Source organism: the organism of the source record quoted next, unplaced genomic scaffold (assembly GCF_019419815.1).
Source record: "Pyrus x bretschneideri cultivar Hongxiangsu unplaced genomic scaffold, Pyrus_bretschneideri_v1 Contig13, whole genome shotgun sequence".
Taxonomy (NCBI): domain Eukaryota; kingdom Viridiplantae; phylum Streptophyta; class Magnoliopsida; order Rosales; family Rosaceae; genus Pyrus; species Pyrus x bretschneideri.
The window spans coordinates 4,880,709-5,023,695 of NW_025999424.1; the positions used below are offsets into that span (position 1 = coordinate 4,880,709).

The window sequence follows — 142,987 nt, forward strand, 5'->3', positions numbered from 1 at the left end:
GGGGCCAGCCCATCGTATAGCAAGCATGATTGATAATTTATCCCTAGTTTAGCCCGTTCTTGGAGCTTGGCTGAAGTTATCTCCAATCCAAAACATAAAAGTTAACTTGAATATTCGTCATTTGAATCCAACACGTGAAAACTCTGTCTACTCACTGAAACTACAAAGTAGTCTTTAAAATTGCAAATGCTGGAAAACTAAAGGGATAAAACTACTTATATGGAAAGCATGGACCAATTTCCATAAACTATAAGAAAGTTAGAAACCTAAATCCTTACCATATACACAATATGTCTGCGCACTTATACATCTGTGTATATGTATACTTCAGGCCCCAAAATGGGAGGAATAGGGCTTAAAATAAAATTTTCTCCATATAAGCAGGTGGCTTAAAATAATTATAAACAACTTATGTGGCCTTAAAATAAATCAATAAACAAACGTGGGGTGGGGGTTAAAAGCCTCTACTTTTTCTTGGGTTTTATTGTACGTTGACCGTTAGTTTCTGATTGGTTGCCAAACCATATCGCCGGTGAGGCAATCGTGGCAAGATCCTATTGAAGCAACAGAGATAAGGAGAATCCACATTGGATTTCATTCATTCCGTGTCAGAATGTTGGTGTCACTTTATTACTGTTCCTTTCAATCCTATGCTTTCCATGTGTTATTTGTAGTTAATGGCTGAATCTGAATCAAAGCAGAAGTACAAACAACCTGGGACTTTGTCCCCCTATCAAAACCTCTGCAAATAAAACCTTGTAAAACCCAGTTGGGAGTTTGGACTGTTGGAGGTATGTAAAACTACCCTTTTGATATTTTCTGTTTTGTTCAATAAAGTTGGTATTTTTGAGTAACTTCTGTTTGGTTGCTGAGAAAATAACTGAAATTCCCAAGAAAAAGTCTCCTTATTTGTATTGCATTTGAAGAGAATTATGGTTTCTAGATTAAAAGCTTGTTTTTGGTAACCATGGAGAATATGGGTTGGTTATAAATGGAAATTGTTTTCATAATTAACCAGGCAAACCATCTTAAGCTTTTGTGTTTTGTAAAGTTTGCCCTTCCGTTTGGTTGCTGAGAAAATAACTGCCAACTAACAAGAAAAAGTCTCATGCTTTAGTATTGTACTTGTAAAAGAATTTGCTCTCTAGTGTCTAAAGCAAATGCAACCACGTGTTTTCAGTAGTAGCTTTTACTTCCTCACATTTTTTTCTTCAAGAGATTCTTGCATGTAAACGCACTGATTTCACGTGACGAGTGAGATAGAGAGCAGAAATAAACCACTGGTTATCGCTATTGTTGCACATATTGGAGTTAGTTAATGCATGACACCCTTTTTGTTGTTTGGTTTCTTTCGTTTCCAGGAACAAATGGCTGTGGCTCCGATATGCTACAAAATGCCATACAAAGGCTATGCTCAATCGAATCACTACGTAATCGGACAAAGGGACAGCAAATTTCGATGTGATTATATTCCGACTTCTGCAAATACTGCTAGAGAACATAAGAATCTAGGGATGGTTTGGTATGCTGCACCAGATTCCGGTGCGAATGGGGAGCATCTGAGATCCTTGGATTCTTACTTTGGGAAGCTCCAAAATGTCACGAATCTGCCTCTGGATAATTCAAACAAGACAAGGGAGCAGCCATTCAGTAAAAATAGTGATCAGCTGAGATTAAAGAAGGGTTTGGAGTCTCTTGATGATTTTCTTGGAAAACTTAATAAGAAAGGTAAAACTATCTTCCAGCTGAGTAGCCTTTATGTGTTGGGTTTAGAAATGACATTCTAATTCTTATAGTTTTTATTGACTCAGGTGGAGACTCGGCGAATTCGACATCTAGCAATGTTGATCTTACTGCTGAAGAAATTCCAATTGCGAAACCATCAGCTATCAATCGAGATTCTGGAACAGGTGATAAGAGGGTACTGAAGACATATAGGAATCCTATAAGTAAAAGGGAAGATCTTGGTCGAGAGAATTCTCAAGATCCGCTCGAGTATAATGAAATCTCTGATCTCTACTTAATGTAAGACCCAGCTCTATCTAAATTAGTACTCAGAAATACGCCCCGATGAAACTGGTTAAGAACTTTTAATAAAAAATAGAATTAGGGGCATTAAACAGACCCATAAGTCTGTATATAAACCGCAGTTTAATGTCCTTCCAGTTCTATTTTCGATTAAAAGTTTGTGACCGTATAGTATTGGGAACTGCAAAAGCCAGGTTAAATCTGTGAACTCCTCAGGAATAAGGACATTTTGCTTCTTTGTTCTTTGTGTTGGCTGCAGAAGCATATTGGGTTCTGTAAACATTGCAGTGTTTCTGTTTGAGATTGCGAGTCCGGTTAGGAACACTGACTTAGGGCTCTTCTCTCTTCCATTACTATATGGAGCAAAGATAAATGATTTGATCCTGGTTGGGGAATGGTGGAGGCTAGTCACACCCATGTTTCTGGTACAAGACTGACGATTCGGTTCGTGATTCCATTCTGTTTCCATTTCAGCATTATCTGTGATAGTTTGGATTAGCTATTTAACCATTGGATTTGAATGTGAACATATCATAGAATTATAGGGCATTTGCACATTACTAGAGATTTATTCGGCCTTTACATTTTTCCGGTATTTAAACATCGTTCTTTCCCCGATTCATTTGAAGAGATAATGGAAAAAGTCTGAAATGACATGATGCATGAAACGGTTCAATTTGTTGGTTCTTAGTATAATGCAGCACATATATGCTTTCTGGTTTATGAAATATCTGCAAGATCCGCCTCACAATTTGTATGGATTAAACAAAATAATTGGAATTCCTAAAAGCGATACGTTCTTGAAGAGCATTACGCATATTATTCTTGCTGATCTACGAATAGCTCTTAGCTCATGTAACTTAATGCAGCACTCAGGACTTTTCCACATAGCTGTTGGTTGCTGGGGACTTGTTGCATTTGGGCCTAAAGTGTGCAGAGGCTACGGATCATTCACATTTTTCTTGATTTACATACTTGGAGGAGTCTCCGGCAACTTGATTAGCTTTCTTCATACACCAGAGCCAACTGTTGGCGGAACGGTACGCAGCTCAGCTCCTAAAATTACATTTCATGTTCTATGAATCTTGTTACCCTTTTGTCTCCTCTTCCGAACATGTTTGAGTTCGTAATGTGATCGCAGGGACCAATATTTGCTATGATCGGAGCTTGGCTCGCTTATCAGGTCCAAAACAAGGCCATAATTGCAAAGGACGTTTCGGAGAGTATGTTCCAAAAGGCTGTCATAACCACGCTTCTTAGCTTCGTGTTGAGCATTTTCGGTCCTATTGATGATTGGTAAGCTACCGGACGCATTCTCAAAATTCAAGATACATATTCGTTTTTTCATCTTCATACTCGAAAACGAAACGAGACGGTAAGTGACCGTATGTCATATTATGTTGTTCTAGGACACATTTTGGAGCAGCATTTACAGGAGTGGCATATGGTTTTTTGACATGCCCAACCCTTCAACTGGACGATGCATCATCTTCTCCAACGAGTGGGCAAGAGGAAGGAATCGCACTTGTTAGACGATCTGCAGATCCTTGCAAATCACTGTTTTTCTTTGCCCTATTTGTTCTTGTATTAAGCTCTATACTTTTCTTTGTTGATCCTCCTCTCCATGTCATAGCATCAGATACTTCTCTTTAAAACTTCAACAAGGATGCAATTTTCAATTCTACAACATAATTAGCTTATTTGTGAATTGTAATCCTTCAGTTTTGTGTTTCTAGTATTTATCATGCAATGACATAGATTGTGAGACTTATGCCTATGAAGAGTAAAGAGAAACTTCGGTAAAGTTATGTGACTAGAGCTCCTCTTACATCGGGTGGAACAAGTGTGAGGCTGAATTTGACTTAATATAAGAGTCTCATCCTTTTGTGAGAGACAAATACGGAGCCAGCCTTAAACTTTGGGGCGGGCTGTGACCTTGTGCTAGGGGTAGGTTAGGATGGGAGGGCTATAGGACACGTATGCCTCACAGTGCTCCATTTTGAAAGTACCATAAAAATGACGTGATCAAACACTTTTAATTAAATTTTTCTTTCTAAAAATATTATGTAATTGTGTGCTCAGTCGTTCATGCACATGAATAATTATTACTGCACATGCACACATAACACACAATACATAAGTCGAAATTCATTCGCACGCACCGAACATAGTATCCCTTTGATTCTTGGAACACGTTGGCCAACAAACTAACTTTAATTAAACGAACTCCCGTCAGCCTACATGTGATCCAAGTGACTTTGTTCTAACATGGCTCCCAAGTCCAAACTACAATTTCTTTTGTTTTGTTTTTTTCAGACCGAATCCTTCATGCATGGTTTGTCTCCACGTTAAGGGCACCAGGCCCTTGCTGCTGACACGTTTGCAGTTGGGTTCCTTACAACAAACCACGTAACAGACACAGCTTTCTGTCCTCTTCTTCCATCAACTTTGAACTTCTCTGAGTCACTCAGGCTGTGTACTTTTGAGATTGGAGTTTAAAAAGTGTATATAGTTTGAGAACTAAAAATTTAAGTGTTGCAGCTTGAGCTTTTGAAGCTTTAATATCAATGGCGGTCGGAAGGACTGGTAGAGGTTTAATGGCTCCTCTTCTGGTAGTCAACTTGGTGGTCCATCTGATCATGCTTGGACTTGCTGGTTGGTCCCTTGATAAGTACATCAATGGAGAGCAAAATCACCCCCGTAAGCGCGCTCTCTCTCTCTCTCTCTCTCTCTCTCTCTCTCTCTCTCTCTATATATATCATTGTAATGACAGCAATTTCGAAGGAAAATATGCACAAATAGAACCGACTATACAAACTTTTAAGCAAAATAATAGTGGGAGACACTACACATACAATAAACTGTTCATAAATCACCGTTTAGTCCCTTGGTTTATTCTCTGTCTAATATTTCTCTGGTCATCGATGTGCGTTAGGTCAATTGATCGTCCTGTATAGTTTATTGACCATTTAGTATCCTCTAATACTCGATCTGGGTTGAGTCAGTTGATTATCGGTGTAGTACTCCAAATACTCAATGTGTGGGTTAAGTCATTTGATCGCATTGTATATGTTTTATTGTCGGTGTAGTACCCCAAATACTCTGATGTGTAGGTTATTAGCTCAGTTGATCAGAGAAGTGTGGGAGTCATGTGCACCTAGTATGATTACTTTTGGAATAGATGAGAGTAGTTGAGAATACTATGGTCGAAAGAGGGCTTCGGACTCTGATACTTTTGTGCAGATTTGGGAGGGAATACATCGACTAGCTTCTTGTTGATCTTCGCATTGATAGCCGGTGTGGTTGGGGCTGCTTCTGTGCTTTATGGTCTGATACATCTCCGGATATGGCGAACCGATAGTTTAGCCGGTGCAGCTTCTTCAGCTATCATAGCCCTGACGATTATCGCCCTCACTTTCGGGTAGTTTTCTCTCCCCTCTCCACACCAAAATTAACAACAAATGGGTTTACATTTTCATAACAAAAAATTAAGAAATTAATCAGGTTTGGTTGATGTGATTTGATGCAGTTTTGTGTGCAAGGAGATCATTCTTGGAGGGCACAGAGGAAAACGCTTGGTAAGAGAATTTTAAGCAAACATTGCTGTTTGATGAAGTACAATTAAATTAATTAAACTAGATTATCTTGATTAATTGGTGTTTTTCAGCAAACATTGGAAGCTATGATTGCAATATCACTACTAAGTCAATTGCTTTACCTGGTGCTTCTGCATGCTGGGATGTTTAGGAGCAGACATAGACATGGAGGAATTGGCACGGGTCATGACCCCTGGAGCACCGGCACGACGACTGTGATCTGACTTCCGTTCATATCAGTAGCTGTAAGTTAAATAACACAATGTCTCTGCTTTATTTGCTGCGCTCTGTTTGTATCGGTTTTTTTCTGGTTACTTTGGAGGGAATGGAACGCTGGACATATCCTACTCCTGATCCGAGCTAGAATGAATGGTTTAGCATTAATAGTACATTCCCAAGGGGATTCCTTTCCTGCTCTTTCCGGCCAAACAGAGCTATTGCTCCACCCATCCCTCACCGCCCCCTCCGGGCTCGGTAGGGCTTATGTTTGGAGGAGATTCGGTATACAATGATTTTGCTTGAATGTTCATTGCACATTTTGATTGCCTGAGCAACTATAGAGACTAACCTATAAATCCAGCTAACTCAAAAACCCGAAATCGGAACAATAAGAACAAAAATATTAAATTATGTTGCTATTTGAACTAAAATAACAGAGTTATACATAACCAACATCAATTATTCGAGCTACCGGAAAATTTTTCGACATAACTTCTATGATTCTGATTCATCATCAGCTTTCCATTCTACGATTGCCAACGTATGGCGTCCTCCGCAAGCAACGAGTTTGGCAATCCAATGTCCATTGTCCGCAGTGCCATGTCTGGGAGGGATGCCGATGGGAACTTCCATCGGCTGACCAGTCGTCACCTTCCTTCCATATCCAAGGCGTCCGTGGTCGCCTCGGCCAAACTGCCGATAGAAGGAAGAGTCGTCGGAGTAAACAAAATGGTGGAACCAGATGTGATGTGAAAGAAAACTCAAAATATTGGAAGATCAGAGCAAGATTATTCCAATGCGTTTGCAGATTTAAAAATTCTTACCGAATACATTCGCCCATCACGAGTTAATGCAACAGAGTGAGTGCCTCCACAAGAAACCTACATTCACAAATAAACACGATCCGTCTCAAACTGTCGCAAGGAAATGAACTATTCTGAGCGTGCAGGATTTTTGAGCAGTCGATGAAAGAAATGGTACCTGAACAATATCCTCCCCGGCTAAAAGCTGAACCCTTTGCGGCACCATTTTGCTGCTCTTATCATTATCGCCAAACCCAAGCCTGCCATGTTCTCCTCGTCCCCAACCATACACCTGCAATGAGATGAAAAGGTGGAAGAGGTAAGGTTCTCTCACAAACTCAAATGCAGATGTTACAACGTTAGCAATACCGGAATATTGAGCTATAGCACATTGCTCTCAGATGGTTATTGTGATGAACTCGAAACGCCACTTGAGCGGTAGCCCGTGGAGTAAGAAGGGAGGGAGAGAGTACTCACCTCTCCATCTTCTGTTAGTGCAGTAGAATGCCATCCTCCAGCAGCTATATCCACCTATAGACGCACATAGGTTTAAAATACACACATTATAAACATACGGCGAACCATATAGTTGCAAGCATTCGACTACGAAGGCATGAAACCTACGGACTATCACATAATAATCTTCCAGGATAGACAACAATAACAAAATCAGGACAAGCAAGTGAAATTTGCCGAACAAGAATTGGTGTAAGCGACCATGGCACCAATCTCTGCCTAACAACAATAGGCGTAAACGATATAAAATCGATTTTATCGACAGATACTTTGTCAGGGCTTCACACTATGAGAAATGAGACAACAGATACACGGAAATGTGATACAAACCAAAGTAAGATCAGAAAGCCCTTGGACAGGAATAGGTTGTGATCTCGGCTGAGTATCCCCTGTTCCAAGTTGTCCATATTCGTTGTTACCCCAAGCCCATAAGGCACCATCCTCTTGCAGAGCCAAATTATGAAATGCCCCTACTGCAATGAGCCTCACTGCATCAAGACCTTGTACTCGCACAGGTGTTGAAATTTGTTTTCTGAAAATTAAAAGAAACGTTCACGGATGATTTATGAAAAGGTAGGCTTCTGTAAAAGATAGATACTTGAAAAGGAATTGACAGTCAGGTCTAAGGGCAACATACATGTCTCCCGGAGGCCATGGCTGACCCCACGTCCAGACTTGCCCGTCGCGTGTAAGTACCACAGAGTGAGTACCACCAGCAGCTACCTGTGATGTGAAAAACTATAACATGTCAAATACAGTTTTGTAGAAAGAGATGTCATTTGAGAAACAAAAGCATCCTACACCTGAAAAATTCCTATCATGCAGTTCAATGTTCTGCACATGGGCATGGGGTACCGACCTGGCGAACTTTAAGTTTCGGTGCACAGCGTTGAGGAATCACTATATCCCTTCTCAAAGGTCTACCAGTGTCATCTTTCCGCTCTGGTTCCTCGCCACACTGTCCATACTCATTTCCACCTGCACGAAACAACTTTCGTACTCTTAGACTGACCAAAATAACATCTGGGTCACTCGCCAATCGCAAAAAAACCAAGAAACCAATCAAAACCTTTACTTGGAAGTAAAGGACTAAGACTTGAGGATGGTTTTAAACATGAATCAGAAGCAACCATGTTTCGGTATATGGCTTAACTGACTTGAAGGAATTACATTCTTTCTTCTATTGGATTCTAAATAATGAAAACAAGAGAACCCAATGTAACGAAATAGCTTTTCATCCAAATATTCATTACAATTTAAGAGTTTGGATTCTAAATAATGAAAACAAGAGAACCCAATGTAACGAAATAGTTTTTCATCCAAATATTCATTACAATTTAAGAGTAAAAGAATGCGTGATTAAATACCCCAGGCGTAAGCGCGGCCTTGATCATCAACAGCCAAACAATGCCATCCACCAATAGCAGCCTATATTTCAAACAACCTCTAGTTAAAACGAAAATTATAACGCTAGCTAACAATTTCCAAAGAAAGTAGGATTTCTGAGTATAATCGGAAATTACCTGAACAATTTTGACATTGGCCAGAGCTTTAACCTGGCTTGGAATGTTCTCAGTTTTGGTCTCAGGAGGATGCCCCAGGGTTCCTCTCTGGTTCCAACCCCATGTAAACAACTGGTAACCCAATTCAATTCACAACCCAAAACTTTTAGCAAACCAAAAATTCAACAAAAATCAAAATTTTCAGAAAACCCAAAGCCAAAAGTCCAAACTTTCAGTAAACCCAAAACAAATAATTCAACAAATATCCATACTTTCAGTAAAATCCAAAACCAAAAGTTAAAAATTAAAAATCCACCTTTGAATAAAACCCAAAACCAACAATCTAACAAAAATGCAAAAAACACACAAACAAGTGAAGAAGAGGGGCAGTAATCAAAACAGTGAATAGAGTGATAAAAAGACAAAATGAAGAAGAAGAAGAAGAAGAAGAAGAAGAAAAAAGGGGCCCACCTTGCCATCATCGCAAATGGCGAGGGAGTTTCGGCTGCCAGCGACAACAGAGCGGACAGTCTGCGACTCGAGGGCTTTGACGGCGCACACCCATTCCTTCTCCTCGTTATTCCCGATTCCTAATTGGCCGTCTTCCCCAGAGCCCCTGCGCACAAAAACAAACAGAATGAACGAAACGTGCTTTACTTTCTCTCTCTAATAGTGAAGAAAGAGAGCAAATACCAAGTGACAATGGTGGTATCGGATGCCATTTGAGCCTGAATCAGAGCTTGAATTGAAGATATGGACGATGAGCTAAAAAGCTAGCAGAGAGGGAGAGGAGAGTGACTCTGTTTATATCGCGCGCGCGTGTGTGTAGACAGATGCAATTTGTGCAGGGAACCAGATACCGAAAATGCGATAGAGATGGGGAAGAGGGGAAAACGCGGCGTTTTACTTGACCAGTGGAGAAAAAATTGGCGGCGCTAGGTTGGGAAATTTTATATAAACCCTACAATTATCTTGAGAGAGTTTTAACAAAAAACTCACGGTACTGTTTACTTTAATGAAAAATTATATTTTTATCTTAAAATATCAATCATGATACTATTCACTTTACCCTTTATTTTGTCCTTACCATTAAAACTCAAAGTTTTCAAGTCTTTTCATTAGACTTAATCAAACTTAAAATTATCTTTTAATGTTATTCCGATTGATAAGCAGTCCGATGAACACCCTTTTGGACTTAATCAATTTATACTGACGAGTACATCTCAAATCTTTAGATTTTGTCTAGAGGCAGAGGGAGGATAATTCATATCATCAAATGAAGATAATATGGTTCAATATTCAATCCAGCAGTAGAATTGGTGTAAAACCTAGCTTCAACCAGGCTATGCCCCAACGAATCAAGCATTACCAATGGGGGCTTTATCCTTCATGATATTACTATATTTGCCTTAATGAGAAATTTCATCCCCAATGACCAGAAAATAGGCCTAGCTCCACTATTGGAGCTAACAACTTCCTTCCTTAAGTAGCATAAAATTAGATTACATCTAACCCAAAAAAATAGTGGGTCCTACAAAAAAAGTAGCAACTTATGTGAGCAAAAATCTATTACTCTTCCTCTATTTGCGAATACACTTATACTCTCCTTTATTCTTTTTTCTTACATATTTTTCTTGCAATTTGGCTAAATCATGATTGTTTTAAATTCCGTAAGAATTAAAATTTCAAATTGATTTAACATTCATGGGCATTAGTGGGTGAAATTTTTAGATAATTTTTTCAAAATTATATTATGCTAATTTACCAATTGGTGATAGGTAAATTGTTGTGTTGTACGTGAAAATCAAATTCTTTTAGTGTGGGTTAATTGTTGCCGCCATGGTATAGCCGAGTTGAGTTTTATCGGATGGGTGGGTTAATTGTGAGTTTTGCTTTTAGTTCTCAAACTACGAGCGCGAACTTTTTTTAGGGACAAGGTATAAATTTTATGTGACAAATTTCAAAGTTGGATGTAAAGAGAGATTTAACTTGGATTTTATGCATCAAATAAAATTTCTTCAGTAATTTTTCTATCATTTAAATTTTTTTTTTATTTTGCTTGACCAGTAAATTTTAGAATGTCTATCAACTAATGGAAAATTAAAGAAAAACTAAAAAAGAAATATGCTCTAATATAGTCCCAATTATGCTCTAATGGAAAATTAAAGAAAATCTAAATATATACATATATATATATATATATATATATATATATGCTCATGACCTTTCTCTTTCCTAGTCAGTTGAATTCTACAAAGGTGGATTGTCTGTCCTCCCATTTCCATACTCTAATCATGCCCTCTTTGTGATGTATGGTTACGATTAAGCAACGTCAATATTTTACATTAATTTTTATAGAAATAATAAAAGAAAATGTACTAGGAATATAAAATATTGACGTGGCTTAACCGTGACCACACAAATAGAAGGACATGAAAAGAGTATGAAAATGGAATGATAGACAATTCACCTCCAAATTCTACAAGCTATAAATACAAAAGAAATAGATAAAGGAGAGCAAGGAAAATAACTAGGCACCACATGGACACAAGGACTAGGCACCACGTCAATATGGGTCCACTTGAATAACTAGGCACAACATTTTAAATTTTCTGTTAGAACTCTTGTTAACTGATAACCGCACCACATGTCAATAGGGGCTCACTTGAATGTTAAATTTTTTTTATCATTTGATCATCTTTAATTCATTCAATTTGACAATCGAAAATTGAGAAAAATGTGTAAGAAGAAAAAAACAGTGTTTCGATAGCTCCACCCTTTTGTAAAAGCGCACCAACAATCAATTCTAATCTTCCAATGAACAACGGAGGTACCACATTCTAATTGAAAGAAGCAAAAAGAATACAAGCTACATAATGTTATATCTGGTAAAAAGAACACAAGCCATTGGAAATCTCAAAGAAACATTAAAAACCACTATTTTTTGACACTAAATCATATAGCACAGCATTAAAATCTCACCAAATTATAAAACGCAATTTTGCAATCTGTTGGAACATTTCAACCCTAAGCGCTGCCGCACTCAAGATCGTCAAGTTCATAGACAAATCATTCTACAACCCACATGCCATCTATTACAAAGGTCCCAAGATAAAAGGGGTACAGGGTACAAATTCTATGAACCAGAAGACCTGTTACTGTGCTTCACTTGATTCGCGCTTTGATGCTTCCTTGATTTCGTCTCCGGCATCATCCTAAACCACCAGATAAACAATTAAATTTAGTTTACCAAAGTTCAAATACTGATGCGGAACTTAATCATCAAACAGCACTGGATATATACTGAATTGCAATGATTGGTTGCATAATCGGTATCACTATAATAATGCATCCCGATCTCAAGAGTCAAGACCCCCTTTTCGGTCATATGTGTACATGCATCACAAGGGAAAGAGGATGAGAGAGATACCGTGATATCAGAAGTCCAGAGTGTCAGATTGTCTCGGAGAAGCTGCATGATCAAAGTGCTATCCTTGTAGGATTCCTCACCCAATGTGTCAAGCTCAGAAATAGCCTCATCAAAAGCCTGTGGGAAGAAGTATCGAAATTGAGTTAAAAAGAATACACTAAACATCCAATTCTCAAGTTTATTTAAAAACTGCAGTCGACAAAGAAACATGCACTCAGCCATAAGCGAGAAAAAGAATCATTTACAAATGCTTGTTTAGTTCATTTAACAACCAAGTGTTAGAAAGCAAAACACATACCAAATTCATGCCAAGAGATACAAGAATGGTTAAACAGCCCCTAAATAAGAAATGTATAACTCATATACAGATTCTGCAGCACGAATTGCTAATTTGAAACGTGTTACATAACAGCAAAGACTCAAAAGTTCACTGTCCAGATTGTAGATTCACTAAAGGTCCAATCTTATCTAAATTATCCGAGCATATTTCACCAATCAATACTCCAAGAGTAATGAACAGAACCAAATATGATGGCTGGTATTCTTGAAATTGGAGAGAGCTCATTTCTTCTAGTAAATGTAGTCGAAGCAATTAAGTACAAGGCTTTTTAAAATTTTGACCCAAGAAGTAGAAATTATTCGGGAAAGAAGTCTCGAATCTCCAGAGAAGTATCAAAGTGAGTGATTAAAGGATGAGATGCCATTTCTCATATGACATGTGGCATAACCAGATAAACCAAAAAGAGAAGTAGTTCTTATTTCATTTATAAACCAAAGAACACTCTCAAAGAAATTTGCAACTAAATGTCTGGAAAAGAATTTCTCATCAAGCATGTAAATTCCAGGCACACTAAAGCCAGGTGCAATAAAGGCAAACATAGTGACCTAATAAATTCATAAAGAAACGTAAAAAGCAGGGAAGGAGAATAACAATGAATATAGGTTATGTATTTTCAGTGAATATCTACAACTGTATATTAAATTTACACAATAAATACCACTGGATAATTTAGTCACACAGACTAGAATATGCACAAGTACAGACGACAAAAGGCCTTGCATACAAACCTGTTTTGCCAGATTGCAAGCACGATCAGGGTGAATTAAGGATTTCATAGTAGAAGACTGAGAAGTTGAGTGCAAGTCCAAGCCTTATTGGGTGGGTTGGAGCCAGCTCAGCAAGGGCAATGTCCTGCAATCAAACAAAACAAAACAAAACATGCTTAAGGATCACTACAAAAAATAAAAGCACAATTAGAAAACTAAAAATGGCAGAATGGCAAGCTGAAAACCAACCTGAGCAGACTTGTAAGCCAACAAAGTGCTCTCAGCTGCTTCCTTTCTCTCGCCTCCAGTCTTAAACTCTGCAAGGTACCTGTGGTAGTCACCTTTCATCTTGAGGTAAAACACCTTCGACTCGGCAGGAAGAGGCAGATGGAATGAGGTGCGACTCAAGAAGGTTCAAGATCCCATCACAGATCTTGCTGAGCTCAGTCTCGATCTTGCTCCTGTATTCCTTGATAATCACAACATGATCCTCATTCCCTCTGCTCTCCTCCTTCTGCTCAATGGAAGATATGATCCTCCATGAAGCTCTCCTAGCTCCAATCACATTCTTATAAGCCACAGAGAGGAGGTTTCTTTCCTCCACTGTTAGCTCCTCGACATCAACAGTCTTGGCAACTTTCTCCATAAACTCAACCATCTCCTCATATCTCTCAGCCTGTTCGGCCAACTTGGCCATGTACACATTCTCCTCACGTGAAGAATCAGTTGGCGGCATCTTTGCTATGTACGTCTAAATCTGAAACCTGGCAATTAATCCAACAAACGACAGTTTAAGTCGGTGATCTCTATTCACAGACGCATATACTCGCATACAAGTAAATCACGATACACAGAACAACATCGTAGCACAAATCAAATTAGTTACACACAAAACTAGCACGCAAGTGATAAACAAACTATCAAACATTTACTCAGATCTGAACATAGTTGAACTAACAACAGATGTGAAAAAACATGCTAATTCTATAAAATCCTATAAGAAACCAAGTAAAAATGCTAATTTCAGACATTTACATGAATTTTCTCAGCAAACAAACAGATCAGGATCCTGATTCAGTTATCACAAAAACAGATTAGAGCAATAATTCTCACTCCCAACTTACCCAACAGTAATCCCCAAGCTTTTAACTTTAGTCAAACCAGAAAAAGCCCCCAATTTCCTATCCCCTTTTCAAAAAACTCAAATCTTTTTTAATCATTGAAAAAACACTTCCACTTCCCAGCAACCAAACAAGTCACAAATCGAAATCTAATCGATCCAACACTCAAATCAACTACCAAACAGCTTAAATCAAATCAGATCCAGTCAAAAAAACATAAAGTCAACAACTTTTTTTTTTCCCAAAAAATAAAAGATATCAAAACCCTAGATAACAGATAAGCAATCATCACACGCAAACAGTAGATCAACAACAAAAAATTAAAATTGAAATCAAATCAGGAAAAATCAAACCCCAAGCTAACCCTAGTTCTTGAGAAGTTGGGGGCGTCCATACCTTCTCTGGTCCACGATGAAGAAGAAGATCTAGCTTGGAGTAAAATTGGGGGAAATGGAAATCCGGGTGGGGGGCTTAAAAATGGTCGCCACGAGGAAAAAGGGGTAGGGAGGTAGGCCCAATGGGAACGTGACACGTAGTGGGTGGCGGAGATTGCGTAGGTAATTTTTTTGGGAGTGGAGGAGACGCCACGCTGGCGTTGACGGTCAACGAACTCCTTCCTTACCCTTTTGGGTTGTCGACTTGTCGTTTGGTATTATTGCTGCTGCCTGCCGTGCGTTGTAAGCTGCGGATGTTTGGCCTCGTGGGGACGGACGGACGGACGGCCGGAATTGACGGTGTCAAAATCGACATAATTAAGGCCGTGCGACAAGAATCACGCTGTGCTGACGGTGTTTTTGTTTTTCCGTTAAGTAAACAATGTTCAAAATTTGGCATTTGGTGAATAGCACATTCATGATTAATTGTGTGATGTGTGTTAGTAACATTCATCAAATTCAGTATAAATATAATACGTCTTCGTTATTTATGTTTCGATTTGAAACATTTCACTTACAAGTTAAAAGAAATATCACTAAGTCATAGTATTTGTGCGTGTTAGATTATTTAAGTCAAATTTATGAACAACATATACAAGGTATCGTAAAGATGGAGCACATCTCATCATTGGACCCAACAAGTAGATAACATGTCATGGTACCAAGAAAGAATTTCATATTCTGCCATAAAATCAATTAGCATCAAAAGAGTGCTCAACTCATTATAAGCTATTGCAATGTTTTGTAATTTCTCTAATATAGATTCACACTTCCTAATGTTTATTTTTATAAACTATTGCAATATTTTGTAATCACCATGAAAAACTCACACTTCTTTATTTTATAAATCCTTGCAACCTCTCTATTGTATTTACACTTTTAGCATTGATTTTCTATTTCTTATTTCGAACCTGAGACGCATGATCATATATGTTTTAACTTAAATGAAATAAAATAAGTAAAGTTTTAACGAAACATTCCCACTACTTTTAACAAAAAATCACATGTTTATCTTTCCTTGGTACTATTCACTACACCTTTATTTGTTTTTTTTTGTTTTCATTAAAACTAAATTTTTTTCAACTTTTTTTTAGTTTTCCTTAAAATAAAAGGTAGAAAAATATTGAATGGATAACCACACTTACTTGAACAACCGTAAAGACTTGAGAAGATACGAGTCGAGGAAACCAATCAAAGCAAAAGAGGGAAAGTGTGTTTGTTGTGTCTTTTTCATCAACCATAATTCGAAAGGTTAGGGATCAATCATGGGTCATTTAATCCCAAACACTGACTTGACTAGTCCCAAACACAACTGCCCCCTTGCTTGTCCTAAATGATGTTTGGAAAATATAAGGATAAATATTAATCCTTGGCATGTCCCATAGTAAGTGCCACGTGCATGTATAATGACTGTTGAACAAGACTGCAATTGATTGAAACAATAACGTTATGGTTCAACAAAATGGAACAGTTTGGAATTTGGAGAAAGACCTTGGTATGAGTGCCCGATCACGTTATTTGTATGAAAAGTAATGTTATATTTATTATATTTTTCATACTATACTGTACTACTTTTCTAATAGAGGTAGTCCCATCAACATATGTGTGTCGTATCTCTATTAGAGAGGTAGTATGATGTGATATAAAAAATATGGTAAGAGTAGTGTTTTTATTGTATGAAGCCTGTTATAAAAGTATGAAACTTTCCTGTATTTTGATTCCATCCGACACCATGCGGTCTCATTCATGGTGAAAGATTCGTAATTATACTCATAATTTCAATGGCTTTACTTTTTCTCTAAAAAAAAAAGGAAAGCAATTTTAACGGGGGCAAAATAAGACTAAATTTGATTTTGAGTTAAGTGACACAATTTAAGTTTTGCGAAGCAAAGTGAGTATGACTTTGAGTTTCGTGGGGCATTGACGTAAAGAATCCAAAAAAATAAAATAAAAAAAAGAAGACAATTAGGACTGGGTCAGAAATGTGAAAAGTGGGCCATTGGAAATACGGTAAAATTCTAAGTCTAATATGTTTTTTGGTCTTGGGTTCGTGACATGAAGCTGACAAAAATACGGGTAATTCCCTGGTTGAAAGCTTTGTGATAACATGTTCACTTAACTGTGATCAAAAGTGAACTGAAATGTCTTTAACCATTCAGAGCACATTAGAGATTAGTCTTATAGGCTCAGAATCTAGGGTTTTTAACTGCTTATTTGGCACTGAATCTAACCGAATCCTTTGAGGCGTGGGATGCGCGAGGCTTGGGAAAAAATAAATTAGGATTAGGTCAAATTCAGTGCCAAATAACCAGTTAAAACAAGCCCACACGAAGCCCAGTGCCCTAGCATTTTAGACCCGGACTGTTGTCACCCTCTGTTTATTTTTATAAACTATTGCAATGTTTTGTAATCACCATTAAAAACTCAACACTTCTTAAATTTTTATAAATCCTTGCAACCTCTCTATTGTATTTACAGTTCCAACATTGACTTCCTACTTCTTAGATGATATGGAGAGTTCGAAACTTTTACAATAATTTATAGAATGATGTATTTTCAAACCCGAGACGCATGATCATAAGCTCTAACTTAAATGAAAAAACAATAAAATAAAATAGAAGGTAGAAAAATATTGAATGGATAAGAGTCAAGCAAGCCAATCAAAGCAAAAGAGGGAAGCGTGTTTGTTATGGCTTTTATATCAATTATAATTCGAAAGGTTAGGGATCAATCATGAGTCATTTAATCCAACACTGACTTGATTAGTCACAAACACAACTGCCCCCTTGCTTATTCTAAATGATGTTTGGAAAATATAAGGATAAATATTAGATCTTGGCATGGTCCCATAGTAAGTTCCACGTGTATATATAATGGCTATTGAACTGGACTCCAATTGAGCGAAACAATAAGTTAGTTATGGTTTAACAAAATGAAACAGTTTAAAATTTGGGGAAATACGTTGGTACGAGTGTTTGAACACATTAGTCATATGAAACCTCTTACAAAAGTATGAAACTTTTTTGTATTTTGATATTTCCCGATACCATGCTGTCTTATCTAGTATGAAAGATTCTCTAATCAAACAGCCAAATTGAAAATGTACTCACAACTTTAATTGCTTTACTTTTTCTCTAAAGAAAGGAAAGCAATTTTAATGGATTTATTGATGGATTTGGACGAATGGGGCAAAATGAGACTAAATTTGATTTTCAAGGGGGTTAAGTGACACAATTTAAGTCTCGTGAAGCAAAACTGAGAATGACTTTGAGTTTCAAGAGGCATTGACCTAAAGCAGTCAAAAAAAAAAAAAAAGTTAGGACAGGGTCAGAACCATGGCAAGTGGTCCGGTGGAAATACTGCATAATTCCAAGTCAGTTATGCTCTCTGGTCTTGTGTTCAAGACACGAAGTTGACAAAAACACTAGTGATCCCTGGTTGAAAGCTTTGGGTTGAAGTGTGGCATTTGATTGTGTCCAAAAGTAGGCTGAAATCTCTTTAACCTTTTCGGACTCCAGTGAAGATTAATCTTACCTTTCGAGGTGCGGGATAGCTCTCGGAAAAAATTAAATTTGGATTGGGTCACATTCAGTGCCAAATAGCTAGTTAAAACAAGCCCACATGAAGCCCAGTGCCCTAGCATTTTAGACCTGGACCATTATCACCCGCTGGTGATGGAGCGTGCGATCAGCCAATACAGTTAGTCACTGACTGCGAGTCCATCTCTGGCTTTTGCGCCACACTCGTTCGGTGCTCCGCAGCCAAGCCCCGTCGTCCTCTTCACTAGCTGAGACCTACAGAGAGGGAGAGAGGAGGAGAAATCAATGGGATACATACAGGAAGCACGTGAGAATCACGTGAAGAAGAAGGTTGAAGAAGGTATGACGTATTTCAAAGCTCAAACTCTCTAGGGCTCTCAGCAATTATTCTTTCGTTTGATCGTTGTGCTGTAAAAATGTGTAATCTTTTTGTGGAAACTACTGCTTGAACAGCATTGCGGAGCAAAATGAAGCACAAGGCGCTGCAGGAGTGCAAGGATTTGGCGTCAAAGTACGCCGAGTGCTCCTACGGCAGAACCATATCGGTCGTCTGGCAGTGCCGGCAGCAAGCCAAGGAATTGAACGAGTGCCTTCACCAATTGTAAGCCCCAATTCCTCGATTAATTCACCCCGATCATTTGTTAATCGTAAGAAAAAATGGGAAAGAATTTGTTTTTAGAACAGGGTTTTATATATTAATATCAATTATATGTTTAGTTAGGAAATGTTCTTACCCAAATTGTATTGGCGTGCTTAGACTTGCTTGTTATGAATGTCGATTTGCTTGAGTAGCGGTTAGAGAATAGCGGACTTGTGAAATTATTCCGTTTTTTATGAAGATTCCTGGTGATGCTTACTACTATATCTGTTGTGTGTGTGTTGGTTGAGTTGAATCGCCTTTTAGAATTGGACTCAATGCATTGTACTCGTCATGGTTTACGCAAGTGGGAGGCAGTAGAGTGGTGTTTGATCATGAAATATGGCAAGATGGTGGCAGCCTTAGGGCTGGGGTTGAATTGTGTAGTTTGGATTAATACGCTGCCATTCTACATTTTCCGTCCTTTTCTTCTTAACTGTGGAGTTAAATTTGGCTTTTGGGTTGTTTGCATATGGTTTTCCTCTTAGTGTTTGCATAGACCAAATCAAAATGTGGAAACTGCATTGTGGTTTTTGAAAGCCTTGTGGGATTAGATTTGCTAGGCATAGTGTTTTATGAATTGGTTTCTAGTCCAATGTCAACCGGTTATCAGAAAAATGGAAATCGTGCAACATTCATGAGTCGTGGCAATGGTAGAGGCATATTGCATGGGATCATCAATGGCAACTTCTCATGCAATCTGTTCGAACCTAGGTTATAAATGTTTGTTTTTGACATTCAATTGTCTGTAGACGGGATACTAAACTAGTTATAGAACAGAAAAGGTATTCCAATCTCTTCTTGCATTTGGTTTAGACTTTAGAGAGCATGAAGCGAGAGAGAAGAGAGAATTTCTCATCGATAAGCTGAATGGCAGTGCTTGGGCATATTTATGATTAGGTTATGCTTAAGGATGGTTTGGTGCAGAGATGTCTTCATGTTTTGCTAGTAACGCATCACCATTTTTCGTAGTCTTTCAGTAAGAGAAATGAAATTGGAGAACTTTACGGATATCTAATCTACCTGCGCAAACGCATGCGAAATACGTTTTTTCTCTTTAGGGTTATGAATATGCAAAGCCTCCTGACATTGTTTTGCTTCTTGCAGCACCAACGATGACGTATTGGAGGAAATGAAAAGAGCGTACATGCTTCAACAAGACGGGAAAGCGCCTGCAAAAGTCTGAGATCATCACTGGTTTATGATTTTGATTTCTGTAGTTCGGTTGATGCCAGGAGGTTGTGTTCGTAATATTTTCCAATCAAAATAATTTTAGAGATTTCACATGGATTATGTAATATTTTCTCGAGTAATTTATCTAGAAATACATGAATAATTTCGTCTTTAAAATATCGACTGCTTTGAGTGCGAAGAATCGAGCAACTCTATGATCTAGCCGTTCATTTGAACAACGTATCCCAAATGGTAAAAACTCGAAAATTGTACAGTAATCGAAAATTCAAGAACAGAAGCTAACAAAATCATACGGTTGTTTTCCACCCTGGTTGAACCAATTCAACCTCAAAAACGAGCGGAAAATGCGAACCTCGAAAAGTTTCAGCCAAACTAGATGTATATATTACAGAAATCCTTCATTCACAAGAAAAAAACCTAGAGCAGATGCAAATTCGGATTTCCTCTAACAATCCTCAGCAACACTACCGCCCTCAGTCAGTTACATTAAGGTAGTTTCAACCAAATCATTCACCGAAGACAAGACGATAAGCTTCACACGGCCAGAAACATACGCTGAAGCTTAAGTTGGCTTCCGCATGTTACGCCCAGCACGAATTACTTCATCGACCAACAACAGTTGAGATGCAATTACAGGCCTGCATAAAATAAAAACGAACATCTGAATGTTAAGAACAATGAGAAAAGAAAGGCTTACACGCAAGCAAGATTCAATAATGAGTTACATAAACCGAAAAGGATCTGAAAGAAAAGGATTTCAAAATCATGCCCCGTACCCTGAGTTTATAATCTGTCGCTTCACAGAGTAGTTGTCAAAGATACCCTCCATCTGTGGGTCAAGCGGTTCTCCAGTGTTGTGATTTAGTCCCACAACATTTCCCTGATCATGCTCTCCCTGAACAAGCATCCACATAAGAGATTATTTTCAATCACTTGAAGAAAGATAATCAAATGAAAAACTCAGGAACTTTTTTAGAAGTATACCGTAAGGGCAATTATCACATCTTGCGTATCGAGGCCAGAATTCTCAGCAAGTGTCTTGGGTACCACAAGGAGAGCATCAGCAAAAGCTTCAATGCCTAGTTGAGCGCGCTGTTTCATAGTATGTAAATGTGAGAAGGACAAGGTTTAGAAAGATAAGAGGTGCTTAAAAGTAATACCCGTAAGGAAATTTAGGGAAATATTCAATTACCCCTTTAACAGTTTTCTTCACTTCGTTTACTAGATATTGTCTGGCTGCAACTTCAAAAGCTCCAGCACCCTGATTCGTATATCAAAAACGTTTCACATATCAGAATCGGATGTACATTCCAGAAGCAAAAACTTATATATGACTTATGCCTAAAGCGTATACGTGGAGGTCATATGATTCAAAATAAAAAAAAAAACAAAAATACGATGGGGAAATCTCTAGAACAAACTTACTAAGATGACAGCTTCATCTTCAACTGTGTTTTTAACTGCCCTCAGACCATCACGAACAGCATCCTTAATCTGAGCAATTGTATGGTCATTGGGTCCTGCACCAATTTTAAGAGGAAATAAGGATTACATCGCTACAGGACTTGCCAAAGGCAACAGAATGTTGAATATCACTTAAGCATTACCATGAGATGGGTGCTACATAAATTACTAACTACTGGGTAAAAAGCCAGAGAATATTTATAATTTGCAAGGTGAAACACCAATGGAGTACCTTTGATCAAGATTGTGCAAGAATGGGGGTTTTTCACATTTTCAACAAATGTATACTTCTCTTCACCAAGGACATGCTCGTATACAAGTCCAGCCCAACCAAGGCAATCAGGAGTGAGATCATCTACGGAGTTCACAGCCTCCCCGCCACAAGCCAAAACCAACCGTTCCATATTTCTCCTCTTTGCTCTTCTCAAGGCAATAATCTGAGAAACCACGGGATTAGAGAAGTGCCAAACACGTTGCACAAAATCTTAAATCATAGTTAAGTGCACAACAAAACACCAATAAAAAAAGCTGTGGTGTCTGTCTGGTTGATATGTTGGAAAATAATTGAAAAGAAATCTAAAATAATGATCCATGACTTACCCCTGCCCTTGCAAGGAGATCCAGAGATGGGGGATCAATTCCCTTCTGATTGATAACGACAAAATTATTATCATTACCAGAGCAAACCTGCAAATCACCCAGTACAGGAAATATTTCAGAATCTGTAAAGTCGATAAGCTAGGATGAGTGCTAAATCAATATCAAGCAAATGGCATTGATAGCAACACTCTACCTTATTTTTCAGTTCAATGATTTTTTTAACTCTTTCATCAACCTGACGCCTTTCAGCTAAAACCATTGCTTCTCGCTGCTCCGCATTTGAATAGAAAAAGCCTGAGTTTACTTCACTGAGATGAAAATCATCAAATTCAAAATGATCAGATAATCATATCCATAAGAACATAGGATGCTAGCTGTCCAAAAGACTGCTATTTCATAACTGTGCAAATGAAAAAGAATGAGCAAAAGCAAGAGGGCAAAAGGAGAAAATATCGAAGACAAAATGCAACATTATTTGATCAAATTTCTATATATATACACCTTTTATCATACTCCAAAGATACATTGCTTGTCAAGATGTAACAATTCTCTGCTCTCCTCTTCATATCAGGATGCCTAGAACCATGATCCAGAACAAGACCCTCAACCTACAAGACAACATAAATGAGATGAAAAACCGCAGGGTAACAATACATTCTTCTATTTTGTAAACAAACGTAATATTAAGCTCGCACAATGCTCAGAAATCAAATCTAAACTGGTTCCAGGCAACTATCATGATTTACAATTTCATCATATGAACTTGGAATAAAGAAAGAAAATAAAAGCACTAATTATTATTCAACGTTACCACCAAACTAAACAAATATAGCAATACAAAACCACCAATTGATGCACATAGTAACACCAGAAAAGATACATAGCCTTATTACTATATGATCACAACTCTAACAAAATAAAAGCCAAATCATTCGCAGAACCTTCGCAGAAGATTGAGGACCCAACATCCATGGAAATGCCTCTTAGGATTCATCAAGGGATAAGAAGTATCTAAAAGGCAGAGTGGTGGAAAGTACAAGATATTAACATACCAAACGTGTGTCTACATCAAATTTGTGTCGCATGTGCATAATCTCCACCATAAACAGATCAATGGGTTCCTCAGGTTTTCGAATGCAAAGAACCTGTCATTTGTAAAACCCTAGTTTGGTCACACATCAAGATGCAAGAGGTCTATGAAATATTCTAGATTCCATAAAAATGGATACAATCTTTCAAGCATTCTTATATAAACCACAAACACTCACCGAATTAACAACTATGTCGGTCAATTGATCCGCCAATGCTTCATATAACTGCAAAACAGAACATGTCATATTAAATATATAAAGTGTAAAAAATTCCATTTACTCTGAGCGGTATGAAAACCTAGTAAACCCCACGCTGCCAAAACAATTTAAACAGTAAGAAATCATACAAACAACATACTAGATACCTTTGTTCGCAATGTTGTCCTTGCTACCATTTTCAGAATCTCTTTGTCGGGCTCATTGCCCATCACAACAGGAGTTTTGAATTTCTCAAGAAACTGAAGCGTTGCTCTTTTGGCAATCTCAAAACCATCAACTAGGACACGGGGATGCATCCCTAGAACAAGAACAAACTCACTATTATCAAGGGTGCCATGACAAAAAAGGAAGAAACGAAAAGAAATAGATTGACTTGGCGTACATTTCAGAACCACAAGGTGCAAAGATCTAGACTTTTAACCCTTTATGAAGAACCAGATCAAATGTCCAGTCATTGATTACAGGTAACTGTGAGTACGTAGCAACCAACCTTCATCAATGTATCGCTCTGATTGTTTCATAAGCTCGCCAATGAATAAGACAGTAGAGGTGGTGCCATCTCCGCTTATGTCATCTTGGGCAACAGCGGTCCTTGCAATCATAATTGCTGTTGGGTTCTGAATTTGCTGCAACCATTTGACAGAAAACCAATGAACAAAGCAAAATACGAAAAAGCACAAAACATACTGAATAATTAAATTTAACACTAAATCCATACAGGCAATTCGAGTAAACCCTACACCGTCAGTATTCTCACATTTGAAGCATTGATGTCATAGTAAAAACAATCGACTTTGTGAGTTTCAAAAACATATCAAAGTTTTCGATAACCAAACAGAACCTCGGTTACTAAATACAGCTTCATTTCGCATTTCGATCAAATCCATAAATCCTTAAACCCTAATTTAACACACTATATATAACCAATGACTGCACCAACCGGAGATCTAGGGTTCCAAAAACACAAACCATACCATTTCTTTGAGCAGAGTGTTACCATCCTTTGTGAGCTTAATGTCGCCAGCTCCACCAACAAGCCTGAAAACATTATCGAAGAAATTAAAACTGAAAAATCAATAAATAAAAAGATGAAAAATCAATAAAAAATTATAATAGTGTAATTTTTTCCTACATTTTGATGGTGCCCTTGGGGCCGAGGTTGGTTTTGAGAACGTCCTGCAAGCCCTTGGCGGCGTTGATGTTCATGTGCAGCGCCGCCGATTTGTTCAGCACCTCCGCATTCGGATTCAGCACTCGAATCGACATCCTTTTACTTCTCCTTCTCCTTCTCCTTTTTCTGCTCAGATGAAATCCAAGTGGCGGAGAGAGTAAGAGAATGCGAGTTTTTGAAAACTTATGAGAGTTCGAGAACAAGTAGAAGCTCCAAAACTGTACAGTTTTATGAATCCCAGAGCGTGGGGTTTGTTAGGGCTTTCTGGAGGGGACTCCGAAAGCTCGAAACTGTATCCTTCCCTAAAACGTCGTCGTGTTGGATTTACAGACCGACTAAATGGGCCGGTTCAAAAGTCTAAAGTCCAAAAGAGGAAATGGGCTCATTGATGATGAATATTATAGCTCAATATTATTGGGCCACAATAAAAACCCAATTCTCTTTTTCTTTTCTACTTTTCTTTCTTGGAGCATCCTTATAAAAAAGTAATGCATGGTCGAGCTGTCATGCGGTATTACTTCACTCATATTATAAAGTACTCGTTTTTCTTCCTCCTAAATTGAAAAATTATTCTCCTTTTTTTAAGATGTTTTGAACTTATCAATTTCAATCCAATCCTCCATGCAAAATATGATAGACGTTTCTAAAAAAATCACATGTTAATCACGTACAAAAATTTCTCGTAAATAGTGGTCCTTTTGTCAAACGATAGGATGTTTATAATAGACTTCTACAACTGGTCCATTTAACTCACCCACAACAAGCAAAATGAATTATAGACAATGTAAAATGGGCATATTTGCAACCTTCTCATTAGTTTGGACATTCTCAATTTTTGTAGAATCCTACGATATTGCTTGATGATCAGAAATTTTGGTCTAATAATATAGTTCATGCTATATAGTTTATCAGTATCCAGCCCCTTCCATTGCTTGAGCAATGGTGGGATGGTCAAAAAGGAGGAGAAGAAGTGAAAGTGAGAATAATTTTAAAGAAAAAGATGATGGCAGTGGCTCATCCATTCCTTCCTTCAACCTTCCTGCATGGTGGGGGACTGGGAAAGATTTGTTTCCGACTTTCTGTTAGGAATTTGAGCATGAAAGAATCTGAAACTTTAACTAACCGTGACTAATAATGCATGTGACTTATGAACAATGCGAATATATATGACCAGTCGTGTGGGATCCGTGTCCATGAATTTGCTGAGGTATCTGGTTTTATGACGACTTAGTTCAATGGACTGGAAGATATTCATGTTTAAATTGCATATTATATATCAAAGGTTAGACTTTTCTCGTTTAAAATTTTCCCAGCTAGTAACCGACTTAACGTTGAATTTTTAAGACAAGGTTCATCTTGCTCGAAAATTCTAAAATGGACACGAACCCTTAACATAGATCAGATGCATGAACGCCAGAATGTGCGGTCTGTTGAGAGTCCATATCACATCGAGAATAAAGAGATTTTGCATGTGTTTAAAAAGTTTGGATCACTCTCCATGTTGTCAGTTAATTTTATGATGAAATTTCAACTTTTTTTCATGGTCAATGATCCAACTGGTAAGAATCCCAATACATTCCATGCTCCGGTCTATAAGAAAAATCTCATCTTGTTTAGATATACTAATTTTCAGATTTCTGGCCCTTGAATTTTTTACTTTACACATTGAATGATATGCATCTGCCGAAATTAATTTATATTAACCAAAACTAAGGTATCCTTTTAAAATAATCTACGAAGTTCGAACTTGAATGTGTGAAAAGGCTTGTTAGTGCCAATATGCGGTAAGGATCACAACTTGAATGTAGGAAAATGAATGTACAATCCCTTAACCAAGGTTCTTACGTAGGCGCTAGTCGGAGACGGGTTTCCCGCCTAGACGGATTAGGTTGATTTAAGTAAATTTATTAAAATATGGTGAAAACGTGTGGAACAAGTATATATGAATGTTCATCCATGTATTTAACAAGTCTGTTACAATTTATTGAAAATAAAATGCAAAATGAAAGTTATTGATTTTTGTCTACATGAGAGTCACGACCTAAGGAGGTGCTTAAATGGGCTAGGCGAACGCCTAAACGGGTCTTGGCACATCTTCTTAATTTTTAAACTCCTAAGGACTAATCCGGGTGGTGGCCAGCCGTATAGAGCCGCCTACGGAAATTTTTAAAACAGTGACCTTAATAGACTTAACTAACTAACTTAACTAAAGCCTGCAAAAGTAAAATATCTTTAATTTGAAAAGAAAATTACCGATCAACAACTTTTCAATTTTTCCATTATGTTCTTTGTAAACCACTGTCTAGCACCATGCATGAACTTTATATGAAAGTCTAACAGTACTGTGGAAGAATAATGACGTGCATGCAAAAAGATGGACGAAAGGCATATATTCCTGAGGCAAGTACAATATTAAGAACAAAATCTAATGTTTTTTTGGGACAACTTGTACAGGAAAGGTACAACTGTACGTGTTCGTTGCAAAAAACTACACATAGTCAACCAATGTTCGATTTCCAAATTCCATAAACTGAAAGATTTGTGGAAGAAATTCAAAATTGAAAAAAAAAAAGAAAAAAAAAGAGATGATTAATTGCATTGCATGAAATTTCAGAGAACTAGGTTTCGGTAATTATTCACTAAGCAAAGACTTCCAGAAGAGGGTTATTTTTAATGCATGTTTTTATCTTTTGTCAATAGTTTAAATGCATTTTTTATGTTGTAGGTACATTGAAAAATCTCATGTTTGGACAAACTGTCAGACCTCAAGTTTCACTGGTTACCCACCGTTGAAAACCAATTTCGGGCATCAACATGGCTGATTGGTTGACCTTTTATTTCAGTTTTTAGATTATGTTCCAAGAAAGAGAAACTGGTGAGGGAAGTCATGATAACGCTTTAATCAAATCAACAAAAAAGAAATGGCAACGGAATAATTGGACAGCATCTACTAGAAGGCAGGAACAACCTTCGTCATATGTTTCATCCATTGACTCCAATCTTATTATCTTCTCAATGCTTGATATCAATCATCAATTTAAGTCAGACGTGAGTTAGACCAGTTGTTCATAATAGTGTGCTTGCGTCTACATATACGAGTTTGAATCTCCCTTTTAGTAAATCAAACAGAATAAGAAACTTTTGATTTGGGTGGCTGCCTAATTCTAGTTCAGATTAGATGAGAATAATCTGCATGATAGCATATGCTGAATTCGAATCCCACCTTTCAGATAACTTTAATTCTTTTAGAATGAGCCTAATGTTTCTCATTTTGTATATAAAGACCTTGTACGTGCCGAAGGAAACCACATTAACATCCACTGATCCACAAACATTGTATGAAATTTAGAAGAAACATGGCAGCCATATCTCTTGATCCAAGGCATAACCTCCAAGCAACTAAAAAATCTAGCCAACATGGAGTTGTCCTCGAAGAAATCGAAGGTCTCATCCGAGTTCACAAAGACGGATACGTTGAAAGGCCCCCGATGATCCCAAGTGTCCCTAGCACTCTAGCTCTACCACCTGGTGTCGTGGCCAAAGACGTTGTCATTGACAAATTTACCAACTTATGGGCACGTATTTATGTTCCAAACCACCCCGGAAACCTCCCCGTGATTGTTTACTTCCACGGCGGTGGTTTCTGTGTTGGATCTGCTGCTTGGAGCTGTTACCATGAGTTTCTGGCCAAACTTGCTTCACAAGCAAGTTGTGTCATCATCTCTGTGAATTACCGTTTAGCCCCAGAAAGCCGCCTCCCTGCTGCTTATGATGACGGATTCAAAGCCCTTATGTGGGTAAAACAAGAAGCTTTGAATGAATCTAGTGAGCAAAAATGGTGGTTAAGTAAGTGCAACTTGTCCAGCTTGTTCATAGGTGGTGACAGTGCAGGGGCTAACATAGCCTACAATGTCACCACACAGTTAGGTTCATGTGACCCCTCCATTTCAAGGCCATTGAGTCTCAAAGGCACCGTTTTGATCCAACCCTTTTTTGGAGGAGAGGCTCGAACTAGGTCCGAAAAGTGCACAACTCAGCCTCCATACTCCGCCCTAACTCTGTCAAATTCGGACGCGTATTGGCGGTTGTCTCTTCCCTTAGGGGCCAGCAGAGACCATCCGTGGTGCAACCCTCTAGCGAACTCCAGCATGGCCAAATTGCGCGATTTAAGGCTTCCGAGCATGATGGTATGCGTATCAGAATTGGATATATTGAAGGATAGGAATTTCGAGTTGTGCAACGCGTTGAGTAGCATGGGGAAAAGGGTGGAAACTACAATGTACAAAGGAGTTGGACATGCATTCCAAGTTCTGCATAACTATCAGCTCTCTTATTCCCGGACCCAAGAATTGATATCTCACGTCAAGGCCTTCATGATCAAGCAATAATAGCTATTTCATGGATTTCTTTTTCTAGTTTGATATTTTATTAGGTTATTATGTATATATTGTGCTGAAATTAACTTAATATTGAAACTTGTTATTTACTTGTTACGTATTATTTATATAATTTTCTTTTCATACTATGAATTTCATTTACGTTATAAACCTTTGTTTGAGTTCGAGAACGTCATATTTGATGGAATCAACAACCAACAATGAACTCTTGTTGTTCCATCAAATGAAGGATCCATATGTGGATGATTGTCAAACCTCTACAACAACTTGTGATTTTTTAGTTTAAAAGATTGATCCGGAGAATGGCGGCAACTTTCTCGAGGTACAGAGTTTAATGATTCTCATTCCTTTGGATATATATATATATATACACACATAGATACATATAGTGGACCAGATATGAGCTGTGTCTTCAATACTTTTGTTTGGGTACATTAATATTTTTACACTAAAGGGAGGGAGAGTTCGGTTAAGCCACATAATGGCTAGCCTAATTTGGTATTGAATTCACCATTCATGACATTCGAACCTAAGACCTCTTACTTCCAAGTGAAGAGAAATACCCATCAGATCATAGTACTGAGTGGCTCTTCAATACTTAGATGGTCAAAAATTTGGAAGATATATTGCAATTCATAATACTTCAAAATCATCTACGCATGGACAAGATGGACAGCTCTCCATTTTATGATACTAAAAATTCAAAAATATGGAGATTGAGCTGGTGCAATCCAAGTTTATAGTAGTTATAGATGAGATGGTGAAGTTTATCTGTTTGCTTGAGGATTAATTATTTATTTTACTTTGCCAGTGTTAAACTTTGTAATTTTTTGAAATTAGTTTGCTCCTAAACACCCACCTAGATCACGATACTCACTTAAACAGAAAATAAAACTTTGATTTACAACTATTTCTTGTAATTATTTTTGTTATTCAAACCCAATGTTTTCATACATTTGTCTTCTTTAACTTCTAGGCCCAATTAAGAAACCCAACAAAATGACCGACCGATCATTAGCCCAATTTTGATCAAATTCAATTAATTGGGGGCAAAGAAAGCAATCTGCTGATATCCTTTTTCTCTAAGAGTTTCCTTTTCACTGGTTGTGTGAGTGTCTCCCATCTGGACAAAATCCAGCGCCGCCATCCCTAGCTCTAGTTGGGGGCGGTGGCAGTCCCTTCCTTCTGCCCTTTGTCTCCTATTTCCTTCCCTGATTTTGCTTTTCCCCTTTCTTCCCTGCCCCGATTTAGCTTGTCCTTCACACACCCACGGCATTCGCCTTCTTCGACCATCTCCACTTCGATCTGCAGTCACAGTTTACCGCGATTGCAGCTTCTCGGGATAATGTGTAGAGTTCCAGTGTTCTCACTGGCTTGGCTGTTTGCTGCCATTGTTGGCAACGTTGCTCGGGTCTTGCCTTGGGTTTCTTCCTCTTTATGGCTTGTTTCTTCTATTGTGGCTGTGCTCGAACAGTTGTTTGCGTTGCTGGATGCGATCGGAGTGGTGTAAGGATCCTAGTTATTAGGTTTATATCTTTAGGGGGTGTTTGTTTGACCTCCTTCAGTTTCACTAGACTAGACTACTTGGGTAAGATTATTATTCTGTGTTTGGTGCAAGCCGGGATTGAGTTTAGTGGGATTAAGTCGGACTCGTGCTGACTAAATCCTTCGTTAGTTCGGCTTAGCGAGAGCCCCCGAAAAGGATGGGATTACTTATCCCGTTTCCCCGCTTCCTCTCATTTTGCCTCACCCCACGCCTGAGAACTTGCCCTCCCATTGTCTTTCTCCCTACTTCCCTTTCGTCTGTCCATAAGATCTCCAAGTCAGAGACCCAGAAAACCCAAAGAAGCCAAAAACCCAGAAAACTCAGAAACCGAAAGCAGATTCAACCTCATCTCCCACCTTCGAGCCACTCATGCATGCATCCCGCCTTCAACTCCTAAATTTTCATTTTTGTTCTTGCTCCTTGGTTTGATTTTAAGATTTGCAAGGGATTTTGTGAGAGGGATAGAAGAGGCAGAGAGAGATTTGCAGTGAAGAGGAAGAGAGAGATTTGCAAAATCTTCGAATCTGAGTCCATCCAAAATCAGATTATCACCCAGGAAGTTGGACAGGAAAAGAGAAAAAGGGATTTAGATGGAAAAGGGAGAGAGGAAGGATGTAGTGGGCGGACAAAAAAATGGGAAAGGAAGATGATTAAAAGCTTGATCAAAATAAATGGTTCTAGAAAGGAAAATGATAATTTAATAATAAAATATTAGTATATATAGATTAAATTAATGATAAAATATTGTAAATATAAAATTTAATAATATAATATACGAATGTTGTTTTTTAGACCGACATAGCATCAAACGCTTCACTAAATCAGTCAAGCTTAGTCTATTCTAAGCCAGTCCAGCTTAGCCCTTGAAACTAGTCCAGTTCGAAATAGTTCGGTGCAACAAATGTACCTTTATGGTATTTTATCTTATCTTTGTAGTAGTTGGCTTCATCCAACGGTTATGAGGATAGCGATGTGTTCCCATCTGGGCACTCCTTTTCTAGGGTTGTATATAAGCCTCATTTCATTATTTGGGAAAGGCATGAATAAAAAGAACTGTTATTTTATTTCTTATTTTCCTTTTCTTCTCCATTCCAATAGAATGGGTCTTATCATCTAGTGTCCAAAGCTTGTGCTTTCATGGGTAAGTGCACGGCATCGGTATCCGTGGCCGATGTTTCAAATGCGGCACTTGACTGGCAGTTTCCGCAGCAGCACGTCATTACTCAAATCCAAAACTTACGTGCCAAGGTCACGCTGATGAACCTACGGTAGGATGCTCTGCAGCACCACCTCGCAGATCTGGCTATCCACTGCGTGCCAAGGTCTACATCCCACATGGAGTACTTCTCTGCCACAGCCCATTGCTACCTTTCACTCGTCGAAGATCCCTTTCGCTACTAGTCCTTCTTCCCCCTTTCCTACCACGCCACCATTCCACTCATTTTCCTATCCCGTTTGTCATTTCCCCAACTCCAGATATTTACCCCAGTCCTCAAGCAGCTCTGTTTTCCATCTATTTGACTCTGACCCACATTCTTCCCACCACTACCCGCCCCCTCCACCAACCCACAACCCCTATTTCACCCACGCCTACTCGACCCCTCCCAATTCGCCCATGACCATTCCAGCTCCAGACTTACAGGGGCCGACGACGTCCATACCCGCCATCTTAGAGTTCACAATGGCATCACTTGAGCCAGTTCTTCATCATGCGAGTTTGGATAAACAGGTTCAGCGTGTTACGGAATTCATGTCTTATCTGCGTGTTTGCCAAGACCGGTTGCAAACTCAGCCTACGGAAGGTGAAGACAGGATAAGTCTCAATTTGAGGGTTTAGATTCAACGCTTGGATTGAACCCTTCTCGTGCACTTGAATCGATGCCGTCAAACCCTAACCTGAGGCCGCTCATATACTCGCTGCCACTGACCTCCATTCTGTATTTGGAGTCAGTTACGAAGGCTTCTTGCTCCTTGTCAATCGTTTTGATTCCCTCAAATTTGCTAAAAATTGGGTCTTCACCCACAGTGCCTATGGACTATCTTCAAAACCGCACCACATCTTCCATCGCAGATTCCATCATCTGCACCACCATAACTAAGACACCATCGTGTTCCACCGCTGCTTTCGACATCTCCGTTGTTGACAACAATGGCGACTCCGTCCAGAACCCGGGCTTCCATATCGGTTGAAGGCTCTTGCACAATGACTTGTTCTGGTCACGCTTCTACCCAAATCAAGTGTTTCCTACAACTAATTTCTTTCGTGGAGATGAAGAGGAAGCCTAAGTCAGAGATCCTTGGCTACTGACAGTCTAAGAACTCTTCAAAATTTTCCTCATCCTCTGTAGGATCAACTTTGCTCTCCTAACATTGCACTGATGGTCAATATTGTGTTGATTAATGATGTTACCATATCTCGCTTAAAGGGTGGCTCTCAGATTAGCTGCAACGGTAGTCGAGTTGTGCCACCATTGGGTAATCTTACTCCTGCGATTGAAGATCTCTTTCCTAAGATCAAGTCCACCATCGTGGATTGCTCGGGGGACAGTGGACCAAACAGGGCTCTATAGCCCGGCTGAAGCCCTCCAACGTTTAGAGCCCGATAGACTGGGCAGGCTTGAGCAACAGGCCCGTGAGGAATTACCAGCCTGCGAGCCAAGGGTGGACTTGACGCAGGGCTGACACGTGGCGATTTCAGATTTTATGTTTCGGTGTTTACCCTTACGCATTTTATGTCGCAGTTTGTCTCTCTCTAATCGACCCGTTAAGGTCTGGCCTCCAAACCCAGATCACGACGATGCAGCAATAGCAGTAATAACCACAAGCAACGACCCAGAACTCCATGACTCCACATCCTCCCTCTGCGGGTTTTACCATTGCGGAGGCGCCGCCAACACCGACCCTCTTCTCATTTTCTTTCTCTCCCATCTCCTTTCTCTCTTTTTGAGGGGTCTTCCTGCACTGATGTTACCTGTCCACCACCATGAAGATTCAAAAAGAGAAAGAGATGGGGAGATGGCAGGAGGGTTTTCTTGGTGGAAGTGGCTGGCGTGAGGTTTGGAGAAGAAGAGTTTTTTTTTTTTCAGAAACAAGGGCAAATTCGGAACTAAAAAAAGAAAAAGCAATATGGTGCTCAATTGATTTGATGCATAAACAAGGATAACCCAGTTTGATACCAGTTATTCCTTTAATACAAAAATCTTATCATAGAAAATGCGCAAGGGTAAACAACGAGAACGATTAAAAATCTTATTCGAAATTACAAATAAAATTATTTTGTATTATTTAATAACTTTTCGTAAAATGACACGTGGCGCAACGAGAACGATTAAAAATCTTATTCGAAATTACAATTAAAATTATTTTGTATTATTTTATAAATGAAAAAAATACTAATATTTTATTGCATATTGCCAGGGCTATTGAAGTGCTACGATGGAGATGCAAAAGACGATTACTGTTCGTTGAGAGCAGTTATTGTTCACTGGGTGGATAGTATAGTGTATTGCCTGGAGGGAGGTTTCACACGCTGAAACTGCTCTAAGGTAGATTTTATTCAGATTGCTCACTAGGTCCCCCAACCAAAGGAACCCGACAAGGCCTTCTTTTGTTAGGGACCCATATTGTGTTCTCCACTGAAAAATGCACGGTTACATTTGGAATTTCTTTGGGGGGTGGGGGGGGGGTGTAAACTAAGATTTTAAAGGATTTTAAAGGATTTTAAAAGTGATAGATTTGATAGGATTAAAGAGGATTAAAGACTCCTACAAAATTCATATGGATTTTTAAAGAATTTGAATGAATTGTGGTGGAAGGATTTGAAATCCTAGGAGGTGAGATTGGATTCTTTTTAGTAGTGGTTATATATACTTTTGGCTCTCAAATCCCACAAAATCCACAACTTATTGAAATCCTTCAAAATCTTAATTTTTTTAATATGCTTAGATAGATTTTAAAATTCTTTAAAATCTTTTAATTGACTACACCTAGATTTTAAAGGATTCTAAAATCCTTTAATTGACTACACCTAGATTTGAATAAATTCTAAAATCCTTTAAAATCTTTTAATTGACTACACTAAGATTTTAAAGTCTTTTAAAATCCTCTCAAATCCAAGTTTGACTACATCCCTTACACACCATATGACCGTTGAAATGATTGTGTTTCATTCCTGTGGGAGCCGAAGAAACATATTTGCTATGTTTGACAAAATGCTGAAGAGAGAAATGGCCCAAACATATGTGCCTGACCTTTTACTTCATCCGCACCATTGGATGGAGATTACTAAATCGGTTCCTGACTTCCTGCTTCTTGAAATTAGGGAACGTTGTACCAGGGATGTGTTTCTTTATGCATTCAAATCCCTTGGTATTGGGAACAAGGTGTACCCTGAATTCTCACTTCATTGTCCTGATTGGTGGTTCCTAACGACTTCTTTCCTAACTAGAAATGTTCAGAGAGACACTGAGACCATTTTGGTTTCTCCCACTACCTTGTTGACTGGCACTTTTGGATGGGCGAGTTTGTGTTCTATGGATACTTTTTTAAGGATGATTGTGAAAGCGCCGAAGTGGGAGTTTACTAGTAGAGGTTCCATGATTTGTTCTACAATTTGGCACAATAATTTAACTCTGATGGCCAATGGTATTTTCTACCCTTTCATGAGTGGCTTGACTAAAGTAATTTCCACTTTTACTTTATCTAGACATATGATTGATACTATGACATCAGTTTGTCTACCTCTCTCCCATTGCAACACATGTGTTACTAGAACCATTATCAGGCTTTTGGAAAAATCTGCCAACTTGAAATGGCCTACAGATGGACATTTTAGACCAGAAGAGGAAGTGTTTGCAGTTCTTTTCCATGGACACATACCTGATCCTCCTCCAAATCATGGCAGAGTCACTTTCTCTTAATTTTCAGAAGTTGATTTCTATGGTTCTTTCTCTAGCAGTGGGTACTGAGCAGATTGGTTGCTCTTCTTTTTCTCCTAAACTTGTTGAAATTGAGAACTTCTATTGATGATCATTCTTCCCACGTTGCAGTCTCCGCATGCGACTGAGCATCCTATGCTCATGGATAATGCATTGAAAATTTTCATAGCAATCTGGAATGCTACACTAGAAACTATGATATTACAGTTTTCTCTAACTTTGCCGCAGTTCTTGAGTGCCGAGTCAACAGTTAGGCCTTGCTTGCTTCAATTTTCATGACAATGGGTCAATTTGGCAATATCTTTTCTAAGCTCTTACACAGGAACATGGTGTTTTGAGCTAACTATCAAGCTGGTGAGTAGTGTTGGGGTCCAGCTGGACCCCACCATAGATAACCACGCCATTTTGGGACTTTGGACTGCCAAGAGTCTTAAACAAACCTGTCCTGTGATGTATGGTGTTTTGAGCCCTTTTGGAAATGTTCATGATATCAAGACTTGGGCCATTTTGTTTGTAGATCATTCTTTCATGGTCAAAGAGCTGTCACGTTTGGCAGAGTTGATAAAATATTGTGTTGACGATGCCAATTTGTCTGATGCATCGCTACTTACTCCAAGGATGCAAGATTATTATTCGACCAACATCAAATTTGATGATACCTACTTGCCGAATGTATCACGGTATAAATTGAAGATCATTTTGGGTCCTTGTTCAGTAGCATTATATGCATCAGGATCATTAAGGCCAAAGTTCTTCGGTTATATTACTTTTCTGGATTTTTGTTCAGTAGCATTATATAAATCATGATCATTAAGGCCAAAGTTCTTTGGTTATATCACTTTTCTGGATTTTTGGAAGCTAGTGTGCTTGTGGAATGCTAAAAGATTTGGGAATTTAGCATTTTCACCAAGGGTATATGCGGCTACATATCCAACAACTGAGGTCAAGATTGCTAGGATTGAATTGGTACTCCTCTGTTATCTTCTCTATCCTTTGCCAGCCATGGTTTTTTGGACTTTCAGCTTTCGTCAAACCAAAGGAGAGGTTGAATACCATTTTACGAGATGTGTGCTTCATAGCTCCTGCACTTCTACAGAGATCATGCATGGTAGAAGCACAACTTGGCAGGCTTGGTTCAAAATCTGTTTGGAAGCCAATTTTCTTGTGGCCTGTTTGGAGATTCACACTGCACTGGTTTTGGAGGCATCTATCATGATACTTTTTTGGAACCCCAAGGCTTGGGAGAACAAGCAGCGCAAGCCTCTACATTCCAACTTGACGGCATGAGGACATGCCTTGTTTTAAGGGGGAGGGAATGTTAGGATTTTATGTTTTTATGGTATTTTGTCTTATCTTTGTAGTAGTTGGCTTCATCCAATGGTTATGAGGATAGCGAAGTGTTCCCATCCGGGCACTCCTCTTCTAGGGTTGTATATAAGCCTCCCTTCACCATTTGGAAAAGGCATGAATGATTTTATTTCTTATTTTCCTTGCATTTTCCTTTTCTTCTCCATTCCTATGGAATGTGTCCTATCAAGCGGCGCTTGTTGGTTGGAGGCGCGAAGGCTGGCTTCTCGTGGTGGTTTACTGTAGTAGAGGCGGTGGAAGCAGATGACTAGGGTTCCTTTGCTTTTTTGGGCTCTTTTTTTGTTTAAGTTTGTTGACCCGTTTGTGCTTGTATTTAGTTTTCTTTGGGTTTTGGTTTGGGTCCACTTTTGCTTTGTGTTAATCTTGTACCTTGGACCCTTTTGTGTGTTATTTGTCTCACGTTGGCCTTGAAATTCTATTTCCAGTTTTCCCAAAAAAAAAAAAAAAATAATAAAGAAATCAAACCGCCCTAACTCCACTTTTTTCCCCTTTTGCAAGCTGTTCTGTATCAATCAGGTAATCAATCTTTTCTGCATCAAATTTTCTTAAAATTTTAAATTATTATACGAATTTGTTTTCTCCTAATTCGGTTTGTATTTAGGGTTTGCCTTTTAGTGTTTTCCTAGTCTTAATTGGTTTCCTTCCTGTTGATTGTCTTGGTCTGAATTGTATATAATCCAGGAAAATGAATGATTTTTTATTTGTATGTTTTGTGAATTCAATTGCAGAGAAGTATTATTGTTATATAGGGAACTAAAAGCAATGGTAGAGGGGGGCAAACATAAACCTAAGAAGGAGCGAGAATCGAAAAGGAATAGCGGTTGTCGGGATGGCGAAAAGGAGGGGAATGGAGAGAGGAGACATAGGTAAAGAGATAAGAGAGATTGTGATCTAGTCATTCGGCAAGAGACGGGTTTTGTGATTCTGAGGACGAGAGGGACAATGTAGAGAAGGGCATTGAGGAGATAGGGAGAGTGGTAGTCATAGGAGGACTAGAGATGGAGAGAGGAAAAGGGAGAAAGAGAAAGAGAGGGGGAAGAGAGAGAGGACTTGGTAGAAGGAAAGGGACAAAGGTCGAAAGAGAAGGGTGCGGAGTGATGATATAGGTGAGGAGGAGGTTGATGATGTTAGGGAGAGTGATAGGAAGCCGCGTACGAAAGATGACAAGGAGAATGTGGAGAGAGAGGGGGAAAGGAGTAGAAGTAGGTCAGATAGACATTGGGATGGTCAAGTTGATAGCCTGGTAAAGAAGAGTGATGAAGATGATTTATTTATGAAAGAGAAGAAGCCAACCGAGGAGTTAGAGGATGAACAAAAGAAATTGGATGAGGAAATGGAAAAGCGGAGGAGGAGAGTTCAGCAGTGGCTGGAGTTCAGAAGAAAGAAGAAAGAAGCTGAGAGAGAGAAGCACGGGGAAGTGGATGTTGATGAACCCAATTCTGTGAAGACCTGGATTCTTGAGGGAGAATCTGATGAAGAGACGGGTATGGACGTTGACGGAGAAGCCTATCGCACTGACAAAGAGGATGGAGCTGTCTTGGAGGTTGATTCCGAGAATGAAACCGCTGCACCTGCTTTGCAGGATGATGAAATTGATCCATTAGACGCTGTTATAATTCTACGTTGCCGCCTGCCATTGAGAAGCTGGCCAATGCTGCGGAACAATCAATAGTTTCTGTTGAAAAAGGTTCAAATAAATCTTTAGGCAGAATAATTCCTGGGGAGGATTCAGACTGGGATTATGGGGAATTTGAGAATAATGACAATCCCTTAGAAGACGATGACGATGATGAGTTCACAAAAAGGGTGACAAACAAAAAAGTGGAGAAACTCTGTCTAGTGGACCACTCAAAGATAGATTATGAACCATTCCGGAAAAATTTCTACATTGAGGTGAAGGAGATCTCAAAAATGACCCCAGAAGATGTGGGTGCATACCGAAAACAATTGGAATTGAAGATACATGATAAGGATGCCCCGAAGGCCATTAAGACCTGGCACCAAACTGGAGTTGCAAATAAAATCTTGGAAATGATAAAGAAGCTCGACTATGAAAAGCCAATACCAATTCAGGCTCAAGCATAGGGATAGCAACGGTTCAGTTTGGAGACGGAAATGTTATATTCATCCCCATAACCACGAAAATTAACCATATCCATAACCGCAAATTAACCATCGGGGATTATCCATAACTATATCCACCAGGTAACGGATTTTCAATCAGTTATCGGTTATATTCATCTTCGTAAAAAAACAAAAAAAAAATATATTTGTCCAATTGACGCATTAGAAATTTTAGTTGATACTAATTCCGTCATTAAATAGCAACATCCAATTACAAAAAACTAACAATATATTTGAAGTTGTTCATGATAACATGCACCAATTTCTTGACACTCTTGAAGAGAGATGAATCTGGTAAACTTGTAATATTTGATAATTGATATATAAAATGAGGGAATTGTTATTGGCACTTCTAAAATCTCATTCTATTCTCCAAATTTTCTATATTAGGAAAGAAAAATACACTTGTGAGGATTGTAGAATGAGATTTTTGGAGTGTCAATAACACTTCCCTAAAATGATTCAATGAATTAATTTGGTTGAGTATAACAATAAGAGTATTGAATTGATGAGGTTGTTGGTATGCCCCATGCATGATGTTTGGTGCATAATAAAAATAATATAGAGTTTGATGCATGCATAATGAATTAGTATAGGGAGGGTTCAATAAATTGAATAAAATTATATTATATATCAAATATATATATATATATATAGATATATAAATTCGGGTCGGATTCGAGGACGGATATGGATTGGGGACCACTATAATAATATCCAAAACCATAACCGGATAAAGTTCATGGTTTTTCCCCATATCCATACCATACCCGAATTTTCATATCCAAATCCAATCCATTCGGATGGTTATTCACGATTATCGGGTGTACTCAAGCATTGCCTATAATTATGAGCGGTCAAGACTGCATTGGCATTGCAAAAACTGGCCCAGGCAAAACCATTGCATATGTGCTGCCAATGCTGAGGCATATCAAGGACCATCCACCTGTGGTAGCTGGATGAACCTATTGGTCTTATAATGGCACCGAGTAGGGAGCTTGTGCAGCAGATTCACAGTGTTATTAACAAGTTTGCCAAGGCACTGAATCTCAGGTTTGTGCCTGTATATGGAGGTTCTGGTATTGCCCAGCTGACCGGTGAGTTGAAGCTGGGTGCTGCATTTGTCGTCTGTACCTCCGGTAGGATGATTGACATATCTGTACCTCCGGTAGGATGATTGACATACTTTGTACAAATGGAGGGAGGATAACAAACCTGCAGAGAGTAACTTAGTTGTGGACGAAGCTGATCAAATGTTTGACTTGGGTTTTGAACTTCAAATCAATCGAAGTGTTCAAAATATTCGGTCAGATCATCAAACTGTATTGTTTTCTGCCATATTCCCTCACCAGGTTAAAGTCTTGGCACGTAAAGTCTTAAACAGACCCCTGTCTCTGCTGCCCAAATGCTTCCCAATGGTGGATTACCTGTTTCTTTTTCAGGTGTCCTTGGTGGTGTAACTTTACCAGGAACAGCAGCCGTTGTGCCTGGGATGGGTCTGGCACTTGTTGAACACGAGGGGGCAGCTCGGGCAGCAGCAATTGCAGTTGCCATGAATTTGAAGCATAACCTGGCAAAAATTCAAGCTGATGCAATGCCCAAGCACTTTGAAGCAGAGTTGAAAATAAATGATATTCCCCAGAATGCCCGATGGAAGGTTACCCACAAGGAAACTTTGGGCCCTATATCAGACTTGACTGGAGCTGCCATAACTATCAGGGGTCAATATTTCCCGGCAGGCAAGGTTCCTACTGAACAATCTGTCAAGAGAGGTAAAGCAGAACTAAAACGCAAGTTGGAAGAAATCATGAATCAGGCATTATCACTTCCAGGAGGCGCTCAGCCACGCAGATATCAATTATATAAGAGAGAACGTGATTCCTACCTACTTTTTGCATAATTTTATCTGCGTTTGCTGAACTTAATCTGCCTCTCAGTTCTTGGTTTATTATTTCTCAGTCACCTAATGAGTGTTCTTTTTGAATTTTTCTATTTAATAGAACATATTTGTCTTTCCACATGTCCCATCTATCCTGCTGATCTTCAATATTCAACTTACTATACGATTTTTATTTACGAGTCATTTTATTTTTTTACAATGAATAATCTGATACATATGGATTTTATTGTGTGAACAGCTATGAATTTGTTTTGTCTTGCTTTGCACAATTTTCAGTCCACTTTTGATCTTTTTTTTTCCTTCTTTTGTTTGTCATTTCTCCTGGTGCGAGGGACATGATGGTCGTCATATGCTCGCATGCTCAATATTTTCTTTGCCGTTACGAAGTTTTGCAAGAGATGCGATCATGGTGCGATTCATTTGGGTTCTTTCCTTGGTGCTTACCCAGGTTTTGTTCGGGAATTGCTGGAGCCGATCAGCTGCCCTCCAAAATGGATTTGCTTTCGTGGCGTTGTTCGCTCTAACGGGTTACTGAGTTCTGCAGAGATAACGAACCTTGTACAATTTTCTTTAGTTTTGCTGCTTTCGACTCTGTTCACTTTTTGATTGCCGTGATCATTTTATTTGTTGCAAATGCGTTTTATGATCTAAATTCTGAATAGCAGGTTTTGGTTTTGCTTTCTGGTTAAGATTTTAAGTTTTGGCTTGTTCACATTCTTTTGCTTCTCATTAGCATATTTAATTTGTCCACCTTCTTGTGGAGATGATCTTATAATGTAGATGGTAATTAACCAACACAGTGATGATATACTGATGTCTTTTGTTCATTTCAGCTTCAGCTATCAACATAACATAAGCCAATCGGAATGATTTCATGCCAAAGGTCAGAAAATCCCCGCTTCATTCAGCATGCTATCGGTAGATTTTTATAATGAATTAAAAAAAAAAAAAAAAAAAAAACAATCAAGAGGCTAAAAATTATAATAGGGTTAATCTCAATTTACTACCTTGAAGTTTCGTGGTTTTTAACATTTGGTATATGAAGTTTTTTTCATCCCAGACTCATACCTCAAGTCTTAATTTTGAGACAATTTCATACATCCGTTACGTTGGCTGTTAAGTCAATCGTTAATTGATGATGTGACACTCATGTGGACAATGATTGGACGTTACATGTTAATATGGGCCCACCTAGATATTAAAAAATTTAAAAAACTAAAATTTAAAATTAAAAAAAGTTAAATTTTTTTTTTTTAAATTAACTTTTCTGGGCATCCTGCCCTACCCTTCCCGACCCCCTCCCTCCTTCTCCCTCCCTTCTCTTCCCCGCACACCCACCCATCTACCCCGCTCCCTCCCTTCCCTCCTCTGCACCCACCCATCCTCTACCTAACCTTTGCACCCATCTACCCATCTACCCCGCTCCCTCCCTTCTCGTTGCCGTATACGAAACCCCCAAACCCATAGCCGACATAGGTTTTAATTTTTTTAAATATTTTGAATATAGTGTTGGTTGTAGGCGACGATTGGTGGCCTTTACATATCCTCACTGTGTTTTCTCTTTCTCATTGGAGGCATCTGTTGATTAGAAACAATCTCGATGTTATGCATATCAAGAAGAATATATGTGACAATGTGGTGGGAACATTGCTAGATATAGAAAAGTCTAAAGATGGATTGGCTGCACATGCAGATCTTGAAATCTTGAACATAAGACGTGGTTAACACCCACGCAAAGAAGGAAATAGAACATTTTGACCTCCAACATTGTTTATGTTGACAAGAGAAGAAAAAACTGCGTTTTGCCAAGTGTTGTCTACTATTCGAGTCCCCAATAGATATTCATCAAATTTGTCATGATGGGTGCACGTGAATGAACAAAAAATATATGGGTTGAAAAGTCACGATTGCCATGTTTTAATGCAGTAGTTATTCCCGCTTGCAATATGTCCGATTTTGCTTAAATCTGTTACTATGGTACTATTAGAGTTGAGTTCAATTTTCAGACAGTTGTGTAGTTAGAAGGAGTCTGAGGAAGGATTCAAGCAATTGAATTCAAGAATTGCATTGACATTATGTCAACTTGAAAAAAAATTCCCTCATGGATTTTTTGATATAATGGTGCACCTCCTAGTTCACTTGGCAGATGAAGCAGCTATTGCAGTGCCTATTCAATATAGATGAATGTATCCAATTGAACGGTAATTAACAAATATTTTTTATAATTTTTTACAATTGTAGTCATAAATTTAATTAACAATTATAATAATTTGTGTTTCATTTTATAATTGTAGGTATTTGCAAACACTGAAGCGCTTTGTTTATAACAAGGGTCGTCTTGAAAGTTCTATTGCTGAAGCATATTTAGTGGACAAGTGCTTGTCCTTCTATTCGATGTATCTTAGAGATGTCGAGTCTCGTTGAACTCGAAGAGGCCGAAATGAAGATGGTATTGGACTTGGAGTATCTAATGGGTTATCAATTTTTTACTCCAAAGGATGTTATATGGGTTCGGGAGAAAATGTGGAGTTCTATCTAAATTTTCTTGATCAGTGCCATAGATATATTCTAAATAATTGTGATGAAGTTAACCCATTTAGATGGTAAGAACGTTTAATCATACATCTTAATGGTTTTCTTAACTTTGAAGAATTAATTATCTAAATTAGGACATAATTGCCCAGGCAACATGAGGAATTCTTGAAAACTAAACATCGTCGAGAAAGGTTAACTATACGACGAATCAAGGAGTTAAGCAAGAAAGAATTTAAAAAATGGTTCAAGCAACAATTGAGTTGATATAACAATCACATTATTTATTTATATTTTTACATTTTAATTATAACATGTTTATAGTTATCATGTCAACTTTTATCTTTATTCTTATTACAGATGGATTCAAGATGTCATCGTAATGACACGTTGATATCTCAAGACTTGCATTGGCTAGCTAATTATCCTAGTAGGGTTGTGAGTAGATATAAGGGTCACATTGTTCATAGGTTTAGATTTCGCATAAAATATGTGGATGATAAGCATAAGAATCAAAATTGTGGTGTCTTTGTACCTGCAAATGTTCCTAGTGCAATTGAGCAACTAAATTGTTATGGCAAAGTTGTAGATATGTTTGAGGTTAAATATTGTGGTTATACTGAGGCATAAGGTAGGGGTCAAGCTGTGATGTTATTTAAGTGTGAATGGCTTAATAGTGAAAGTCAATGAGGAATGAAGACTAATCAATATGGATTTACCATGGTGAACTTCAATCGATTGAGATTTAAAGAGCATAATTTCATATTAGCATCACAAGCATTACAAGTATTTTACGTCAAGGACACAATAAAAATATAGGCACTTAGTTGTTCGAACACAGTTGAGGGATTTGTTTGACGTATTAGAGGATAGTGATGCAACTGATGATTATGCCATACCTAATTTGGATGATAGGATACTTGACAATGAAAATTTCCTTACAAGGGTTGGCGTGGAAGAGACTCCTTTTCATGAATCATTACCGTTGCTTACTGATTTAGTTAATTATGCCAATACCGACGACGACCTAACAGATGATGACTTAGAATAAATATATTAATTGTTTTATGTATTTTAAGTATTAATTAGACTATGTTTCAATTAGTATGTGATGATATTTTATAATAAAATTATATTTATGTTTTTTATTACGTATTTTATTCAAGTTAAATTTTATTTATTAAAATCTTAAAATGTTATATGAGACAACACAAAAAAAAAAAAAAGCTGGTTATTTTTTTTCTTTGGGTTAAACAATTTTTTTTTTAACTAGTCTGTTGTGGCTTTTAGCCGACGACATTGGTCCGATAATTTGAAATATTAAGTGGGAAATTTCTCGCTTGTTTTGCACGAGGACATGGATGCAGAATACGTCAGTGTTAGACTTAGTGTCGGTTTAACCGACGCTATCATCATTTAATTTGACGCGAGTTTCATTAAACTAATGCTACGTGAATTTCAAAAAGTGTGTCAGAAGTTGGTGTCGATTAAGACTAACACCAACATTAATTTAAACCGACACCGTATTTTCAATAAAGTGTGTCAAAATGTTGACTAGTTCATTTAACTCGACGTGAATATCAGTAAAGTGTGTCACGTTGGCATCAGTTTTAACCGACACCATGTACATTTAATTCGACACCAGTGACTTTTAATTCGACGTTAGTCAATCAATGTCGGTTTAAACCGACGCCAACTAAGTACCCATATTTAAACCCTTCTCTTTCCCATTTCATTTGTGCTTTCATTTCTCCCCCAATTTCAGTCTTTCTTCTTCTCCTTTCCCATTTCATCCGTGCATCCCTTTCTTCCTCCTTTTCAATTTTTCCTCTTCTCCTTCCCTATTTGCTATGGATCACCATTTTGAAGATCAACATTCTGAGGAACTCCAATTCGAAGAGGAAGAGCTCGAAGGTGGTTCATTTTTAAATTATTATGATTATTAATTTTAGTTTTAGTTTTGTGTTCTAACTAGTTTTATGCTTAAATTGAAAATTTATTTTTGTTTCTTGGCTTTTAATTGTTTTTTTTTTCTTTTGTATTTATAAGGATCAACTCCAGGGAGATGCGGTGTGACATCCCGTCCCGAAACTATAAAAACGTACATGTGAAATTACCATTTTACCCCTAGTTCGTTACATTTGAGTCTAGTGTGATTTCGAGTGGTGTGGATATCTGTTGGACCACACACACACACCCTGTCATTATTTCTCCCTTTTGCTTTTCCTTAATTCCCTCTTCTCTGTCTCTTTTCTGTCTCTCTTCTCTCTCTCTCCCCGAGCTCCCTTCTTCTTCTTCATCTTCTTCTTTCTTCAACATACGGACACACACACAAAGGTACTCAAACCTTCACAAATCAAGAAACCAATTACACCATTGAACTCGTGAAGTCGAGAGGAGCACAACCATACCATTTTCAGGTGAGAAATCTTACGTTTTCACGTCGATTTGACAATGGCCGATTTGTACACTGTTCATGCAAACTTAATCTAGTTAGTTTTTGGACTTTCTAAGCTTGTAGATGTATTAGTGAGGTCCCAAGGAGCTTGGGAGTGCTTCGTTGGACAAATTTGGACGTCGGGAAAGCTTGGTTCAAAGTTGGCCGAACTTGAATCGTTGTTGAAGGTGAGATTCCTTGATTTTTAGGCCTTAAAAGTAGTCTAACGTGATTCTACTAGTCCTAAGCTTCATTTTGGTATAAAGAACGTGAAAAATGGTTGAAAAACGAGTGAGAAAACTAAGTTTGAAGTTTTTGCAGTTTTCCGGCGACGGCGTCTCGCCGGAGAAGAAATGAGAATATTCCGTTAAGTTTTAACGGAATATTCCTAACGGCAGTGACGGCGTCAGTTAGAGAATATTCCGTCAGTCTAACGGAATATTCCTGACGGCGTCAGTTGACGCCGTCAGTGTGCATGGCACGTGGCCGCGCGTGGGGGGCGCGTAGGTCCGTGCCTTAGACGGCGCGTGGGGGCGCGTGCGGGGTCCAAAAATTATTTTAAAAATATGGGTGTGATCCTGAGGTTGTGTAGAGCACGTTGGTATATTCATTTGTCCATTTTGAGCAATGTATGAGAAGTTATTACAAGAAATTGGTTATGTGCTTTGAAATTAACGTTTTTGTAGTTGTTTCGCGTATAGGTGATACGTATTCCGAGGACGAGCGTATTCACTCGAGGCAAGGGGGCTACGACCCTTCCACTTATCAGTGAGTGGGCTTTTGGTTTTCCGTATATACCTATATACGTTTATATTCCCAGAAATTGGTTAGAAAAGATTAATTGTTTTATGCCATGCATCATATGTTTGTCGTTCATGCATCATTACATGCATTAGTAGTGGCATGCATTTATATATATGTGTATTGGGTGCTATGGATGCACAGGTAAGTGCCAGGTAAAGGTTATTCGTATTTACATTCAGCAGTAGTTTGAGATGCTTTGAGAGCTCATAACCTGATCCCCGATGTTAGTGCTCGCCCTGAGCAGGGCCAGTCCTTCACGTGATGTTCACCTCCCCGCACCTTATGCTCAGCTTGGATCCAAGCTAGGTGCATAGCCTGTCGTACAGACCACATTAGGTGGTTCCGACTCGTAGGTGACGTGCGATTATTCGCCCAGTCTTCACGTGATCGTAGCACTAGAACGTATATATACGTAACACCCAGGCCTGTCGTACAGACCACATTAGGTGGTTCCGACTCGTGGGCAGGTTCAGTTGTTTAGTTATTGTGAATGAGATTTGAGCTCTATATACAGCCGTACAAGTCACGTTAGGTGACTCCGGCTGCCAGGTTATATGTTAATGATATGAGTTATGCCTGAGCGTTTACATTATATTATGAGATTCCGATGTGGCATATCTTGAGTATGATTGGCATACCTTTGAGCATGACATGGCATATCTATGTATACGTACATACGTTTATTTTCTGGGAAGTATACAGGTTTTACGGCGATGGGTTATAATGTATTTTATGAAATGGTTTTCAAAGAGCTTTGTTTTTGCCCACTCACGCTTTTGTTTTGCGCCCCTCCAGGTTCTAGTTGCTTAGCAGTTGCGGTGGTCTTCCCAGAGGGCGTCCCGGCATTTCTGACAGATACTCATCAATGTAGGGTCACCTTCGGGTGTACTATTGTCGTACTTTTCTCTTTGGACTGCTGTAGTCTTGCTCTGAACTTAGCGTCTCACTTACGCTAGTACTTGTCTTGGTACTTTGTTTACTAGATTTTAATTTATTCGTACTTTTACATTACTTTCTTTAGCTTCCGCACGTGCACATGGTTACGTCACCTCCGAGTGACGGCCAGCATGCCCTGATTTCGGTCGGGGTGTGTCATGCGGACCCTCAATTTCAAATTAGAAATTACAGCCTTGTTCATTTGATTCACCTGGAAAATGCATTAGTGATAATTCTAGTGCGTTTTCGAAACATGTAGTGGCAGAGGTTAGAGATTACAGAAATATTTCGATGGTGGCATACTGGAATAAAGAAAAAACAAAGGTAAACATTTCATGATTTATTTTATTATACCTTGAAATTTGTCTAATAAATTCTTTTATTTTTCAGGAGATTGCCGAAAAAAATAAGCATAATCGGCAATTGAAAACTATGAACCACACAACCGGTTCAAAATCTTTTGCAAGAGTTCGGGAAGAATTTGTATGGGTTGTGCATTTTTAAGAATTGTAGCTAATTTGAAATTTAATATATAGTTGGTAGAAATTTTATTTTTAATATGAAGTTTGCTTAAAATTGTTTGTTTTTTCATTGACATATGGTGGGAATTATGTTTATATAATTTTTTTTAATTATTATTAATTAAAAATTGACATAAAATTTTTTTTATTAATATATTTGGTGTCGCTTATGGACGACAGCATAATAATCATTTTATGTATTGAGATGTTATGTAATGTCGATTAAAACCGAGAGTAGTTTGAGTATTTTATTTGCTTAACTGTTACGTGATGTCGGTTAGGACCGACAATAGGTTTGATATTTTAATTCTTTAATTGTTGCTTGATGTCGGTTAGGACCGCCTTCATGTCAGAATTCAACGTCGCTTCTAACCGACGTAAGTTTAGTTGTCACTTTTAACCGACACTGTTGTTCTTTTTTATTTTATATTACTTTGTTTCTTGGTGGTGGATTAAGAGGACTAACGGACGTCAAAACCCTTTTCGTAACGCTAGCAACGGTATCGGTTCTCTAATCCGACATTGCATCATTTAATATTAGATTTTTACCAAAAATCCGACAATAATTAGGGTTTCTTGTCGGTTTTTCCACCGCCAGTGATAGCCTCTTTTGTAGTAGTGTGTGAATCAAGGTTGTTTCCAAGCTCGATCGAGAAGAATGGAAGGTTGTGGGTGAAATAAGGTGAAATCCGAGAAAACCCTATTCTATTTCGGTTTTAAAGGGTACTATAATCTGCCCATTTTGTTTATGTTTTGTGGTTTAAGAATTTTGCTAATTCAATGTGGCCATACTTAAATTGCATTGCATGACTGTAGCTAACATTCTATCGATCTACTGATATTATGACTACAACTCTAGGAAATATGGAATAAATATGTTCATATATTTTTGTAGTAGCATTGGCATGGCATTAACATAAACCAATTGGATTGCAGACATTTAACTTACCTGAGGAAATAAGATGATGTCTTTGCTTCTCTTTTTGGTCTAACAGATGCCTTTGATCACTTGCTCACTTTCATGTTTTTCCTTGTTGATGGGAGGAAGAGGTTTTATGCGTATACCTATCAAGATAAGAATACAAGCCCAATCATTAATTCAATGAAATATTCTTCTCAACCAAAATTTTTATGTTAAGTTGTGTTTGTGTGAAACTCGTTATTTTAATGAGTTGTGTCATATCAAACCAGTTAAGCTCCGTAAGCCTAATGAGTTGAAAAAATTTAAGCCCAAATCCAACCTGTTGTACCCATTGAGCTCTCTGTAGGAGTGAGAGCCTTTCCAATCTTAGATCAAATGTCTAACATTTTTTAAAACTAATCTTTTTATTATTTTTTGGGTTCCCGTGGCTTACAATTCAACATAAATGAGTCTCATGCATGATTAAGTTGTTTTTATTTTTAAGGGAGAGAGAGAGAGAGAGAGGGAGGAGACAGAGAACGTTGAGATGACATGTGGGGTGAGGGAAGTGAAAAAACAGTAAAAGAAAATTTTTGTTGTGGAAACAAAAACATGAACACAAAATGAAAAAAAAAAATGATAGAAGAAGACAGAGATACCATATTTTTCTACGGGGGAATTGAAGTTATTGAGGGATAAGTTCAACTCCTATAATTAAGGAATTCGTCCAACTAGTAATCCTATAGTTAATGGATTTTGTGCATTTACATATTTATAATCTTAGTTGTATATTAATATTGGTACGAAAATAAAAGTACGATGATGTGTAATTCTCGATATTGGACCAATTTCACGTATGTAGACTAATACTAATAGTGATTTACAAAATTGGACTTATATCAAGCTTTATCTTTTAAAAAGAAAAAAAAAATACAATGAGAAAATTAAAAGCAATTATGTACTAACCATAATAGATCAATTTTTCCCATAAACTGAGCAGCCTTCTGCTTTTGAATGCAAAAACGGTTACTGGTAAATGTTGTTAAGGGGATATTCATGTCGTGGTCTATAGCAAATGGTCAATTTTAGGTAACATTGAATCAAAATCCCACGCAGTATCTATATATAATACAAGCATGAAAAGAAAACATTGTAAATATATATATAGACAAAAATTGTTTAAAAAAAAAAAAAATCAAACGGGGAAAAGTACCAAATCTTTAAGGACAAAAACCGTCAGAAATAAGTTGAGTGGTATCCATAACTTTTATCATTTCAGGTGGAGTGAGGGAATAGAAATAGCGAGCCATTCTTTCCCCTTTTGCGTTCTCTTGGGCAGACAGAACTAGAGGCTTCCTATTCCACCACGGCATAGAAGTAGGTATAATAGTAAGTAAATTGTGGTTCTTTTTAACCATGCATTCAGCTACTTCAACCATTTTTGGAAACAAAGTTATCAAATAATAAAGAGCTGTGCAACCAAGAGAGTCTTGTATTTCCAAGTCTTCATTTGCCATTAACTCCACCAACTGTTGTATAATGCGCAAGCTGCACCTCTTCCTGATTGCGTAGTGAAGAGCTGTACCATCCCATTGAACTCTTGCACTTCCTAGTTGGGGATGTTGGCGAAGAAAGTTGATCGCATTATCCCAATCATTAGACTTGACATTTTTCACGAAAGTTTCTTGGATATGGTTGGCATTGCTCTCAAGAGTCACCACAGTCTCAACGCTCTCATCTCTCTCATCGTGTCCTGTATGCCATGTTGTTAGTTGCTAAATTTCCCATACTTGCATCAAAATAATTAATTAATACAATTCACGGAAAATATAAAAAAAAAAATAATAATAATATAAGAGGGAGATTCAACTCCTAATTAATATCACCGATAATAAACCTAAACGTTTATCATTAATTACTATTAAATAGATTATGTACAAAAAGTATTAATTTGTGAGGATACCTCTAGTGACATTGAGACCTTCTTCCAATGCCGACTCTGGCGTGTTTAGATACGCTTCACCAATTGGCTTTTTTGTTGAAAATAAAAATTTTGATTTATCATTCAATTCTTAATTTTCTTTTTTCCTTTCCCTTCCTATATACAAATGCCTATGCTTACGTGCGAAATAATTACAAAATATTCCTCAACAACTTTTCATCTATGTACGTACCACTTTCATCTGATGCTCCTCCAGCTCGCTTCAAATTAAGTGAGAAAGTCCTCCATGTTGCTTCAGCCGAGTTTCTGTACTCGATTAATGGATAAGTACCATCTCCGCAAGAATTCTGGATTGCATATAAGCCCTTGGCATCCTTCTTCTTCCAAGCCTTATGTTCTTCTGCTTCAGGAGGTTCCTTAATGGTGCCTTCAACGACGTCCCAAAGATCTTCGGCCAAAAAGTAGGTCTTCATCCGAAAACTCTAATTCTTATAGTTAAGAACTTTAAGAACAACTTTAGTTGTCATATTCAACCTGCCCATTTATTCAACGAGATTTTATGTTAATCGAGCATATATGAAAGGAAAAAAATGAAACAAAGTCAGTTTGCCTAACACCACTTAAGGAGGTCTAGTGCCATAGTGGAAATCAAAGCACCCATGTGGCCCTCGTCATCCAAATTTGAGGCTCACTTTTCTCCTCAAAACCCCACCTAACTATTGATAACAAAATGACCCTACTGATCTATATAAATGCTAAGAATAAGAGAACAAATCATAGTATGTGTGTTTATATATCGAACAGAAGGCAATCAACAAGATCCAGGAACGAAAACAAACCAAAGTCCCAATTTGACAAGGAAGAACCTGCAATCCAAAATATGAACAATGTTTAAAATATAAGTCTCCAAAATGGTTACAAGATTTGGAAGATGAAAAGAGAGAATGAAATCAAATGAGAGAAGTGGAGAGAAATTTATAGAAACTCTAAAGAATCTCATTCTGATGTGAGATGAGAAATTTAACAACAAATAAGACAAGTAAGAATATCATTCTCACAAAAGAAATAGACCAAAGTAAAGTATAAAATCAGGTAAGGCTTCAATGCTATGTATCATTCAATGTTACGGGTGTTTCAGCAGTTAGCTTTGATTTCCACAGCTATTTAGATCTTTTATTTTAATCTCAGCATTTCACTTTCTTTATCTTTCCTTTTTTTTGGTCTACTTGCACTCTTATCTTTTCTCTTTTTACAAATTCTTTTTTTTAGAAGAAACGATAAGTTGATATTTCATTTAGAGTAATGCTAGGGAGAACAAACTTCTAAACCAAATTTCGTAAACCAAATGATGTGGATGTTGATAATTGGATTATTACTTAAGTGTTGATTAACGTGCTTATTTCATATTCGTGACACATCATTTGGTTTAAAAATTTTGTATTCCTATCATTATCCTTTTATTTAACATTGCAAACTAATACAAAGGTGCTGATTGGGGACCATGCTCCATTGAAAAGAAAATTGATCTAGTGTGAATTTTCTCAGATAAGGGAACCATAGTAAACCCCTAAACGGTTACCATATGTACCAAAATGACACACGCCACTATACTGATCTGTTGCAAAACGATTGACGTAACAAATTTCTATTATTGACCACAAGCAATCATCGATCAACGAAGCGCCACCCATACCACAAAACGATAGACGCAACATATTTGTATCAGTGACTACAAGTCATTGCCAACTAACGAGGCCACATAAAATCATCGAAAAGGAGTGATACCAAGTAAATTCATCGTTGGTTGACGAGATCATATAACTCATCGCTCAAAGCGAAAACTACATCCAGCCAATGTTGTAGAGAAATCCAACAGGCGAGACAACGAAACTCAACTACTTCACGAAGGAAATCACTTGTCGGCTCATTCCAATGTAGGAGTAGGACACTCCAGCCAAAGCTACTTGCAATGTCAAGCTCAAGTGGATCTGCAACGTCCACGAGCCAAGTTTGAAAACTCCAAAAACATATAAAAATACAAAAATTGCTCACCATCCCCGAATTTAATAAAATAAAAAAATAACTAGAAAATTATATTCCATGTGAAATTGATGGTAGATGTGTGAAAGATATGATATACATCTACGTACAGCCTTCTTGAACACATTTGATAAGTGGAGTGTTCTTTGCTCCTCCCATCATGCATACAGCTGGTTTGATTTTCTTATTTTCAGTAAGAGCATCTCTAATAATGTAGGCAATTGAATAGACAAACTCATTTTGATGAGTCATGTAGGTCAAAATTAACTTCAATGGTATAGACAATTGCACTGGCGGAGCCAAGTACAAGGCTTCCCTAGACTACAGCATAGGGAGTGTTTTGAATCTTTAAGCTTCAAAATATTAATCTTTTGGGGTATTTTATGATTTTAATTGTCATATTTCACTTAGCAAATGAAAATTTTGAATCTTAAGGCTACTTTTAAGGAAAATAAGAGTTAATAAATGTTAAATAAACTCATCACTTTAACCAATATTTTAATTTAATAGTAATAAATTAAAACTTCCATCCACAATGGGCTAGCAATAATGTGGTTTAAATTCATCTTTGGCGAAAATCGAACTTAACACCTATCACTTACAAGTAAAGAGGAATACCACTAGACCGTATCACTAAGTGGTAGTATAAATTTCTTACTTCAAATTATTACTTTCAAGTTATATAACTTCATATACGCAACAAATGAATTTGATTTTAAAGTAATAATTTTAACTTAGACCACCCATCGAACAATTCATGGCTACGCCATTGGGCAATTGATGCCTACTCCTCAAAAGTAGGCAATATTTTCTATTTTCACCCACAATATTTAGCTTTTCGCACATCACTCTATATTTATGGTGGTCGAATTGAAAAAGTCAAATGAAAATAACAATAAGGATTAAACAAACATGTGAGAGGCTAAGACAAGTGTTTATAATTTCTTTATTTTTTACTACACTACAAGTAGGGAAATCGGGCCCACGACACTTATTATAAGCCCAAACCTTTTTGGTCACCGTCCGTGTGTTTAAAATCTATTTTAATTACTATGTTTTTAATTTAGTCAAAATGGTCATTGTATTTGGAAAAGGATGAGATTCTAGGAATTTCGTGATTGTGACCGTTCATTATACATCGTGCGATCAGTTTTCGTTAAGTACTATTTATATTTAATTTTAAATTTTAAATTTTGAAATGATTTCTGACCACACGATGTACGATGAACGATCACGATCACGGAATCTCTAGGATCCCCAGAAAAAAGATCTGGCAAGGATCCTTTTCTATTGTGTTTTCCAACCTTTACAATCTGAGTCGCTTTCTATAAAAATGAATTAAAAAATACTAACAATTTAAAAATCTATTTCAATTAATATATTTACTTACATATTAAAAATGAATTAAAAAATACTAATAATTTTTTACAAAGAGTGTAAGATTAGGCTAGTAAAAATTGAATGAAAGGGAACACACAAAGCCACCGGTTTCCTTCCTAGAAAGCAAAAGTAGAGCTTGCAATTTAAATATATAGCGTATGTGCCCATGTTCCGAGCATATTAATTTTTTTTTTTTAATTTAGATCATAAAACGCATTCACAACAAATAAAATAACCAGGATAATTGAAAAGTGAAAAAGTCAAAAAGTAGCAAAACTAAAGCAAAGTGCGCAGAGTTAGTTATATTTGAAGGAACTCAGTAACCCGTTATATCGAACAACTCCAACAAAAGCAAATTCTTTTTTAAGGCAGCTCATTGGCTCCACCAAATCCCAAACAAAACCTGGACACCAAGGAAAGAAGCCATATGAATGAATTCACAGGTCCCACAACTCAGGGAACCCAAAAAAAAAAAAAAAAAAAAAAAAAATAGAGGACAAAACATCGACCAGAAGACTGTAAAAGCGCATACAACCCTTCGAACGGAAGAATCGCACCACGTTGGCATCCCTTGATTCTAAAGCACATATTGATAGGATTTTTACCATCTACAAAAGTAGAGATAAAAACATATGAAATACTTGCAAGAATACAAGGATGTCGTAGTATAGATGCTCATGCAAGGTTGTTTCCCTCAAAGACTGTTTGGATAATTTATGTAGAAACAATTCCTAATTAAATACTTAGAATTAAAAATTGAGAAAAGGGATTTTAGACTTGAGTAATATTAAAAATGAATTTTAATTAAAAACAAATATGACAAACGAAAAGAGTTTTAAATATCAATTTATAAAAGCACTAGGTTTCTACCATCACCTAGCAATCCTACGTATTTTTATCAATTACTTATGATCTACACATGCCACTTTGAAGGTTAGGTTTTCCTAATTTATATTCTATTTGGAACCTCCAACATAGAACATATATTTAACATGCAACATGTCCGAACGTTCGGATCAAATCTGAACATGAAAGACTCATTATGCTTTATGAAAACCCTTTAAAAAACCATACAACCCTTAAGACGTGTTGTTCATCTTAAGTGAAATTACAATTATTAATTACAAGAAGCCAACATCAATTTCAGGGAACCTTCCAACCAAAACTGCATCAAATTACTTTTCTAAAGATCCTAATGGTGATCAGGCATTAAGACAATTAGATAGTTTTAATCACGGTGATCAATAATTCAAAGTATGCATGCAATCAATCATAAGCAATTAAATAAAAATTACATATTCATGCTAAGGCTCAAAGTTTCGCCTTAGCAAAAGAAATTAGTTACGTATATTCATAATTGACATCATAGAAAATATTATTAAGACTAAAAGGAATGAAAACACCTTAAAGTAGAAAATCTTCAAGAACCCTTGCAAAGTTCTTTGTCTCCAAAGTTTCATAAAAGCCAGCGTCCAACAGACTAAGTACGGCAAAACAATATATTTGCTAAGCCCTCGCACAGACCCTAAGACATAGGTCTCTTATTCCAACTAGGAAACTAAATAATAATAAAATAACTTAGAAAATAAAGTCCTAATTAAACTAGGAGAAACTGCGCAGAAATTATCCAGCCACGTTTTAGCCTCAAATCTCCTCAAAATCCGGCCCATAATAGCTTGTTTTGAAGATCAGGACGTTCTGAACACATCTCCAAAAGGTCACGAACCCATCCGATATCATCTTAGGCTCCAAAAATGCAAGTCAAGCCCAAAACGTCACTATTCCAGCACCGCGCATCACTCATTTATTTTATTGCTAGAAAATAACCGATTTGTAGAAAAATCTGATATTTTGATACGATTAAGCTAAGTGACTCACGATCGTCCTCCAACTGAAATTACTCCAAAATTCGTCAATTTGGCCATGTTTTGCTCCAGAAGAAATCGAAAGGCCTATATTGGAAATACAATTTAAAATATCAAAATTCTTCCAAAATATTAACTAAAATATACTAAAAATAGGGTAAAATATATAATGTGAAATTGACTCATCACATGCCTTCAAACTGAAGAATCGCACCACGTTGAGTTATGATGATGCTATGAATTCTGCGATTAATTGAAGAGTAATTAATCGACGATGACTCAACTTATAAGTTAAACCTTGTTCTACTTCTCATTCTGCCAACTGCCATGCCTTCTATACCTTTGGCGTTGAAACCCTACTTCCGTGGCCAAATACTTCGTCGTAAAAAGTGTTTTTCCTTGCAGTGGAATTGCTTCTCTCCCCATCTTCCCTGCAATACCGCGGCACACTACTAGACTTCTGTAACTTTCCCATGTCAAAGAGATTTCTCTGGCCCACATCTCCTTGGATCAAATTAATTACCATATTTCGGCAAACAAATCAAGCTTGTGGTATAAATGAACATATTGAGTGGTATAACATTGCAATTCCCATTCGAAGTTCCAACTGGAACAATTCTAATGTTTCCCTTCCACGGTTTAGAAAGAAAAAGAAAACATTACTTTCGAATTTGGAGTAGTACCCTTTGAAGTATACGATGAAATTGAGATTCCATCATAAAACCAATTGGCAATATAGGGAGTAGCCCAAGATCATATAAGCACATAGCAAACCTTGTCCCTCACCAATGTGAGACAACTCTCAACACACCCCCGCACGTGTGGCGGATTTTTAAGGCTACACATAGACAACAACTAGGTGACGTGGAGAGCGTGTGGCTGTTTGGCTTCACACGAGGACAACCTACTCTGATACCATAATGACATTGAGGTTCCACCATAAAACCAATTCGCAATATGGGGAGTAGCCCAAGATCATATAAGTACATAACAAACATTGTTCTTCATCAATATGGGACAACTCTCAACAGTATATGCCATGCTCCCAAGCACCTACGACAGATCGCGCAGAGTACCCACGATAAAAAGAGGAGTACGAAAATTTTTATCACACTAGGACTCACCTTGATGTGTATGCTGTAATCTTTTCCCCACGAGTTTCTTCGTATCATATATAATAACTCTTCAACAGCCATATATCAATTTGGTTATCTTTTGTTACTGAAGAAACATGTTGGATGGTTAATGATCCTTTCCGAAAGTATGAAGTTTTTTTATGTTGTATATATGTCAACAATTTGTGATAAAATTATATATGCTAATAAATAACAAATGCAAATAGGAAATTAACAGAGTATGAACAACGAAATAATGTTGAATAGAAATATTGAAGATTGAGGCTTGCATACCGTAATGTCCTTGAAACAGAAATTTCGTCCCTACTCAGTGCTTGTAATTCTACGGAAGTCTGCTTCACCAGAATTCAACAATCAAGTCAGAATTCTAGCACCGGAAAAATGGACTTCTGGCGAATTTCTATGTGGTTCTCTCAGTAAGGATGTTTTGAATTATAGAAGAAGAATTGTATTTTCTATGTTCTAAATGCCATGCAGATGGATGTATATATAATATGATTATGCCTATTCGCAACAGGTATGAGGAAGGGATGCATCTGTTGAGAGACATCTTCTCAGAGAGGTGTATCCTTTTTGCATTTTTTTTCACTCTTCAGACTTCATCTAAAAAGACGAGTCTGTTGGTAAAAATTAATTAATTAATTAAATTCGAAAAAATTAATTAGTTAAATCCGAAAATAATGAATTAATTTAATTATTAGAGGCCAAGACCTATCTTTTGATAATTAATTATATGTATTAATTACCAATTAATTAGTACACCCCAAAGCTCAACCCCAAGGGTGAGCCCAATTTTAGTCTCCAAGGCCTATCACTTCAATCACTTTTTATAAGGGACAAAGCCTTATAAAGTGAGAGAACCTTTTGGGAATGGCCAATGTGGGACAAAGAAATTTCTACTCAAAATTTCCAACATTTTATGCATTTCCAAGATCAGAAGAGAAAGCAATCATGATCAGCCAATGCATTTTCCGTATTCAGAAACATAACTCTTACTTAAGCAATAAGAATTAAGCAAGTCTGTCTATGGTCCTCAGCGTCTCCCTAGTCCTACGTGAAGGAGATAGGAATTAAGCAAGTCTATCTATTGTGGATACTAAATGAAGGAAACAAGATCGAACAAATTCACACGGAAAACCCACGAACAAGGAGAAGTATGATATAAGTGGAGGGAGAAATATATTTTTCAATGTCCATTACTTATGTTATGAAATGCTTTGGGCACGCTGAAAAAAATCTCTTCCTATTGAGAATGACACGTCCCTCCTCAGTGGAGGTGCATGGCTTTTGAAATTCCCACAAGGTAATTCTCATAAGGTGAATGCATGTGATATTTACACGCATTGGTTAATGTATTATGTATGGTTGAATGCTTAGTTAGGTGGTGCATGCAGTCTGCAGACACTGAAATTGTAAGTTGGTAGAGAATTCTACCAAGGAATTTTAAATGTCTTCCTAGGTTCAATTATGGATGGTGGTTAATACATGTATTGTGGTAATTGTGGGAAGAGGCTTTTCAGCGTATTTAAAATATGAGCTGATACACTACGTTTTATAATGCATTCATTGTTGTCAATGTTGATAACATTTGTAAAAAGATTTCTCTTGTTTCAATATTTTTTAAGCTACTAACATGTAAATCGTCTTCTCAAAGTTAAACATTTTTTGATGTACGTGTATTTTCAAAAATATGATGTCTTTGGTCTTGGTCTTGTCACGCGATGAATTACCATGTCCTCTGGTATTTTAATAGTTATGGCTCGGCGGTGCCTTCTATTGCCCTCTGTTTGTATGCATGTATAGCTTAGTTTTGTTAATCTCTACTTGCTATGTTACGTTTTTCCCTGCTTGAGATAACAACTGCCAAGGGTGGAAGCTTGCAAATGCTTCCTTTATTGGAGAGGAAATTAAATTAGTGGATTAGTTGATTATCCCTTTTCTCTCTCTAGCAAAAAACTTCAGCAGAATCCCTAAACCTGCCGCCGGCCTCTGGCTTCTGCTTGGGGTCGGTGGCAGATAACTTTCAAGCTTGTTTTCCCCCCCCTCTCCTTCCTCATCTCTATCCTTCCCTTCCTACCTATCTCCTGCGATGGCCTCCTTTCCCGTCCTCAACCTGGGGTTCAACACACCTTATTCGGAAGGAGTGGATGGGGCACCATCTATAGGCCTTTTGTCTTTCCCTGCACCTGCGGTTGCCCCATTCCCCGCCATGGAACGGTGGAGCTACCCACCATCTACGGGTGGTGTGGATGAAGTATTATCTCCGGGTTCTTAGCCCATGTCTCATGGTAATCTGATTTGGAGCCTTTGGGCTATGATTTGGGGCCCTGTGCTCAAGATCTTCCAAAACTTCGAATTAAATTCCAAATTTGGTGGATCTCACCTCACCACTTGTTTGGTGCTTCTTTCATGCTTCTCTCCGGTCAAAGACAACTATATGTTGTTACCCCTACAAAGGTCCGGTATCTCTTTAGAATGGTGTTTGCACCACCTGACCTTTTTGGTTACAGCTTGGTTTTGGGCATTTAGATGCCTTTTGTGTGCTTGGTATCGACCGAGGGCTAGAATCGTGGCATTCATTATTGGTGCGGTTTCATTAGATCTGAAGATTTGGCACTTTTTCCCTAACATAGTGACTACGATGGGTTCGAGCCGTGCATCTTGCGGTGGTGTCTGCACCGTTTCAGCCGCGTATGCGGCTAGCGAAGTTCTGTTTAGGATTTTTAGGTTTTTTTATGAGGTCATTTTTGGGCCTCTACAATTAGGCATTAGCTTTTGGGCTTCTATGTAATTTTTTGCTTTTGGTATAGATAGGAACCTTTACTCATGCATTTTATGCATATATGTTGTCCTGTCTGTACCGATCCTTTTTTTGGCTGTTTTATTTCTTGCTTTTACCTGCGAAGTCTTTCTAGTTTGTCCTTCTGGACTTTGTTATAAAAAATTCCCTTTGACCAAAAAAAAGAGATAACATTGATGTACTTTTCCTCCTTTTGAGGTTGCTTTGAATTCATTTTATCAAGCAAAAACTAGAGCCTATATAGAGCTTGTCTTACTAACTAATTCAAAATAGAAATTCACCAAAAAAGAAAACTCAAAAATATAAATTGAAGTTGAAATTTTCTTTAAGAATAGAAAGCCCATACATAATTTTCAAATATAAAGTACATACATAATTGTCAAATAGAAAGCAAATACATAATTGGCCAAATAAAAAGCACATATATTGGCTTCTATGTACAAGCTTCTTAAAAAGTAGCAAATCCAAACCCAACTAAGGATAACATAGGAATTCAAAACAAATTTTTCTGCTTCCTATCAAATACTCCCTGTCCAAAAGTAGAAATGGATAACTCAAGAAGAAATGGAAATTGCATCCATATGAATGAGGCAACTGGAACACTAGCAAGCAAAATGCTTGGAATAACAATTGATGATTTCCCTTCAAGCATAATGTAAAGGCCACAAGAAAAGACAATCATCATGGTAGCGAAAGATAAAAAGAGGCTGAAAAGGCCAATTATCATTTTTGTGGGCAAGGATTTGTAAAAATCATCTTCAGAATAACGTGATGTGAGAATGCCCAAAAACATGATAACTGAGGTTGTTGAAGTAAAGAGCGAGATTGCATCTGAAACTATAAAAGTTGTGAATACCTTATTAGTTAAGAATGTAGGAAGATCTGTCTTTTCATCATTCTTATCATTTGCATCAGGAACTGTGAATGCTGCAGCAAACATTATGGTGATAATAAGAGCACCTACAACTGTACAAGCAGTTGCTGTTTCCTTCATTGACTTTTCTGCCTCTTTCCCCAATTCTTTGTGATTCTCCTTGAATACTTTTCGTGGTGTCATATTATCTTTGTTTACAGATTCACAATCCTTGGGTTCTGCAATACTCTCCACCTCCTGCATTTTTGGAGATCAAATTATTTAAGGATGTGACTTTGAAATCTTTATCTCTTCATATAAATCCTTGAACTTTTGTCGTTTGAGACACCACATAACCTAAAATCAATAGTTAAGCACGTAGGATGATAGTATATTACATGGTTAAATAATAATGCTTTCCTTTTTAATTTCAAAATTTTCTTGTTATGATTGTGCATGTCAACAAACTTTTTGTTTTGATTTTTTACTTTTAAAGAGAAGTAACCTCTACATTCTCTCTTTTTTTTTTTCTTTTTTTTTTGAAATTGAATAAATAAAATAACAAAAATATGTGAATGAGTAGGAGAAAATGAGAGTAAATTTGTAGCCACAAAATATATATAAACAATATATAGGGGAAATACTTCATAAATAGTCACCTTGAACCATTGTAGTTCTCTTTGCATTTGCAAAGTTGCACCTTGAATGTGATCAATTTGTGACGATGGAGTAATCATTGCTACCGTATGTAGCAAGTTATTGCCGAGGTTATCTACATTCTCCACTTCTTCTTTTAGTTCATCAGAATGAAGGCCAGATTCGGATTTATTAAGGCCATCTTTATCTGGTCTTCGGAGAAACTCACATATAATATTATAAACATTGTAGTGACGACATTCAGCGGCAATTTGGAATAGGCTCTGAATTTTTTGGTTCCTAACTTCAAGTACGGGATATGAGGAATATCTAAAAAAATGAGTAATATACTCCACATGCCCTCGTTCTGTTGCCACGCACAGTGCTTCTTCTAATTTCCTTTCTTGATAATAATTCATATCTTCTTTCCTCACTGCTTTGCACATGAGAGGTAAAAACTGTTGGACCCGCTCATGCACCAATTTCATCTGGTATATACGATTGATTCCTAAGTTTATTAAAAGAAAAAATCATTTAAAATAATATTGACCATTAATAAAATTATCATAAATCAATCAACAATGTAAATGTGTATATGGCCCACCCAAAATTTTTTGGAGATTCGCCACTAGCCTTTGGAATAAACCCATTCCTGCCATACAAGTCAAATTTGATGAGAAACAAAACAAAAACATTTTATTTAGAGACGTTTTGATATAGACGTCTCGTTTTTAAATGTCATAGACCAAACATCTATCCTTTTTGCAAATTTGATTAAACATTTTCCCTACAATTTTGGTACTTTAATTTTATTTCATTAAAAGTCTTTTCACGTTAGCATTCCTTTTTTTCCTCCTATTTTTATGCCTATCTTATGATGATGATTTATTTTTTATTAAAATATTTATTTTAGTAAATTAAATAGAATGTAACAAAACTCGTTGTTAGGTACGTTTGGTTATATGGATACGTTTGATTATAATGGTACATTTAGTTACCTGGTACAGTTGAATTTTTGGTCCATTTGGCTTTTTGGTACATTTAATTTTTGGTACATTTATTTTCAAAACATAAGTTTTATTACTTTTTGTCCTAATAATGAGGAATTACTTTAATTAATTTTTTTTTATATAGAAAGAGTCGTTAACAATGTAAACGTTTAAATTACTTTAACTGATTATTTTTTTTTATAGAAAGAGTCATTAATCAACGGACAATAGCCTTTTTGTTAATTCAAAATTATATGATTTATCGTTATTATTTAACATTATCTACAATAATAAGGATTTATCTCCTATCAACTAAAGTTGTTCCATAGACTTATCTACCAAAAAGCATGACTATCTAGAGCATTTTGTATGAATCAAACATATTTTTAAACATTCCAAAAAGATGAATATTCATTTTAACATAGTTTATAATTGGGTACATTTTAATTCGGGCTTGGTACGTTTTTATTTAATGTTGGTACGTTTCCATTTGGCGTGGGTGTACAACTGTACATTCAGATTTGAAAAGTTTAAATTTTAAGACTTAAATATAGTTGAAATTATTTAAAATATATAGTAGATGTTTAAATGTAAATTAATTTCAATTAATCTGAAATAGTTCAAGCCTGAGTATCTTAATCAAATATTTCAAAAGGTTAATCAAAAACTCAAAAAACATAAAGGTTTAGTCTACAAAAGTCTAAAATGAGGCATCTAATTCTAATTTTCTATTTTACAAAATAAAGGTGACTATTGATCAAAGTACTTTAATTAAATTTTAAAACATATAGATATTTAATCTAAATGATATAGAAAAACTATAGGTGATTCTAATTTTCTCCTTATTTTTCTACCGTTAGTTGAATTTTACCTTAAGCTGTCAGTTTAATTACTTTTACTTTTCATTTGCATTTTAATTTATTTCCCTTCCTTTCCTTTTCCTTTTGCCTCTCTCCCTCTTCCCTCCCGTACCTCTCACTCCCTCTTCTCTTCCATTTCAAGCTGCTTCAGCAACCCAGTAAAGACAAACAGCGCCGCCGGCCACCGGTCATCAACGACCGTCAAATTATACCTTCACAATCCTCTTTCCTTCCTCTTTTCAAACTCTAAGGTAGTTTCTACAAATTCGTAACCGAAATTCCTCAGTTTCAGATCTAAGAAACGGTGACCGCAGGACTTCCGGCCAAACTTGTCGGAATTGGAGCTCGACCCAAGAGATAAAAATTATCAACTCCTCGTGGTCTGTCCTCCAGTGTAAGTGCTTTCCCAAAATCAAAGCTTTAAGTTTTGGGATCGATTTCTATATTTGGAATTTTAATTCCATTTTGTGTATGCATGTGGAAGATTGGAGAGGAGGAAGGTGAATCAAGGTTGTTTCCAACTCGACCGAGAAGAGTGGAAGGTTGTGGCTGAAATTAAGGTGAAACCCTTATTCTATTTCGGTTTCAAAGGGTACTGTAATCTGCACATTTTTTTTTTTATGTTTTGTGTGTTTAAGTATTTTGCTTAACATTCTATTGATCTACTGATAGTAGCATTGGCATGGCATTAACAAAGGCAAAATTGGATTGCAGACATGTAAAATACCTGAGGAAACGAGATGATGACTCTGATCACTCTGCACACTTTCATGTTTTTCCTTGTTGATGAGAGGAAGGGGTTTTATGCGTATAGCTATCAAGATAAGAATACAAGCCCAATCATTAATTCAATGAAATATTATTTTCATGTTAAATTGTGTTTGTCATGTGAAATCCGTTATTTTAATAAATTGTGTCATATCAAACTATTTAAGATCCGTCAGCTTAATGAGTTTAAAATTTTTTTAACCCAAACCCAACCTGTTTGTACCTATTGAGCTCTCTGCCGGAGTGAGAGCCTTTCCAACCTTTTTTAAAAACTAATCTTTATATTATTTTTTGGTCCCCGTGGCTCTCAATTCAACATAAGTAGGTCTCATGAATGATCAAATTGTTTTTATTTTTGAGGGAGAGGGAGGGAGGAGAGAGAGAGAGAGAACCTGGAGATGACATGCGGGTGAGCGAAGTGAAAAAACAGTAAAAGAAATTTTTTGTTTTGGAAACAGAAACATGAACGCAAAATGAAAAAAAACAACTGATAAAGTTGATCGCAAAATATTAAGGGAACTATATAGAAGAAGACAGAGATAACATATTTTTCTACGGGGGAGTTGAAATTATTAAGGGATTTTGTGCATTTACATATTTATGATCTTAGTGGTATATTGATATTGGTACGAAAATATAAATATGATAATGTTTAATTCTAGACAAAAATACAATGAGAAAACAAAAAGTAATTATGTACTAACCATAATAGATCAAGTTTTCCCATAAACTGAGCGGCCTTCCGCTTTTGAATGCAAAACGGTTACTGGCCAATGTTGCTAAGGGCATATTCTCTTTGTGGTCTATAGCTAAGGCCAATCTTGGAAAACGTTGAATCAAATCCCACACAATATCTATATATAATACAAGCATGAAAAGAAAACATTGTAAGTAGGTACATAGACAAAATTTGTAACAAAAAAAGAATTAGAAGGGGAAAAGTTGTACCAAATCTTTGAAGACGAAAACCGTCAGAAATAAGTTGAGCGGCATCAATAACTCTTATCGTTTCGGGTGGAGTAAGGGAATAGAGATAGCGAGCCGTTCCATCTCCTTTTGCGTCCCTTTGGGCCATCACAACTGGAGCCTCCTCCCTATACTTACGCGGAAAAATAGTAAGTAAATTGGGGTTCTTTTTAACCATGCATTCAGCTAGTTCAACCCTTTCTGGAAACAGGAATATCAAAATATAAAGAGCTGTGTAATCGCAATCGTCTTGTATTTCCAAGTGTTCCATTGCCATTAACTCCACCAACTGTTGTATAATGCGCACGCTGCACTTCTGCATGATTGCGTAGTGAAGAGCCGTACCACCCAAAGAAGGTCTTGCACTTGCTGCCTGGGGATGTTGGCGAAGAAAGTCGATGGCAATATCCCAATCATTAGACTTGACATATTTCACGAAAGTTGCTTGGATCTCATCATGTCCTGCTCCTGCATCCCATGTTTGTTAATTGCTAAATTTCCCATACTGGCATCAAAATAATTAATACAATAATCCTAGATTGGAAAATATAACAAAATTATGTACTATATATATAAGGGAGACTCCACCCCAAATTAATAGCAACGAGGTCTATCGGTGATGCTAGTGGCATAAATTACTATTAAATAGAATTATAAACAAGTATTAATTTGTGAGGATCAAGGTGTATGCATATATATACCTTCTGTGCGCCCTTCTTCCAATGAAGCCTCTGGCGTAGTATCATCATCAATCAGAGTCGAAGTTGAATACGCTTCACCAACGAACGTGTATACTGAAAATGAAAATTTTGATGTTAAGATGACAGATGTTATCATTCAATTCTTAATTTTTTTTTTTCTTTTCCCTTCACGCAAATGCCTGCGTGTGTGAAAATATTCCTCATCAAATAAGAAGGTAGAATCATAGATCACCTACAAGGTACAACCAGAAAACCATTGCCATATGTTTATCAGCTTTTCTTTTTGGTTTCCTTCAATTGCTCATGTATGTACGTACCTTTTTTGTTAAATGGTTCACCCAACATATTTGACAAAGCATCCCATGCTTCTTTGGCCGTGGTGTCGTCCTTGATAAGTTCATAAGTATCATCCCTGCAAGAATTTTGGATTGCATATAAGGCCTTGGCATCCTTCTTCTTCCAAGCCTTACGTCCTTCTCCTCCATGAGGTTTATTAACGGTGCCTTTGACGATGCCCCAAAGATCTTCGGACTTAAAGTAGGTCGTCATCCGAAAACTCCAATCCTCATAATTCTTATAGTTAAGAACTGTAGGAACAACTGTAGTTGTCATATTCAACCTGCCCATTTATTCAACGAGATTTTATGTTAATCAAGCATATGTGAAAGGAAAGAAAATAAAACAAAGTCAGTTGGTCTAACACCACTTGAGGAGGGCTAGTGCCATAGTGGAAATCAAGCACCCTTATGGCCCTCCTCATCCAAATTCGAGGCTCCCCTTTCTCCTCAAAACCCCACCTAACTATTGACAAAAAAAATGACACTACTAATCTACGGTGCATGCACACGGGAGAAAGCCACCGTATCCCGTATCTGACACGCTGAGGATACGAATGCATGTGGATACATGCTCGATACATATCGGAGTGAAGTGATACATTTAGGACTCGTATTGTCAAGATACAAATATCCTATTTTTTGGATACGTTTCAAACTAAAATAGGAGGATAATCAGAAAAAAATAATAATAATAATCACAATAAATTCGCACAGATGCGTGATTGATTGAAGTCAGCTAACTAAAATCATTCTAAAATCGGAGGATAATTAGAAACAAATAAAATTCGGATTTACCTCTTGAAGATCAAAAATCACTCTGCTTGAGTGGTGAGCTTTCGTTTTCACTTTGTTAATAGTTTCGAATCCGATGCTTTCCTGATCTTACTCCTCAGCTTTACTGATTCAATGACTCCATTGTCCATTCGAAGCCTTAAATATGATTCTAAAAGCTTAATCTGATTCTAGTATTATAATATTACAATAATATATTATAATATCCATACCCCTACACCATAGTCTATTCGAAGCCTTTTGCTTTTCTATTTTTAACTTTTTTGTATTATTATAATATTATTGTATTTTGCATATTATAATATATTATTGTGTAATGGTATGGATATTTTTTTACTTTTTCAAGTTTTAAGACTAATTGCTTGTTGGATGGACTATCTTTCTAGCTGTTTAGAGTTTATTGAAATAAATTTGAATGCTTATTTTATAATGTTTTAGATATATTTATTGGAAATTGTTATTGGCACTTCAAAAATCTCATTTTACATTTCAAACTTTCTATATTTGAAAGGAAAAATACACTTGTGAGGAGTGTAGAATGAGATTTTTGAAGTGCCAATAACACTTCCCTAGTTATTTATTTATATATTTTTTTAATTGTCGTATCACTGACTTATCGTGTCTTCGTTTTTAGAAATTTGACGTGTCCTCGTATAGTGTTGTATCCTCGTATCCGTGTCCGTGTCCATGCATAGTATCTACTGATCCATATAAATGCTAAGAATAAGAGAAGAAATCATAGTATGTGTGTTTATATATCGAACACAAGGTAATCAACAAGATCCAGGAACGAAAACAAACCAAAGTCCCAATTTGACAAGGAACAACCTGCAATCCAAGATATAAACAATTTTTAAAGTTTAATTACTTTATAGTTGACAAATTAAAATTTTAATTATATTAACAAAAGAATAAAAGTAGTGAAACTTTAAAATAGTTAAAATTTGGGTTAATTTCAGTTTACTACAATGAAGTTTATTAGTTTTCAACATTTGATACATGAAGTTTTTTTCTTCCCAGTCTGGTACCTAAAGTTATAATTATGGGACATTGTCATATATCTATTAAGTTTTCCAGACGCCACATGTCAATATAGTCCCACTTGAATATTAAAAAATTAAAAAAGATACAAAAAAAAAAAAAAAAAAAAAAAAAAGAACCAACTGTCTCCTACCTCATCCCCCACCCTCTCCCTCCCTTCTTTCTTATGCAACCTGCACTCCTTCCCTTCCTTCTTTCTTCTGCAACGTGCACCACCCTCCCTTTTTCCATCTGCAACCCGTACCCACCTTCCCCGCACACCCAACTTAACAAAATCTCATCCAAAGGAATTGCAATTCAACTGTACATCTCTTCCCCCAATCCCAACCTCTATCCTCTGGGCCCACACACCCAACTATTTCCCAGTGAAACCCTCAATCCACCAATCACCCTTTGACTCTACTGCAATTGTTCAAGCAGTAGCCACCTCTGTCGCTGCCTTCCGCACCCACACACACAACCTCCAAGAAGTCCTCCTCCATTCCTTCTCCCTAACTCCACCATCACATCCACCATCCCCCACCCCCTGCCCTCTTCTCCACCGTCACCTCCCTCGCATGCTCCAACCCATTTCTGGTCTTCTTCTTCTTCGTCTTTTCCCTCCCTCTCCTCTTCCTCATTGGGCCTCACTTCATCACCCCTCCAACCCCAGCTTCCCCATTTCCCCGCCGACGAACTCGACGACCAAATCCTCTTCTCCCACACCCTCAACCCTAACCCTAACCGACCTAAACCCACCTTCTCCCTCCTCGCCCTTGATTCCAAGTCCTCCAAACCTGAGTTTGTTGATTCAGGGATGTGTGGTTGTGGATTTGTAGGAAGACTGAGTTTTGATGTATGGAAATGAAGAGGGTTGGGTGGCCGCAGAGGAGAGAAGGGAGGGAGGGTTGGGAGAGGTAGAAGATGATGGGTTTTTTAATTTTTTAAATATTGACATGAGCCCATATTGATATGTGGCGTCTAATTATTGTTCACGTGAGTGCCATATCACCAGTTAACAGAAATTCTAACGGAAAACTTAATAGATGTATGAAAGTGTCCCAAAATTATAACTTTAGGTACCAAACTGGGACGGAAAAAAATTTCATGTACCAAATGTTGAAACTCAAGAAACTTCAGGTAGTAAACTTAGATTAACCCTAAACTTTTAGTTTGAAATACTGGTAGAATAGCCATTTAGTATTATAGTTTAATGATGTTTTTTTTTCATTTGTAAGTGAGAGGTTTTAGGTTCGATTCTCGCCAAAAGTGAATTTAAACTCATTATTACTAGTTCATTGTGAGATTAAACCCACCACTTCTCTCTTAAAATAGATAATATCGTTTCTTTGAACAGTAATAATAGAGTATACATTGCATGAATAAAAGTGAAAACGCTGAAATAAAAAGATGAGTGAGAAAAGTGCTAGTATTTTCTCAAACTATATAAATTTGTATCTTTCTTAGTATTTTGCTAAGTCTTTTTTAATTGCTGATCTTTTACCATGTACGAACGGACAAAGAAAAAAACTTTTTCTTTTTTTCTATTTTTCTTTCCTTTTTTTTCTTTTTTATTTTTTCCCTCAAAAAAATCGCATTATTGTGTATGTATAAATGAAAGGTTTTGGCTACTCTATACGCACATGCAGGGGAATTATCTATATATAAAGTCAACATAAAAGGGTATTATATCACTCCACTCCATCATGACCACCACGCCATGCATCGTGTACAGAACACTCTGCCTTTATAAAATGGATAGACTGTGGACGAAAAGCATCATTTTCAGATTTCTTTCTTTTAATCCATCAAGTTCGGAGATTCAGATTATTGAATTTGATCCAACGACTAAAATTATTATAATTTTTAAAGTGATTTCATGTTTATAACTATTTGATCAAATTTCAATAGTCCGACTTTTCAGACTTATTAGATTAGGAAGAAAGGATATGATGAGAATCGCTTTCCATTGTGGACTATGCTTTATGAATCCTCCAGAATATTTGACTTTTTCTTTTTTCATTGCTTTTAGGTACTCAATCACCCAAATGAATATCACGGGTGTGGAGAACTCTAGGGTGTGTAGAACGTTAAAGAAGACGTTGGGAAGTTTCCAAAAAATAAAAAATAAAAAAAAATGAAGAAGGTGGGACATGGCAGCTAAGCTGAACACTACCTAACATTTTGTCTCAATAAAACAAAGACATTAGAATTAAAGTTTACATCTATTTTATTATAGTAGCACTTAATGCCAACTATAACGATATACCGTGTCATACGAGAAATTTTTATGTATTCGGTCTCCAAGCGGAGAAAAACTTGTGTGGGGTTTGGCTTGCCATTGGATTTCGTTGAGTGGCACTACAATCTACTCAAAATTCACCACATGGTAAGTCTTAAATATAATCTTTTATCATTTTTTTACATTTAAATTGTTTATAATTATTTTTTAACTAATTAATATATTATATATATTAATGTTATGTTTCCTTTTTTATTTATTTCCCCTATTTTTGTTTCTTTCTTTAAAAAAAAAAATATATAGTTCTGCACCCACTCCAATTTTATCATGGAAAGCAACCAAGAATATGTAAGTTTCTTTTCTTTCTTTATACAATAGTTGCTTTGATCATGTGACATGAATAACCCACGATGGAAGGAGAAGATGCACAAAGTTTGTTTAATCATTTCAAGGAAAGGCAAGCAAAGGATTCCAAATTTTTCTATTCGATACAAGTGGACCACCTGAATCGGATGACAACTCTTTTTTGGAGAGATGACATGTCAAGGTTAGACTATGATTGCTTTGGAGATGCTTTATGCTTTGATACTACATTTCGAACTAACAAGTACAATTTGATTTGCGCTGTATCTGCTGTATTTGTCACATGATCAAAGCAACTATTGTATAAAGAAAGAGAATAAACTTACAGATTCTTGGTTGCTTTCCATGATAAAATTGAGTGGGTGCATAATTCTTTTTTTTTTTTTAAAGAAAGAAATGAAACTAGGAAAGAAAGAAAGGGGAGGGAGTACTGAAACCCAAGACCTACGGCAAAACAAAGTTTTTTTTTTGTTTGGGGGAGGGGGGGCGGTTGGAAAGAAAAAAATAGGGGAAAGAAATAAAAAAAAAGGAAACATAACGTTAATATATATTATATATTAATTAGTTAAAAATTAATTATAAAAATTTTAAATATAAAAGAAGGGAATTATTATTAGCACTCCAAAAATTTCATTCTACACTCCTCACAAGTGTATTTTTCTTTCTAATTATAGAAAGTTTGAAGTGCAAAATGAGATTTTTTTGAGTGCCAATAACAATTCCCTAAAAGAATGATAAAAGATTATATTCAAGACTTGCCACGTGGCGAGTTTTGAGTGGATTGTAGTGTCACTCAGCGAAGTCTAGTGGCAAACCAAGCCCCACACAAATTTTTCTCCTCCAAGTGAGTACTCTATGTATTATTAAATAATTCACAGGATATCAAAATGGGAAGTGTTATTGACACTCCAAAAATCTCATTCTATACTCCTTACAAGTGTATTTTTCTTTCTAAATATAGAAAGTTTGAAGTGTATAATAAGAATTTTGAAGTGCCAATAACAATTCTCTATCAAAAATATATATTATTTTTTCAATGTGTGTTTTGACAGACCGCTTGAATACCTTATACTTAGAATATTATCTCATATCATATAAATAGTTTTTGACTTGAACAACATCATCTGATTATTATTTCGAGTGAGGATCTTCGTTGGATTCTCTTTGTGAGAATTTTGAAGATTCTCAAATTATATTCGTTCATTGTATATTATGCGATCAGAATTTATTATAATTTTTTAATTTAAAATTAAATACAAACAGTACCTTACGAAAATTGATCTCACAATGCATGATGAACGAATGTGATTGTAGGATTCCTGAAATCCTCACCAAGAGGATTTGTCGAGAATCTTCTCTTTATTATTTCATCTAAATAGTAATATATGTGCACTTGTTTTTTTTTTTTTAATATATTTTAAAATATCTCAGTTATATTTATGGGGAAAATGATCATCGTCGGATCCTTTTCCTAGGGATCTTGTGATCTTATTTGTTCATCGTACATCGTGCGGTCATAAATCATTTTAAAATTAAAAATTAAATATGAATAGTATCTAATGAAAACTGACCGTACGATATAGGATAAACGAGTGAGATCACGAGATCCCTAGGATCTTTAGGAAAAAGACCTGGCGAGGATCCTTTTCCATATTTCTGGCTCTACATACATAATATGATGACAAGTTTTACATAAATAAAAAAATTATTAATACCAAAAAAATTCACAAGGGATATAATTTTTAATGTTTTAAAATTCAGATGATGGTGACTATTTTTCGTGTTTTGGACTATTTGGCTTAAAAATAAGGTTGTAATTTTTCAATAAGGGAATGGTACATGTGGATCAACACCTTATAGTTTGTCAATTATATAGGAGGGTGTAGTTAATTTGAATTTTTGAAGATTTTAAAAGACTTTTTTAAGTGATAGATTTCAACAAATTGTTGAATCCTTACAACTTTCAAATGGATTTTCAAGGAATCTTATGGATTTTGATTAAAGATTTGAATGAATTTTGAGAGATTTCTTGTTATTTAAAAAATTATTTAAACGGTATTAACGGATGTTGGTTGTTGACCAAAATGACCCGTTATTAAGAGTTTACCTATTACCAACCCGATCCAATAAGCATTCACTCAAATGCTAATTTTAACATATGAATGAGTCGGATTAACGGGTTGAATCTAAAATGCAAAGTCTAATTGTGGGTGGGAACAAGGGACACATTTTCAAGAGACGTCCTCATACTTAGTTTAAAGGAAAATTATCAATCACTCGACGACACCATTCTTCGTATACAATATACTTTGCCTTTAGAAAATGGACAGCTTGTGGACCATGCTTTATGAATCCTCAAGAAAATTTGCCTTGTTCTTTTTTCATTGCTTTTAGAATGGAGCTTGGCTGCTGAAAAATCAGCAACAGTTCTTGCTGCTAACGAATAATGGGTTGACACATGTTTAAATTGTGATTAAAAAATAAAATACTTGAACACATATTCACCCTTGATTCACTAGCAGCATAAGTTGCTGCTGATTTTTTCAGCAACCAAGCTTTCTCCTGGCTTTTAGGCTGACCATGGACTCGATCATCCATATGAATTCATTGTTGTGGAGAATTCTAGGGTGTATAAAGGTGGGACATAACGACTAAGCTAAACATTATCGGCTAGTGTGTACGTCATCACATTTTCTACTAATTTCGTCAGAGTTTTGTTGGTGTGACTAGACAACAACTAAATGTTAAGGTATAACAACCTACCCTAACGTTTTGTGTCAATAAAATAAAGATATTGAAATAAAAATTTACACATATTATATATAGAAATTTTAACGAAATATTTTTGTTATTGTTCACTTTTAACGAAAAATCATATTTTTACCTTTTTTTGGTACTATTCACTACACATGTATTTATTATTTTTTATTAAAATTAAAGTTTTTTTTAATCTTTTTATTAGTTTTCCTTATATTTTATTGTATTAACATGCAATGTCACTATAACAATAACTGTATTATATGAGAAATTTTGTAAGTGTCTGGTATTTGAGTGGATATTTTACGTGTTATAAAATAAGAAGAGGTATACGAAAAAAATATCATTTCTTTACTTGTGTTATGACATTTAAAGTATCGCTTGAATACATTGTACTCAAAAAAAATCTCATGTCATATTCTTGACTTAAACACAATCACGTGATTATTATCTTATTTAAATTAGATAAAATTGTAACAATAATTCCTGAATTATAACTTAATTAGAGCAATAAATTCTGAACTAAAATTTCATTAAATTTTGTTCTTGAATTTGACAAAATGTTGAGCAATGATCCTCGAGCCTAGCTCTGTTTACTTTCAATTCGCTCTGATTATATGGCCTGTGCATGGGATCCGCACTTGTGGACTAGAATACTTAATTTGCATTTTATCATGAGAACTAATTGATACCTTACAACCCACCACCGTATTCCCTTTTTCGCCGTTGTCTTCTCCCCCTCAGCCCAACGAGCTGCCAACAACCTGCTTCTCCCCAATCAAAAACTGCAGGCTGCAACCCAGCCAGACCCCTTCCTCAACTGGCACTGCAGCCAACCCATTACAAATCTACAGAACTACAACCATATTTCATGATTTTGTTTGTTTTCATGGAAGTGGGGTGGGTGCGCTGAGGGGAGGATTACGAAAATGGTGGGATATGGCTATGGAGCACCCACTGGGCTGAGGGGAGGTTTGATTTCATCGCCGAAAAAGTTCATCGTCATCGGCCTCATTATTCCGGATCTTCTCTCTCGCGGAATCTATGGTTATTTACTTGAGTGCCTACTGAGTTGATTTTCTTTTTCTTCCAAAATATTTAGAAGGTTTATGTAATTAAAAATGAGTATTGTTATTAGCATTTCAAAAATCTCATTTTATCTTTAAAATTTTCTATATTAAGAAAGAAAAATATACTTGTGAGGAACGTAAAATGAGATTTTTGAAATGCTAATAACAATAAGAAAGAAAAATACACTTGTGAGGAACGTAAAATGAGATTTTTGAAATGTCAATAAAACTTCTTTTAAAAATAAAAAAAAAATATCATTGTGGATCCCACGCACATGCCAGGTAATCAGAATATGGATGGAAAATAAACGGAGTTAGGCAGGACTATTGCTCAACATTTTGTCAAATTCAGGATCAAATCTAATAGATTTTTAGTGCAGAGGTTATTTTTCTAATTGAGTCATAATTCAAGAAACATTATTACAATTTTATTTTTAAATTACAGTATGTGTATTGAATTTTCCTTTTTGAGCAATAAAACTAATGCATCCTGAAAATCTGTGCAATTTGCTTTTTATTAATATATTCTTCAAAAATACATTTCCGTTTTATATCTTGCTCACATAAAATGATGGATAAAGTACGGTTTCAAGTTTGGGTGTAACTGTACCCTAATACATTACTTTTAAATCATTTTAGTTATACATAATTTTGTATTTAATTACAAACTAGCATATGCCAATACACAAAAATATATGTGTGAATATTTTTTGTTTTTATTTTTAAAATGGAATGAGAGATGAGAAGAGAGAGGGGAAGAGAGAGAAGTAGGAGTGGGGAGAAGTTTATTTTTATTTTTTAATATGATAGATGTTAGGATTATATGTGGGTGATCTTTAAAAAAAAATTTATGAAATTAATTTTGAAAAAATTGAAAAACGAAATGGAGAAGGATTTGATTGGTACATGGGATCTTGGAAAGGGGAAGGGAAGGCAGCAGAGATCCGGGAAAATGGTGAGCAGTGTCACAGCCGGTGCTGGCTGTTGCAGTGTGAAAGTGAGAAAGGAATACCAGAGGAAAGGAAAGATTGAAGGGGAAGAGTGGACCCACGTGGCATATTATTTTAGATAAACTAACGAAAAATTCAAAAGATCATTTTCATGAAAAGTTATTTTTAAAAGTATAATAAATAGTACCAGAGAAATATATAAATGTGATTTTTCGTTAAAAATGAACAGTACCTGAAGTGTTTTGTTAAACATTCTTATTATTTTTCCTTCTTAGCTCAACATTTTTTTATAAAAAAAAAATAAATAAAAATTCATATTTACTCTTATGTGGTATATTATTAACTGTGTCATATCAGTAAAATACTAAGATTTGCAGCTGTCACACTATCACTTGACAATCGAATCAACCATTTAACTAATAAATATATGAATTTGCAATTTAATACAAATTTATATATGAGATTGAAATCATTTAAAAATATTGAATGAAATTAAATTTTATTTAAGATCATCTCTAACTTTTGGATTGAAACTTAAAAAATTTAGATTTTAACTCAAGTACAGTTTTTCTACTCCAAACTTTATAGGTTAAATTTTTAACTTGACATTATTAGATAATGAATATAGGATAATTTTTTTTTTAAAGTAACTTTTTAAAAATATTAAATTATGAAGACTATCCTAATTTAATTTTATGAACATTTAATATAAAATATTTAGATTCTGATAAATATTGAAAGTCATTAAACTGACACCATGAAACTTGTGGAACACTACAAAATAATATAAAACACACAAATAATATTTTTAATTACTTTAGCTGTTGGATTTAAATTTAGACAGTTAGATTTTTTTTTTTTTTTTTTACCATTGGATTTAATCAAATTAAATCTTAACAATTAGATTCAATGAATTTGTAAATATAAAACTAAAAAAAACATACATACATAGTGGGTTAGCCCCACTAACTCAGGGGAAATCCAAGCTAAATTGGCCCAGAAATGAGTTTTGAGTTTTAACTCATATTTGCCTCAAAGGTTAAGTTGGAGTAAATTTTAAACCTAAAATTTGAGTTTTACTCCTAAAGTTGGAGTAGGTCTGTCTTTGAAGTAAAATATAATTTATCTTAAAATAATATGTCATGTAACAAGTATTTCATATAACCAAGAATTTCACTGCGATAGTGGCTCCTTACAATAGTTCTAGAAAGATGTTGATTTCTTATATGATAACATAAGTTCAAATCCTGTTATTTGATAATCCAACATTTAATCTTATAAAATCTATTGTTAGACAAAAAAAAATAATTCACTTGTGATATAATTTTTTAAGGTTTTTCAAATACAGATGATGGTGACCATTTGGTTTTTTGGCTTAAAGATAAGGCTCTAATTTTTAAATAAATGAGTCGTACACGTGGACCAATAAAGAAGGATAACACATAATTATAATTTTGAGGTGACCATTTGGACATTTTGGCTTAAAATAAGACTCTGATTTTTAAATAAAGGAATAGTACATGCGGACCAATAAAGAAGGATAACACATAATTATAATTTTTAAAGTTTTCAAATACAAATGATGGTGACCATTTGGACCTTTTGGCTTAAAATAAGGATCTGATTTTTAAATAAAGGAATAGGACATGCGGACCAATAAAGAAGGACAACACATAATTAAAACATACATGACATAAAAAGATAAGTGAGAAGGTTGTTAATATTTATTCAAACTATATAAATTTGTATATTTCTTGGTATTTTGCCAAGTTTTTTTAATTGCTGATCTTTTACTATGTACGAGCATACAAAGAAAAAACTTTTTCTTATTATCTATTTTTCTTTCTTTTTATTTATTTATTTTTTTTCTCTTTTTTATCCGTAGAAAAGTTTCGGCTAAACTATATGCACATGCAGGGTAATTATCAATTAGAAAGCGGACAGCGCTGCTGAAAAGGTTTCGGTATAACACTACCTTACATTTTGTGTCAATAAAATAAAGGCATTAGAATAAAATTTACTCTTATTTTATTATATTAGCACGCCATGCCACTATGATGATGTACTGTGAGAAATTTTGTAAGTGTTTGATATTCAAGCAGGTACTTTACGTGTCATAAAATAAAATAAGAGATACAAAAATATATATCATTCTCTCTACTTGTACCATGACATGCAAAGTACCACTTGAATACCTTATTAGAAAAATCTCTCGTTTCATATAAATCTTTCTCGACTTAAAACACAATAAGGTGATTATTATTTTATTTAAATTATAGTATGTGCATTTGTTTTTCCTTTTTGAGCAATAAAACTAATATATTCTAAAAATATGTGCATTTGTTTTTATTAATATATTTTAAAATAAAACATTTTAGTTATATTTCTCGCTCTACATAAAATGATATACTGCTTGACAAATATTTCATATAAAAGTAAAAGGCAAAATAAATGCGAAATTAGTACAAGTAAAAAGGCTAAAATGAAAAAAAAAAAAAAAAAAAAAAAAAAAGAAGAGAAAATTGCTAGTATTTTCTTAAACGAACGGACAAAGAAAAAGAAATCACATTATTGTTTATCTATAAATAGAAAGTTTGGCTATGCTATTTGCACATGTAGGGGAATTACCAAATAGAAAGCTCATAGCGCCGCTACCTCTTTTAAAGATTGCCCAGCTGAATTTCTAAGTGTAGTAGTTAGACTTACTTTGTTTCTTTTTCTTTCTTGTTGCCTTTTCTCCACGTATGCAGGATGAACATAAAATCTAGTTGAATAAATAGGCGGATTGAACATGATTACTACAGTTGTTTTCACAGTTCTTAATCATAAGAACTATGACGATTGGAGTTCTCGGATCAAAACCTACTTGTTGGCCAAAGATCTTTGGGACGTTTTAGATCAAGAACATCCTAAAAAGAAGATGAAGAAAGTAAGGCTTGGAAGAAGAAGATGTTGGAAATATTGGCGATACGGATGCTACTTCTCTTACAACAAATCACATAAAAATAATATTAGTATATCACAATATGATTACCACAATTCATCAAATAAAATGAACCAAATGCAATAAAATACTTATATTTTGTAGAGTAGAAATGCTCTTCATCCATGCTTGATTAGAATAAGATTTTAGGTTTAGGCGTGTAATCACTGTCCTTGAAAATAGATTTCGCTCCTTTAAGATAATGTCTCTGTGTAGCAGGTTATGGCACCCTACTCTCCAAGATACAACAATCTATGATCCTCGTAAGTGTACACTCACAATACTTGGATCGAGTGAACAACTCGATTCTTCCTTTGGCATATAAAAGGTGAAAATTATAATAGCATTTGAGATAATACAAGAGATTAGGAGAGGAGAGGATGATGAGACTGTTTTTTTTTAACTTGGTTGGGTTTGTCCATCGAAGGAAAGGAAATATTTACTCAATCATCAAAATTGGCATAAGCCTCAAAGATTATATAGGACAAAGTAGGCTATACATGAAGACCAACTAACAGTATAGAACGTTTGCCATTAAAACCCAACGGTTATAAATGAGTTAATGCATCAGTTTCAGTTTTACAAATCAAAACTGGAATTAAGAATTTAAAAATAAATTGAATAGGATTAAAGTGACCAATAAAGAATTGTATTTTGAAATACCCAATTAAAATTCTAACAATCCCCCACATATTTCAAAATACAAATCGACTCACAAGAAGAAGGGAATTAGAGAAACACATGTATAATGAGAGGACAAGGAAGTACCAAAGGAAAGTGAGAATCCAACGCATCATAACTGGTGTCTTTTGGACTATGAACCAGTCTTAGGATGAGTTAGCTGTAACTCATAGAAATTTGGTGAAATTTATATTTTCTATGAACTAAGATTTCTTCGTGTGAATCATAACCACCCACATTGCATTCTTGAAATCGAGCTTGTTCTAGCGGGTTGGCGCGAATAGGCTATGCGCCCACTTGGATATTCATGAGTGCTCTAGAGAACCTGCCTAAGCTCTCATAGGAAGCAGCCTCACTCCCACACTCAAATAGGTGAATCCATCAAGTGTGCACTGCAGTCAAGCACACCACCTACATATAGGCTATGGTATTCATTAAGAACATAAGTTCAACCTCACACGCTGCAATAGTTGCACTATCTACACCATAGGGATAGACTCTCAATATAGTTATTGATATAAATTGATAATGCACGCCCAATCAACAAGTGACTTGTTCTTACCCATATGATCACCTACTTCCTAGGATCTCCATTCACATAGGTTGGGTTACCATCACTCTTGATTGATGTTGTAGGCATATGTCTCATCCCAAGAAAGTACCAACTAACAAGGGTTACTTGAGGAATTGGTATAAAGTTGAATGTCAGTGTTCCCATCACTTGATTTTTGGATGTAGAAATTGAGAAGAGATTCGGTTGTAAGACTACTACAAATTTCATCAGGCTAAGAAAGAACTCTCGGTTTCCAAAAGTTAATCGGAGAGAACAACAACTCGAAGTAGGACAAACTGTTTTAGTCGTCAACCGACTGAGTTGTTGAAGTCTAGGTATGACTCTAGGGTTCAACCTTTTACCTTGTGGATAGGTTTGAGGTTCCCTAAATAAGGTATTTGGTTGGTTGGGCGACAATGGCTCTCCATAAAAGTTACGTGCCGTCTTTTCTTAAGGACGCAGTTGTAGTTCGAAAAGACGCAAGGAAGAACTAGTGTAGTACATAAAATGGATCGAGGTGTAACTCACCTCACTATTGGTGATGGCTCCATAAGGAATTGGAGAAATGACGCCAAAGGTACACATTCTCGGATTGTACGGTATTGCTTCTTTTCTCTACGCCTCACGCTACAAGGTCTTTGTCAGCTTCTCAAACTCATTCCGCTCCTACAGTGGGAAATTTACCCAAGCTTCAACTCCACTGTCTGACTATGAAAGTAATCGAAAAAGTGACTAATCGAAGAGGTTCCGATTACCTAAATGGGTAGTGTGGTTAACACGACTACGAGTTCATTGTTCTACTGCAAAGCTTGTTCCTAAGTTTCCACGATCTAGTTTTCCGGCTCCAATAGTCACTGTTAATCAGTCTATCAATCGCGCCACTAATTTACGCGCTTAAGATATTTTTATATTGTTCATTACCCTGAAACTGTGAACCAACATTCTGGTATAAAGGTATCACTCCCAGATACTAGCATCTATGTCCGGTATCAGAAATCATACCACTAAATACTAGTCAACGGTCTCTGGATATCGGATAGCATCGTCAATTAGTAGTGCCTCCATAGGCTAATTATGGGTTTAGAGCCCATTCGAGTAGATAACTTCAGGTGATTGGAAAGGAACTGGTCAAGTGAAGTAGTTCGTCGATTCTAGGAGGATTTGATTACTGCTTTTGGGATTCTTGGTACTCCCAGGGTATGATAACTCATACCCGTGAGCCTATACTCACCCAAAATATGAGTATAACATAAAAAGGAAATCTGGGAATTAGCGTTGGTTGGAAAGTTCCAGGGCTGGAAAAGGAACTTGCTAATAATCTACTTTGGAACGAACTTTATCGGGAGTCAATCTTCCTCTTGAAGATCCATCATGAACACCAGTACGTTTGAAGACTAATGATTTTGGGTTATGTGGTGTCTCAAACGACAAAGGTTCAAGCATCTGTATGAAGAGATAAAGATTTTAGAGTCACATCCATAAATAATTTTGTTGCCAAAAATGCAGAAGGTGGAGAGCATTGCAGATGCCAAGGATTGTGAATTTGTAAACAATGATAATAAGACACCACAAGAAGTATTTACGGAGAATCACAAAAAAATGTGGAAAGAGGCAAAAAATTCAATGAAGGAAACAGCAAATTCTTGTACAGTTGTAGGTGCTCTTATTATCACCATAATGTTCGCTGCAATATTCACAGTTCCTGGTGAATATGATGAAGGTACAGGTCTTCCCATATTCTTAACTAAAAAGATATTCATAGTATTTATGGTTTCAAACGCACTCTCACTTTTTTCTTCCACAACTTCGGTTATCATATTTTTGGGCATTATCACGTCACGTTATACTGAAGATGATTTCCACGGATCATTGCCCACAAAAATGATAATAGGCCTTTTCACCCTCTTTTTATCTATTGCCACCATGATGATTGTCTTTTTTTGTGCCCTTTACATTATGCTCGATGGAAAATCATCGATTATTATTCCAACCATTTTGCTAGCCAGTGTTCCACTTACGTCGTACCTATGGATGCAATTTCCATTGCTCGTTGAGTCTTTTCTACTTTTGGACTGGGAGTATTCGAGTTCTGAAGTTTCTTATTTTTTAAGAAATTTTAAAGAGAAGCCAATGTACATGCTTTTTATTTGACCAATTATGTATGCGCTTTCCATTCTAATCCTACATTTGGATGAAGAAATTGCAAATTATTAGAAATTGTAAAATGACAGAATTTAAATTCTCATCAAATAAAATCCTCAATTGCAAATTTTATTGTTTGGAGATTATGTATGTGGAATTTCAAAAGGACAAATTATATTCATGATTTATTTTGTTTCTTTGTAGTTCAACATCAAACTCTATCATTGAAAACAATATAAGACAAAGAAAGTGAAAACCATATATGGCAAAAGAAAGTGAAACAAGAGAAATATGAAATATACTAGCCTCCTTGCACGCGCTCATTCACGCGCGTGCGGAAGACCCTTTTATGATTACGGCGTCAATTAGATTATTATAAGCTCCATGACAAGCTAGTCTTGTACATTATACTAAACAATGTTTTCAGCAAAATTTAATGACAAAAATACCACAATAGAAGTTTAACATGAGTGAAAGAGTTGATCTCTACCTCTAAAATGATAATCCTACCATTTCCCTGTATACTTGATGTCTTTTAAGTCCACCTGCTAGATGAAAATAAAAAAAATAAAAAAATAAAAAAAACCTGGTAACACAATTTGAACAAAAAGAGTCCTCAATCATGGAAAAATTCAATTTCATATGAAATAACTATGTTCTAATTTCAGGGCTTGACAATGGAATATTGGAATTTGCATTTGATTCAAATAAGTAAACTGATAAAGCAAAAGGTAACATAATCTATATCGATTTAATTATCCATCCAAAAAGACAAAATTTATATTGATTTAATTATCCATCCAAAAAAACATTTGAACGAAGAATATTTTTAAGGATCCAAACAGCCATTAAACTAAACAATTAAAAAGTAAAAACAGCAAAGCATTCGTTGAAGATATATATATATATATATATATATATATATATATATATATATTATAACGTATTTGGTTCTTTATACCTAAAAGAAAAACATTGGCTTTCTTGTCTGCACTGAAGTGTGCATAACTGTCGGAAATTTACAATCTATAGAGACTCAATCTCAGACTCAAAAGACATTTAAAGGAAAAGTAATAAGAAAAATAAGTAGTGGTTTTACAATCACAATTCAAAATTCAAGAGGCCTATAAATCAACCATATAGGAAAAGATCAGTAGAAGAAAAAGAAAAACAACTGAAATCAAAATAGATGATCAAAACATTAACCTCAATTTTTCAAAAACCAAGTGGTAGAATAGGCAAAAACTATCTCATGGCTTGTAAATGTAATTAACTCAATATTAAAGTTCACAGCCACAAATAAACCTAAATTCCTCGAAAAACCGTTAGTCAGCGTTGGAGGCTGCTCCCTCTCCATTAATTCAATATTAAAATACACAAATAAGTGAAATCAGCCAAATATGTATACATCTGGGTGATAAATGAAGCTCTGAACTATGAGACAGTGGATTGACAACCTATTAAATCAAATGAAAAATAATAATAATGAAAGAGATGAACTCTAATTGTCTCTCCTTGCACCATTTTTCAACTGGTCTTATAAGAACTCAAAAGTCACCATTTTTTTAGTTGGTCTTCTAAGAACTCAAAATTCAAAGAAATAAGGCAGTGACATCAAATTGAAAGCTGAACCAAAAATTAATCAGCCAAACTACGCAAACAAAACTATGCATAAAATTAAAGGAATAGAAAAACAAAAATTTGACACATGCCATTTTTTTTTTTTTTTTGTCTTAACCAACCACATTCGAGAATCTTCATTAAACCCTAAACATCAATAGAAATCGAGGATCAGAAAGAATTAGACAAAATCACAGATTTGAAATCAAAGATCAAAGCTGCCCAAATACCAAACTATCCATTGAAATCAAATATCACAGATTTGAGAGCAAGAAAAGGTTCTCCACTGCATTTTCCCTGCATTCAATCATCAAATTGTAGTTCATTTTTTTAAAAAATTAATAAACATTTCTAAAAATAAAAGTAAACTTCAAGCTACAGACAGTTTGCCTTGAATGGCTTCAGCTGGAGCTAAGTAGGCTTACAGTGGGCGAATCAAAGGGATAAAGACACTGCAATTTTCAGCTTCATACCAACATAAGCCTTGAAATGTTACATATATAAATTCTGAGTTCAAGGAACCCAAAAGCTGAATTCGTAGCTTACAAAAAGATGCAAATTTTAGCTATACTATTAAAAGCCAGGCTCATGACACATAATCTCTAAGCAGCCAAAGAAGAAAGAAACTAAAAGCTAAGATATTGTATGTACATTTCAACTACCTTAGGTCAAGCAATGACATAGGCCTGATGTTCCAAATGATGCAAAACCTGCAACATTGGGCAATTAGGAAAATTAATTCTTTTGGTTATAAATATTCAATTAGATGCATTTTAAATAAGAACAAAACAAAAAATGCACATAAAAGCAAGTTATGAAGATTAAGAGCGCAGAGAGGAAATGAAATAGACCTCAGCAAGAGTAGTAGTACTGCAGTTTGTAGAAGGTGCTCAATTAGCTTTTGCCTATACTTCTTTTGCCATCGATCTGCAAATTTTCTTCCCATTCAAAGAAAAGACTTAAAAAAAAAAAAAAAAAAAAAAAAAGAGCAGAGAAACCATCTGAAACAGTGCAATCAGCCAGAAAAAGAAACTCCTCACACGACAGACGATCGACGCAGAGAGAGAAGCAGTGCAAGCTGAACATGTAAAAAGATCCAATCTTTAACCAAACAATCTAAACCCTAAACCCTAACAAAATTACAAAGGAGAAGAGAGAAATAAACTTAAAAAATTAAATATATATGCACCACACAGAGATTGGATAAACATTTGATGATGAAATATAGCACAACTGCAATTAGGGTTTCATCAAATTTTGGGTAATTAATCCTTGAAATTAAGCTGATGATCTAAATTAAACAGAAGTTGAAACGAAATTAGTGAAAGGGAACAAACCTTGATCTATTTTGCCTTGCACCAGAGACATGGCTGGAGATCTCTCGGTCACTGTGGAAACTCAGTTTTGGTGGGTTTCTCAAATGCTTGGAGATCTGTTCGTACACACATATAAGATATAAAGCAGAGGAAGAAGAAGCAGCAGCAGAATCAGAAGAAACAGAGGCAGAGGAAGCCGATAGAAACGGAGCAAAGGAAATGAAGCAGAAGAAAAGGAACCCAATTGAGCTCCAGGGTATTCCAATGACCCTAAACAGATACTAACCCTAAATCATAATAAAAAAATTATAATTATTTAAAAATTACTGTTTGTATCACGAAAATTTTCCTGGATTATTTGATGTATTATTTTGGACTTCTTCTGAATTTTTTTTGTTTTGAGAGCATTTGTGTCCAAATTTTTTTTTCGAAGCCAGTGACACCAAATTGGCATGCTAGCTTTATATATAAAGAGATAAAACCCGAAATTCATAGGCACCAAATAAACTGGCGGTAAAGTGAAATTTGCAGAAAAACCAGAAACCCATAACCCATCCGCTCTCCTATCTCCTTCTCAACCCTGATTTCCAGAGTCCACATGATTTACAGCCCCCCACCGCACAACCCTAATTTTGTTATGCAGCAAGTTTGCAACATACTACAACACAGAGGGAGCAGTCTAATGAAGCAATCTCACCGTCCGAATCGTGAATAGAGCATTAATTAGCACCTCCGTCGAGGAGTTGTAGAAAGAAATCGAGAAAAACAAAGCTTTTGGGAACAGCACGAATAGCAGCTTTATAAAACTCATGTTGAGCTCAGAAAATTGGAACTGTGAAATGACGACCATTTTTGAGGAATTTGAACTTGGAGAATTGGACCCCCGATTTCTGTGTTTTTTTTTTTCAGCTCGGCAATTATCGATTTCTTTCCTCCAATTAGCCAAACGTGGAAAATCCAAATTCTTGTCGTCAATTCCCGGCTTTTAGTTAATTCTCAGGATTATTTTTCTTATCCAAACAGTGTAAAAGAAAATTCCAATTTCAATAGATATTTTTGGGTTAGTTACTAAGACAAACTCTCTACATGGCGCTAGTTCGATCTAATCGACCAATCATTTGGGTTGATACGATTTCCCTTCCCGTGCATCCCATCCTACCATATCAACCACCAAATCCATTCCACATCATTTTCACAAACAACGCCCAATCTAAAGTCCTTTCACCCAAGGCACAGAGAACCCTCAATCGAGACGAGTTCCTTCCTCAACCCTCAATCACATTGAAAGAGGTCAATTTAAGCCATCCAAAATCACCAACTTACATCTTTACTCGCTCGACCCTAGGCAGTGAGTTACCACGCTCGCTACACAAACTAGAAGACCAAGAAATCCCAAAATCCTTGGCTTGTTAGCCGAGACCGATTTTAGGACCAACAACGTTATAAGCGGAGAAAAGACATCCCAGCAAGTAGAGACTAACAAAACCAAGTCACATAGGCATACCAGAGGAGGTCAGTAGAAGGCACTGCCCAGCAATAACAATTAAAATACTGGAGGATATGGTAATTCATCGCGTGACAGGTTCAAGACCAAAGATATCATATCTTTGAAAATTACACGTACATCAAAAAATGTTTGGACTTCGAGAAGACGATTCACATGTTACTGGCTTAAAAAATGTTTGGAATATAAGAAACCTTTCCACAAATACTATCAACATTGATATCAATGAATGTATTATAACATGTAGTGTATCAACTCATATTTTGGATACACTAAAAGTCTCTCCCCACAATTGCCACGATAAATGCATCAACCACCATGGCCTAGGTGGACATAAAATTCCTTGGTAGAATTCTCTATCAACTCCAATTTCAATGTCTGCATGCACCACCCAACTCAGCATTCAACCATACATTAACCAGAGCGTTTAAATACCACATGCATTCACCTTATGAGAATTACCTTGTGGGAATTTCAAAAGGGACGTGTCATTCTCAACAGGGAGAGATTTTGCAGTGTGTTCGAAAGACGATTGGTACATCATGTGTCATAATACAAGTAAATAGACTTCTCTCCACTTATATCATACTTCTTTTTGGTCGTGGGTTCTCCGTGTGAATTTGTTCGATCTTGTTTCCTTGATTTTGTATATACAATAGACAGACTTGCTTAATTCTTATCTCCATCACGTAGGACTACGGACATGTTGAGGACCATAGACTGACTTGCTTAATTCTTATTGCTTAAATAAGAGTTCTGTATGCAGGTACGGAAAATGCATTGGCTGATCATGATTACTTTCTCTTCTGATCTTGGAAGTGCATACAAAGCCTTCATACTTTCTTTCGACTCCAGAAAGGAAGAGTTTGGAAAGGATCGTTAACCATTCAACATGTTTCTTCTGTAACAAAAGATAACTAATTTGATATATGGCCCTTGAAGAAGTATTGTATACGATAGGAAAAAACTTGTGGGATAAAGACTACAGCATACACATCAAGGTGAGTCCTAGTGTGATAAAAACTTTCATACTCCTTCAAAGGGTACTACTCTAAATTTGAAAGTATTGTCTTGTGAGATCCCACATCGCCCAGGGAAGTGATCTTTATATGTATATTCTCATCCCTACCTAGCATGAGGCCTTTTGGGAGCTCACTGGATTCGGGTTCCATGGGAACTCCGAAGTTAAGCGAGTTGAGCGCGAGAGCACTCCCATGATGGGTGACCCACTGGGAAGTTGCTCGTTAGTTCCCAAAAACAAAACCGTGAGGGAATGGTAAGCCCAAAGCGGACAATATCGTGCTACGGTACTGGAGTCGAGCCCGGGAAGTGGTCCCGCTCGGGCCGGGATGTGACATGTCTTCTTTTTCGATCTAAACCGTGGAAACATTAGAATTGTACAAGTTGGAACTTCGAATGGGAATTGCAATGATATACCATCGATATATTCAGTTATACCACAAGCTTGATTCCTTTTCGGAAATATGGTAATTAGATCTAAGCAGATGTAGGCCAGAGAAATCTCTTTGACAGAGGAAAGTTAAAGAAGTCTACTAGTGTGCCACTGTATTGCAGAGAAGTTGGGCAGAGAAGCAACACTGCGAGGAAAAAAAAATTTTGCGACGACGTATTTGGCCACGGAAGTGGGATTTCGACCCCAAAGGTATGGAAGGCATGGCAGTTGGCAGACTGAGAAGTAGAACAAGTTTAACTTATAGGTTGAGTCGTCGTCAATTCTTTGATCAATGTATATAAATTATGGGTTTCGGATTTCGTATCGAATTCTTTGATCAATTGAAGATTTCGTAGCATTAGTGTCAATCGAAGAATACTAAAAAAATATATCATTTTCTCTACTTAAATTATGATATGTGAAGGATAGCTTGAATACGAAAAATAGAATCTTGCAAAAAAGAATCAAAATATATGATGCCCTTTCATATACATAGTTAGGGACATTTGTAGGATTGTGAATTTTTCAAGGCCGGAGTAAGGCGGATTGAAATACTTATATCTCAGAAGTTCAATCATGGACTTAATAGCTCCGATCAGATTGAGTTGCTCAAATGGATCATTGATACCACCACACCTTGCTGTACTCTGAAAATGTATGCAAAGTCTGCCCACTTCGCTGAGATTGACTATTCTTATTCTGCAAGATATGGAAACCTAATCCAATTGGAGATCGGACGAGTTTTCTATATTCCTGAAAATTCGTACTATCTAGGAATTGGTGAGTGTACTATTTATACTTTCTTTGCTTTTTTTCTTCCACATATGCTCGATAAAATGGAAAATTATCAATCACTCCACCACACCATGTATCGTGTACAATATACTGTGCCTTTATAAAATGGACAGATTGTGGACCATGCTTTATGAAGCCTCCAAAAAATTGACGTCTTCTTTTGTCATAGCGATGGCCATATGAATTTATGAGTTTTTAAGGCAACCACCTACTGAATCAACCATCTTACCTCAGTTTGCGGTCGCAAAATAGGCACCATTAAGTGTGTACAAAGAAGGTGGGACATGACACCTAGGCTGAACTTCATCGGTGTGCACGTCATCACATCTTCCACTAATTTCGTCATAAATTTTGTGCGACTAAAATGACAATAATTAAAGCAATTTCTAACCGAAATGATTAAATATAATCTCATCTAGAATTATATCATCGCAAAAAATTATTTTAAGTGAAAAATAAAAAAGTACACATGTAAGACAAGCTCTGCAATAGTGTCAATGGGTAAATTGTGTCAAGAATTATCCTCGTTGGGAAGATTTCACTAAGATGTTTTGCCGTGAATTTGGACCGTTGGCGTTTAATGATTCTGCACAAAATACGATTAAACTTCTTCAAACAGGTTTGCTACGATTACATCTCTGAATTTCGTCGATTGGATAATCGAACAAAGGATATCGATACAGACCTACTCAAAATTTGTTTCATTGGTGGATTGCGAGCAGAAATCTGTCATGATGTCGAGATTCTCCGCCCTTGGGACGTTCATAAAGCGATTACAATTGAACTGATGCCAAGATAATTGAGTTGAAGATTAATACTCTTTCTAAATCAGGTAACTTGGCTGTTTATATTTCCCTTCTTGCTATAGTCATGTATATAACTTCTTGTTTCCAAATATCATTATACGGATCAATAGTTAGAAGCATGTTTTCAAAAGCAGTAGGCTTTTACTAAGATTGATAGGTTTTCAGATTCTATTAAACAGCATCTTTGCAGTTTCTTACGTTTTCCATGCCTTTCCCACTTAACCCTTTGAACCAAAATCAATCCAATGTAAACAATGCACGTTTAACATTTGCAGAACCTTCGCAGAAGATTGAGGACCCAATATCCATGGAAATGCCTCTTAGGATTCATCAAGGGTTAAGAAGTATCTAAAAGGCAGAGTGGTGGAAGGTACAAGATATTAACATACCAAACGTGTGTCTACATCGAATTTGTGTCGCATGTGCATAATCTCCACCATAAACAGATCAATGGGTTCCTCAGGTTTGCGGATGCAAAGAACCTGTCATTTGTAAAACTCTAGTTTGTCACGCATCACGAAGCAAGAGGTCTATGAACTATTCTAGATTCCATAAAAATGGATACAATCTTTCAAGCATTCTTATATAAACCACAAACACTCACCGAATTAACAACTACGTCGGTCAATTGATCCGCCAATGCTTCATATAACTGCATAACAGAACATGCCATATTAAATATATAAAGTGTAAAATATTCCATTTACTCTGAGCGGTATGAAAACCTAGTAAACCCACGCGGCCCAAAACAATTTAAACAGTAAGAAATCATACAAACAAAATACTAGATGCCTTTGTTCGCAATGTTGTCCTTGCTACCATTTTCAGAATCTCTTTGTCGGGCTCATTGCCCATCACAACAGGAGTTTTGAATTTCTCAAGAAACTGAAGCGTTGCGCTTCTGGCAATCCCAAAACCATCAACTGGGGATGCATCCCTAGAACAAGAACAAACTCACCATCATCAAGGGTGCCACAACAAAAAAGGAAGAAACGAAAAGAAATGGATTGACTTGGGGAACATTTCAGAACCACAAGGTGCAAAGATCTAGACATTTAACCCTTTATGAAGAACCAGAAGAAATGTCCAGTCATTGATTACAGGTAACTGTGAGTATGTAGTAACCAACCTTCGTCAATGTATCGCTCTGATTGTTTCATAAGCTCACCAATGAATAAGACAGTAGAGGTGGTGCCATCTCCGCTTATGTCATCTTGGGCAACAGCGGTCCTTGCAATCATAATTGCTGTTGGGTTCTGAATTTGCTGCAACCATTTGACAGAACACCAATGAACAAAGCAAAAATACGAAAAACACAAAACATACTGAACAATTAAATTTCACACTAAATCAATACAGCCAATTCGAGTAAACCCTACACCGTCTGTATTCTCACATTTGAAGCATTGATGTTATAGCAAAAAACAATAAAAGCATCGACTTCGAGAGTTTCAAAAACATATAAAAGCTTTCGATAACCAAACAGAACCTCGGTTACTAAATACAGCTTCATTTCGCATTTCGATCAAATCCATAAATCCTTAAACCCTAATTTAACACACTCTATGTAACGAATGACTGCACCAACCGGAGATCTAGGGTTCCAAAAACACAAAACCATACCATTTCTTTGAGCAGAGTGTTGCCATCCTTAGTAAGCTTAATGTCGCCAGTCCACCAACAAGCCTGAAAACATTATCGAAGAAATTAAAACTGAAAAATCAATAAAAAAATGAAAAAAGAATAAAAAAATTATAAAAGTAGTGTAATTTTTTCCTACTTTTTGATGGTTCCCTTGGGGCCGAGGTTGGTCTTGAGGACGTCCTGCAAGCCCTTGGAGGCGTTGATGTTCATGTGCAGCGCCGCCGATTTGTTCAGCACCTCCGCATTCGGATTCAGCACTCGAATCGACATCCTTTTACTTCTTCTTCCTCTTCTCCTCCTTCTTGTTATTCTGCTCAGATGAAATCCAAGGGGCGGAGGGAGTGAGAGTGTACGAGTTTTTGAAAACTCGTCCTCCAAAACTGTATGGTTTTATAAATCTCAGAGCGTGGGGTTTGTTAGGGCTTTCTGGAGGGGACTCGGAAAGGTCGAAACAGTATCCTTCCGCAAAACGTCGTCGTGTTGGTTTTACAGACCGACTAAATGGGCCGGTTCAAAAGTCTAAAGTCTAAAGAGGAAATGGGCTCATTGATGATGAATATTATAGCTCAAAATTATTGGGCCACAACAAAAACCCAATTCTTTTTTTCTTTTTGTTTTCCACTTTTATCTCTTGGATTGTCATCCTATAGAAGTAATGCATGGTCGAACTGTCCAGCGGTATTATTGCACTCATGTTATAAAGTATTCGTTTTTATTCCTCCTTAATTGAAAAATTATTCTCTCTATTTTTAAGATGTTTTGAACTTATCAATTTCAATCCAATCCTCCATATCAAATATGATAGACATTTATAAAAAAATCACATGTTAATCATGTATAAATTTTTTTTGTAAATAGTGGCCCTTTTGTCAAACGATAGGATGTTTGAAATATACTTCTACAACCGGTCCATTAACTCACCCACAACAAGCAAAATGAATTATAGACAATGTAAAACGGGAATATTTGTAACCTTCTCATTAGTTTGGACATTCTCAATTTTTTGTAGAATCCTACGATATTGCTTGATGGTTAGAAATTTTGTTCTAATAATATAGTTCGTGGTATATAGTTTATCAGTATCCAGCCCCTTCCATTGCTTGAGCAATGGCCAACATAATTCTCTTCCGATTCTTTTGGTGAAGATTTTGGGGATCTGTGAATCGTGTCCGTTCATTGTACATCGTGCGGTCAGTTTTTGTCAAATAGTGTTTGTTTTTAATTTTAAATAAAAATTTTAAAATAATTTCTGACCGCACAATGTACGATGAACGGACACGATTCACTATTCTTCGGGATCCTCACAAAGAGGATTCGGCGAGAAACCGAATTCGAGCAATGGTGGGATGGTCAAAATGTTGAACTTAATTATATACTTCATTCAGAGATCAAGAACAACCCTGCATGATGAACTACAAACTAATATACACGCATGCATTTATACTAGTCATAATATTCATTACATCATCATTTTGTAGAAACTAGGGATGCATTTACTTTTTGTCGTAGACGAGATGATTGAGATGAGATTTGGACCTTCCTTTCTCTTGGAAACAGAATGGAATTCTTACTCTCGATAGGGCAAGCATTCACATTATGAGAACTTTGTAACTTACCCGAGAAAGGGGATCAAAACCTGACTTATAGGACGCAACTGCTCCACCTATCATGGTAGCAGTTGCTATTAGTTTTCTTCAAGTTTTGTAACTGTCTTCCATCCATAATTTGTACAAGTAATATGGTTTTCTCACTTTATATTAAATGTGTACTTAATGTATATAACGTATACTATAACCATATTTCCTTTATTAAATGGTTTGGACCATTTCTCACACAAAAGTTCTTACATTCTCCCACATGAGAATGGTCATAACTATTTACAACATGGTGTCCAACGACTAGTACGTGATCACTGAAATATGATTATCAAAAGAAACCTTTCATTCGTACTCAAAGATTCATTAGTTGAATTCTAGACAATATAATACAGCAATAGTATCATTTGTGCTAAAACCACAAACTAATCGAATCCAAATGAGACTATATTTAGAGAAAACTCAAATGAGAAGACCTTCAACTGCAAGCATGATTCCCACTTTGCTTGACATAACAATAATGACACTGCAGATGTCATCCTTTATACTTTATTTATGCAAAATGCAAACATGAACATGTATCCGATTAGTCTTGAGCTTTTCCAAAAGAATTACATCGTCATGTAATACAAGTGAACATTATAAGCACAATTTCTAATCAAAACACATACATAAGACAATGGAAAATTACTTTACTCCACATTCAAACATGATCAGTGGAAAATTACTTTACTCCCACATTCAAACATGATCTATAATTGTTTGTATTCCTATATTTGGCAAAATGCCTTTGAAATGTTGTTACATGTAATGCTTTTGTCAATGAATTTGCAACCATGTGATAAGTACCAATATGCTCCAGATCGACAGTTCCTTTTCTGTTTTTATCTCGGAGCTTCAAATACTTAATATCTATAAGTTTTGAAGCTTCCTACCTTTTGTTATTGAGGTATTGTCACAAAAATCTTAATTGGTCTTTCAACACTTCTCACTATCTTCATGTCATAGATCAGGTTTCTTAACCACTCACCTTGCCTCATTGCTTCAAAAACAACCTATATACTCTAGTGGCTTGTTTTCTACTTCTCCATGAGACTACGCCACCAGCTAATATGAAAACATACCCAATTCTGCATCACAATAACAAATCACTTCCAAATTCTCAACTTGATGAAAACCTAGGACAGAAGCTTGTGTCTTCTTTGAGTATCTGAATACCTTTTTACTTGCGTTCCAGTGCGCAATGCCAGGATTTGATTGAAATCTAGCTAACACACTTAATGCAAAAGCCAAAAGGCCAAAACCGGTCTAGTGCAAACCATACATACATCACACTCACCTTTGGCAATGGGAACATCACCCCCACTGCAATATAATTCTTTTCATTCTATCACTTACAACTTCAATGCCTAATACATAATAAGCTTCACCCAAACCCTTCATGTCAAAGCTATTGGACAACATTTGCTTGGTCTCATTTAACAATTAGACATTAGAGCTTGCCAACAATATATAATCGACATATAGAACCATAAATCTAAATTGGAGCTTGCTTTAAACCATAAATGAACTTGTTGAGTTTGCATACTTGATTCTCCTTCCCCCTTTCAACAAATCATGGTGGTTGCTTCACATAAATGTCCTCGTCAAGACTTCTCTTTGTATAAATCCTTTAGCCACAAGCCTTGCCTTTAATCTTTCAACTTTCCCTTGTGCTTTAAGCCATAAAGGCTTCTTCCTTCGCTTTGAGATAAAACATTTCACATAGTGTATTCAAAAGTTGTCATCACAATCTACGAACTCAGCGTGCAGAACCTTCGGGTTCATCATATTCCGGTTCTTAACAAGTCGAGTAATTCTTAATGGAGAGAAATAGAGAGGATCAACTTCACTAAACTTATGTGGGAGAAGAAAGATCTTGCGCATTAAGTGTGGCTTCGTTTAGAGTAGTAGGCATCTGATCTGTTAATTTTGAAGCAGAAAATCCACCCAAAAATGAGCTGGATCCCTTCCCTTCTCGCTTACCGTCCAACTCTTGGTTTCTAAGCACATTACTTCCACAAGCATCGTGGAAAGAAGATCCGTCATACGTCATGGATGGAATAATAGAATTATGTGAACCAGATATGTTAGAATATACCCTTTGGTGACCTATATCGCAAGCATCCAACATACCTAGCCTTAGGTGCTGAATATGTGAAAGTAACTTCTCATTTTCATAATACATGTCCGGTAGATATATATACACCAGCTGAAATCACATATATTACACCACAATCATCAACAACATCTATTAGGGAGGTATGTAAAGCAGCAATCAACCTTGTAAACATTCTCCTACCAGAATAATCACCATGTTGCAAAACTCGTTTGTAATCAACTCCATCAAATTTAGTACTGTGTTTCTCAGAACCTAGAGACAATGCTTCTTGCTTATGAAAATCCAACTGAGGGTTGAGTGCTAAAGTCTGTGAAATACCTAAATGTGCAATATACTCACCGGACATTACTCCATAGAAAACAACTAAGCCAGATGCATTTAGACAAATAAGAAGGTTATCAGAAAACTGGAAATCTGTTCATTGTACCACTGAGCCAATATTTGGACATTCGTCAAGCTTCACCGAGGAAACACACTGAATTACCCACCTATCTGATCTAGCAACCAAAAGTACATTATTTTTCTTAGTATTTTCACTTTCATCACTAGTATTCAAAGTTACAGGATCAACCTTTGCGAAAACAAATCCAATAAAGCAATGTGAATTGCTTGAAAACAGCCTGGAGCAGCACTTGTATAAACAGTTCATTCCAAAACCAAAAATATTAAACAAAATTTCAGATTTGAAATGCGGACCGGATGAAGTCAAATGTGTATTTATAGACTTATCACTCTCTGACTCATGAACTCTTTCCTGCCTGCACTCATTTGACACTGAATCACTGTTAGAAATGAAGTCCATAAACGGTAAATTACTATAAAACAAACCAAATGAAATAACTTTCGCAGAGCAAGGAAACAATGACTTTTCTAGGGATTTGGTCAATACATTACCATTGTATTCAACAATTTCAACTTTTGTCAGAAAAGATTGCCAACTATTTCTTAGAAGCAACTCATTTGGGCAACTTGTCGTTCCCGGGCACATTTCACTTGTTATGAGGAGTGTCACTGTCTCCATTGGATATGTTTAAATCAATATTTCCAGTGGCTTTAACACTCAAACTGGTTGGTTCCTCCACCACCATATTTTCAACTAAGGAACCTTAATCTTGTGTGATCGAAAATATTATCAAAATCTCAATGGGACGAGTTTATGTATAAATCTGAAATGGTAAAACACACCACCCCTGCACATACTCACCATGCAGTGCATTCCTGTCAACATCAGTGTTTTCGGTGGATTCAACAAAAACATGTACCACACCAGACCTTGTTTGCCAGATACAAACAAAATTTCAGGAAATAAAGCATCCTTGTGCTGATCATAATTATGGCCACATACACCCCAATTGGTTTGATGTCATGAGATCCTACAACCAAGGACCAAACATTGTTCTTTGCCATGTATTCCGTAGCCAAATCACAAATTGAAATTCCTCCCCTATGTGATCTTCCATCGCATTTGCATTATGAGAATGGACTTTTGATTATCCCTTTCCCACATTACACATTTGCTGTTGCGTGCTTTCTTCAGTTAGTGCAGTCGGTTGAGGTAGCTTGAAAGCAACATCAAATTATAGCATGCCTAAATGCGTTTCAATCTTTAGTTTCCAAGCTTTAAAGTTATTTCCAATATGAGACTCAACATATTGAAACTTGCATAATGATTTCATACGGATTTGTAAATTCATATGAGAATGACAAGAAGTCATACAAAATCTATAGAACCAGTGACACCTTTAGGCAAGACACTTTCTATATATACAAAAGATATGAATTGCAAATCTTGTATAGCCAAGCACAAAATTATGTAACACTATGTAAATACCACACCTTTAGGCAAGAAGATTTACATGCACTACATGTTTTTATAACTCACAATACATTGGTTTACAACCGACCCAGTAGATTCATTCTTTGGAAATATTCTACTTGTTAAATGTATATAAACCACAAACTGATCATCTTTATTGAAATCATATGAGCAAAAGAATAAATAGAACACTTTGGTGATTCATTTAGACATCAAATGATTTAAACCCAGCGGGAAATTTACAAATTGTTCGTCCGTGCTTCGATTTAGGCCCATGATACCTTTCCGAAAAGAGAATGACGTTGTGATTCAAACACACCACTTTGTTGTGACATAAGGATGATTTTAGTCATCCGATACCGTTTAGGCCTCCAAAACCGCAATTTAAGTTATGAAGATCAAAATTTTACTGTGCTTTTTGGGGTTTTTTTATTTTTTTATTTTTTTATAATATTTAGGGTCCCAATATTTATGTTCTTGAAGGAAATAATCAAATTCTTCATAATTCTAGTATTTTGGTCAAAATGACTTGGTTTTGGCCATACCGATTCTATAACTATGGCATGCATGTTACATAGGCAAGATCAGTTTAACCAAGGAAATTAGTGTGGAATCCAATACACAAGTAAGCATATTGTAATATATGTGAATCATTAACCCCAGCACAGAAGCATATTCGAAGCATATTCAAAATTTATCAAGATCATATGGAAAAAGAATGATCGTTGAAATTCTGTGTGTTACAGTAGCAGATCGTATAAGTAAATGATTGTGTACGGTTATAACTAAGAACAAGAACAGAAGCAGGGGTTTAAGTAGTTAATTCATCATGAATAAGAACAAAATTCAAAACAAAAAGAAACAGAAGCAGCGGAAGCAAATGTGAACATTATACGCAAGCAGTGTATTTATCATAATCAAGTTCTTGAGTTCATTGCAGAAGTTGGTGGCTCTGATGCCATATGTTGAACTTAATTATATACTTCATTTAGAGATCAAGAACAACCCTGCATGATGAACTACAAACTAATATACACGCATGCATTTATACTAGTCATAATTTTCATTAAATCATCATTTTGCAGAAACTAGGGATGCACTTACTTGTTGTCGTAGACGAGATGATTGAGATGAGATTTGGACCTTCCTTTCTCTTGGAAACGGAATGGAACTCTTACTCTCGATAGGACAAGCGTTCACATGATGAGAACCCTGTAACTTACCCGATAAAGGGGATCAAAACCTGACTTATAGGACGCAACTGCTCCACCTATCATGGTAGCAGTTGCTGTCAGTTTTCTTCAAGTTTTGTAACTGTCTTCCATCCATAATTTGTACAAGTAATATGGTTTTCTCACTTTATATTAAATGTGTACTTAATGAATATAACGTATACTATAACCATATTTCCTTTATTAAATGGTTTGGACCATTTCTCACACAAAAGTTCTTACACAAAAAGGAGGAGAAGAAGTGAAGGTGAGAATAATTTTAAAGAAAAAGATGATGGCAGTGGCTCATCCATTCCTTCCTTCAACCTTCTTGCATGGTGGGGGACTGGGAAAGATTTGTTTCTGACTTTCTGTTAGGAATTTGAGCATGAAAGAATCTGAAACTTTAACCGTGACTAATAATGCATGTGACTTATGAACCATGAGAATATATATGACCAGTCGTGTGGGATCCGTGTCCATGGATTTGCTGAGGTATCTGGTTTTATGACGACTTAGTTCAATGGACTGGAAAATATTCAGGTTTAAATTGCATATTATATATCAAAGGTTAGATTTTTCTCGTATAAAATCTTCCCAGCTAGTAACCGACTTAACGTTGAATTTTTAAGACAAGGCTCATCTTGCTCGAAAATTCTAGAATGGATACCAACCCTTAACATAGATCAGATGCATGAACGGCAGAATGTGTGTTGAGAGTCCATATATCACATCAAGAAAAAGAAGATTTTGTATGTATTTACAAAAGTTTGGATCTTACCATATTGCCAATTAATATTATAGTAGAACTTCACTTTCTTTCATAATCAAGAATCCAACTGTTAAAGAATCCCATTACATGCTATGCTCCGGTCTATAAGAAAAATCTCATCTTGTTTAGATATACTAATTTTCTGATTCTGGCCTTTGAATTTTTTACTTCACATATTGAACCTACATTAATGAAGCTCAAACTTGAATGTAAGAAAAGGCCTGTTAGTGCCAATCTGCGATAAGGATCACAACTTGAATGTAGGAAAATGAATGTACAATCCCTTAACAAAGGTTCTTAAGCTAGACGCTAGTCAGACGGCGGGCTCCCCACCGAGGTAAACTAGGCTAATTTAAGTAGATTTATTATATTGTATAAATAAGTGCCTAATTATACTTAAAAAAAAACAATGAAAAAACTTATATTTTAAACACATATCGAATTAATAGTAATGAAAATGTAAGGAGCAAGGTGCAACCTTTTATTAGTATTACTTGTTTTGGCACTAAAAGCACTTTCTCATATCCCCATGAGTTAGACAATACTATGTTATTTTCGATGCTTAAGTAGTTTTATTTACATTGTTCGTTGGAATCATAGGAATTCCTCTCTTCAATTAGCAGGAAGTAATAGATTTAGATCATGAAGGAATAGATTTGGATATATTATCCAAATTGTTAAGTTCATCCATAAATATATTACATCAAAATAAAAATAATTTGGTGGATTGGTAGGTGCCTAAGGACCAATCTAGAGTTGCCAACCTCAAAGCGCTTAGGCGGAGATTTTTAAAACAATGGCTTAATAAACTTAAGTCTGCAAAAGTAAAGTTTCTCTAATTTGAAAAGAAAATTACCGATCGACGACTTTTCAATTTTCCTATTATTTTCTTTGTAAACCATTGTCTAGCACCATGCATGAACTTTATACGAATGTTTAACAGTACTGTGGAAGAATAATGACGTGCATGCAAAAAGATGGACGAACGGCATATATTCCTGAGGCAAGTACAATATTAAGAACACAATCTAATGTTTTTTGGGACAACTTGTACAGGAAAGGTACAACTGTACGTGTTCGTTGCAAAAACTACAAATAGTCAACCAATGTTCGATTTCCAAATTCCATAAACTGAAAGATTTGTGGAAGAAGTTCAAAATTGAAAAAAAAAAAAAAAGAGAAGATGATTAATTGCATTTCATGAAATTTCAGGGAACTCAATTTCGGTAATTATTCACTAACCAGAGATTTCCAGAAGAGGGTTATTTTTAATGCATGTTTTTATTTTTTTTCAATAGTTTCAACGCATTTTTATGTTTTAGGGACATTGAAAAATCTCATGTTTGGACGAATTGTCTGACCTCAAGTTTGCCCTGGTCATCCCACCTTTTTTTTTTTTTTTTTTTTTTTTTCTGAACAAAATGATATTATCTATATTAAGAAGGAAAAGATGGGCTTAGCCTCACAATAAGCTAACAATAATGTGATTCAACTCGCATTTGGCGAAAATCGAACCTAAGACGTCTCACTTACAAGTGAAGAAGAATACCACTAACATTGTATGAAATTTAGAGGAAATATGGCAGCCATATTCAAGGCCTAACCTCCAAGCAACTAGAAAACCTAATCAACATGGAGTTGTACTCGAAGAAATTGAAGGTCTCATCCGAGTTCACAAAGACGGATACGTCGAAAGGCCTCCGATGATCCCAAGTGTCCCCAGCACTCTAGCTTTACCACCTGGTGTCGCGGCCAAAGACGTTGTCATTGAAAAATTTACCAACTTATGGGCACGTATTTATGTTCCAAGCCACCCCTGAAACCTCCCCATGATTGTCTACTTCCACGGCGGTGGATTCTGTGTTGGATCTGCTGCTTGGAGCTGTTACCATGAGTTTCTGGCCAAACTTGCTTCACAAGCAAGTTGTGTCATCATCTCTGTGAATTACCGTTTTGCCCCCGACAACCGTCTCCCTGCTGCTTATGATGACGGATTCAAAGCCCTTATGTTGGTAAAACAACAAGCTCTGAATGAGTGTAGTGAGCAAAAGTGGTGGTTAAGTAAGTGCAATTTGTCCAGCTTGTTCATAGGTGGTGACAGTGCAGGGGTTAACATAGCCTACAATGTCACCACACAGTTAGGTTCATGTGACCCCTCCATTTTAAGGCCATTGAGTCTCAAAGGCACCGTCTTGATCCAACCCTTTTTCGGAAGAGAGGCTCGAACTTGGTCTGAAAAGTGTGCAACTCAGCCTCCATACTCCGCCCTAACTCTGTCAAATTCGGACACGTATTGGCAGTTGTCTCTTCCCTTAGGGGCCAGCAGAGACCGTCCGTGGTGCAACCCTCTAGCGAAGGCCAGCGTGGCCAAATTGCGCGATTTAAGGTTCCCAAGCATGATGGTATACGTATCGGAATCGGCTATATTGAAGGATAAGAATTTCGAGTTGTGCAACGCGTTGAGTAGCATGGGGAAAAGGGTGGAAACTACAATGCACAAGGGAGTTGGACATGCATTCCAAGTTCTGCATAACTATCAGCTTTCTTATTCCCGGACCCAAGAATTGATATCTCAGATCAAGGCCTTCACGATCAAGCAATAATAGCTATTTCATGGATTCTTTTTCTAGTTTGATATTTTATTAGGGTATTATGTAATATATTATGCTGAAATTAACTTAATATTGAAACTTGTTAATTACTTGTTATGTATTATATTTTCATGCTATATGAATTTTGTTCACTTAGTAATCCGTTGTGTGAGTTCGAGAACGTCATATTTGATGGAATCAACAACCAGCAATGAAGTCTTGTTGATCCATCAGATGAAGGATTCATGTGTGGATGATTGTCAAAACCTCTACAACAACTTGCATGTGATTTTTTAGTTTAAAAGATTGATCCAGAGAATGGCGGCAACTTTCTCGAGATACAAAGTTTGATTATATATTCCCTTTCTTTTGGATATGGTAGACCAAATATGAGTAGATGGTCGAAAATTTGGAAGATATACTGCAAGTCATGGTGAGTGAGAGATATTCTCTCTGAGAGTGAAAGCCTTCTCTCTCCGTGATGAGAGTAGCAGCTACACTAACGATTTTCCTCCTGCCGCCGGCCCTAATTTCAATTAGGGTCGGTGGCAGCCCTTCCTTCTTCCTCTCTGCTTCCTCCTTCTTCTTTTTATGATGTTTTTCCCTACTTTCCTTCCTATTTTGCTTTCCCTTTATGGAGCCAAACATAATTAAGAAAATTATGGAGGTGACACGTGAATTTTTGGGTTAAAAGCAAAATTACCCTCGAGGCACACCGGGATTTCTACACGCATGCAACAGACAGTAACGGCTCAATCAAGGAAGAGTCAAAGGTGATCAAAATGGTATTTATTCAAATCCCTCTTATCACTCCTCATCAAATCCTTATTCAATAGGTAACTCTTAAAACTTCCTATTTAATTTGGCTTTAATTACCATGTTAATTGCAAGATATTATTTCACATAATATCTAGCAATTATTCTCCAAATACACCATATATGGCCGACCACTATTCTCCAAATAGGGCCGGCCACTCTATAAATAGTCCTATTATCTCAAACTAAAGCTAAGCCATTTGCTACCCATAAACTCCTGAACACATTTTTTTCAAAATTCTAACTTTGGCATTAGAGATTCTTCGACCAAAGCCCCCCATTCATCGTGGGCGCGTGAGGTTTTTGGCCTTAATCTTAGGTGTTATTATTTTGCAGTGCATTTTCATCAAAGGAGAAGATGACAGAAATTTGCATCCACACCCTTTACACCCTGATTTTCACAGGTATATGATGCTGCCTTCAGATCAAATCATCCATCCATCCATATACATATTCTTATTTTGGCTTCCACTGACTCCATCTCCACTCTGATTTGCAATCAATTTTAACTGCGAAGTGATGTGGTCTGCAACTGAGAAAGTGCGTAGAGTTCCCGTGTTCACAACGGCTCGAGTAGCAACACCACATCCTTTTCTCAGTCTGCCATTTTTGGTAGTGTTGCTTATGGCGATCCCACAGGCTTCTTTAGTTTCTCTTAATATGTGGTTGCGATCAGTGAGATGTTTTCTAGTAGAAGGCGAATTTCATCTTCTTTTCATCTCTGAGGTGTGGGTTCCTGGCGAAAGTTGGTGGTGGAGGCCCGTGACCTTTGTGGAGTGTAGTTCCGGTGCTTTCGGCGGTGTCGTTGGAAGGAAGCAGCTAGGTATAGCTTCTATGGTTTTTTTTTGTTTTGAGCCAAAAACTTTGTTTTAGGCATCTAGGATTGAGGTCCATTCTTTTGCTTGGGTGGTTGTATTTGGGTCTCAATTTGTGTAATTAGTTGTGTTGTGTGAATAAAGTAACCTTTGACAAAAAAAAAAAATACTGCAATTCCTGATACTTCAAAATCATCTACGCGTGGACAAGACAGTCATAAATTTGACAACTCTTCATTTTATGATATTAAAAATTCAACAATATAGAGATTGAGTTCGTTCAGTCCAAGTTTATCATAGTTATAGATGAGATGGTGAAGTTTAAGTATTTATTTTACTTTGCCATTGTTAAACTTTGCAATTTTTTGAAATTAGTTTATACCACTGTTCTAAAAATTCCTGGCGCTAGGCGGCTGGCCACCGTCCCGATTAATCCCTAGGTGTTTGAAAATTAAGGGCATCGACCACTGTTCTAAAAATTTCTAGCACTAGGCGGCTGACCACCGTCCCGATTAATCCCTAGGTGTTTGAAAATTAAGGGCACCTAGACCTACTTACCCATTCGCCTAGACCACCTTGGCGCCCGCTTAATCCGCCCAAACCCTCCTAGGCATTAACCTAGGTCGCAACTTTCACTTAAACAGAAAATAAAACCTCAATTTATACAACTGTTTCGTGTAATTCTATTTAGTTTGAAGAGCATTGTGATTATGTGAAATCTCAAAGGCACATTATTTCAATTGACAAACATGTACGCTAAGGCACGTTTGAGGAGTGCTTTCAATCATTTAACAGCAATTCTCAAACGAACTCCTATAAATTAATATAATATTTGGACCACAGTTATCGATCATGATCACATTTTTAATTAAGAGTGAGACCGACCGAAATCTTTTTTATTCAAACCCAATGTTTTCCTACATTTGTGTTTTAAAGACTTTTCGGCCCAATTAAGAAACCCAAAAAAATTACCGACCAACCATTGGCCCAATTTTGATCAAATTCAATTAATTGGAGGCAAAGAAGTCAATCTGCCCTAACTCAGCTATTTTCCTCTTTCGCGAGCTTTTCTGTATCAATCAGGTAATCAATTTTTTCTGCATCGAATTTTCTTAAAATTTTGAAATTATTATAGGTTTGGATTTAGGGTTTGCCTTTTCATGTTTTCCTTGTCCGAATTGGTTTCCTTCCTGTGGATTGTGTTGGTCTGAATTGTTTGTAATTCAGGACACTAAGTAATTTTTTGTGTGTTTTGTGAATTCAGACTGCAGAGAGAAGTTGTTTGGGCAGGAATTTTGCTGGGAAGGGTCCCTGGCTCGAGCACACAACTCCCCTAGGAGTTGGCACTTTGGTTGTTTGTCAGGCTCGATGTTTCAAGAGGAGGACACAGTTAGTTCTGAAATGTGCCTTTGTGGGGCCTTAGGTGTAGGCCTTGAGGCTCACAATCAAAACTAACTGAGTGTGGAGGCGTGTCACTGCCATCTCTATATGACAGATGTAGAACAAGTGTATTTAAGCCGATTACTTGCGCCCTAAGTTATTCTAACTTCTTGTTATCAAAGGATTGTCGTGGATGAGTTAAGTCCATATTAAGTTATTTTCTATGCCTTGAGACCAAGAACTTTTAGTTCGTTATCTTGTATGCTTAAAAGGTGAAGGTCCAGATCTGATTAAGTCACCAGTTTGTTTCCCATTTAGCCTTTTTAAGTAAGCTAGATCTGAGCACTAATGGGACTTTGGATCGTCAAAAGACCAAAAACGACTTGAACATATACTGGGAAATACATTGTAACACCAGATCTATTGATTTAAAGACAAAACAAAGAGAATCGAGCAAGATTTCACCTTGTCAAGCAAGGTCTAAACATCTTGCGGTCTCTTCTCCTTGTGGTTACAGGGGATTGAGTACTAAAACAGGATGAAAGATGAACAAGTTTACATGAGAGAATCGATACTACAACATTTGGGAAAGGTAGTAGAGTTTTTACACTAGACAAAAGATGTCTTTCTAAGGAGAATCTATGGCTAAAAAGGTGCAGAGTCTGGACAAAGCGCAGCTTTCTGGGTATTTGCTTGACTGAGAGGCAAGTTGTATATTTGTTTCTTTGATTGATTGAGCGTCTTTGTCTCTGGGCCCTCTTCCTCCTTTTATAGACGAATTAGTCTGACTGCCTGTAGCTTTGTTCTTGCTCGAAAGCAACTGAAGGGTAGTGACTCATTAGTATTTTACCATTTTTGCCATTCAGAAAGCGCTTTTGGGCTGGGAGTAGGTTGATTTCCATTAGTTGTTACTTCCCTTGTAAGCAACTAGCCTTTACATTAATGGGGGAGCGCCAATTAGTCTTGAGATGGACGGTCTGAACTTGGTGCTGGGCTTTGAGCAAGCCTCATTTCTTTAGTCTTTTTGGGCCCTCCTTCCTTTCGGCCCAAAGTTCAAATGTTAACCCAAACAAAAGTATTATTGTTATGGATGGAATTGGGATGTTGATGAACCCAATTCTATAAAGACCTGGACTCTTGAGGGAGAATCCGATGATGAAGAGACGGGTATGAACGTTGACGGAGAAGCCTATTGCACTAACAAAGAGGATGGAGCTGTCTTGGAGATTGATTCCGATAATGAAACAGCTGCACCTGCTCTACAGGATGATGAAATTGATCCATTAGACGCTTTTATGAATTCTACGGTGCGGCCTAAAGTGGAGAAGGTGCCCAATGCTGATGAACATTCAATAGTTTCTGTTGAAAATGGTTCAAATAAATCTTTAGGCAGAATAATTCCTGGGGAGGATTCGTACTCGGATTATGGGGACATTGGGAATAATGACAATCCCTTAGAAGACGAAGACGATGATGAGTTCACAAAAAGGGTGACAAACGAAAAAGTGGAGAAGCTTTCTCTAGCAGACCACTCAAAGATAGACTATGAACCATTCCGAAAAAAATTCTACATTGAGGAGAAGGAGATAGATCTAAAAAATGACCCCAGAAGATGTGGGTGCATATCGAAAACAGTTGGAAATGAAGATACATGATACTGGACTTACAAACAAAATCTTGGAAATGATAAAGAAGCTCGACTATGAAAAGCCAATGCCAATTCAGGCTCAGGCATTGCGTATAATTATGAAAGGTCGAGACTGCATTGGCATTGCAAAAACTGGCTCAGGCAAAGCCCTTGCATATGGATTTTATTGTTTGAATAGCTATGAATTTGTTTGGTCTTGCTTTGCACAATTTTCAATCCACTTTTGATCTATTTTTTTCCTTCTTTTGTTTGTCATTTCCCCTGGTGCGAGGGGCATTATGTTCATATGCTCGCATGCTCAATATTTTCTTTGTCATTACGAAGCTGTGCAAGAGATGCGATCATGGTACGAGTCTTCAGTTTAACGAGTGTTTTAGAATCTTCTAGTCCATGTTGTTTTTTTCTTGTTCATGAGTTGTAGGACCAGTGAATTCTTTCATTTGGGTTCTTTCCTTGGTGCTTACCCAGGTTTTGTTTGGGAATTGCTGGAGCCGATCAGCTGCCCTCCAAAATGGATTTGCTTTTGTGGCGTTGTTCGCTATAACGGGTTACTGAGTTCTGCAGAGATAACTAACCCTTTACAATTTGCTTTAGTTTTGCTGCTTTCGACTCTGTTCACTTTTTGATTGCCGTGATCATTTTATTTGTTGCAAATGCGTTTTATGATCTAAATTATGAATAGCAGGCTTTGGTTTTGCTTTCTAGTTAAGATTTTTAGTTTTGGCTTGTTCACGTTCTTTTGCTTCTCATTAGCTGATTTAAGTTGTCCTCTTTCTTGTGGAGATAATCTTCTAATGTAGACAGTAGTTAACCAACACAGTGATGATATATTGATGTCTTTTGTTCGTTTCAGCTTCAGCTATCAACAAAACATAAGCCAATCGGAATGATTCCTTGCCAAAGGTCAGAAAATCCCCGCTTCATTAAGTATGCTGTCAGTAGATTTTTATAATGAATAAAAAATAAAGAACAATCAAGAGGCTAAAAATTATAATATGATTGGAAGGAGAAGTTCAATATATATCGTAATGGATTCTCTGATTGATTCTTACACATAACATCTCTCTCTTACAAACTGATATAGCATTGATGATGATGACGATGACGATGGTGATGTTGAACGTGGTGCGATTCTTCAGTTTGAAGGCATGTATGTGCTTTAGAATCAAGAGATGTCAACGTGGTGCGATTCTTCCGTTTGAAGGGATGTGTGTGCTTTTACAATCTTCTGGTCGATGTTTTGTCTTTCATTTTTTTTTTTCTTTTTTTCTTTGTTTTGTTCCCTGAGTTGTGGGACCTGTGAATTCATTCATTTGGGTTCTTTCCTTGTTGTCCAGGTTTTGTTTGGGATTTGGTGGAGCCGATGAGCTGCGTTATAAAAGAATTTGCTTTTGTTGGAGTTGTTAGCAATAACGGGTTACTGAGTTCCTTTAGAGATAACTAACCCTTCGCACTTTGCTTTAGTTTTGCTACTTTTGACTTTTTCACTTTTTGATTATCGGGTCATTTTATTTGTTGCGAATAGGTTTTATGATCTAAATTTTAGGAAATTTGTTAGTATGTTCGGAATATGGGTACATACGCCATATATTTAAATTGTAGGATCTGCTTTTGCTTTCTAGGAAGGAGACCGGTGGCTTTGTGTGTTCCCCTTCATTCAATTTTACCAGCCTAATCTTACACTCTTTTCTTTGTATAAAATTAGTAGTATTTTTTAATTCATTTTTAATATATAAGTATATATATTTCTTAATAGTAAGTGACTCAGATTGATAAAGGTTGAAAACACAATGATCATTTTGACTAAATAAAAAACATAGTAATTAAAATAGATTTTAAACATACACGGTGACCAAAAAGGTTTTAGCCTATAAAAAGTGTTCTGAGCCCAATTTCTCTACTTGTAGTGTAGTAAAAAAATAAAGAAATTATAAACGCTCGTTTTAGCATCTCACATATTTGTTTAATTCTTACTGTTGTTTTCATCTGACTTTTTCAATTCGACAATCAGAAATATAGAGTGATGTGTGAAAAGCTAAAAATTATGGGTGAAAATAGAAAATATTACCTACTTTTGAGGAGTAGGCATCAATTGCCTATACCATTGAAGTTAATTTTAACCTTACATGACTCATCAAAATGAGTTTACCTATTCAACTGCCTACACTATTAGAGATGCTCTTACTGAAAAGAAGAAAATCAACCGGCCGTATGCATGATGGGAGGAGCAAAGAACAGTCCACTTATCAAATGTGTTTAAGAAAGCTATACATATATGTATATCATATTTTTCACACATCTACCACCAGTTTCACGTGAAATATAATTTTCTAGTTATTTTTTATTCTATTAAATTCTGGGATGGTGAGCAATTTTTGTATTTTTATATGTTTTTGGAGTATTCAAACTTGACACGTGGACGTTGCAAATCCACTTGAGCTTGACATTGCAAGTAGCTTTTGCTGGAATGGTCCTCATCCTACATTGGAATGAGCCGACAAGTGATTTTCTTCGTGATGTAATTAAGTTGAGTTTCGTTGTCTTGCCTGTTAGATTTCTCTACAGCATTGGCTAGATGTTGTTTTCGCCTTGAGCGATGAGTTATATGATCTCGTCAACCAACGATAAATTTACATGATATCATTTCTCCGTGATGACTTTATGTGGACTCGTTATTTAGCAATGACTTTTTGTAGTCACTGATACAAGTATGTTGCATCTATTGTTTTGTGGTATGGTGGCGCCTCGTTGTTCAACGATGACTTGTGGTCACTAATAGAAATTTGTTTCGTCTATCGTCTTGCGACAGATTAGAATAGTGGTGTGTGTAGTTTTGGTACATGTGATAGCCGTTTAGGAGTTTACTATGGTTCCCTTGTCTGAGAAAATTCACACTAGATCATTTTTCTTGTCATTCGAGCATCGTCCCCAATCAGCACCTTTATTTTAGTTTGAAATGTTATATAAAAAGATAATGATAGAGATACTAAATTTTTAAACCAAATAATATGTCACCAATATGAAATAAACACGTTACTCAACATTTGAGTAATAATCCAATCATCAACATTCACATCAGTTGGTTTACAAAATTTGGTTTAGAAGTTTGTTCTCCCTAGCATTACTCTAAATGAAATATCAACCTATTGTTTCTTGTAAAAAAGAATTTGAAAAAAGAGAAAAGATAAGAGTACAAGTAAACCAAAAAAGGAAAGATAAAGAAAATGAAATGCTGAGATTAAAAAAAAAATCTAATTAATTGTGGAAATCAAAGCTAACAGCTGAAACACCCATAAATTGAATGATATATAGCATTGAAGCCTTACCTGATTTTATACTTTACTTTGGTCTTTTTCTTTTGTGAGAATGATATTCTTACTTGTCTTAGCGGTTGTTCAAATTTCTCATCTCACATCAGAATAAGATTCTTTCGAGTTTCTATAAATTTCTCTCCACTTCTCTCATTTGATTTCATTCTCTCTTTTCATCTTCCCAATCTTGTAACCATTTTGGAGACTTATATTTAAAAAATTGTTTATATTTTGGATTGCAGGTTCTTCCTTGTCAAATCGGGACTTTGGTTTGTTTTTGTTCCTGGATCTTGTTGATTGCCTTGCTTTCGAAATATACACACATACTATGATTTCTTCTCTTGTTCATTTATATAGAGTAGTGTCGGTTATTTTATTTTATTTTTATTGTGTCAATAGTTAGGTGGGGTTCTGAGGAGAAAGGGGAGCCCTGAATTTGGATGAGGAGGGCCACAAGGGTGCTTGATTTCCACTATAGCACTTGCCCTCCTCAAGTGGTGTTAGACAGTTGACTTTGTTTCCTTTTTTTCTTTCCTTTCATATATGCTCTATTAACATAAAATCTCGTTGAATAAATGGGCAGGTTGAATATGACAGCTACAATTGTTTCTACAGTTCTTAACCGTGAGAACTATAAGGATTGGAGTTTTCGGATGAAGACCTATTTTTTGGCCAAAGATCTTTGGGACATCGTCGAAGGCACCGTTAAGAAGCCTCCTGAAGGAGAAGAACATAAGGCTTGGAAGAAGAAGGATGCCAAGGCCTTATATGCAATCCAAAATTCTTGCGGGGATGATAATTATCCATTAATCAAGTACTCAACCACGGCCAGAGAAGCATGGCAAGATTTGTCAGAGGGACTAAAGCGAGATGAAAGACCACAAGATGAAAGTGGTACGTACACACCAGAAAAGTTGATGAGGAATATTTTGTAATTATCTTCACATGTACGCATAGGCATTTGTATATAGAAAGGGAAAAGAAAAAGAAAATTAAGAATTGAATGATAAATCAAAAATTTCATTTTCAGCACACAAGCCAGTTGGTGAAGCATATCCAAAAGAGTCAGCATTGGAAGAAGGTTTGAGTGTCACTGGAGGTATCGTCACAAATTAATACTTTTTGTACATAATTCTATTTAGTAGTAATTAGTGGTAAACGTTTAGGTTCATTATCGGTGATATTAATTAGGAGTGGAATCTCCGTCTTATATTATTATTATTATTATTATTATTTTGTTATATTTTCCATAGAATTTCCCATTTGTTTATTTCAAGAGGAATTGTATTAATTAATTATTTTTATGCAAGTATGGGAAATTTAGCAATTAACAACATGGCATGCAGGACATGATGAGAGCGATGAGAGCGTTGAGACTCTTGAGAGCATCCATAATACTTTCGCCAAATATGTCAAGTCTAATGATTGGGATAATGCGATCAACTTTCTTCGCCAACATCCCCGACTACGAAGTGCAAGATTTCGATGGGATGGTACAGCTCTTCACTACGCAATCAATGAGAGGTGCAGCGTGCGCATTATACAACAGTTGGTGGAGTTAATGGATAACGGACACTTGGAAATAACAGACCGCTTTGGTTACACAGCTCTTAGTGATTTGATAGTTCTGTCTCCAGAAAGCGTTGAAGTAGCTGAATGCATGGTTAAAAAGAACCCCAATTTACTTACCATTTTACCGAGATGGTCTCAGAAGGCTCTAGTTGTGGTGGCCCAAGGGAACGCAAAAGGAGAACGAATGGCTCACTCTCTCTATTCCCTCACTCCATCCGAAAAGATAAATGTTATTGATGCCGCTCAACTTATTTCTGACAGCTTTCGTCTTCAAAGATTTGGTACTTTTACCCGTTCGATTTTTTTTTTTTTTTTTGGTTACAAATTTTGTCTATATACGTACTTACAATGTTTTTTTTTTTCATACTTGTATTATATATAGATATTGCGTGGGATTTAATTCAACGTTACCCAAGATTAGCCATGGCTATAGACCACAACGGGAATATCCCCTTAGTAACATTGGCCAGCAACCGTTTTGCATTCAAAAGCGGAAGGCTGCTCAGTTTATGGGAAAAATTGATCTATTATGGTTGGTACATAATTACTTTATGTTTTCTCATTGTGTTTTTTTTATTTCTAAAGGATAAAGCTTGATATAAGTCCAATTTTGTTAAGTCACTATTAGTATTAGTCCACTTAGGTGAAATTAGTCCAATGTCTAGAATTACACATCATCATATTTTTATTTTCATACCAATAGCAATATACCATTATAAATATGTAAATGCACAAAATCCCTTAATAACTTCAACTCCCCCGTAGGCAAATATGGCATCTCTTCTTCTTCTATATAGTTCCCTTAATAATTTTGTGTTCAACTTTATCATTTGTTTTTTGCGTTCGTATTTTTGTTTCCACAACAAAAAATTTCTTTTACTGTTTTTTCACTTCGCTCACCCACATGTCATCTCCACGTTCTCTCTCTCTCCTCCCTCCCTCTCCCTAAAAAATAAAAACAACTTGACATGACACAACTTGTTAAAATAACGGATTTCCCACGAAAACAAACAAGACAAACACAACTTAACATAAAAATATTGGTTGAGAAGAATATTTAATTGAATTAATGATTGGGCTTGTATTCTCATCTTGATAGGTACACGCATAAAACCTCTTCCTCCCCTCAACAAGGAAAAACATGAAAGTGAGCAGAGTGATCAAGGGCATCTGTCAGACCAAAAAGAGAAGCAAAGGCATCATCGTATTTCCATGAAAGGTAATTTAAATGTCTGCAATCCAATTGGTTTTTGTTAATGACATGCCATTAACATATTTATTCCATATTTCCTAGAGTTTGTATTCATGATATCAGTAGATCGATAGAATAAAGGTCTTCTCTGATTTCAACTTAATTTCACCCATAACCTTCCACTCTTCTCGGTCGAGTAGGAAACAACCTTGATTCACCTTCCTCCTCCCCACTCTTCCACATGCATACACAAAATGGAATTAAACTTCCAAATATAGAAATCCATCCCAAACTTAAAGCTTTAATTTTGGAAAAGCACTTACAGTGGAGGACAGCCCACGACTAGGGGATCATTTTTATCTCTTGGGTCGAGGTCCAATTCCGGAAATCCCGAGATCACCGTTTCTTAGATCTGAAATTGAGGAAATTCGGCTACGAATTTGTAGAAATTATCCCGGGGTTTGAAAAGAAGACGGAAAGAGGATTGTGAAGGTATAATTTGACGGTCGTTGGTGACCCGTGGACGGCAGCGCTGTTTGTCTTTACTGGGTTGTTGTTGCAGCGTGGAAGGGAAGAGTAAGAGAGAGTATACGGGAAGAGGAGAGAGAGAATGGGTTTCTAAAATTGAAAACCTTATTTATTAAGTTCACCTTTAATACTCCTCCCGAATAAAAAGTAACAAAGAGAAAAGGAAAGGAAGGAAAATAAATAAAAATGGAAATGAAAAATAATGGTAATTAAACTTACAGAATAAAGTAAAAATCAACTAATGGTATAAAATAAATAGGGTTAATTTCTATTTACTACCGTGAAGTTTTGTGGTTTTCAATATTTGATACATGAAATTTTTTTTCATTCCAGAGTCAAACCTCAAATCTTAATTTTGGAACAGTTTCATACATCCGTTAAGTTTTTCCGTTAGAAGTTCTGTTAACTGATGATGTGACGTTCACGTAGACAATAACTAAGCGTCACGTATCAATATAAGCCCACTTCAATATTAAAAAATTAAAATAAAAAATAAATTAAAATCCCTACTCCACCCTTCTTCTACCTCCCCCAACCCCCTCCCTTCCTTCTTCCCTCTGCAACCCGCACCCTCTCCCCCAAAACTAGTCTCCCCCAAGCTCACTCCAACCACCAAAACCAGTCTCCCCCAACCTTCATTCTTCCCTCTGCAACCCGCACCCTCTCCCCCAACCCACACCCTCCATTCCTTCTTCCCTCAGATCCAAAACAAAACGTAAACAATTCGAGACCATTCTATTACTTGCTTCCATTGCACCTTAAAAGCAACGCTCCCAATCAAACGAAAACCAACACAACAGTCTAACTTCCAAAACAAAATGCAACAAAGTTCAGAACTTGCGAAACCCAGAGCGAAAACCCAATCACGAAAACTTAAAAATCCCCCTTTTTCAATCCCACTACCTAATTTTTCAGACCATCCAAACAAAAACCCAGAAGCATAAAACAAAGAATCCAAACAGACCTGGAAAACTGATGGACTTTTCAGGCTTCGCTGCATTTTTCTCCATCAAGTCCGTTTCGTTCCACCCGGTAATCAATTTTGATTAGCCCTTAATCAATTTGATTAGCTTCTAATCAAATGTCAAGCAAAACAAAAGAAAAAAGTTAATCAAATCTGTGGAGAAGAAAAAGGGGGAGTTCGGAAATGGAAGAAAGTGGAAGAATGAGGGATCCACAACGGCAGGGAACGGGAACGAGAGAAGGAGAAGTATTTGGATGGAGATGGGAAAATGAAAGGGGACGTACATATAGGAATGGATTTTGGTTTGTTTTGATTTTGACTCGTCGAGGTTGGAGCTCTCGGGGACGTCTTTTACAGAGAGAAGAAGGAAGGTTGGAGCTCTCGGGGTCGCACATGGACTTGTCAGGGTTGGATCTAAGGGAAGAAGGAACGGAGGGTGCGGGTTGGGGGAGACTGGTTTTGGTGATGAAGGAAGGTTGGGGGAGAGGGGATGTGCGGTGGGTGCAGAGGGAGAAGGGAGAATGGAGGGAAGGATGGATGTGCGGTGGGCGCAGAGGAGAACAAGAAGACAGCTTTTTATTTTTTTGTAATTTTCAATTTTTAATACGTGTTGTCCAGCCAGACTAACAGATGTATAAGGCTGTTTTAAAATTAACACTTTAGGTATGATTTTGGAACGATAAAAACTTCATATACCAAATGTTGAAAACCACGAAACTCGAAAATAGTAAACAGAAATTAACCTGAATAAATATATATCTTTAGCTAATGGAAAAATAACTGATAGGACGGAAATGGTGTTAGTGATAAATAAAATGTTTTTGTTTTGATTTTCATCAAATTTGACTTGTAATGCAGGAATGAGTTTATTCCGAAGGCTAGTGGTGAATCTTCGAACACTTTTGGGTGGGCCACAAACACATTCATATTGTTAATTGATTTTTTATTTTTTTTTATGATAGTTTTATTAATGGTCAATATTATTTTTAAATGATTTTTTTTTTTAATGAACCTAGGAATCAATCGTATATATCAGATAAAATTGGTGCATAAGCATGTCCAGCAGTTTCTACCTCTCATGTGTAAAGCAGTGAGTGAAGGATCTATAGATTTTTATAAACAAAGGAAATTGAAGGAAGCACTGTACATGGCAGCAGAACGAGGGCATGTGGAGTATATTACTCATTTTCTTACATCTTCCTCATATCCCATACTTGATTTTCGGTATAAAAACGATCAGAAACTACTCCAAATTGCTGCTGAATCTCGTCACTACAATGTTTATAATATTATATGTGAGTTTCTCCGAAAACCAGATAAAGATGGCCTCAATAAATCCGAATATGGCCAGCATTCCGATAAGCTAAAGAAAGCAATGGAGTATAAAGATAACCTCGACAATAATATACTACATACGGTAGCAAGGATTACCCCATTGTCACAAATAGATCACATTCAAGGTGCAATTTTGCAAATGCAAAGAGAACTACAATGGTTCAAGGTGACTATTTATCTATCTACATATGCTTATATTTATGAAAGTATTTTCCCTATATGTTGTTTATATATATTTTGTGGCTATAATTTTACTCTCATTTTTCCCTACTCCTTCACATATTTTTGTTATTTTATTTATTACTCCTTCACATATTTTTGTTATTTTATTTATTCAATTTCAAAGAAAAAAGAGAATGCAAAGGTTACTTCTCTTTAAAAATAAAAAAAAATCAAAACAAAAAGTTTGTCGACAGGCACACGCATAACAGGAAAAAATTGAAATTAAAAAGGAAAACCTTATTATTTAACTCCGTACTATAATATCATCCTACATGCTTAACTATTGATTTTAGGTTATGTGGTGTTTCAAACGACAAAAGTTCAAGGATTTATACAAAGAGATAAAGATTTCAAAGTCACATCCATAAATAATTTGATCTCCAAAAATGCAGGAGGTGGAGAGCATTGCAGAACCCAAGGATTGCGAATCTGTAAACAAAGATAATAAGACACCACGAAAAGTATTCAAGGAGAATCACAAAGAATTAGGGAAAGAGGCAGAAAACTCAATGAAGGAAACTGCAACTTCTTGTACAGTTGTAGGTGCTCTTATTGTCACCATAATGTTTGCCGCAGCATTCACAGTTCCTGGTGAAAATGATAAGAATGATGAGAAGACAGATCTTCCTATATTCTTAACTAATAAGGTATTCACAACTTTTATAGTTTCAGATGCAATCTCGCTCTTTTCTTCAACAACCTCGGTTATCATGTTTTTGGGCATTCTCACATCACGTTATTCTGAAGATGATTTTCACAAATCCTTGCCCACAAAAATGATAATAGGCCTTTTCACCCTCTTTTTATCTATCGCCACCATGATGATTGTCTTTTCTTGTGGCCTTTACATTATTCTTGACGGGAAATCATCGATTGTCATTCCAAGCATTTTGCTTGCCAGTGTTCCAGTTGCCTCATTCATATGGATGCAATTTCCGTTACTTAAAGATTTATCCATTTCTACTTTTGGACAGGGAGTATTTGATAGGAAGCAGAAAAATTTGTTTTGAATTCCTATGTTATCCTTAGTTGGGTTTGGATTTGCTACTCTTTAAGAAACTTGTACAAAGAAGCCAATATATCCGCGGGCTAATTATGTAGTCGCTTTTTATTTGACAATTATGTATGTACTTTATATTTGACAACTATGTATGCACTTTCTATCCTTAAAGAAAATTTCTACTTCAATTTATATTTTTGAGTTTTCTTTTTTGGTGAATTTCTATTTTGAGTTAGTTACTAAGACAAGCTCTATATAGGCTCTAGTTTTTGGTTGATAAAATGAATTCAAAGCAACCTCAAAAGGAGGAAAAGTACATCAATGTTATCTCAAGCAAAGAAAAACATAACCCAGCAAGTAGAGATTAACAAAACTAAGCCATACATGCATACAAACAGAGGGCAATAAAAGGCACCGCCGAGCCAACTATTAAAATACCAGAGGACATGGTAATTCATCGCGTGACAAGACCAAGATCAAAGACATCATATTTTTGAAAATACACATACATCCAAAAATGTTTCAACTTTGAGAAGACAATTTACGTGTTAGTAGCTTAAAAAGTATTGGAACATGAGAAACCTTTCCACAAATGTTATCAACGTTGACAACGATGAACGCATCATAAAATATAGTGTACCGGCTCATATTTTAGATACGCTGAGAAGCCTCTCCCCACAATTGCCACAGTACATGCATTAACCATCATTCATAATTGGACCTAGGAAGACATTAAAATTCCTTGTTAGAATTCTCTACCAACTTCCAATTTCAATGTCTGCAGACTGCATGCACCACCCAACTAAGCATTCAACCATATATAATACATTAACCAATGCTTAAACACACAAGACATAAACAAAATGGGCAGATTGAAACCGAAACAGAATAAGGGTTTTCTCGGATTTCACCTTAATTTCACCCACAACCTTCCATTCTTCTCGGTTGAGCTTGGAAACACCCCAATCTTCCACATGCATACACAAAATGGAATTAAAATTCCATATAAAGAAATCGATCCCAAAACTTAAAGCTTTGATTTTGGAAAAGTACTTACACTGGAGGACAGCCCACGAGGAGTGGATCATTTTTACCTCTTGGGTCCAGCTCCAATTCCGGCAGGTTTGGTCGGAAATCCCGCGCTCACCGTTTCCTAGATCTGAAATTGAGGAAATTCGACTACGAAATTGTAGAAACTATCTTGGGGTTTGAAAAGAGGACAGAAAGAGGATTGTGAAGGTATAATTTGACGGTCGTTGGTGACCGGTGGGCAGCGGCGCTGTTTGTCTTCACTGGGTTGTTGCAGCGTGAAATGGAAGAGGGAGGGAGGAGAGAAAGTGAGAGAGAATGGTTTTTTTTTCTTCTAAAATTGAAAACCATATGGGAAATTTGAAAAAGTAACAATATTTTAGACCTTGTATTGAATTATAGCCACCATTTTAGTTTTATGATAATTCTAATCAAAACTTGATATAAATGTACTAATATATCCTTAATGACAAAAAATTTTCCATTGCTCTTAAGCATGAAAAAAACAACAATTAATTGAGATCTTGAAGCATACAAGAGGTAGCCTCTTGAATACTACTTAGTACCCCTACTCTCGAAACCCTCCATTTCCTACGCTTTATATATATATACACACACACACACACATGCCTTTTAACAAAAAGGATCCCTATTTTTCAAAAAAGGGTGCACACCTCTTTTTACTTCTCATACATCCCTTGTTAATTTATGTCCGTTAATCTTCTTCAATTCATCCAATCTAACAGTTGAAAACTAAAAAGGTCTGGAAAAGTAAAAAGGAGTGTGTGGATATCACACCCCTTTAAAAAAGAATGAGAACACCATCTTGACTGTTAGATTTGATTTTAAGGAAATTTTGTGATTGAGATTAAATTACAGGCTACAGAATCTCAACTACAGAATTTCATTAAAATCAAATCTAACGGTCAATAGTTGTCCCCATTTAAAAAAAAAAAATAAGGATCCCTCTTGTTAAAAGATTCCATATATATATATAATAGTTATTCAAATGTAACCAGAGAAGGGAAAATAAATTAAAATGGAAATAAAAAATAAAGGTAATTAAACTGACAGCATAAGGTAAAATTCAATTAATTGTATAAAATAAGTACATATTCTTCAGCTAATGGAAAAATAACTGATATGAGGGAAATGGTGTTAGTGGTAAATAAAATGTTTGTTTTGTTTTTCATCAAATTTGACTTGTAATACAGGAATGGGTTTATTCCGAAGATTAGTGGCGAGTCTGCATACACGTTTGGATGGGCCACATACACATTCACATTGTTAATTGATTTTTTTATGATAGTTTTATTAGTAGTCAATATTATTTTTAAATGATTCTGTTTTTTTTTAATGAACATAGAAATCAATCATATATATATCAAATAAAATAGGTGCATGAGCGGGTTCAGCAGTTTCTAGCTCTCATGTGTAAAGCAGTGAGGAAAGAAGATAAGAATTATTATCAACTAATGAAATTGAACGAAGCACTGTGTGTGGCAGCAGAATGAGGGCATGTGGAGTATATTACTCATTTGCTTAGATATTCCCTTAAATAGAGTTAGGAACAAAAAACATCAGAGCCTGTTCCAAATTGAAGCTGAATGTCATCACTACAATGTTTATAATCTTATGGGTTGCTCCAAAAACAAGATAAATATGGCCTCGATCAATTAGTTGAACTAAGGGGAATAGTGGGGAATGCAGATGGCTTTGGCAATAATATGCTACACAGTCACAAATTGATCACATTCAAGGTGCAAGTTTGCAAATGCAAAGAGAACTACAATGGTTTAAGGTGACTATTTATCTATTTATCTATCTATATACACTTATATTCATGAAACATTTTGTCTATATGTAGTTTCTATATATTTTTGTGACTATAATTTTACTCTCATTTTCTCCTACTCCTTCACATATTTTTGTTACTTTATTTATTCAATTTCAAAGAAAAAAAGAATGCATGAATTACTTCTTTTACAGTTGTAGATGTTCTTGTTGTCACCATAATGTTTGCTGCAGCATTCACAGTTCCTGGTGAAAATGAGGAAAAGACAGGTCTTCCTCAGGTATTCACAACTTTTATAGTTTCAGATGCAATCTCGCTCTTTTCTTCAACAACCTTGGTTATCACGTTTTTGGACATTCTCACGTCATGTTATTCTCAAGATGATTTCCACAAATCCCTGCCCACAAAAATGGTAATAGACATTTTCACCCTCTTTTTATCTATTGCAATGATTGTCTTTTCTTATGGCCCTTACATTATTCTTGACAGGAAATCATTGATTGTCAATCCAAGCATTTTGCTTGCCAGTGTTCCAGTTGCCTCGTTCATATGGATGTAATTTCCGTTGCTTGTAGATTTATCCCTTTCTACTTTTGGACGGGGAATATTTGATAGGAAGCTGAAAAATTTGTCTTGAATTGCTATGTTATCTTTAGTTAGGTTTGAATTTGCTACTTTTTAAGAAACTTGTAAAGAGAAGTCAATGTATGTGCTTTCTATTTGGCCAGTTATGTATTCGCTTTCTATTTGACAATGATCCATGTGCATTCCATGCTAAAAGAAAATTCTAACTTCAAATTATATTTTTGAGTTTTCTTTTTTGGTGAATTTCTATTTTGAGTTAGTTACTAAGACAAGGTCTTTATATAGGCTCTATCTTTTTATCGACGAAAAATGTTTGTTCATGTGATATTATTCCCGATATTTATTATTTATTTTATATTTAGAACTTGATAATTACTTGAATTTGAAAGAATTGTATTCTTCACAGTCACAATATGCAAACCCCCAATTCTTTCACCACTCTGAGTTTTAAGGGCTTGAAAATAACCGTACGGGGCGTAGAAGTGAGTGTAACAATGTAAGCTATCAAGTAGTTTTTCTAGTGATAAATTTTTGGCGTTTGCTAAAGGACATGCAACATGTGACACTTTGCTTAGTGGTCTACTTAGGCATGAATATCAGTCTCTCGCTTCACGGGAACATAGATCAAACATATCGTGAATCTACCACATCTGATTTTAAGAGCAATGTGTGTACTTTGTTGCAATAAGTCTTGCTTCTAGAGGGTTAGATCATCTTTGATACTCCAGATCATTACGAGGACTATGTTCACCGTATTGCAAGAAGGGCTGTGCTATAACGTTCATCTCTGAGGAAGATGCTAAGTATGCCCCAGATCTTGTCAAAGCATTGGAGCTCTCTGAGCAATCTGGGACTAGAGCAGGCCCACGGAACTCGTTACAGGGGCAGTGGTTATAAATTTAATGAAGAGGAAAGCTTGGAAAGCAGTAAAGAAAGCACAGGCCAAAGAATATGGTTTTGAGGATGACAAGTCAGATTCTGAAGATGAAGATGATGGTGTCAGAAAAGCAGGGGGTGACATCTCACAGCAGGCCGCCCTTGCACAAATATCAGCCACTGCTGCTGCGTCTAAAGGTAGCAAGGCTTCCGTTCAGATCCCTGTCTCTGCTGGCCAACTACTTCCAAATGGTGGATTACATGTTTCTCTTTCAGGTGTCCTTGGTGGTGTGACTTTACCAGGAACAGCTGTTGTGCCAGGTATCCTTGTTGTACACAAGGGGGCAGCTTGAGGGGCAGCAATTGCAGCTGTCATGAATTTGCAGCATAACCTGGCAAAGATTCAAGCTGATGCAATACCCGAGCACTATGAAGCAGAGTTGGAAATAAATGATATTCCCCAGAATGCCCAATGGAAGGTTACCCAAAAGGAAACTTAGGGCCCTATATCAGAGTTGACTGGAGCTGCCATTACTATCAGGGGTCAATCTTTCCCGCTAGGCAAGGTTCCAGGGCCAGGAGATTGCAAGCTGTACCTGCTTATTGAGGGTTATGGTGAACAATCTGTCAAGAGAGGTAAAGCAGAACTAAAACGCAAGTTGGAAGAAATCATGAATCAAGCATTATCACTTCCCGCCGGCACTCAGCAACGCAGATATCAAGTTATGTGAGTGAGAACTTGATTCCAACTTACATTTTGCATAATTTTATCTGCTTTTGCTGAACTTAATCTGACTCTCAGTTCTTGGTTTATTGTTTCTCAGTCACCTAATGAGTTTTATTTTTTAATTGTTCTAATAAATAGAATATTTTGTCTTTCCATATGTCTATTTATATCCTGCTGATCTTCAATATTCAACTTACTTTACGATTGATATTTAGGATTCATTTTATTTTTCACAAGGAATAATCTGATACATGTTGGATTTTATAGTGTGAGTAGTTATGAATTTGTTTTGTCTCGCTCTGCACTATTTCAGTCCCGCTTCTGATCTTTTTTCTTATTTTTTGTTTGTCATTTCCCCTGGCGCGGAGGGACATTATGTAAATATGCTCGCATGTTCAATTTTTTCTAAGCCCTTACGAAGCTGTGTAAGAGATGCGATCATGGTGGGATTTGTCAGTTTAAGGGGATGTATGTGTTTTAGGATCTTCTAGTCCATGTTGTTTTCTTTTTTGTTCCATGAGTTGTGGGACCTGTGAATTCATTCATTTGGGTTCTTTCCTTGGTTCTTATCCAGGTTTTGTTTGGGGATTACTGGAGCTGATTAGCTGCCCTTCAAAATGGATTTGCTTCTGTGGCGTTGTTCGCTATAACGGGTTACTGAGTTCCTTAAGAGATGACTAAACCTGCGCACTTCCCTTTTGTGTTGCTGCTTTGGACTCTGTTCACTTTTTGATTGCCGTGATCATTTTATTTGTTGCGAATGCGTTTTATGATCTGAATTCTAAATAGCAGGCTTTGGTTTTTGCTTTCTAGTTAAGATTTTCAGTTTTGGTTTGTTTTTACGTTCTTTCGATTTTCACCAGCATATACCCACACTTTGCTTTGGTTGGAAACAGATATAGCACTCGTACCTCTCTACAGATAAAGACATTGCCAAATCGGCACTTACAAATTCTCTCTACAGATATAGCATTGATGATGATGATGTTGAACGTGGTGCGATTCTTGAGTTTGAAGGGATATATGTGCTTTACAATCTTCTGGTCGATGCTCTGTCTCTTTTTTTTTTTTCTTTTTTTTTTTTTCCCTGAGTCGTGGGACCTGTGAATTCATTCATTTGGGTTCTTTCCTTGGTGTCCAGGTTTTGTTTGGGTATTGGTGGAGCCGATGAGCTGCCCTTCAAAAACGATTTGAAGAAAACACAATTCATTTGGGTGCTTTTCCTTGTGCTTTCCGGCATACATTCACTTTGTAAAATCAACAATTGACAAGCAAGCGACTATAGAAACTGATATAGCATTGATGTTGAACGTGGTGCGATTCTTCAGTTTGAAGGCATGTATGTGCTTTAGAATCTTCTGGTCGATATTCCTGCACACTTTGCTTGAAGGGATGTATTTGCTTTAGAATCTACTGAGTTCCTTTAGATATACTTAACTCTGCGCACTTTGCTTTAGCTTTGCTGCATTCGACTTCTTTCACTTTTTGATTGGCGTGGTCGTTTTATTTGTTGCGAATGCATTTCATGATCTAAATTAGTAAATTCTAAATAGCAGGCTCTGCTTTTGCTTTTTAGTAAAGATTTTGAGTTTTGCCTACTTCTGAGGAGTAGGCATCAATTGCCTACACTATTGAAGTTAATTTTGACCTACATGGCTCACCCCTATTCAATCGCCTACACCATTAGAGATGCTATTACTCAGAAGAAAATCAAACCGGCCGTATGCATGGTGGGAGGAGCAAAGAAGGCTTCACTTATCAAATGTGTCCAAGAAGGCTGTACATATATGCATATCACATCTTTCGCAAATTTCACGTGGAATATAAATTTCTCGTCTGACCAAACTTACTCCAAATCAGTTCCTTAGTCATTGGAGCATTGTACCCAATTGGCACCTCAACATTTGTTTGGAATGTTTAATGAATATCAACCAATTGTTTCTTGTGAAAAAAGAATTTGTAAAAAAACAGAGATAAGAGTTCGAGGAGACCAAAAAAAGAAAGATACAGAAAATGAATGATAAATAAAATGAAAGATTTAATACCTGTGGAAATCAAAACTAATGACTATAACACCCATAACATTGAATTATGCGTAACATTGATGTCTTACCCGGTTTTATACTTTCCTTTGGTCTTTTTCTTTTGTGAATGAGATTCTTACTTATCTTGGCAGTTGTTCAAAATTTTCATCTTATGTCAGAATGAGATTCTTTTGATTTCTATAAACTTCTCTCGACTTCTCTCTTTTGATTTCATTCTCCCTTTAAATATTCCAAATCTTGTAACCATTTTGGAGACTTATATTTTCAAATTTGTGTATATTTTGGATTACAGGTTCTTCCTCGCCAAATCGGGACTTTGGTTTGTTTTCATTCCTGGATCTTGTTGCTTCCCTTGTTTTCGAAATATAAACACACATACTATGATTTCTTCTTTTGCTCTTAGCATTTATACAGAGTAGTGTCGGTTTTTTGTCAATAGTTAAGTGGAGACTTGAGGGGAAAGGGGAGCCCCGAATTTGGATGAGGAGGGCCACAAGGGGGTGCTTGATTTCCACTACGGCACTAGCCCTCCTCAAGTGGTGTTAGACAGCTTGACTTCTTTTTATTTATTTATTTATTTTTCCCATATTCCTAATTAACATAAAATCTCGTTAAATAAATGGGCAGGGTAAACATGACAGCTACAATTGTTCCTATAGTTCTTGATCGTGAGAACTATGATGATTGGAGTTCTCGGATTCAGATCTACTTGTTGGCCGAAGATCTTTGGGACGTTGTCGAAGGCACCTAATGAATCTCCTATAGGAGAAGACGGTAAAATTGATGATGAGGCTTGGTGGAAGAAGGATGCCAAGGCCTTATATGCAATCCAGAGTTCTTGCGGGGGTGATACTTAACAAATTATCAAGGACAAAACCACGGCCAGAGAAGCATGGTATACTTTGTTAACAACATTGAAGCCAGATGAACCACCAGATGAAAAAGGTACGTAAATACATGAAAAGTTGAAGGAAAAAAGAAAAGCTGATAAACATACGGCAGTGTTTGTATAGTTGTGCCGTGTTATTAGTCTCATTTGATGTGTTACATGATTAAGATGTATCTGAACATCGAAGTTTTCATTTTCAGAGACGAGGTCAGTTCTTGAAGCGTATCCAACTCAGACTGATGATGATGCTAGGCCACAGTCGGCAATGGAAGAAGGCCACCCTGGAGGTATGATGTATCCTCACAAATTAATGCTTGTGTATAATTCTATTTAATAGTAATTAAATGATGATAAACTTTTAGGTCCAGTAGCTAACCACTAACATGCAGGACATGATCATGAGAGCAATGCCAACGATACCCATGAAACTTTCGCCAACTATGTCAAATATAATGTTTGGGATAATGCGATCAAGATTCTTCGCCAATATCCCCAGGAGGGAAAAGCCAGACTTCCATTTTGCGGCATGGTACAGCTGTTCACTATGCAAGCAAGAATTTCATGAGCTGCAGCGTGCACATTATACAACAGTTGGTGGAGGGGCCTCTAGTTGTCGTGGCCCAAGAGAGGACGAAAGGGGGAGCATTGGCTCGCTATTTCTATTCCCTCACTCCACACGAAACACTAAAAGTTTCCGATGTTGCTCAACTTATTTTTGACGGTTTCTATCACAACAGATTTGGTAGATTTTTTTCCCGTGTAAGAATTTTTTTATTAATATGTTGTTTGTATACTTACAAAGTTCCTTTTTTACACTTGTATTATATATAGATATTGCATAGGATTTGATTCAATGTTACCCAAAGTTGGCTATGGCTATAGACCGCAACATGAATATCCCCTTAGTAACATTGGCCAATAACCGTTTTGCATTCTTCAGTGGAAGCTGTCTCAATTTATGGAAAAAATTGATCTATTATGGTTAGTGCATTTGCTCCTTCAAACTTTGATTTTGTGTTGGTCTGTATCGTTTGTTTTCTATTTTATGTTCATCTTTCTCCTTCAACACCATTGCTCGTTTGAAATCTCGTGTGGGGCTTGCTGGGTTCAAACTTCATGTTGGTAAACTGAAAGGGGGCACGGCAGGGAATGGTAGTATTTACTTTTTTCTTAAAAATCATATGGTAGTCGTCTTAATTTTGTGGCATTTGTTGGTGTTTATCTTCTTGTATCATTTTTTTTTATTAATCTACCATAGTTATATCTAAACTAAATATTAATAGAATCTTCTTTATCAACCCGAAAAATGGTGAAAAGACAAAGTTTTCTAACCCAACAAAAAAATTAAGGACAGTAACATAATTTTACAAAACAAAATTTGGCTCTTTTTTTTTTTTTAAAGCTTCACTTGCATGTGCTTTTAATCTCTCTAATATTAAAAAATAAAAAAATAAACCTCTCTCCTTTTTTCCACTCTCACGTTCTCTCTCTTCCTCTCACTCTTCCATTTTAAAAACTAAACTAAAAAAAATTTCATACACACTTTGTGTGTGGACATATACTAGTTATTTATTAACAAAACCTTCTTGATCAACCAAAAGAGCTTTTGAGTGAAAATATAATTTAACCCTTTATTCACAATTCAATAAAGATATTAGAAAAGAAAATTAATGGGCATAAAAATAATTTAACACAAAACTTCTTCCTCCCATTAATGATACTCGTAAAAGACATTTAGTCATTTCTCTGTATAGTACAAAACAATGATATGATAACAATTAACATGAGATACATAACTTTAAAAATAAAAACTTGCTTCAGAAGAGTATTTGCTTTGATTAAGGACTGAGCTTGTGCTCTTTATCTTGATAGTTATACGCATAAAATGTCTTCCTCCAATCAACAAGGATAGTCATATAAATATTGAAAAACATAAAAGTGGCCAAAGTGATCAAGGGCATCTCTCAGACCAAAAGGAGAATAAAGGGCATCTCATTTTCTCAGGTATTTTACATGTCTGCAATCCAATTTGGTTTTTGTTAATGCCATCATAAATTTGCTCCATAATGATACTACAAGAATATATGAACATCTTTATTTTGTATTAAATATAGTCATGTTGATTTTTCAATTGGGATTTTAAGTGATTTTAATTCTTTTAATGAATCTAAAAGTATCCCGATCAGGATTTTAAGGGATTATATGAAATTCAAAGTGCATTCAATCATAATTTTGAGATAGTTTGTTAAAATCCTTAAAATTTAAATGTATTCAATTAGAATTTTAAAAAAGTTTATAATAGTCCAAGAGTATTCAATTAGAAAGTGATTTTAAAGAATTTGAAAAAAATTGAGGAATTGGAGGAATTGAAGATTCGTATTGTATTTTACGCATCCACAAATCTCATCTATTCCCATGAGATTTCAAGAGAATTGATAAAAAAAAAAAATTACATGGAATCTCTGCAAATCAATTAAGGGGGTGTATTCAATTGGGATTTTGAGGGATTTTAATTCTTTTGATGAATCCAGGGGTATTCAATCAGGATTTTAAGTGATTATCTGAAATTCAATGTATATTCAATCAGGATTTTACGATAGTTTATTAAAATCCTTAGAAATCCAGTGTATTCAATTAGAATTTTAAAGAAGTTTATAACATTCCAAGTGTATTCAATTAGAATTTGAATTTAAAGAATTTGGAAAAATTGACGAATTAGAGGGAATTAGAGAGATTTTGTAGTGTATTTTAAGCATCTACAAATCTCACATCTCCCCATGAGATTTCGAGGGAATTGAATCAAAATTTTACATGGAATCTCTACAAATCAGTTAAACTCTATAAAAAATTCATGGATTTATAAATCCATTAAAATCTCTCAAATTCCCAATTGAATTGTCACATCCCCGCCCAGGCCCCCACCACATCCCGGGCTCGACTTTACCGTAGCACAATATTGTCCGCTTTGGGCCCCGACCACGCCCTCATAGTTTTGTTTTTGGGAACTCACACGAGAACTTCCTAGTGGGTCACCCATCCTGGGATTGATCTCGTGCGAACTCGCTTAACTTCGGAGTTCCTACGGAACCCGAAGTCAGTGAGCTCCCAAAAGGCCTCGTGCTAGGTAGAGATGAGAATATACATATAAGGCTTACAAGATCTACTTCCCTGGGCAATGTGGGACGTTACAATCCACCCTCCTTAGGGACCCGACGTCCTCATCGGCACACTCATACCACACAGCAGAGTGGCTATGATACCAAATTGTCACATCCTGGCCCAGGCCCCCACCACGTCCTGGGCTCGACTCTACTGTAACAAGATATTATCTGTTTTGGGCCCCGACCACGTCTTCATGGTTTTGTTTCTGGGAACTTACACGAGAACTTCCTAGTGGGTCACCCATTCTGGGATTACTCTTGTGCAAACTAGCTTAACTTTGGAGTTCCTACGGAACCCTAAACCAGTGAGCTCCCAAAAGCCCTCGTGCTAGGTAGAGATGAGAATATACATATAGGGTTTACATGATCCACTCCCCTGGACGATATGGGATGTTACATGAATACACCCCTTAGCAAAATACTTAAAACACAAAACATAAACAAAATGGGCAGATTATAGTGAATCTTAAAACTGCAATAGATAAGGGTTTGTCATTAATGGGTTGTTATTGCAACGTGAAAGAGAAGAGGGGGGGGAGAGATGATACGCGTGGGAGAAAAGATTTGTGGATACTTAAAATACACTACGAAATCTCTCCAATTCTCTCAAATTCTTCAATTTTTTTTTTTCAAATTCTTTAAAATCAATTTCTAATTGCATACACTTGGAATGTTATACACTTCTTTAAAATTCTAATTGAATACACCTAGATTTATAGTGATTTTAATAAACTACTTAAAATCCTATTGAATACACTTTGAATTTTAGAGAATCACTTAAAATCTTGATTGAATACCCCTAAATTCATTAAAAGAATTAAAATCCCACAAAATCTCGATTGAATACACCTCCTTAGTGGTTTTACAGCTTCTTTTGGAGATATTGTGGATTAAACCTCATAACGGGTTAACCATAATAATTTGGTTCGAATTGGTCAATGGCGTCAATCAAACCTAAGATATTTCACTTACAAGTGAGTGAAGAGAATTACCAGCAAACCGTAGTATTAAGTGACCCCACCGATATGATTACAAAGGTTAAAAAAGGGCAGGAAGTGAGGAACATAATAAAAACAAAAATAAATGTATATCCTTCAGCTAATGGTAAAATACTAAAGTTCAACAAGAAGTTGGAGAAAAAAAAAAAAAACAAGAAGTTCACACTATAGCACAGGAAAACCAAAGAAAAAATCGTTTTCTAATTATTACTTGCTTCAGAATTTTGAATTAGTTACTAGCAAGTTGAAATTATATTTTTATAATTTTTTGCCTTTACATTGTTCAAAAAGTTATTAAATTTTGAAGTTTCATTAACAATGAGTATGTTTTGTGCATAAAATAATATTTTTTTTTTTTTCATAATATAGAATATGAATTTTGTTGTTCCATAAAATATAAGTTTAGATTTTTTCAACACGGTTAAAAAGTTGAGATTATTTTTTCCCTTAGATTTCTATATCGGGCCCGTACACTTAAAAGCCTGGCTCGGTTACTGGTACCACCTCTTTAATAGATGTCAGCCATTAATACAAGTATGTCTCATCTTAATTTGTGATATAAAAAATGTGAAAAAGTAATAATTTTGTGAAGAAAACATAAAAAAGGCAAAGTAATACACATATGTGAGTTTGACAAAAAACCAACATGGTACGAAGAACGGCCCATTTAGTTTTCCAAAAAAAATAAAATAAAAAAACAAAAAGAATAGCCCATTTATGGTATATATAATTTTTAAGGAAATTAATGAAAATAATTTGAAAATTTTGAATTTTAACGATAAAGACAAAATAAAGGGTAAAGTGAATAATACCAGGATTGACTTTTTAGTGTAAAAATGTGATTTTTCGTTGAAATGAACAGTACCGAAAACTTTTCGCTAAAGTTTCCTAATTTTTTTTTTTTATTGTCATCAAATTTGACTTGCAATGCAGGAAAGGCAATGGGTTTATCCCGAAGACTAGTGTCAAATCTCTAGACACTATTGGGTAGGCCACATACACAATTATATTGTTAATTGATTTTTTTTATTGTTTTATTAATAGTGAATATTATTTTTAAATGATTGTAAATTTGTATTTGTTTTTAATGTACCTAGGAATCAATCGAATATATGAGTAAATATCAACGAATGAAATTTAACATAGAATTGTATGTGGCAACATAACGAGGGCATGTGGAATATATTACTTATTTTCTTAGAAATTCCTCATATCTTGTAAATTTAGTTAAGAACAAAAAGTGCCAGAACCTGTTGCAAATTGCCGCTGAATGCCGCCACCACAAAATTTATAATCTTGTACATGTCTCCGATCAGTTGTGCAAAAAGGAAAATATACCTGGCCTCGATCATTTCGATGAAATACGAGCAAGAGTGAGGACGAGAGATCAATTTGGCAATAATTTGCTACTTACGGTAGCAAGTATTAGCATTGTCACAGATTGATCACATTCAAGGTGCAGCTTTGCAAATGCAGAGAGAACTACAATGGTTTAAGTTGACTATTTATCTACCTATCTATATAACTTATAATTATAAAATATTTTGCCTATATGTTGTTTATAATTTTTCTGGCTATTATTCTACCCTCATTTTCTCCCACTCCACATATTTTTGTTACTTTATTTATTCAATTTCAAAGAAAAAAAGAGAATATGCTGAAATTATTCTATTTAAAATAAAAAAATAAAAATAAAAAGTTTGTCAACATGCACAAGCATAATGGAAAAAAAATGAAACTAAAAGGAAAAAATTATTATGATTTAACGACGTACTATATTACCATTCTACGTGCTTAACTAATGATTTTGGGTTATGTGGTGTCTCAAACGACAAAGGTTCAACAATTTATATGAAAAGACAAGATTTAAGAGTCTCATCCATGAATAATTTTGTGCCAAAAATGCAGGAGGTGGAGAGCATTGTACATCCTAAGGATTGTGAATTTGTAAACAAAGAGAATAAGACACCACAAAAAGTATTTACGGAGAATCACAAAGAATTGGAGAAAGAGGCGGAAAAGTCAATGAAGGAAACATCAACTTCTTGTACAGTTGTAGGTGTTCTTATTGTCACCACAATGTTTGTTGCAGCATTCACAGTTCCTGGTGAAAATGATGAAAAGACAGGGCGTCGTGCATTCTTAACTAATAATGTACTCACAACTTTTATAGTTTCAGATGCAATCTCACTTTTTTCTTCAACAACTTCGGTTATCTTGTTTTTTGGCATTCTCACGTCACGTTATTCTGAAGATGATTTTTGCAAATCCTTGCCCACAAAAATGATAATAGGCATTTTCACCCTCTTTTTATCTATAGCCACCATGATGATTGTCTTTTCTTCTGGTCTTTACATTATGCTTGAGGGGAAATCATCGATTGTTATGCCAAGCATTTTGCTTGCCAGTGTTCCAATTACCTCGTTCATATTGATGCAATTTCCATTGTTTGTTGAGTTATTCACTACTACTTTTGGACCAGGAATATTTGCTAGGAAGCAGAAAAATTTGTTTTGAATTCCTATGTTATCTTTAGTTAGATTTGGATTTGCTATGTTTTAAGAAACTTGTAAAGAGAAGCCAATGTATGCACTTTTTATTTGACAATTATTTATTCGCTTTCAATTCTAAAAGAAAATTCGAGCTTGAATTTATATTTTTGATTTTTCTTTTTAGGTGGATTTGTATTTTGAGTTAGTTGCTAAAACAAGCTCTCTATATAGGCTCTATTTTTTGGTCAATAAAATGAACTCATTGAAGCAAGCCAAAAAGCAGAAAAAGTATAACAATGTTTGTTTGTATCATATTTTGTCCCAAAATTTATTATTTATTTATTTTATAATTTGATGATTACTTAAACCTGAAAGAACTATATCGTCTATAGTCAAAATATACAAAACCCCAATTCTTTCACAAGGACCAGTTATCTTATGAGTTTGAAGGTCTTGAAAATAACAATATGGGGGGTAGACATGAGTGGACCAATGTAAGGTATCAAGTAGTTTTCCTACTGGCAGAACACTTAAAGAAGGAAAGATAAAGAAAATGAAATGCTGACATTAAAAATAAAAGATCTAAATAACTGTGGAATTCAAAGCTAACAGCTGAAACACCCGTAAATTGAATGATACGTAGTATTGAAGCCTTACCCGATTTTATACTTTACTTTGGTCTTTTTCTTTTGTGAGAATGATATTCTTACTTGTCTTAGTGGTTGTTCAAAGTGATCATCTCACGTCAAAATGAGATTCTTTCGAGTTTCTATTTCATTCTCTCTTTTCATCTTCCAAATCTTGTAACCATTTTGAAGACTTATATTTTAAAAATTGTTTATATTTTGGATTGCAGGTTCTTTCTTGTCAAATCAGGACTTTGGTTTGTTTTTGTTCCTGGATCTTGTTAATTGCCTTGCTTTCAAAATATAAACACACATACTATGATTTCTTCTCTTGTTCTTAGCATTTATATAGAGTAGTGTCGGTTTTTGTTTTTGTTTTTTTTTTTTTTTTGTCAATAGTTAGGTGGGGTTATGAGGAGAAAAGGGAGCCTTGAATTTGGATGAGGAGGGCCACAAGGGTGCTTGATTTCCACTATTGCAGTTGCCGTCCTCAAGTGGTGTTAGACAGCTGACTTTGTTTCATTTTTTTTTTCTTTCACATATGCTCTATTAACATAAAATCTCGTTGAATATGACTGCTACAGTCGTTTCTTCAGTTCATAACCGTGAGAGCTTTACAGATTGGAGTTATCAGATTAAGATCTACCTTTTGGCCGAAGATCTTTGGGACGTCGTCGAAGACATCGTTAAGGAACCTCTTGAAGGAGAAGAACATAAGGCTTGGAAGAAGAAGGATGCCAAGGCCTTATGTGCAACCCATAATTATTGCGGGGATGATACTTATCCATTAATCAAGCACGTAACCACGGCCCAAGAAGCATGGTTTAGTTTGTCAGTGAGGTTCGCGGGATATGAACCAGCAGCTGAAAAACGATATGCAAATGGTACGTACATACAAGAAAAGTTGATGAGAAATATTTTGTAATTATTTTTCACACGTAAGCATAGACATTTGTATATAGGAAGGGACAAGAAAAAGAAAAATACGAATTGAAAGATAAATCAAAATTTTCATTTTCAGTAGACAAGATGGTTGGTGAAGCGTATCCAAACACGCCAGAGTCGACATTGGAAGGTCTGAGTGTCACTCGAGGTATCTTCACAAATTAATACCTTTTGTACATAATTCTATTTAATAGTAATTAATGATGACCGTTTAGGTTTATTATCGGTGATATTAATTAGGAGTCGAATCTCTCTCTTATATTATTATTATTATTATTATTTTGTTATATTTTCCGTAGAATTTCCCATTTGTTTATTTCAAGAGGAATTGTATTAATTAATTATTTTGATGCAAGTATGTGAAATTTAGCAATTAAGAAACATGGGATGCAGGAGCAGGACATGATGAGATCCAAGAAACTTTCGTGAAATATGTCAAGTCTAATGATTGGGATAATGCCATCAACTTTCTTCGCCAACATCCCCAGGCAGCAAGCGCAAGAGTTCCATTTTATGGTACGGCTCTTCAATACGCAATCAGGAAGAGGAGCAGCGTGCGCATTATACAACAGTGGAGTTAATGGGTAACCGACACTTGGAAATAACAGACTTCTTTGGTTCCACAGCTCTTAATGATTTGATAAGTCTGTTTCCAGAAAAGGTTCAAGTAGCTGAATGCATGGTTTAAAAGAACCCCAATTTACTTACTATTTTACCGAGGCAGACTAAGAAGCCTCTAGTTCTGTCTGCCCTGGGGAATGCAGAAGGGGAAAGAATGGCTCGCTATCTCTATTCCCTCACTCCACCCGAAACGATAAAAGTTTTTGATGCTGCTCAACCTATTTCTGATGGTTTTCATCTTCATAGATTTGGTACAACTCTTCCCCATCTGATTTTTTTTTTTTTTTGGTTACAAATTTTGTCTATTTACGTACTTACAACGTTTTCTTTTCACACTTGTATTATATATAGATATTGTGTGGGATTTGATTCAATGTTACCCAAATTTGGCCATGCCTATAGACCACGACAGGAATATCCACGTAGCATCATTGCCCAGTAACCGTTTTGCATTCAAAAGTGGAAGGCCGCTCAGTTTATGGGAAAATTTGATCTATTATGGTTAGTACATAATTGCTTTTTGTTTTCTCATCGTATTTTTTTTTCTTTTTAAAAGATAAAGCTTTAATATAAGTCCAATTTTGTAAGTCACTATTAGTATTAGTCCACTTACGTAAAATTGGTCCAAAGTCTAGAATTACACATCATCATACTTTTATTTTCGTACCAATATTAATAAAGTAAGATTATAAATATGTAAATGCACATAATCCGTTAATTATAGGATCACTAGTTGAACGAATTCCTTAAACATAGGAGTTGAACTAATCCCTTGATAACTTCAACTCCCCCGTAGAAAAATCTTCTTCTGTACAGTTCCCTTAATAATTTTGTGTTCAACTTTATCATTTGTTTTTTCATTTTGTGTTCACGTTTCTGTCTCCACAACAAAAAATTTCTTTTACTGAATTTCCACAAATCCTTGCCCACAAAAATGATAGTAGGCATTTTCACCCTCTTTTTATCTATCGCCACCATGATGATGATCTTTTCTTGTGGCCTTTACATTATTCTTGATGGGAAATCATTGATTGTCATTCCAAGCATTTTGCTTGCCGGTGTTCCAGTTGCCTCGTTCATATGGATGCAATTTCCGTTACTTAAAGATTTATCCATTTCTACTTATGCACGTGGAATATTTAATAGGAAGCAAAAAATTTGTTTTGAATTCCTATGTTATCTTTAGTTTGATTTGAATTTGCTACTTTTTAAGAAAATTGTAAAGAGAAGCCAATGTAAGCATTTTCTATTTGGTCAGTTATGTATGCGCTTTCTATTTGACAATGATCTATGTGCATTCCATGCTAAAAGAAAATTCCACCTTCAATTCATATTTTTGAGTTTTATTTTTTGGTTAATTTCTATTGACTTAGCAAAATACTTAAACACACAAAACATAAACCAAATGGGCAGATTATAGTGCCCTTTAAAACCGAAATAGAATAAGGTTTTTCAGGGATATCACCTTAATTTCACTCACAACCTTCCATTCTTCTTGGTCGAGCTTGGAAACAACCTTGATTCACCTTCCTCCTCCCCAATCGTTCACATGTATACACAAAATGGAATTAAAATTCCAAATATAGAAATTGATCCCAAAACTTCAAGCTTTGATTTTGGAAAAGCACTGACACTGGAGGACAGCCCACGAGGAGTGGATCATTTTTACCTCTTGGGTCAAGCTCCAATTCCGGCCGGTTTGGCCGAAAGCCCTGTGGTCACCATTTCTTAGGGTTTGAAAATGCGACGGGAAAAGGATTGTGAAGGTATGATTTGACGGTCGTTTGGTGACTGGTGGACGACGGCACTGTTTGTCTTTACTGGGTTGCTGAAGCAGCGTGAAAGGGAAGAGGGAGTAAGGTACGGGAAGGATGAGAGAGAGAGAGAGAGGGAAAGAATGTGGCAAAAAGAAAAAGGAAAGGAAGGGAAATAAATGAAAATGGAAATGAAAAATAAAGGTAAGAAAGGTAAAATTCAGCTAATATTGAAAAATAAGTATATATCCTTTAGCTAATGGAAAAATAACTGATAGGAGGGAAATGGTGTTAGTTGTAAATAAAATGTTTTTGTTTTTCATCAAGTTTGACTTGTAATGCAGGAATGGATTTATTTTGAAAACTAATGGCGAACCCCAAACACTTTTGGGTGGGCCACATACACATTTATATTCTTAATTGATTTTTTTATGATAATTTTATTAATAGTCAATATTATTTTTAAATAATGTTTTTTAATAAACCTAGGTATCAATTGTATATATCATATGAAATTGGTGCATGAGCGGGTTCAACAGTTTCTTCCTCTCATGTGTAAAGCAGCATAAAGGAATATGAGGTATTATTAATGTGAAAAATTGAAGGAAGCACTATGCGTGGCAGCATAACAAGAGCATGCGGAGTATATTGCTCATTTTCTCAGATATTCCTCATGTCTCATACTTGAAGTTCGGAATGAAAAAAATTAGAGCCTATTCCAAGTTGCCGCTGAATATCGTCACTGCAATTTCTATAATATTTTATGTAAGTTTCTCTGAAAACTAGATAAAAATGGCCTCGATCAATCCAAATATGGCCTCCATGAACCCGATGGACTAAAGAGAATAATGGGGAATAAAGATGACCTCGGCAATAATATGCTATATACGGTAGCAAGAATTACCCCATTGTCACAAGTTGCACATTCAAGGTGCAACTATGCAAATGTAAAGAGAACTACAATGATTCAAGGTGACTATTTATCTATCTATATATGCTTATATTTATGAAATATTTTCCCTATATGTTGTTTTATATATATTTTGTAGCTATAATTTTACTGTCATTTTCTCCTACTCCTTCACATATTTTTGTTATTTTACTTATTCAATTTCAAAGGAAAAAAAAAAAAAAAAGAGAATGTAGAGGTTACTTCTCTTTGAAAATAAAAAAATCAAAACAAAATTTTTTGTCGACATGCACAAGCATAACAAACATTATTATTTAACTACGTACTATACTATCATCCTACGTGCTTAACTATTGATTTTAGGTTATGTGGTGTCTCAAACGACAAAAGTTCAAGGATTTATATGAAGAGATAAAGATTTCAAAGTCACACTCACATCCATAAATAATTTGGTCTCCAAAAATGTAGGAGGTGGAGAGCATTGCAAATCCTAAGGATTGTGAATTTTTAAACAAAGATAATAAAACACCACGAAAAGTGTTCACAGAGAATCACAAAGAATTGGGGAAAGAGGTAGAAATGTCAATGAAGGAAACAAGTTCTTGCACAGTTGTAGGTGCTCTTAATGTCACCATAATGTTTGCTGCAGATTTCACAGTTCCTGGTGAAAATGATAAGAATGATGGAAAGACAGATCTTCCTACAATCTTAACTAACAATGTATTCACAACTTTTATAGTTTCAAATGCAATCTCGCTCTTTTCTTAGACAACATAGGTTATCATGTTTTTCTGAAGATGACTTTTACAAATCCTTGTCCACAAAAATGATGATTGGCCTTTTCACCCTCTTTTTATCTATCGCCACCATGATGGTTGTCTTTTCTTGGGGCCTTTATGACATACCCCAACCGAAATCAAGGTGTGCTGGCCGTCACATGAGGGTGACGTAGTCATGTGCACAATGCGGAAGAAAAATATAATAATAAAAGTACGAATAAATAAAAACCAAACTACTAAACAAAGTAGTTAACTTACAAGTGCAAGTGTAAGTATGACAAACAATACTCAGAGCACAGAAAGCCTATTGCAGTCCAGAGGAACAAACACTAGCTAAACACACCCAGATGTGGTCCTACACTGGTGATAATCTGTCAGATATGTCGTGGATTCCTCATAAGCCACCAAAAGAGCAAACCAAACTAGAACCTGGAGGGGCGCAAAACAGAAAGTGTGAGTGGGTAAAAACAAAGCTTTTCAAAATCATTTCATTATCAAAAGTTCTAACCCCTCGCCATAAAACTTGTATAGCTCCCAGAAAATAGAATATACACATATATCGAAAACATGCTCAGAAATATGCCATGTCGAATGCCTCCACATAAAATGTAAGTAACCCAGGTAATGTCAATCAATGCAATGTAACATGTCAGCCGGAGTCACCTAACGTGACCTGTACGGCTGAATTTAGAGCTTAAATCCCCAACTCACTAACTATACCTGCACACGAGTCGGAACCACCTAAAGTGGTATGTACGACAAGACTGGATGTAAATAAATACTCTCAAATGCTATGATCACGTGAAGACTGGGTGAATAATCGCGGGTGATCTACGAGTCGGAACCACCTATAGTGGTCCGTACAACAAGATTGTACACCTAACTTGGATCCAAATGAACGTGTGGTGTGGGAGGTGAACATCACGTGAAGGATTGTGCTCTACTCTGGGTGGGAGCACTAACACCAGAGGTGCATGTTATGAGCTCTCTATGCATCTCATATAACCACTAATTCGCAATCATAAACCATAAACTTACCTGGCACTTACATGTGCGTCCGCAACACCAAACATACATATATGCAACTACTCATGCATAAATAAATAGGCACACACTAAACATGGCAATTTAAAACATATACACATTCCATATCATTTTCTGGGAAAAACCACAAGTATATAGGTATATACGGAAAACCAAAAGCCCACTCACTGATATGTGGAAGGGTCGTAACCCTTTTGTCTCAAGTGACTGCGCTCGTCTTCGGGATAGGTCTCACCTATATGCGAAACAACTATAAAAATGTCAATTAAAGCACATAACCAAAACTAGGTAATAGTTTCTCATACAATGCTCAAATGGGGTGTGTGAATACACCAACGTGATCTACTCAACCTCACAAACATCCAATACACCAACGTGATCTACTCAACCTCACAAACATCCCCATATTTTTAAAATAATTTTTCAATGCTCCACGCGCCGCCACGCACCGGCGAGGGCACGGCTCTACACACCTCCCACGCGCGGCCACGTGCCAGGCACACTGACAGCGTCAGTTAACACCGTCAGAAATATTCCGTTAAAGCCTAACAAATTTCGTTAAAACTGACTGACGGTGTCAGAATATTCTGTCCAAATTGACGGAATATTCCATCTTCTTCTCCGGCGAATCGTCGGTCGCTGAAAAATTGGAATTTTTCAATTCTTCGTTTCTCACTCGTTTCTTTACCAATTTCAATGAAATTTGCACCAATGGAAAGATGGAGATGAGTAGAACAATGTTATACCTATTTGAAACTTCAAAGATCACGGGATCTTGCCGGAAAAATTCAAGAAAATTGGCCAAACTTGCAGCTCACGATCCCGACGTCCAAAATCTTCCAACGAACCACCCCGAGCTTCCTAAGGACCTCACTAAGCTTCCTATAAGCTTCAAATTCCCTGAAAAACCATTTCACGTGTGCATGAACTGTGACCAAATCGGAGATTCCTGGTTCGATGTGAAATCGAAGGATTCCTTACCTGAAATTAGTATGGTTGAACTCGCATGGTTTTCACGAACACAAAGGTATAATTTTCCACCTTGATCTGCAACGTTTACAAGGGTTTTAGGTCTCGTCCGTACAAATGAAGAAGAAGAGAGAGAGAAAAAGTGTTCGAGACAGAGAAGGTACATAGGGCAAGGAGATGAAGATGAGGGTGAGTGTGTAGTCCAGATGCAACCAGCCAAACAACACCACAACCACCCAAAATAACAAATAACCACTAGGGGCAAAAACGTCATTTCACACCTACGGTTCGAATAATCCAGGACGGGCTGTCACAACCTACCCCTTTAAAAAAAAAATTTCGTCCCGAAATTACACAACAACAACAACCCAAACACTAGTAACCATAAAATAAGCGGGGATACAGATCTCTCATCCGGTCTTCCGTCTCCCAAGTAGCCTCCTCCGCTGAGTGGTTCTTCCACAAAATTTTCACTAAACTCACAATCTTGTTCCTCAGAACCTTTTCCTTCCAATCTAGAATCGTTACTGGTTCCTCGTCATAAGTCAAATCCAGATTAATTTCCAATGGTTGAGGAGGTATCACATGCGACAGATCCGCAACGTAATGACGAAGCATGGACACATGAAAAACATTATGCACTTTAGCCAGCTCAGAAGGCAACTCAAGCCTGTAAGCCACTTCACCAACTCGCTCGGTGATCATATATGGTCTGATATACCTAGGACTTAACTTACCTTTCTTTCTAAACCGTACTACACCTCTCCACGATGAAAGCTTCAGAAACACCCAATCACCAACTTCATACACTCTGTCAATGGCATGCCAATCTGTTAAGCTCTTTTGTCGATCCTGGGCCGCTTTCAGGTTAGACTTAATTACCTGAACATTCTGAGTAGTCTCATCTGTAATCTCGGGGCCCACCAAAACTCTTTCTCAGACCTCCGACCAACACAAAGGTGTTCGACAAGATTTACCATACAGTGCCTCAAATGGTGACATGCTGATACTTGAATGAAAGCTATTGTTATAGGCAAATTCCATTAAAGCCAATCGTTTGTGCCAAGCATCGCCAAACTGCAACACCGAAGATCTCAACATATCCTCCAACGTCTAAATGGTCCTATCAAATTGTCCGTCTATCTGAGGATGATTTGCCGTACCGTAGAGTAATCTCGTACCAAAAGCTTCTTGAAAAGCCACCCAAAATTTAGAAGTAAATCTTGGGTCACGATCCGAGACAATATTCACTGGAACATCATGGTACTTCACAATCTTCGATATGAATAATTCAGCTAATCGGCCCAAAGAATATTTTTCCCTCACTGGAATAAAATGCACTGACTTAGTAAGCCGATCAACTATCACCCAAATGCCGTCAAAACCACTATGTGTACGCGGAAGCTTGTACACAAAATCTATCGAAATATTTTCCCATTTCCACTCTGGAACGAGAAGCGACTGTAACAACCCAAACGACTTCTTCCTTTCAGCTTTAACTTGTTAGCCAATGGCACACCTACTTACATACTCAGCTATCTCTCTTTTCATACTCGGCCAATAATAAAATGGTAGAATGGTATGATACATTTTAGTAGCTCCTGGATGCATCGCATAAGCTGAGATATGCGCTTCATCAAGAATTGCTTTTTTTAATTCCAAATTATTCGGCACAAACATTCGACTTTCCTACATAAGCATGCCATCCGATTCTCGAACTCTGAAGTCTTTATTTTTCCCCTGATTCCTTGCTTGAATTATTTCCTAGGTTTCTTCATCTACCATCTGGGTTTCAAGTACATAATCAATTAAAATCGGCCTAACTTGAAAATTAGCAAGTAAGGCTACCTCCTGATCTTCTACCTCTAACCTCACTCCAGTTGATCTCAAGTCTGCCAGAAGAGGAACATGACTAGCGTACAACGCATTAATACGGCCATGAGATTTCCTGCTAAGTGCATCAACTACCACTTTCGCACGATTAGGGTGATAATCAATCGTGCAATCATAATCACTAAGCAGTTCCAACCATCTCCGCTGATGAAGATTAAGATCCATCTGAGTGAAAAGATATTAAAGACTTTTATGATCCGTAAAGATCTTACATTTTTCTCCATAAAGATAATGTCTCCACATCTTCAAAGCAAAGATAATGGCCGCTAACTCCAAATCATGCGTAGGGTAATTCAACTCATAAAGCTTTAATTGTCGTGAAGCATAAGCAATCACTCTACCATTTTGCATCAGCACACATCCCAGACCATTTAAGGAAGCATCACTGTAGACTTCGAAATTACCACTATCATCCGGGAGTGCCAAAACAGGTGCATGAGTGAGACAATACTTCAATTGCTGGAAACTCTGCTCACAATTATCATCCCACTCAAATTTAACATCCTTCCTAGTTAACCTCGTCAGTGGTAAAGCAATCACGAAAAAATCCTTTACAAACCATCGGTAATAGCATGCTAAGCCAAGAAACTCCTCACCTCAGTGACGGTCCGTGGCTGCTCCCAATTCTCCACTGCTGCTACCTTTTGAGGATCCACCAAAATACATTGAGCAGATATGACGTGTCCCAAAAATGCCACTTGATCTAACCAAAATTGGCACTTGCTAAACTTAGCATATAGTTGGTGTTCCCTTAACCTCTTCAACACCAAAGTATGATGTCGAACATGCTCAGATTTAGACTTAGAATATACTAGGATATCGTCAATAAAGACAATGACAAACTTATTCAAATACGGCTGGAATACTCGGTTCATCAAATCTATAAAAGCTACTGGTGCATTCGTCAATCTAAATGGCATTACCAGAAACTCGTAATGACCATAACGAGTCCGGAAAGTTGTCTTAGGGACATCCTCACTACTGATCTTCAACTGATAATAACCAAACCTCAAATCAATCTTGGAAAATACACAAGCACCTCGAAGCTGGTCAAACAAATCATCTATACGCGACAATGGATAACGGTTTTTAATTGTTACCCAATTCAATTGCCGGTAATCAATGCATAGCCTCAAAGTCCCGTCTTTCTTCCTCACAAACAACACTGGAGCTCCCCAGGGTCAAGCACTAGGCTGAATAAAACCTTTATCGACTAATTCCTGCAATTGGATTTTCAATTCCCTCAAATCAGCAGGAGCCATACGATAAGAAGTCAAGGATATATGATTAGTACCTGGAAGTAAATCAATGGTGAACTCCATATCTCGGTCTGGCGGCAATCCAGGTAAATCGTCAGGAAAATGCCTGACTACCCTTACGTCCTCCACACTACTAGGAGCAGCATCGTTCAACACTACATGAGCTAAGTATCCCTGGCAACCTTTTGATAACAACCTTTTTGCTCGCACAACAGAAATAACGCCATGTCTCACCCCACTCTGCTTACCTACAAAACTAACCACAGGTAATCCAGGATGATGGAATGTAACTGTTTTCCCGTAACAATCAATATTGGCACGATTATGGTGCAACCAATATGTGCCCAAAATCACATCAAAATCAACAATATCTAACAGGATAAGGTCAGCTGGCATAACTACATCTTCCACCATCACTGGACATCCTAGATACACACAATCAACATAACATCTCTCCCATCTAGGCATAGCAAACTCTAAATCATACCCTAGAGGTATAGGGTGAGGTTGCGTCACTTGAGCAAATGTATGAGAAATAACAGAATGCGTCGCATCACAATCAATCAATACTCTAGCAAAATAACCAAGGATATTTAACGTACCCATAATCAAGTCAGGATTATTCAGAGCATCTTGCAGAGAAATATTGTGGATGCGCCACTGGGTCTGCTGTCGTCCACCATGACCTCTACTAGTCTGACCACCTCGACCCTGCACATTACGCCCCTGACTAGGCTGACCAGACTGCCTTGAAGATCCCGCACTACTAGTAGCAATCTCTCCCTGCTGAAACTGTCCTCCCTGGTACCACTGAGATCCACCCGCTGGAATGGGAGGATACGGCATATAACCTCCGGAATACTGAGGATACCCACTCTGAGCATAAGGATCCTGGGGATACGGATACTGTCCTGGAGCATAAGGAACGGCATCACCCTGATAATAGTAGGCACCACCATAACCCATCTGACCATAACTACCAGGGCCTAGAACCTGCTGAATCGGCGCAGGTGGTGGCAAGAAAGACTGCTGGGGCCTCTGCTGACTCTGGGGACAATTTGCAGCTCTATGTCTCATTTGCCCACAAGTGAAACAACCACCGCTGCCTTTCCTGCACTCTCCAAAATACCGATTGTTACACCTGCGGCACAACGGAGCTCTTCCTCTACCAGTATCGCCCTGTCTTTGGCCTCTAGGACCCCCAGAAAATCTACCACCTCTTTCCTGACCAGTGGCACAAAAACCTCCGCTGGAAGAACTGGAACTAGTCCTACCTCGCTTAAAACTCTGTGTCTTGCGAGGTCTTAGAGATGCTTGACCTTTGCCTTTATCGTCTTTCCTCTAATTGCCATTTTTTTCTTCTTCCTCACTCTCGCTAGGCATGTTCTTGGAATCCTCAATTCTTAACAGAATCTCATAGAACTCCTGATAAGAGTCGCAAGGAGGAATGGTTGCCATAGAACGCCACTTCTTCTTAGTATCCAATCGAAAACGACGAAGCATCTCACTCGGATTGGCAGCAACCTTTGGATAATAACGAGATAAATCAGTGAACCTCCAATAGTACTCATTTGCCGTTAACTTCCCTTGCCTTAACTTAGTAAATTCTTGCTTCTTACGATCAATGTACTCAGGAAGCACAAACCTTTTCCGAAACAAATGCTTAAACACTTCCCAGTTAG

The 142,987-nt window shown here is 36.5% G+C and overlaps 13 protein-coding genes, 1 long non-coding RNA gene and 2 pseudogenes across 22 annotated transcripts; 9 read left to right on the plus strand and 7 right to left on the minus strand.

The window, feature by feature from the left end:
- The first annotated feature begins 608 nt into the window (after window positions 1–608).
- On the plus strand, window positions 609–3,728 carry LOC125474695 (RHOMBOID-like protein 9, chloroplastic). The gene is made up of 7 exons (XM_048578675.1): window positions 609–791; window positions 1,362–1,728; window positions 1,812–2,025; window positions 2,288–2,453; window positions 2,898–3,068; window positions 3,170–3,324; window positions 3,438–3,728. Exons 2-7 carry the CDS (start codon window positions 1,368–1,370, stop codon window positions 3,679–3,681), a joined length of 1,311 nt encoding a protein of 436 aa, XP_048434632.1. The 5' UTR covers window positions 609–791; window positions 1,362–1,367; the 3' UTR covers window positions 3,682–3,728.
- A 772-nt stretch (window positions 3,729–4,500) lies between these two features.
- On the plus strand, window positions 4,501–6,013 carry LOC125474874 (membrane protein PM19L-like). The gene is made up of 4 exons (XM_048579078.1): window positions 4,501–4,728; window positions 5,272–5,449; window positions 5,558–5,606; window positions 5,696–6,013. Exons 1-4 carry the CDS (start codon window positions 4,596–4,598, stop codon window positions 5,846–5,848), a joined length of 513 nt encoding a protein of 170 aa, XP_048435035.1. The 5' UTR covers window positions 4,501–4,595; the 3' UTR covers window positions 5,849–6,013.
- Window positions 6,014–6,244: 231 nt separating this feature from the next.
- On the minus strand, window positions 6,245–9,567 carry LOC125474873 (ultraviolet-B receptor UVR8-like). The gene is made up of 11 exons (XM_048579077.1): window positions 9,358–9,567; window positions 9,136–9,280; window positions 8,686–8,796; window positions 8,530–8,590; window positions 8,022–8,140; window positions 7,800–7,885; window positions 7,493–7,694; window positions 7,124–7,177; window positions 6,825–6,938; window positions 6,668–6,724; window positions 6,245–6,536 (listed from the first exon to the last, which is right to left on the minus strand). The coding sequence occupies exons 1-11, from the start codon at window positions 9,384–9,386 to the stop codon at window positions 6,339–6,341; spliced, it is 1,176 nt and encodes a 391-aa protein (XP_048435034.1). The 5' UTR covers window positions 9,387–9,567; the 3' UTR covers window positions 6,245–6,338.
- Window positions 9,568–11,622: 2,055 nt separating this feature from the next.
- Window positions 11,623–14,813, minus strand: LOC103947809 (14-3-3-like protein A). Its single transcript, XM_048579079.1, is given in 7 exon segments — window positions 11,623–11,879; window positions 12,095–12,211; window positions 13,163–13,192; window positions 13,194–13,286; window positions 13,391–13,516; window positions 13,518–13,905; window positions 14,659–14,813. Coding segments are annotated over 6 exon segments (786 nt in total). The 5' UTR covers window positions 13,878–13,905; window positions 14,659–14,813; the 3' UTR covers window positions 11,623–11,819.
- Window positions 14,814–18,363: 3,550 nt separating this feature from the next.
- Window positions 18,364–20,222, plus strand: LOC125474880 (uncharacterized protein DDB_G0275933-like). The gene is made up of 3 exons (XM_048579088.1): window positions 18,364–18,575; window positions 18,689–18,836; window positions 19,980–20,222. Exons 1-3 carry the CDS (start codon window positions 18,521–18,523, stop codon window positions 20,056–20,058), a joined length of 282 nt encoding a protein of 93 aa, XP_048435045.1. The 5' UTR covers window positions 18,364–18,520; the 3' UTR covers window positions 20,059–20,222.
- A 73-nt stretch (window positions 20,223–20,295) lies between these two features.
- Window positions 20,296–24,859, minus strand: LOC125474875 (T-complex protein 1 subunit zeta 1-like). The gene is made up of 15 exons (XM_048579080.1): window positions 24,573–24,859; window positions 24,415–24,478; window positions 23,931–24,066; window positions 23,587–23,738; window positions 23,399–23,446; window positions 23,183–23,275; window positions 22,632–22,738; window positions 22,324–22,438; window positions 22,131–22,217; window positions 21,763–21,967; window positions 21,492–21,586; window positions 21,259–21,327; window positions 21,051–21,158; window positions 20,843–20,961; window positions 20,296–20,704 (listed from the first exon to the last, which is right to left on the minus strand). The coding sequence occupies exons 1-15, from the start codon at window positions 24,704–24,706 to the stop codon at window positions 20,629–20,631; spliced, it is 1,608 nt and encodes a 535-aa protein (XP_048435037.1). The 5' UTR covers window positions 24,707–24,859; the 3' UTR covers window positions 20,296–20,628.
- A 3,090-nt stretch (window positions 24,860–27,949) lies between these two features.
- Window positions 27,950–29,097, plus strand: LOC125474876 (probable carboxylesterase 17). Its single transcript, XM_048579081.1, has one exon. It carries the CDS (start codon window positions 27,950–27,952, stop codon window positions 28,997–28,999), a length of 1,050 nt encoding a protein of 349 aa, XP_048435038.1. The 3' UTR covers window positions 29,000–29,097.
- Window positions 29,098–36,481: 7,384 nt separating this feature from the next.
- On the plus strand, window positions 36,482–42,170 carry LOC125475030 (annotated as a pseudogene).
- Window positions 42,171–45,799: 3,629 nt separating this feature from the next.
- On the plus strand, window positions 45,800–46,830 carry LOC125474882. The gene is made up of 3 exons (XR_007256263.1): window positions 45,800–45,835; window positions 45,930–46,040; window positions 46,554–46,830. It is a non-coding gene; the product is annotated as an uncharacterized LOC125474882 (long non-coding RNA).
- A 1,735-nt stretch (window positions 46,831–48,565) lies between these two features.
- On the minus strand, window positions 48,566–51,902 carry LOC125474878. The gene is made up of 4 exons (XM_048579084.1): window positions 51,796–51,902; window positions 51,189–51,490; window positions 49,981–50,767; window positions 48,566–49,178 (listed from the first exon to the last, which is right to left on the minus strand). Exons 2-3 carry the CDS (start codon window positions 51,427–51,429, stop codon window positions 50,235–50,237), a joined length of 774 nt encoding a protein of 257 aa, XP_048435041.1. The 5' UTR covers window positions 51,430–51,490; window positions 51,796–51,902; the 3' UTR covers window positions 48,566–49,178; window positions 49,981–50,234.
- Window positions 51,903–60,491: 8,589 nt separating this feature from the next.
- On the minus strand, window positions 60,492–66,577 carry LOC103943829. The gene is made up of 8 exons (XM_048579366.1): window positions 66,268–66,577; window positions 65,951–66,043; window positions 65,232–65,717; window positions 64,988–65,137; window positions 64,243–64,329; window positions 62,271–62,318; window positions 61,690–62,174; window positions 60,492–61,288 (listed from the first exon to the last, which is right to left on the minus strand). Exons 1-8 carry the CDS (start codon window positions 66,575–66,577, stop codon window positions 60,671–60,673), a joined length of 2,277 nt encoding a protein of 758 aa, XP_048435323.1. The 3' UTR covers window positions 60,492–60,670.
- Window positions 66,578–82,079: 15,502 nt separating this feature from the next.
- Window positions 82,080–85,879, minus strand: LOC125474879. Of its 9 annotated transcripts, none has more exons than XM_048579085.1 (6): window positions 85,475–85,840; window positions 84,799–84,893; window positions 84,504–84,539; window positions 84,313–84,399; window positions 84,124–84,171; window positions 82,080–82,389 (listed from the first exon to the last, which is right to left on the minus strand). In XM_048579085.1, exons 1-6 carry the CDS (start codon window positions 85,625–85,627, stop codon window positions 82,377–82,379), a joined length of 432 nt encoding a protein of 143 aa, XP_048435042.1. In that variant the 5' UTR covers window positions 85,628–85,840; the 3' UTR covers window positions 82,080–82,376. The 9 variants fall into 9 exon arrangements, 3 of the variants coding, with proteins under 3 accessions (XP_048435042.1, XP_048435043.1, XP_048435044.1); XM_048579086.1 differs by having other exon boundaries at window positions 82,080–82,386; window positions 85,475–85,839; XR_007256262.1 differs by having other exon boundaries at window positions 84,313–84,388; window positions 84,799–85,879.
- Window positions 85,880–90,466: 4,587 nt separating this feature from the next.
- Window positions 90,467–91,344, minus strand: LOC125474881 (T-complex protein 1 subunit zeta 2-like). The gene is made up of 3 exons (XM_048579089.1): window positions 91,116–91,344; window positions 90,959–91,021; window positions 90,467–90,600 (listed from the first exon to the last, which is right to left on the minus strand). The coding sequence occupies exons 1-3, from the start codon at window positions 91,247–91,249 to the stop codon at window positions 90,573–90,575; spliced, it is 225 nt and encodes a 74-aa protein (XP_048435046.1). The 5' UTR covers window positions 91,250–91,344; the 3' UTR covers window positions 90,467–90,572.
- An 8,751-nt stretch (window positions 91,345–100,095) lies between these two features.
- Window positions 100,096–101,137, plus strand: LOC103943828 (annotated as a pseudogene).
- Window positions 101,138–109,670: 8,533 nt separating this feature from the next.
- On the plus strand, window positions 109,671–111,257 carry LOC125475031. Its single transcript, XM_048579367.1, has 4 exons — window positions 109,671–109,989; window positions 110,126–110,194; window positions 110,442–110,948; window positions 111,253–111,257. Exons 1-4 carry the CDS (start codon window positions 109,671–109,673, stop codon window positions 111,255–111,257), a joined length of 900 nt encoding a protein of 299 aa, XP_048435324.1.
- A 3,125-nt stretch (window positions 111,258–114,382) lies between these two features.
- On the plus strand, window positions 114,383–116,109 carry LOC125474877 (ankyrin repeat-containing protein ITN1-like). Its single transcript, XM_048579083.1, has 2 exons — window positions 114,383–114,852; window positions 115,301–116,109. The coding sequence occupies exons 1-2, from the start codon at window positions 114,430–114,432 to the stop codon at window positions 115,916–115,918; spliced, it is 1,041 nt and encodes a 346-aa protein (XP_048435040.1). The 5' UTR covers window positions 114,383–114,429; the 3' UTR covers window positions 115,919–116,109.
- Window positions 116,110–142,987: the final 26,878 nt, after the last annotated feature.

Coding starts and splice junctions, on each gene's coding strand:
- LOC125474878 (XM_048579084.1), bottom strand. CDS start 51,429: ATGAAGACCTACTTTTTGGCCGAAGATCTTTGGGACGTCGTTGAAGGC. Junction 50,768..51,188: donor AGGAGCATCAGATGAAAGTG/GTACGTACATAG, acceptor CATGGCATACAG/GACACGATGAGAGAGATGAG.
- LOC125474873 (XM_048579077.1), bottom strand. CDS start 9,386: ATGGCATCCGATACCACCATTGTCACTTG. Junction 6,939..7,123: donor CACTAACAGAAGATGGAGAG/GTGAGTACTCTC, acceptor ATCTCATTGCAG/GTGTATGGTTGGGGACGAGG. Junction 6,537..6,667: donor GTGATGGGCGAATGTATTCG/GTAAGAATTTTT, acceptor TTCTATCGGCAG/TTTGGCCGAGGCGACCACGG.
- LOC125474874 (XM_048579078.1), top strand. CDS start 4,596: ATGGCGGTCGGAAGGACTGGTAGAGGTTTAATGGCTCCTCTTCTGGTA. Junction 4,729..5,271: donor TGGAGAGCAAAATCACCCCC/GTAAGCGCGCTC, acceptor ACTTTTGTGCAG/ATTTGGGAGGGAATACATCG. Junction 5,450..5,557: donor ATTATCGCCCTCACTTTCGG/GTAGTTTTCTCT, acceptor GATTTGATGCAG/TTTTGTGTGCAAGGAGATCA.
- LOC125474876 (XM_048579081.1), top strand. CDS start 27,950: ATGAAATTTAGAAGAAACATGGCAGCCATATCTCTTGATCCAAGGCAT.
- LOC125474875 (XM_048579080.1), bottom strand. CDS start 24,706: ATGTCGATTCGAGTGCTGAATCCGAATGCGGAGGTGCTGAACAAATCG. Junction 24,479..24,572: donor CCCAAGGGCACCATCAAAAT/GTAGGAAAAAAT, acceptor TAATGTTTTCAG/GCTTGTTGGTGGAGCTGGCG. Junction 22,218..22,323: donor TCATTGAACTGAAAAATAAG/GTAGAGTGTTGC, acceptor GGTGATTTGCAG/GTTTGCTCTGGTAATGATAA.
- LOC125474880 (XM_048579088.1), top strand. CDS start 18,521: ATGGGATACATACAGGAAGCACGTGAGAATCACGTGAAGAAGAAGGTT. Junction 18,576..18,688: donor GAAGAAGAAGGTTGAAGAAG/GTATGACGTATT, acceptor CTGCTTGAACAG/CATTGCGGAGCAAAATGAAG. Junction 18,837..19,979: donor AACGAGTGCCTTCACCAATT/GTAAGCCCCAAT, acceptor TGCTTCTTGCAG/CACCAACGATGACGTATTGG.
- LOC125475031 (XM_048579367.1), top strand. CDS start 109,671: ATGGGCAGGTTGAATATGACAGCTACAATTGTTTCTACAGTTCTTAAC. Junction 109,990..110,125: donor AAGACCACAAGATGAAAGTG/GTACGTACACAC, acceptor TTTCATTTTCAG/CACACAAGCCAGTTGGTGAA. Junction 110,195..110,441: donor AGGTTTGAGTGTCACTGGAG/GTATCGTCACAA, acceptor CATGGCATGCAG/GACATGATGAGAGCGATGAG.
- LOC125474879 (XM_048579085.1), bottom strand. CDS start 85,627: ATGGTCGTCATTTCACAGTTCCAATTTTCTGAGCTCAACATGAGTTTT. Junction 84,894..85,474: donor CTCTATTCACGATTCGGACG/GTGAGATTGCTT, acceptor GTGTACGAACAG/ATCTCCAAGCATTTGAGAAA. Junction 84,540..84,798: donor GCAAGGCAAAATAGATCAAG/GTTTGTTCCCTT, acceptor TTACATGTTCAG/CTTGCACTGCTTCTCTCTCT.
- LOC103943829 (XM_048579366.1), bottom strand. CDS start 66,577: ATGGGCAGGTTGAATATGACAACTACAGTTGTTCCTACAGTTCTTAAC. Junction 66,044..66,267: donor TGAACCATTTAACAAAAAAG/GTACGTACATAC, acceptor TTTCATTTTCAG/TATACACGTTCGTTGGTGAA. Junction 62,175..62,270: donor GAATCTCCAAAAAATTTTGG/GTGGGCCATATA, acceptor TAATAAACTTAG/GAATCAATCGTATATACCAG.
- LOC125474877 (XM_048579083.1), top strand. CDS start 114,430: ATGTGTAAAGCAGTGAGTGAAGGATCTATAGATTTTTATAAACAAAGG. Junction 114,853..115,300: donor GAGAACTACAATGGTTCAAG/GTGACTATTTAT, acceptor CCAAAAATGCAG/GAGGTGGAGAGCATTGCAGA.
- LOC125474881 (XM_048579089.1), bottom strand. CDS start 91,249: ATGTCGATTCGAGTGCTGAATCCGAATGCGGAGGTGCTGAACAAATCG. Junction 91,022..91,115: donor CCCAAGGGAACCATCAAAAA/GTAGGAAAAAAT, acceptor TAATGTTTTCAG/GCTTGTTGGTGGACTGGCGA. Junction 90,601..90,958: donor ACACTCTGCTCAAAGAAATG/GTATGGTTTTGT, acceptor AAATGGTTGCAG/CAAATTCAGAACCCAACAGC.
- LOC125474695 (XM_048578675.1), top strand. CDS start 1,368: ATGGCTGTGGCTCCGATATGCTACAAAATGCCATACAAAGGCTATGCT. Junction 1,729..1,811: donor TGGAAAACTTAATAAGAAAG/GTAAAACTATCT, acceptor TTATTGACTCAG/GTGGAGACTCGGCGAATTCG. Junction 2,026..2,287: donor ATCTCTGATCTCTACTTAAT/GTAAGACCCAGC, acceptor TGTTGGCTGCAG/AAGCATATTGGGTTCTGTAA.